We start from the raw sequence: 144,179 nt of genomic DNA, 5'->3' as shown, positions 1-144,179 counted from the left end.
TGCGAAAAATTAAAAGCAAGTTTCAGAATAAAAGCTTGGAAAGCATGATAGCAAGCAACACCAGATTTCATTTTAATGGGCAGAGTACTTTCCCATCTATGATAGACTGGGCGTGATAGCTTTACGAGGTGAACATTTTTGCTCCCCACGTTACGAGGAAAGAAAAAAGTCAGGCAAAGCCAGAAATGTGAGTCAGACTGGTCTGCGCACTCTTCAGAACCACCCTCCACCCCAGTTCTGGGAGAAGAGGGCAGTGTGGGCCTGAGTCTTATCTCAGCTTCTTCTGCTCTCAAGACAAACGCCAAAGGTAGCGGGGTTCATCCCCTCAGGACAACGCTGGGCACATTCTCCAGGTCTTGAATTAAAACGTATGAGCCTTGGGAGTCCTAATGACCAGCTGCTTCTAATCTGGGCTTCTCTTCTCCATCCGTCCCCTTCTTCCCCCACCCTGGGCCCCTGACACACCACTGGGGTGGTGACTCTTTCGAGGATGCTAAAAATTGCTTTATTTTTCAGCACTAATTTGCCAACAAGCTCAGCCATCAGTCCAGTTGGCCAGAAATGAAATTCTGTAATTACACAAAAGCCTGGGTCAGTGACCTCCTGATTGCAATATCTTGTCTTTTTTGTCCCTCCCTTCCAGCACCTCGCCCATGGGACAAAATTGCTTTGGCTTCTCCGTCAGCCTCCTGAATGAGGTGGTATTGGAAACTAGTGAGGCGTGGCCCTGCAGAGGTGTTCATAGCTTTGCAATAATTTACCCATTTTCATTTTGTTTGATTTCATTAACACCTGGGTCTCAGGAGAGAGCCCAGTTGGGAAGGAGGAAAAAACAGATGATTTCCGTTGAAATCGAGTGGCTATCACTGCCTTGTCTGGCAATTCCAAGAGAGTGTGAAACGCCAAGGGGGTAGTCCAGTCTGATCTTGGGGAAGAAGGAGGTCTCTCCTCTGAGGCAGTCTGCACTGCGAAGTCTCTCCCTTCATGCCCCTCAGCCCTCCAGGGCCCCCTGTCTTGGGCTCACTCCGTTGGCATCAAGCTGGCGCCCCGTACTGGTCCTTCTTTCCCAAGGATTCAGTCTCACCTGCCCAATGGACTGAGGTCACTGGGATGGCTACATCCAGTCAGCAGTGCTCAGTGATTAAGAGCACGGACACCCAGAACTAAGTTCTAATCCTGGCTCTGACTCCAGCTTTGCTGGTAGCCTTGAAAATGGAGCTCCACCTCTATAAGCCTCGGTTCCCTTCTAAATAAAGTGGAGACGGCAGCTCCTGCCTCATAGGGTTGCTGCAGGGATTGGCTGGGATCACGGGTGTGGGACATCACATGTGTCTCTGACACTTGTCAGTGCTCAGAAAACAGAGAAATAATAGTAATCATAGTCATCGTCTTCATCGTTTTCTCTTTCTCCTTCCTTCTCCTCTACCTCATCTTCGCCTTCATCATTATCGGGCCCTGTCCTGCCATCTCAGTGTCTACAGGCTTTCACCAAACAGAACCCAGTCCCAGAGTGAACTGGAAATGTTTACGGGGTGAGGAGTACACAGTCCCCAGACTGGAGCCCTCCAGAGAGAGATTCTCACCCAATACAAGCCACACTACTGAGCTGCACGGCACACTCTTCCTCAAAGGCCTAAGAATTCTGGGAGACTCGGTGATGTTCTAGGGATGGGGAAAAACACTCCACTGACAAATGGCAACTGGATGGTGAGAGAGCCCACCATGGCCAAGCTGAGTCTAAACACCGGCTCTCCCTGTTTATCCCCCAGTTCCCTAGGAGACACCCCAGAGAGAGGTCATGGCTGGAAGGCAAAACCACCACCCCTTTGACCCATGACGATAGCAGACAGATGGAAACCTTGCTCTCGGGTAGAAGGGTCTTCCAGATGCCCCTCAAGTCAACAGGAAGCGTTACAGACCACCTCCATCATCACAGGAGGTTGATCAGCCTATAAAGGCAAGTCCTTCCATTCTTAGTCATAAGAACATGATGCCAACTGCAGCTGACATTTATCGAGTGCTTGCTGTATACAGTGTTTGCAGCATTGTCCGTGTACTAACTCATTTCATTCTTTCAAGTGGCTGTGAGAAAGCTTAGGCAGCAGGAGGTTAATCTCCGGTTCAAGGTCTGACAACAGAAAGCAGCAGAGGTAAGATGCCACCCAAGTCTGCCTGGCCCCGGAGTCCACATCGCTAGCTGTTGGACAGCTGTGGCCATTACAAAATTCTTCACTGTCTTGAACTAAAACTTCCTGGAACTTGGGACCTTTGGTCCTGTTCTGCATTTAGGGGTCTCTGCACTGAAGTCAGCTCCCCTCCAGTGACAGAACCCCGCAGGTGTGCCTTCAGCTCGAGTCCCCATCTCAGTGCCTCTCGAGTGTCCCCATCTCAGTGCCTCAGCTCCACACTAAAAACACCATCAAACGTGGTTCACCAGCCACAAGTTAAGGGCCTCTCCACTCTGCTCATCCTTCTCTGGCCTCTCCCCAGCACGTGAAAAGTCCCTCTCAATAGGGGGACCTGGTAGCAGGAGCCCCAGAACAAGCTCTGAGGGCAGCAGAGGGAGAACCTCATCTCCATCCTCCCTGGATGTTTGGTCTCTAATCAGGAATTCTTGGCTACCCAGTTCTCAGATTCCCACGTGCTCCAGAATCCGCTAGGTCAAACATGCAGATTCCTGGGCTCCACATCCAGACCTGTGGCGTTAGGATGATACGGTGAACCTAAGAATCTGTATATGTAATAAGAGCTGCAAGGGATTTCTAAGTGGAAAAGGTAAGGGGGCAAGGGGAGATGTCCTTCAACTCGACTTTAGAAACCCAGCCTGGGGGTGGGGGCGAGAATGATTGGGAGTTTGGGATTAGCAGATGCAAACTATTATGTATAGAATGGATAAACAACAAGGTCCTACTGTATAGCACAGGGAACTATATTCAATATCCTGTGATTAAACATAATAGAAAAGAATATGAAAAAGAATGTATACATATGTATAACTGAATCACTTTGCTGTACAGCAGAAATTAACACAATGTTGTAAATCAACTATACTTCAATAAAATAAATCAATTTATTTTATATGCGATGGAATATTACTCAGCCATAAAAAAGAACGAAACAATGCCATTTGCAGCAACATGGATGGACCCAGAGATTGTCATACTGAGTTAAGTAAGTCAGACAGAGAAAGACAAATATCATATATCACTTATATGTGGAATCTAAAAAAATGGTACAAATGAACTTATTTGCAAAACAGAAATAGAGTCACAGATGTAGAAAACAAACTTATGGTTACCAAGGGAGAAAGGAGAGGAGGGATAAATTGGGAGATTGGGATTGACATATACACACTACTATATATAAAACAGATAACTGATAAGGACCTACTGTATAGCACAGGGAAATCAACACTCTGTAATGACCTACATGGGAGAAGAATCTAAAAAAGAGTGGAGATATATATATATATGTGATTCACTTTGCTGTACAGCAGAAACTAACACAACATTGTAAATCAACTATACTCCAATAAAAATTAATTAAAATAATGTATAATATTGCATTAACTTTGTAGAGTGACAGATGGTATCTAGAATGATTGTGGTGTTCATGTCACAATGTATACACATGTTGAATCACTATTGTACACATAAAACAGATATAATATTGTATGTAGAATATATCTCAATAAAAATGTTGGCTGAAAAAAAACTAAATAAAAAAATTTAAAAAAAGAACCCAGCCTGAAGTCCCAGCACTTCCTGGGTCAGCCACCCACACGTGAGGGACAATTCAAATACCCAAGTGTTCTTCCTACTTGCCTGCAGCCATCCTCCCACCTCCTGCTTAGACAGCTGAGGGCCCCAGCCCATAACCATCACCAGACCATTGGAAAGCCCAGGGCCAGAGGGCATCAGCCTTCCTCAGCAAAACCACGCTCCCTGTGTCCCAGTCTCCTTCTTTCTGTTTCTTTGCTCACAACAAGTTCACTTCCATCTCGGGGCCTTGGTACTTGCTATTCTTTTCCCAAGATCTTTCTGGGATTGGCTCCTTCTCGCCACCACCTCCTCACCAAGGCCTTCTCTGATCATCCTATCTGCAGCTGACCCCTCCTGGGCCCTCTCCATCACCTAACTCTGCTCCATTTTTTTCCACGGGACTGAAATTTCTTGTTTGTGGTCTGTTTCCCTTATAAAGGAAGCCTGTGTCTCTTGTTTCTCTCTGTGCCTCAGTTTCCACATCTGTAAAATGGGGATAACTTGACCTCACAACCAGCACGTTGCTGGTTGCTCATTATGGACTATTGGGATGATCAAAGGAGGTAACATGTAGAACACTCAGAACAGTGCATAGCGCCATATAAGCACCATCTAAGAGATGGTTTCTATTATTTATATTAATATCATCATTCATTGCTTTGTCCTTAGCATCCAGAACTGCACCTCGTACACAGCAGGCACCCAATACATATTTTCGAATGAATATACACATGGATCGAAGAGCCAAGATGCAGAGGGCCTGAAAAGTCCCACCCTGTCTGCTTCCCAAGCCCCAGGCCAGCCCCTCCTTGTGGGTTGTAATTACCCAATAATGAGAATCCCAGCCCCTGAGGGCTCCACATAGGGCGCCTTCTACAAAGATGAAAAGTTCATTTGTTAATAACTACATAGCAATATCTAAAATTTTGGTTGTATTGTGAGGTTGGGTGCCTTCCCCATTCACCAATAATGACAGGCCACTTAAAAAATAAATAACACGTATAATTTAAGCAACGAAAACAAATAGCAGTGTTGGCTTTCCCTGGGAAAATATTTTCACTATTTCCTCGAGACGTCCTCATGGGTGCCTCTGCCTTGGCCTCCCCTGCTGAGATGCCTTCTCAGCAGGCAGCCTGGGAGTGGAGTGCACGGAGCAGGGGCGGGGATGAGACCTCACCCACAGCCTCTCTGGAGGCTGGAGTTGTTTTCTCCAGAGCAAGGAAGGGGGAAACTACTTTCTCCCTCCACCCCCAGCCCCACTCTCTTTCCTAGCACCCTCTCCCCACCAGAGGTTACACACTCAAATGCCCATAGGGGAAGACAGGCAATGTACATGAGCAATGCAGGTGGCTGTGTGGGACGATAGGGACGGGTGGGGCTTGTGGTAAATTGAAGAACAAAGATTCCTCCTATAGGGGTCAAACCTGCCAATGGTTGCTATGCAGATATGGAAGAATGCAGACCCAGTTTTGCCAAATCTCCTGACATATCAAAAGAAGCCATTAATTTGGATTTTAAATGTTGGTCCTTTTAATGGTCTCAAAGGTCCTACATCCTGGCCCCCATTGTCTCTGATGTCATCTCTTATTTCACTCATCCTGCTCTGGTCACACTGGCCTCTACTGTTTGGGAGCCATGCCAGACACTCCTACCACATGACATTGGCACTGGCTCTTCCATCTGCCTGGAGTACTCTCCTCACAGATTGCAAGGCCAGTGTGGCTGGAGTACGGTAGGTGAGGAGGGACATGGCAGGGAAGGAAGTCAGAGAAGAGCCCAGGGTAGCCAGATTATGGGTGGAGGCGGGGAGACTAAAATCATACAAGGATGTTTTTGCTTGTCACAAAGGTCGGTGGATGTTAACAGCATTTAGCAGGTAAGGGTCAGCAGGCCAGACCCCCATCCAAAGCGCAGACAGCTCCTCACACAAAAAATTATCCACCAAATATCAAGGCAGGTGAAAAAACTAGTTATAATATTGGGAGCCTAGAATCTGACTTTATTTCACATTTAATACAAAGGGTTTTTATTTTTTGCACAATATTATTCAACACTGAACTTTCTAGGACTGCCATTTGTGTGTAAATCAAGGGGAAGTTCTATTCTGTCAGGAGATTTATCAGGAATTAGTCCCTTATGGGGACCCCACCATTGAAAGCCATCCATGCCGCTGTGCAGCTTGAATCACCAGCAGAGCATCAGTCTGTGTCTACAGGGTCATGTTCATGGTGAGTCTACGTACATCGGCTGCAAGCTCTGATGCCTTCACTGTGTCTTGCAGGAGAGTTGGGCTGGAATATTTATGTTCTGATGTAATTGTTATTTTATTATAAATTAGTTGCCTTTTAAGTCTCCTCTAGAGTATACTTAGGACATTATATGGCTTATATAGATTTATTTAAATTATGTGTATAGATAGATTATGTTATCTGTGAATCCCATTTCAGCACAGTGTAAGGAGCATTGCAATGCATTTGTTATTTAATAAGGACAAAGAAAAAAATGAGACCATATCTGATATTCCTGAGGTCCCAGATGTGGAAAATTGCAGGACACAGAAAGGGACTTTGGCCCTTCCTTGGCCAAGTTGCCCTGGGAAGACCCTCTAGAGGGGCAGGGACACCAGCTAGGGACTGCTCAGCCATCTAGGAGAAATACTAGGAACAGCAGTGGAGCAGGTGGGGAGCAGTGGGGCTGAGAGATTTGCTGATGGATCGGATGTTTGGTTCTGAGTTACAGGGGGAAGAAAAGAGGACAATTTCTGAACTAGGGAGATCTGAGTCTCGATTTGGATGGCAATCTGTGCTCTGGGAATAGAAAACGCCCACTGGCAAATGCTTGGAGGCAACCCCCTTCCCACCACCCCACCCTACCCGCACCCATCGCTGGTACTGGCAGCATCACATTATGGAGTGAGCATGAGATTTGCAGTCAGAATACCTGGCTCGAGTCCTGGCTCCAACACTGACCAGCTGTGTGATCCTGAACGAGTCACTTAACTTCGAGACTTGGCTTCTCCACCCTGAACAATAAGGTTGATAATTATACTCACCTGACAGCGTGGTTGTAAAGACAAAACTAGATGCAAGCAAAATGGGACACTGCAGAGAAACACTCCTTTGCCACTAATGGCTCCATCACTCTCAAGTGTCTATGCTTCCTTGTGTCCCCTTAGGCTGTCTTCAAAATTTAAGAAACACTTGGGCCAACTCTCTGCTAGATTTTCAACTTTTCATCTCCATCCTGATCCTTTGCCAAAGACGGCTTTTAAAAATGCACATTCACACGCGCACACACACACACACACACACACACACACACACAAATGAAGGAATAAAAAAGGAAGGAAAGGGAATTAAGAAGAGAAAACAAATGAAATTGAAACATAAATTAGGACGTTGGGATTAACAGATAGACACTACTATATATAAAATAGATAATCAACAAGGACCTACTATATAGCACAGGGAACTCTACTCAATATTCTGTAATAACCTACATAGGAAAAGAATCTGAAAAAGAATAGATATATGTATAACAGAATCACTTTGCTGCACACTTGAAAGTAACACAACAGTGTAAATCAACTATACTCCCATATAAAATAAAATTTGTTTTTAAAAGGCAAATATTTCTACAAGTCTTATAATGAAAAAAGAAAGAAATTGAATCAAAGAATTAATGACTGAGCATGGAACTGGGCATAAATTCCCCAGTGAATAAGATAAAACAGGAAAGTCAACTATTGCTATATAACAAACCATACCAAAGCTGAGGAGCTTAAAACACCACTGGTTATTCCTCACAAATCGGTGAGTCAGCCAGATGGGTCTGCTGCTCTGGGCCAGGCTGGGCTGATCTTGGCTGGGCTCACTCATGCATCTGAGTTGGATGGCACATTGCTGGTTGCTCTGAGATGGCCTTGACTGGGACACCTCCCCCCTGCTCCATGGGGTTCCTCATTCTCCAGTAGGCTGGCCTAATCTTGTTCACACGGCAGTGTCATGATTTCAATTCTTGTAAACATACGGCGACCCAGGTCAGGCCTAGCATAGAGTCTGTGACCTGAGAGGGTGGAAGCTGCATGATGGCCTCTTGGAAGGTCATGAGCTTACAGCTGACACGCCACCCCTCCTACCACACTCCAGCAGTCGAAGGAAGGCATGAGGCCAGTCCAGATTCAAGGCGCAAGCAGCCCCCACCTCTTATCAGGAGGAAGAAAGATTGTCACCATTTTTGCAATTCACCGAAATGACAGATCACAGCTCTAATTATCAGAGAAGAAATACGGCAGTTTCTTGAAGCAAAATTATTCCCCTTGACCAACTCAGAGCAATGCTCCCAAGGGGCAGACACCATACTGGTTTAATTGTCTTCATAGCAGCAATCTTTTATTGAATAAGCGCTAAGCACTCTACGTTCAGTGCTTCAAAAAGTGCAGGAGGCACAGCACGGCTCTTAGTTGTGAGAATTATCGTTGGTACACACGTGAGTCAAGTAGTTGTTTGTGGTCATATTTGTTTTATCTTATTGCTTGCCATTTGTGATAAGTGATATCAATTTTCTTCTCATGCAAATATAAAAATTTCCTTTCAAAATAGATCAAAGTCTTTTAAAAGTAGGTCAATTTAAAGGAGTTAGGGGAACGCTTCCATGTCCACTCCCACCCCCCATCGCACCCAGCACGGTGGTGGCTACGAGGGTGGAGAAGAGCAGGGTTGAGCATATGGTCAGCAGCCTAGACTTGACATTGGAACCTGCCTTTATGGGTTGTGTGGCCTTGGCAAACCCTTCAACATCTGGAGCCTTGGTTTCCTTACCCGTGAGATGAGAATAGTGGTCAAATCTCATACAGATTTCCTGAGGATTAAATGAGATGGCAAGTAAAGCATTTAGGGAACATCTGGCACGTGGTCAGCACTCAGAAACAGGGTAGCTGTTTGTTGCTTTTATTATTACTTCCACTCTCTCCTCTAACAGGTCCCCAGCCAGTGCCCAGGCTTGTCTTCACACTGTCCCACACTCATTTCATGCCCCAAGGCCTTTGCTCAGGCTTTCTCCATCACCTGGAATGTCCCCTCTACTCCAGGGGTCCCCAGCCCCTCGTACCGGTCCTCAGCCTGCTAGGAACCGGGCCGCACAGCAGGAGGTGAGCGGCGGGGAGCAGCGAAGCTTCATCTGCGCTCCCCATCGCTCGCGTTACCGCCTGAACCATCCCCCACCCCCTCCACCCCTCCACCCCTCCACCCTCTCCTTCCGTGGAATAATTGTCTTCCACAAAACCGATCCCTGGTGCCAAAAATGTGGGGACCGCAGCTCTACTCCACTCCCTAACCCAGCCCACTTCAGCGTCACCTCCACGCATTGCTGCTCTGGCATTCACAGGGGCTGTCCCTTATCACTTCACCGGGTGCTCACCTCCTCTGCCCAGTGGTGGGACCCTCTCTGGCCAGGCCTAAGCCCTCCCCTTTCTCACGCCCTCCAGCAGCCTTGCCCAGGTGTGCTTCCTGGTTGTCTGATGGAATTTGTTCCAGAAAACCACTCCAAGCATCATCCTCTAAGGCAGTGGTTCTCAGCTGGGGGTGATTTTGCCCCCCCAGGGAAGCATTTGGCAATGTCTGGAGACATTTTTGTTTGTCACAACTGGAGTGGGTGGTGGATTTGCTGTCATCTAGTGGGTAGAGGTCAGGGAGGACACCAAACACCCCTCAGTGCACAGGATACTACCCACAATGAAGACTTATCAGGTTCAAAATGTCCACAGTGCCGAGGGGGAGGAACCCTGCTTTCAGGAGACACCTGTTCTCCTTCAGAGAGCAAGGACGCTGGGGTTCCGGGTAATTCGGTTCTCAGGGCTGCGCAAATCACAGCTGTGCTGCCCGCCCCGTTTCACAGCCTCCAGCACCTGGAGCTGTGTCTGAGCCCGAAATGGAGCCCTCGCGCACCCCACCCCTTGTCAGAGCCTCTGCGAGTCCCTGCGGATTTTTTTTTTTTGTGCGGTACGCGGGCCTCTCACTGTTGTGGCCTCTCCCGTTGCGGAGCACAGTCTCCGGACGGGCAGGCTCAGCGGCCATGGCTCACGGGTCCAGCCGCTCCGCGGCATGTGGGATCTTCCCGGATCGGGGCACGAACCCGTGTCCCCTGCATCGGCAGGCGGACTCTCAACCACTGCGCCACCAGGGAAGCCCTGTCCCTGCGGATTTGTATGAAGCACTGTGACTAAGGCCAGCTGAGCTCGCCTTGTTCTCGCCGGGCAGGGACAATGCCCCATTACCGGGAGGCCAGGTCCCAGCCCACAGCATGGAGCATGGACCAGAGAAAGAGAGAGAGGGAAACGGGGCAGGGCCAGACTAGTCCTGGGATGGGAGTTCCGACAGTCCCTGGTAAGAATGGTTATAATTAGGAGAACACAAATGTCAGTATCTCCTTCTGGATGCCCAGTACGTGAGGGTTTATGCTTTATTCGCAACCCTGAGGTTGGCCTTTTCCTGCCAACTTCCAGGGGTATCGCTGGTTGTTCTAACAACCAACCAGGTGAGAAAACTGAGGCTGAGAAAAATCAGGTGATTTGCCAAGGACACCCAGCTGGGAGGTTGAGAAGTAGAGGCTGGAACTCAGATTATCTGAATTGTGCTTATTAGAAAGCACCCATTCTGTGCCAAGCACGGTGGAAGTGCCAGGTGGGGAGTTGGTAACTTCAGTAGGTCCGAGAACGGGGAAGAACCTGATGAAAACCCGGCCACACCCCTCCCTCTGACTTCTACAGCTTGATACCACCCCCTCCATCATTGATTGGCCTAGGAGAGGGTGTGGCCCAAGATGAGCCAATCAGAACCTCTCTCCAAGGAATTGGCAATTAGAACGGAATATTCGGGTCAGATAGAGGTGCCCTGGGAAAATAAAGGTCCAGAGGGAGTTGCATTCTTATCTGATTGGGGTTCAAAGCCAAGGGGCAGGCGGAAGTGAGGGAAAGACATACCTTGCAGACTTCTATGTGTGTCGTCGGGAGGTTCTCAGTCTGTGGAGAGGCGGGGAACTTTCACACAGGCAACAGCTGACCCATCACGCAGCCCTGGAGGCAGAGATGGTCTCTGCAACCACTGATCCTCCAAGCGCCTTACTTCCTGCAGCTGGATTCCAAAGGAATCCCTAAATCTGAGAGTTAGAATGTGGTTTTGGTCTTTGCTTCTAAATCTGAAGTTGGCAAACTTTTCCCGTTAAGGGCCAGAGAGTATTTTTGGCTTTGAGGGCTACACAGTCTGCATCCCAACCTCTCCACTCTGCCGTTGCAGCAGGAAAGCAGCCGGAGACAACAAGGAAATGAAGGCGTGTGACTGGGTTCCAATAAAGCTTTAAATACCATAAGGCACGGAGGGCAGAATGTGGCCCCCAGGCTGTAGATTGCTGACCCTTGATCCAAATAAAGCCTGAGGTCCAGTGCACAGCATCTGTCTAAGGCACAAGTTCCCGTGTCTCAGGAGATGGCATGGCCATTTACCCAACTGTCTGGCTAAAAACCTGGTGTAGCTGAGCAGTCAATGTCCCACCCCATCCCCCGGGCAGTAGCCTCTACACCTGCTTACTACAAAGTCCTGCAGGACAGCACACAGTGCTGACAGATGGGGACCCAGCCCCTCACCCCTCGGGTCTGAGATGTGTGCTCCACGCTAACTCCCCCAAGTCCCCAGCAGAAACAAGATGCAGGTGCCCACATTGGTAACCTCTTGGTTCTGCATATTTATTGGCTGCCTTTGTTTCCCCAGCTCACTCCTCTCCCCTGTGGTTGCTTCCTGGAAGCACCTCTCAAATAACTCCCTTACACTGGAATCCTGCTCTCAGGATATCCTAACCCAGACTGAGGCACCCAGGAGTCATCAATGGCCACTCTCGTTCTCTCTCGCCCCACACCCAAACCATTAGCCAATCAGCCCTTCCTTCAAAACATACGGGGAATACAGCCACTTCTCACCACCACCACTGCTTTGCCCTTGGTCCAAGCCACGGTCATCTCTGGGGCCCTCACAGTCCCTTCTCCACGTACACAGCAGCCAAACAAAACCAACGTTAAGCCAGGTCCCACCTCTGCTCAAAACCCGACTAGGGCTTCCCATCACATTTAAAATAAAATGCTAAGTTCTTAACCTAGTCTATAAGGCCTTACAGGATCTGACTCCCATCTGCCTCTCTGATCTTTCCTTGCAACTCTCTTCCTCTCATTCACTCTGCTCCATCACTCTAGCCTCTTCATGATTCTTGAAACCTTCCGTACATGTTCCTGCCTCAGGCCCTTTGCACTGGCTGTTGCTCTTGTTTAGACCACTGTTCCCTGAAATATCTACATGGCTCCTCCTCTCACTACATTCAAGTCGTTACTCAAATTTGACATAATTAGTGAGATCCTCACTGTCTATCCTCTTTAAAATAGATCCTCTTCCTGTCCATCCCCTTGTCCTGCTATCCTGTATATATCCTAAATATTATATATTTATTTGCTTATTTGATTTTGTTTTGTCTTTCCCAACTAGACTGTAATCTGCTTTGGCCTGTGCCTGGCATATTCTAGTTACTTAATACATATTAATGAGGGAAGGGAAAAAGGTGTTAGGCTGCCTGGGTTCAAATATTGGCTTTGCCATGTAACAGCCGTAGGACCTTGGACAAGTCATTTTCCCTTCCCATGTCTCAGTTTCTCATCTATATTATAGGAATAAATGAGAAACAATGATAATAAAACCTATCTAATAAGATTATTGTGGGAATCAGGTGAGATAATCCATGTACAGTGCCTGGCAGATATTACAGCGCTTCATAAATGGCAGCCAGTTTTATTATTGAGATGACCCTGGGGCCTCTATTTCCTAATCTGTGAAATGGGGCTGTTGCAAGAATTAAATGAGGTGATGAATGGAATTTGCCTGGCATATAGCCCTCTGTAAAAATTAGTGATTATTTTTTATAAACACACACACACACACACACACACACACACACACACACGTACACAGAGCCCATAAAGTGCTATCCGTTTCTGCCTTCCCTGAGCAGATTCCCTGAGGACCAGGAATTAGCATGAACATAAGACCGTGAATTCAATGGCTGAAGAAGGATGGCTCCTGTTCAGCCACATCCACATTGGTTGCCTCTGAGCTGATGCCAGCACATTCTTTCTGGGAGTTTTCTCTTCCCACACACTCTGCAACCCCTGGTCTCCAGCAGACAAGCAGCCTGGCCTCCCTGTAAAAGCCCCACGCAGGCATCAGAACCTCAGCTGCTCCCCGTCTGGAGCCCAGAGCACCAGGCTGAGCAGCCATGCGCCTCTGCGTGGTGTTGCTCCTTATTAGGCATCATTAGGTACACGGTAATTATAATAATTATGTGCACTGCTTAGGCGACCATCCTCAGTAACAACCACTGCTATTCAGAAGTCATAATTGCTGCATCAGAACTTAAAATGAAGGCTAATTCGATGTCAGTTGCTCCCCCTGCCCCGAATCCCAGCCCCCGACATAATCTCTATACCCAAAGTGCCCCGTGACCCCCGGCCATCCTTGATTAATCTGTAAAACCTAAAACAAAAACTCTGGTCCACAGGAGAGCATGGATGTGCCAGTGGGATTAAAAGGAAACATGAGGAGGTTTGAGGATGACTTGTAGGGTGTTGAATCATTTAAAAAGAAAAGAATTCGAGGGCAAGGGGCGGCTGCAGAACCTGGGCTGGTGGTCCGGAGATGGGGTTCGAATCCTGGAGGTGTCAGAGTCTTCCATGATGTTCTTCAGATCACCCCTTCCGCATCAGTGAAGTTGGAGGGGTTGACTTGGAGAAGCATAATGGGGGCTTTCCTTCTAGTGATATTTTATAGGGGAGCAACAAATAGAGATGCAAGCAGAGCAGCTTTGAAAAAGGAGAAACAAGAGGGTCTGGAGACCCCCTGCCCTATCTAACCACACAGCACCTCTGAGATATCTCTGCAGACCCCTAGGTTTCCGGGCGCGTCGATGCTCTCTGAAGCACTGGTTCTCAAGCTGGGCCCCACGTTGGGATTGCTGGGGAGATTTAAAAACTGCTAATGCCCGGGTCTTACTCCCAAGGTTATGATTTTGTTGCTCTAGATGCAGCATAGACACCAGGATTTTTTAAATTTCCCCAGGTGATGCTAAAATGCAGCGTTGTCTGAGAAGCACTCTTCTATAGGCTTATATCTGGACATTCAGAGGGCCTCTGATTCTTCCCAGCCTGGTACAAGGGTCCCCTCACTGGGCCTCAGTTTCCGCATTTTCCAAGTGAAAATGTTGAATGCGATGGCCTCCAAGGGCCTCCCAGCTCTCAGTTTCCCTCAGCTGGGGATCACTCCAGAGCTTGGAGAGTCTGAAGCATGAGGTAAAGCAAGGCTGTCTGTGTCCCTTTTTTTCCTGCCAAATGTTTGTATCCACTCCTATCAGTGCAGGCCTGGCCTCAGTAATATAGAACAAAAAATCATAAGAATACTATTAAATACACCTTGCCCTCCAAGCACTTGAGGAACAAAGAGAGAACCATTTATTGGAAATAAAAGGGCTAAACAGAAATACACACACTCACACACACAGAAGCAACCAGTGTTCATCTTCCCCAAAGGTAAACTACAGTTCTTGTTACTCGAATCCAGCATTTCCCCAGGTGGGTTGAACAGAACATTAATCCCAAGAGAAGATGCTCAGTGAAGATCTGAATACACGATGGAACACTGATTCCTGCGTATAGAAGAGTCACAATGCAAGTGAACAGAATAAGATAATCCTGCAAAAAATAACCCTGTTTCGCTCCGTTTAACCTATAGTTCCAAACTTCTTTGACTACAGAACTCCACTCAGGGTCTTTGGAACTCGTGGTGCACTGAGCACAGACTGGAACAGACAGAGGCACAGGCATGGACACCCAGTTAATTCAGCCTAGGGAATGGAGGCCTAATTTTGAGCAGTTTGGGGCAGAACGTTGGTAAAATTGCCACAAATTTGTCTGGCTTTGGCTTCAGGGAAGACAACATTCTCATGTGGTCCTGCAAGAAATGAAGACAAGCCATGGGTGCATTTCAGGGAATGGGGGCAGCACCCACCAGGGAAAGCCTGTCCACATGGATGCAGAACGTGGAGTCAGCAAGGAGAGGCAGCTCTCCAGAGGGGATTCAGACAAGCTCCTACACTATCCCCATGAGAAGGGATACGTAGTTCACAGCCCTCACTTAGATAGGTCAATTATTAGTAGTGCAACCTTTATAAAATTCCAGGTTTAAAAAGAAAAAAGAATCTTCAGGCAAGCAAGAAATGGGTTGGACATCAGTAGCATCTCATAAGGAGGAATACCTTGAGACAGCAGTGGCCACGAACTACCCCAGAGCACCTATATGCCTCTCCACCCTGGGTAGCCACCACCCATCCCAAGTCATTCCTGAGTTAGCAAAATCATAGAGGGCTAAACAGAGACAGTAGCAGTGAGCAGAGACTTTGCAAACGGTGACTCCAGAAGGCAGTCACCTAGCTGGTTCCATGGAGGAATCCATTCATGCAGCAGGATTCTTCTAGAGTATGGTTACCTTCCTGATCTGTGGATGCCCCAAATATCTTCTCATGCAGCTCAGGAAAAGGGCCCAGAATGAGGCTCTCTCGCCATGAAGCCCTGTCTTCCAAGGGCTGCCACCAGCTGTATGGGGCAAGGATGGAAAAAGCAGATAATTCTTATATAACACCTACTACATGATAAGCACCTTTCTAAATACTTTACATTAATTATCTTATTTAACCTTTGATATAACCCTATCAGTTGGGTACTGCGATTACTTCCATTTTGCGGATAATGAAACTGAGGCAAGGAGAAATTAGGCAAGTTGGCCTAAGTTCCTTACCATAGCTGGAACATGGTAAAGAACACTGTGTGGGAGTCTTCCACTTTTCTCAAGTTTTTCCCTTGGGCACGTCACCAGCCTGAACTCCTCCAGGTTTTCAAGCCAGGGCACTGGAATAGAGGGGCTGCTTAAAAGGTGGGAACCAGAAATTTCTGTTGGGATCCCCTGAAGATCCTTGGCCAATAGAAGTACTATGCATGTGCAGACCAAGACTCCGCAAGGCTAGCTGAGAGCTGGTGAGGAAGGCTGATTGCTGGACGTCAGCAGTTACACCATGTAGGGAGTTTTGGCCTAATAAGAGTGAAGAGAGTCTCACCGAACACCTCAGGCATCCAGCTGAGAAATCAGAAAATCTATGCACATCTTAGAGTAAGGGCCATGTCCTAAGACTAAAGACAAAACCTAAAATGGACCCATCATAACAAAAAATAAAACTGAGCTTAACGGAATCAAGAGAATCCACCAGTAACTTAACCGACTGCCAGAACAAAACTCAACACCACTTAAAAGAGGATAGCAAACTCCAAAGTATCCAAAATACAATAAAAAGTTGCTACATGTGCAAAAAACAAAACAAAACAAATAGCAACGAAACACACAGGAAAAGTGACCCAAAATTAAGAAGAAAAGCAGATAATAGAAACAGATCTTGAGATATTTAGGAGTTGGAATGAACAACCAAGGACTTTTAAACAGGTATATATAAATGTTAAAGAATTTAAAGGAAAATGTAAACATGAGGAATTTTAAAATGGAGACCCTCAAATACAAACCATAAAGAGAACCAAATGGAAATTCTGGAACTGAGGAGTTTCATAACTGAAACGAAATATTCTCTAGATGGTTCTTAAAGTCAGATTGGAGGTAGCAGAAGAATGCCAGGAAACTTGAAGACAATTCAAGAACAGAGGCAGGAAAACAACCTTTAAAAAATTAACTGAGCCTCAGCTACTGTGCAACAATATTAAGTAGTCTAAAATAGATTTTATTGGAATTCTAGAAGGATGAGAGAGAGAGTGGGACAGAAAAAAGGTATTTGAAGGAATAGTTTCCAAATTTGATGAAAAACATCTGCTGAGAGATCCAAGAAGCTCAGGAGACCCCAACGTATATATAAATATAAGAAAGCCACACAAAGGCATTTCATAGTCAAAACACTAAAAAGAAAAGTAAAAGATGTATCTAAAAATCAGAGAAAAAATACAATACCTGCAAGTAATAATTATAAAATTGATAAGTAACCTCATCAGAAAACATGCAGATAAGAAAAAATAGAAATGAAGTCTTTAAGATGCTGAACGAAAAAACTATCAATCCAGAGTTATGTATCTAGCAAAAATATCCTTCAAAAATTGGGGTGAAATAAAGAAAGAAGAAAATATTCAGATAAAACAAAGCTTCGAGAATTCATTGTCAGCAGATCTGCCCTACAACAAAAAAATGCTTTTAAAAATTTCTTAAGGCTGGGGCTAATCGGATGACAACTCAGATTTTGAGGAAGAAAAGAAGAGCACTGGAAATGGTAAACACATGATTACATTTAAAAGATTACTTTTTGCTTCTCTTTGGCTTTGTAATCGACAAACGACTATTCAAATCAAAAATAACACAGTTTTGTGAAGTTTATAACTTATGTAGAAGATAGATGATGATGATGAAGATAGATAGATATAGATAGATAGATAGATAGATGTAGATATAGATATATTAAAATAATAGCACAAAGAACAGAGAAGAATAAATGAAATGGTAGTGTTTAAGGTTCTTATATTTTATTTGAAGTGGGAGAATATCAACTCTCAGTAGAGTTAAAATAAAAAGAGCTATATCTGAAAAAAGAATAGAGGAAATAAATGGAATAAAAAAGTATTCTATATGCCCAAATTAAAGAGACAGGGAAGACAGAAAGAAAAAGAGGTAGGTCAATAGAAAGTAAATAGTAAGATGACAGATTTAAGCTCAACTATATTAAGAACATTAAATGTCAATGTTCTAAACACTCCAATTAAAAAGCAGATATTGTTATTCTGATTCAGACGAGCAAGGTTAACTTTATTCCAACAAGAGAAATATTTAAAATATTAAGACTAATTAAAAGGGGAGAAAAGCTATAAACTGCAAGCAGTAAAAATTTGTTTTTTTACCAAATATCAGAAAAATAGACTTCAAGACAAAGAGTATTTCCAGATAAAAGTATGTACATTTTTCTATTGAAGCACAGTTGATATACAATATTAATTAATTAATTAATTTTACAATATTAATTTCTGCTGTACAGCACAGTGATTCAGTTAACATATACATTTCTTTTCATATTCTTTTCCATTACGGTTTATCACAGGATATTGAAAATAGTTCCCTGTGCTGTACAGTAGAACCTTGTTGTTTATCCATCTTATATATACTAAAAACTCACTTTAGATCTGAAAGCACAAATAGGTTAAAAGTGAAAGGATGGAGGAAAAATTGTCCATGAAAATAATAACCAAAAGAAAACTGAGGTGGCTAAACTAATATCAGACAAAATGGGCTTTAAGTCAAAAAATATTCCAAGAGACAAAGAAGGACCTTATATATAGGTAAAAGAGTCAATCCATCAAGAAGATATAACAATTATATACCTACACACACTTAGCAATAGAGCCCCAAAATATGTGAAGACAAAACTGACAGAACTGAAGGGAGAAATAGACAATTCTAGAATCATAGTTGGAAACTTCAATACCAAGCTTTCAAAAATAGATAGAACAACTAGACAGAAGATCGAAAAGAAAGTAGATTTGAGCAACACTAAAAACCAACTTGATCTAATAAGAGACATACAGACACTTCATCCAACAAGCAGAGAATATACATCTTCTAAAGTGCACACAAAACATTCTCCAGCATAGACCTTATGTGCAGTCACAAAACAAGTTTCAATAAATTTTAAAAGGTTGAAATCATACAAAGTATCTTCTTTAGCCACATGTAATGAAATAACAAATCAATAACAAAGGAAAAGTGGAAAATTCACAGACATCTTGAAATTAAACAACACATTCTTAAATAACTAATGGATCAAAGAAGAAATCACAGGGGAGATTAGATAATATTTTGAGACAAAAATGAAAACAGAATACAAGAAGTTATGGGATGCAGCAAAAGCAGTTTTAAGGAAAATTTATAGCTTTAAATATCTACATTTAAAAAGAAGAAAGATCTCGAATCAAAAGCTTAACCTGAGGGCTTCCCTGGTGGTGCAGCGGTTGAGAATCTGCCTGCTAATGCAGGGGACATGGGTTTGAGCCCTGGTCTGGGAGGATCCCACATGCCACAGAGCAACTAGGCCCATGAGCCACAACTACTGAGCCTGTGCATCTGGAGCCTGTGCTCTGCAACAAGAGAGGCCACAATAGTGAGAAGCCCATGCACCACGATGAAGAGTGGCCCCCGCCTGCCACAACTAGAGAAAGCCCTCACACAGAAACGAAGACCTAACACAGCAAAAATAAATTAATTAATTAGAGTGAAATACCTTGTCAAAAAAAAGAGACATGTACCACAGTGTTCATTGCAGCACTATTAAAAAAAAAAAAAACAACAACTTAACCTGACACATTCAAGTAGTAGAAAAAGAGGAGTAAAATAAATCCAAAGCTAACAGGAGGAAAGAATGATAAATATTAGAGTCAGCTAAATAGAATCAAAGCTAGAAAAACAGAATCAATAAAATCAAAAGTTGCTTCTTTGAAAAGATCCACAAAATTCACAAACTTTTTGCAGATATTTTGGTTTTTACAAACTGAAAGTTTTTGGCAATCCTGCATTGTCAGATGATGGTTAACATTTTTCAGCAATAAAGTAGTTTTTAATTGAAGTATGTACATTGGTTTTTTTTAGATATAATGCTATTGTACCTTAATAAACTTCAGTATAATGTAAACATAACTTTTGAATGCACTGGAAGCTAAAAAAAATTGTGTGACTCACTTTATCATGATATTTGCTTTATTGTGATGGTCTGGAACTGAGCCCACAATATCTCCAAGGTGTGCCTGCAAAGACAGTGAATTGGTAATTAAAACTTCCCAACAAAGAAAAGTCCAGGACCAGATGGATTCACTGGGGAATTATACCAAACATTTAAAAGAGAATTAATACCAATCTTCTCAAATTCTTCTAAAAATTTGAAGAGGAAGAAATATTTCTTAATGCATTTTACGAGGTCGGCATGACCCTAATATCAAAGCCAATCAAAAACAATGCAAAAAAACCCCATAGGCTAGTATAACTTATGAAAACAAATGCAAAATTCCTCAACAAAATACTGGCAAACCAAACCCAGCAGAATACTTAAAGGATTATATACCATAACCATGTGGGATTTAACATAGGCATGCAAGGGTGGTTCAATCTCCAAAAATTAATAGATATAATACATCACATTAATAGAATGAAAGAAAAGATATTCATAATCATCCCAATGGATGTATTTGACATAAACCCACACCCTGTCATGATACAAAATAGGAAGAAGGAACTCCCTCAACATGATAAAGAGCATTTATGAAAAACCCACAACTAACATCATAATCAATGGTGAAAGTCTGAAAGCTTTCCCACTAAGGAACAAGACAAGGATTCTGCTTTCACTGTTTCTGTTCAACATTGAAATAGTTCTAGCCAAAGTAACTAGGCAAGAAAGCATTTAAAATTGGAAAGAAGATGTAAAACTATCTCTATTTCCAGATAGAAAAGTCTAAAGAATCCACAAAAATATGAGAAAACTTTATGCCTCAAAGAACACCATCAAGAGAGTAAAAAAACCCTACAAAATGGAAGGAAATATTTATAAATCATATATCTGATAAGGGCTTGGTATCCAGTAACTCTTATCTTACAACTCAGCAACCAAAATATAAACAACCCAGTTAAAATGTAAGCAAAAGACTTGAACAGAGGGGAGGAGCTTCAAGATGGCGGAAGAGTAAGACACGGAGATTGCCTTCCTCTCCACAAATACATCAGAAATACACCTACATGTGGAAAAGCTCCTACAGAACACCTGCTGAATGCCGGCAGAAGTCCTCAGACCTCCCAAAAGGCAAGAAACTCCCCAGGTAGGGCAAAAGAAAAAACAGAGACAAAAGAGTAGGGTTGGGACCTGCACCAGTGGGAGGGAGCCGCAAAGGAGGAAAGGTTTCCACACACTAGGAGCCCCTTCACGGGCGGAGACTGCGGTTGGTGGAGGCGGGAAGCTTTGGAGCCACAGAGGAGAACTCAGCCACAGGGGTGCGGAGGGCAAAGCGGAGAGATTCCCGCACAGAGGATCGGTGCCGACCAGCACTCACCAGCCCGAGAGGCTTGTCTGCTCACCCCAGCGGGCGGGGCTGGGAGTTGAGGCTCGGGCTTCGTAGATCTGACCCCAGGGAGAGGACTGGGGTTGGCGGCGTGAACACAGCCTGAAGGGGGTTAGTGCACCACAGCTAACCGGGCGGGGAGTCCAGGAAAAAGTCTGGAACTGCTGAAGAGGCAAGAGACTTTTTCTTCCCTCTTTGTTTCCTGGTGCGCAAGGAGAGGAGATTAAGAGCATTGCTTAAAGGAGCTCCAGAGACGGGCGTGAGCCGCGGCTATCAGGGCAGACCCCAGAGACGGGCATGAAACGCTAACACTGCTGCTGCCGCCACCAAGAAGCCTGTGTGCAAGCGCAGGTCACTATCCACACCCCCCTTCCGGGAGCCTGTGCAGCCCGCCACTGCCAGGGTCCCGGGACCCAGGGACAACTTCCCCGGGAGAATGCACGGCACACCTCAGGCTTGTGCAACGTCAGCTGGCCTCTGTCGCCACAGGCTCGCCCCGCAGTCCGTGCCCCTCCCTCTCCCCGGCCTGAGTGAGCCGGAGCCCCCGAAGCAGCTGCTCCTTTAACCCCAACCTGTCTGAGGGAAGAACAGAGGCCCTCAGGCAACCTACACGCAGAGGCGGGGCTGAGACCCGGGAGCTGTGCGAACAAAGAAGAGAAAGGGAAATCTCTCCCAGCAGCCTCAGGAGCAGCGGATTAAAGCTCCACAATTAACTTGATGTACCCTGCATCTGTGGAATACCTGAATAGACAACCAATCATCCCAAATTGAGGAGGTGGACTTTGGGAGCAAAGATATATATATTTTTTCCCCTTTTTCTCTTTTTGTGAGTGTGTATGTGTATGCTTCTGTGTGTGATTTTGTCTGTATAGCTTTGCTTTTACCATTTGTCCTAGGGTTATGTCTGTCTGTTTTTGTTTTGTTTACTTTTAAATTTTTTTTTCTTAATAATTATTTTTTATTTTAATAAATTTATTTTATTTTATCTTCTTTCTTTCTATTTTTTTTCCCTTTTATTCTGAGCCATGTGGATGAAAGGCTCTTGGTGCTCCAGCCAGGCATCAGGGCTGTGCCTCTGAGGTGGGAGAGCCAAGTTCAGGACACTGGTCCACAAGAGACCTCCCAGCTCCACGTAATATCAAATGGTGAAAATCTCCCAGAGATCTCCATCTCAACACCAAGACCCAGCTCTACCCAACGACCAGCAGGCTACAGTGCTGGACACCCTATGCCAAACAACTAGCAAGACACAAACACAACCCCATCCATTAGCAGAGAGGCTGCCTAAAATCATAATAAGGCCACAGACACCCCAAAACACACCACCAGACGTGGACCTGCCCACCAGAAAGACAAGAGCCAGCCTTATCCACCAGAACACAGGCACTAGTCCCCTCCACCAGGAAGCCTACACAGTCCACTGAACCAACCTTAGCCACTGGGGACAGACACCAAAAACAACCGGAACAACAAACTTGCAGCCTGCGAAAAGGAGACCCCAAACACAGTAAGTTAGGCAAAATGAGAAGACAGAGAAACACACAGCAGATGAAGGAGTAAGGCAAACATCCACCAGACCTAACAAATGAAGAGGAAATAGGCAGTCTACCTGAAAAAGAATTCAGAATAATAATAGTAAAGATATCCAAAATCTTGGAAATAGAAAAGAGAAAATACAAGAAACATGTAACAAGGACCTAGAAGAACTAAAGAGCAAACAAACAGTGATGAACAACACAATACAAAAAGAATAAAATATCTAGGAATAAACCTACCTAAGGAGACAAAAGACCTGTATGCAGAAAATCATAAGACACTGATGAAAGAAATTAAAGATGATACAAATAGATGGAGAGATATACCATGTTCTTGGATTGGAAGAATCAACATTGTGAAAACGACTCTACTACCCAAAGCAATTTACAGATTCAATGCAATCCCTAGCAAACTACCACTGGGATTTTTCACAGAACTAGAACAAAAAATTTCACAATTTGTATGGAAACACAAAAGACCTCAAATAGCCAAAGCAATCTTGAGAAAGAAAAACGGAGCTGGAGGAATCAGCCTCCCCAACTTCAGACTATACTACAAAGCTACAGTAATCAAGACAGTATGGTACTGGCACAAAAACAGAAATATAGATCAATGGAACAGGATAGAAAGCCCAGAGATAAACCCACGCACATATGGTCACCTTATCTTTGATAAAGGAGGCAAGAATATACAGTGGAGAAAAGACAACCTCTTCAATAAGTGGTGCTGGGAAAACTGGACAGGTACATGTAAAAGTATGAAATTAGAACACTCCCTAATACCATACACAAAAATAAGCTCAAAATAGATTAAAGACCTAAACGTAAGGCCAGAAACTATACAACTCTTCGAGGAAAACATAGGCAGAACACTCTATGACATAAATCACAGCAAGATCCTTTTTGACCCACCTCCTAGAGAAATGGAAATAAAAAGAAAAATAAACAAATGGCACCTAATGAAACTTAAAACCTTTTGCACAGCAAAGGAAACCATAAACAAGATGAAAAGACAGCCCTCAGAATGGGAGAAAATATTTGCAAATGAAGCAACTGACAAAGAATTAATCTCCAAAATTTACACGCAGCTCAATATCAAAAAAGCAACCAACCCAATCCAAAAATGGGCAGAAGACCTAAATAGACATTTCTCCAAAGAAGATATACAGATTGCCAACAAACACATGAAAAAATGCTCAGCATCATTAATCATTAGAGAAATGCAAATCAAAACTACAATGAGATATCATCTCACACCGGTCAGAATGGCCATCACCAAAATATCTACAAACAATAAATGCTGGAGAGGATGTGGAGAAAAGGGAACACTCTTGCACTGTTGGTGAGAATGTAAATTGATACAGCCACTATGGAGAACAGCATGGAGGTTCCTTAAAAAACAAAAAATAGAACTACCATATGACCCAGCAATCCCACTACTGGGCATATACCCTGAGAAAAACATAATTCAAACAGAGCCATGGGGCTTCCCTGGTGGTGCAGTGGTTGAGATTCCACCTGCCAATGCAGGGGACATGAGTTCATGCCCCGGTCTGGGAGGATCCCCCATGCCGCGGAGCGGCTGGGCCCGTGAGCCATGGCCGCTGGGCCTTGCGCGTCCGGGGCCTGTGCTCTGCAGCGGGGGAGGCCACAACAGTGAGAGGCCAGTGTACCGCAAAAAAATAGAGCCATGTACTAAAATGTTCATTGCAGCTCTATTTACAATTGCCAGGACATGGAAGCAACCCAAGTGTCCATCAACAGATGAATGGATAAAGAAGATGTGGCATTGGAATACTACTCAGCCATAAAAAGAAACGAAATTGAGTTATTTGTAGTGAGGTGGATGGACCTAGAGTCTGTCATACAGAGTGAAGTAAGTCAGAAAGAGAAAAACAAATACCGTATGCTAACACATATATATGGAATCTAAGAGAAAAAAAGATGGTCATGAAGAACCTAGGGGCAAGATGGGAATAAAGACACAGACCTCCTAGAGAATGGACTTGAGGATATGGGGAAGGGTAAGCTGTGACAAAGCGAGAGAGTGGCATGGACATATATACACTACCAAACGTAAAATAGATAGCTAGTGGGAAGCAGCTGCATAGCACAGGGAGATCAGCTCGGTGCTTTGTGACCACCTAGAGGGGTGGGATTGGGAGGGTGGGAGGGAGAGAGATGAAAGAGGGAAGAGATATGGGGACATATGTATATGTATAACTGATTCACTTTGTTATAAAGCAGAAACTAACTCACCATTGTAAAGCAATTATACTCCAATAAAGATGTTAAAAAAAAAGACTTGAACAGATAGTTTTCTAAAGAAGATATATAAATTACCAATAAGCACATAAAGTGAAGCTCAATGTCATTAGTCGTCAGGGAAGCTCAATGTTATTAGTTGTCAGGGAAGCTCAAATCAAAGTCACAATAAGGTAGCACTTCACACCCACTAGCTTGGCTATAATTAACAGCAACAACAAAAGAAACTGGGAAATAACAAGTGATGGTGATGATTTAGAGTCTTCATACATGGTGGGAATGTAAAATGATGCAGCCACTTTGGAAATCAGTTTGGCAGCTCCTCAGTAAGTTAAACGTGGTTAACATACTATTAAACTATATGACCCAGAAATTCCATTCTTAAGTATGTACCTAAGAGAATTGAGAACAAGTGTTCAAACAAAAGCTTGCACACGAATGTTCATAGGAGCGCTGTTCATGACAGCCAAAAGGTGGAAATGGCCAACTGTCCATAAACTAATGAATGGATAAACAAAATATAGTACATCCATACAAAGGGGTATTATTTAGCCAAGAACAATGAATGAAGTACTTATACACACTACAAGAGATGAACTTTGAAAACATTTTCCTGAGAGAAGCCTAGCACAAAAGGTTTAATGTGTAATTCATTTATATGAAATACCCAGAATAAACAAATCCATCAAGACATAAAACAAATTAGTGGTTGCCAGAGGCCAGAGAACAGGAGGGGAATGGGAAGCGGATGCTTCATGTGTACGGGGTTTTCTTTTGGGGTGATGAAAATGTTCTGGAACTAGATAGTAGTAATGGTCGCACGACATTGTGTATGTACTTAATGCCACTTAATTATACACTTTAAAACAGTTAAAATGGTGAATCTTATGCTATATGTATTTTAACACAATAAAAACAATAAGATACTACAAAAAAAAACCCAGAGACACGGATATTACAATAAAAGAAAATCGTGCAATATGTACAATCTCCCATTTCTATGCTGAAATAATTAGTAAAAGATTAGCAAATAGAATCCAGCAATATGTAAAAAGGATAAAGCATCATGGCAACCAAGTGGGATTTATCTCTGTATGGAAGAATGTTTAATATTTGAAAGGCATACAATGTAACTTATCACATTAACAAAAAAAGGAGAAAAACCATAGTATCATCTTCATAAATTCATCGAATGCATTTGACAAAATTTAACACCCATTCAAAAACTTGCAGCAAACTAGCTGCCTGTTTCTCCCTTTCCCCTTTTTTTTTTTTTTTTTTTTTGCGGTACGCGGGCCTCTCACTGTTGTGGCCTCTCCCGTTGCGGAGCACAGGCTCTGGACACGCAGGCTCAGCGGCCATGGCTCATGGGCTCAGCCGCTCCGCGGCATGTGGGGATCTTCCCGGACCGGGGCAGGAACCCGTGTCCCCTGTATCGGCAGGAGGACTCTCAACCACTGCGCCACCAGGGAAGCCCTCCCTCTCCCATTTTATAGCTGGGAAAACTGGAGCCCAGGAGGATTCCTTGGGGTCCAGCAAATGGAGCGGAGGGTGAGGAGGTCCCGTTGTCTCCTCACCATGGTTCCCCGGTAGCTTCATTTGTGAACCACTCTGGGTGTGGCATCTTCCAGCCGGCTACCATTCCCAGGACACTGGGTTTTCCAGGAAAGCTGTATGCACTCAGACACGTGGCCAGACATATATATGCACATGTTCAGACACATCTAGACGATCCCAGAGATTCACACATGACACAGGCACAGAGACAGTGTGGCAGTCCCATTCACACTGACACAGGCCACACTAGATATACACCACAGGAGCCATCACATACACACACCTCCAGACACATACTGATACACCCAGCCCCACGTGCAATGTACTTATGTCTACACCACACGCTCACACACAATGATCCAGGCACAGATGGTTGCTGAGGTTCCCGCTCAAACAGATATGTACACCCACAAAGACATGCACACAAGGACTCAGCCAGACATCAGAGACACACACTGTCCCCCTTGGCCACGACGCTGACACAGGCACCACAATCACACAAGCACACGCACTCCCACACAGACCTGCAGAGACAGCACAAACCACACACCCACGGGTTCACACCCAGCCGCCCGCACAAACGCAGATGTGTTTGCACACTCAGACACCAGCGCACGTTGCACATGCGCTGAGAAACACTGTGCTCTCCCACGCACGTGCGCACACACACGCAGACACACAGGTGCACCCAGCACACAGGCAGCGTCTCCAGCCCGCGGTTCCCAGGCCCGTGCTGCCACACAGTGGAGATGCGGCATCCTCCCCGCGCCCCCGCCCACCCTCCCCACCTCGGCCCGGGCAGTCACGTGGATGAAAAGACAAAACTATGGATGGGGCGGGGGAGGCGGGTAGTGAGGAAGGGAAGGGGCAGAAGATGAAATAATAATACTGCTGGGTTTGTTCATTTCGGTGATAATTAGCGGTGCATTCACGCCGCCTCACTGGCCGCTCCCGGCTGATCCCGCGTGATGGATGCCTGGTGGTGCTGAATGAAATTAGCATAATTTCATTACCGAGGGACCCGTGAAGAGGTTCAATTATAGAGCAATCTCATTAATACCAGGGCTTGTTAAACTAATAGAAAGAGACAGGCCCCGCAGCTCCAAGAGGTAGGCATGTGCTCGGAATGCCATTAATGCTGGGACCCCTCTACCTGGGCCACGCCTTGCTTCTTAGGACCGGCCCCCAGTGCCCTGAAGACTTGGGCTCCCAGAGGGACAGGGGCCCTGAACTTGGTGGCCCAGAGCCTGATAAATAGATGCCTATCAGAGAGGCAAAACATCCAAGCTGGGTCAGCCTTTCCTAATCTCGTAGGGGGCTACAGATGGGGAGATTGAGCTCCACAGAGTGGCTGACTCAAGGCCAGTGACATCAGAGGCAGCATGGCAGCAGGGGGGACATTCAGGCGAGGAGAGGTGATTCTCATCCCTGTTTTAGGGACTGGCCCCATGACAGGCTCCCAGGAGCCTCTCCCACTGTGACTCAGTTTCTCCATTATTGTGAAGGTCCGTGGGTCCACTCGGCATCCCTTCCTGTCCTCATAAATCTTTTCGAAGCAAATGCACCTGCTTCAGCCCTTCCCCAGCTGAAGACAGCCATTTTAGCCCCCAGCTCCTCAAGAAGGGGGCTCTGTCGGGGCACTGCAGACTGAAGCCTTGGACCATTGGAGAAAGCAGAACTTCAGCACCGTTCCCTCCATCCCCACTTCCATCCAAGCCCTCCCACCCCGCACACCAAGTCTAAAGATGAGCAAATCTAGAAGGCACAGCTGTCATTGAGGGAGGAACCATTGCTTTCTCCCTGAACCCTCAGGAACTGGATCAAGAGGCTGGCATGTTTTGCCTTCGACATAAGAAGCTTTCTTAGGGATGTCATAATCGCCCCCTTCTCCAACTTCAGCAAAAAGGGGTCATGGTTGGCATGCAACTTCACTCACCCCTACCCAAGAGCCTTTCACAATGACCTCATGCCGCAGCTCCCTTCCCAGCCCTGACATCGTGCACACACTGAGTCGGGTCATATGAATTTGCCGTATTTTTTATCACCTCTGTAATATTAGATTTTTCTCTGCAATTGTAAGTAAAACAGCACAAGTCCCGAAATACCCCCAAGCTGGAGAGTGACTCACACTGTATATTACTGAACACATAAAAACGTGCAGTGACTCAGAAGGACCCAGCAGAAGAGACAAACCCCACCTAAGGCCCCACTGTTCAGATTTTAAAGGTAAAGGAGGAGGGCTACCCAATCGCAAACACTGGCCCTGGCTGCTAACACTTGTCAAATGCCCATCGGTCCGTGGTGTGTCTGGGTTCTCTCTTTTCTTTTTTTTTCTTTAATAAATTTATTTATTTTATTTATTTATTTTTGGCCATGTTGGGTCTTCGCTGCTGCGCGCGGGCTTTCTCTAGTTGCGGGGAGCCAGGGGTGCTCTTCGTGGCGGTGCGCGGGCTTCTCATTGCGGTGGCTTCTCTTGTTGCAGAGCTCGGGCTCTAGGCGTGTGGGCTTCAGTAGTTGCGGCACGCGGGCTCAGTAGTTGTGGCGCACGGGCTTAGATGCTCCGCGGCATGTGGGATCTTCCCGGAGCAGGGCTCGAACCGGTGTCCCCTGCATCGGCAGGCGGATTCTTAACCACTGCGCCACCAGGGAAGCCCTCTCTTTTTCTAATGACATAATGAAGCCAGATAATTTCATAAGAGAAAGCCCCCTGGAGACCTTCATTTCTGTTTCAAAGTGCTGATCGAGAAGATGGGGAGGCGACATCAGAGACAATCTGGCCTTAGGACCCCAAGAAGCTGAATGTCTACAGGAAGGACTTCTGGCCACGCTGACACCCACCGCCTTGTAGGGGATCGTGGCAGAGCCTGGGGTGGGGGACAGAACACAAGAGGAAGGATAGAGTGATGGGAAGAGGAACACAAGGCCGAGGATCCTAGGACAGCCGTGACCGCTGGTCCCCACAGGCACTCAGTTGGACCTTGGGAGGGCGGCGTGTGGAGCTGCAGGGAAGGCAGGGGCCTGGAGAGCCTCTTCTGACCAAGAAGGGCTTTGGGCGCCACAGGAGGGGCGGCCAACCCTGCAGAACCAAAAAACAGAAGAGGAAGTAGTGTCCTCAAGGTTAGAAAGGTTAGCACTGTGAGCGCTGGAAATTAACACTGGGATGCTGTGGTGAGTAGGGGCGGCGTGAGTATGAGTGCAGACCTCATCCATCACAGCAGAAAGTCAATAGATAATGTCTAAAACTGATGAATCAGGAAATAGTGGCAGACGTGCATTATTTAGAGATACGGGCAGTGCTCAGGACACCAGGCACGGAGTGGGTGTGGAGGCTCTGGGAAGCAGGCCTGCACCATCATGAAAGGAAGGAGGCTGGGCTTTCCGCGGGAAGCCATGCAGCACTATTTATTGTCTGAAATATTTTCTTAAAGATCCGTCACTTATGCTCCTGGCAGTGGCTCCGCTTCACGCATCCCTGTCACCCTGAAAGCTTTTAGTCGTTCCCTGGGCACAAAAATGAGTGTTGCCTCTGTGTGTGTGTGTGTGTGTGCGTGTGCGTGTGTGTGTGCGTGTGCACGTGTGTGTGCGCACGCGTGTGTGCAGTGCGTGCGCGTGTGTGTGTGCCCGCGTGTACACGTTCGCACCTGTTCCGTGCATCTTGTAAATCACTGCTCTACTGGGCCGACAACCACACAGCCCTTTTCTCCTCTGGGCCTCAGGTTTTCTTATCGTCATATTTGGAAGCATGACTGAGGGCCTTTCCCTTCTGACAGTCTGAGGCTTTGTGAGGGTGAAGCTTAAAGCCAGAAGACCAAGATTCTTTTCCCAGTTCTGGCTGTGTGACCTTGAGCAAGTCACTCACTCTCTCTGTGTCAGTTTTTCTCCTCTCTAAAATAAGCAGGCTAACTGCAGAGTCACCACGGGGATCCAGTGGAGGAAAGTGGGTATGAGAGTGGCTTAGCTTCGCAAATCCATGGGGTTGTGTAAATCCATGGGCTTGTGTAAGTCTATGGGGTTGCTGCAGATGGGTCCTCATTTCTCAGGCTCCAACTCAAATGGTGCATCTCTGCCTCCACGTTCTATTGCCTCCTTCCACTGTGTCTTCCTTTCTCTCGTCTCCTCCCCTACTTTGGGGGACCACTGGAAAGAAGTAGATTAAAAGCTTGAACTACAGTGACAGACCAGGGGATGGAGAGGAGCAAGATTAGGCAGGGGGCTTCCCTGGTGGCACAGTGGTTGAGAGTCCGCCTGCCGATGCAGGGGACACGGGTTCGTGCCCCGGTCCGGGAAGATCCCACATGCCGCTGAGCGGCTGGGCCCGTGGGCCATGGCTGCTGAGCCTGCGCGTCCAGAGCCTGTGCTCCGCAACGGGAGAGACCACAACAGTGAGAGGCCTGCGTACCGCAAAAAAAAAAAAAAAAAAGATTAGGCAGGGAGATGAACAGGAGGATGATGGGTGGATGGATGGAAGAGGAAGGGGCACCAACTGTGACTCTGCGTTAATCAAGACCCTTTGAGCTGACTCACAGAACCCGATCCAAACCGGCTCAGGTGAAAAAGAGTGTTGATTGGTTTATTTAACTGGGAGTCCAATACCATCTTCAGGCATAGCTGGATCCAGAGGTTCTATCCTCAAAAACCTGTGTCTCTCTCCAGGTCTCAGTTCTGCTCTCCTCTGTGTCAGTTAAAATATCAAGGAGGCTTGTTCCAGGTGATGGGGAGGATGGTGTTTCCTGGTCTTACAGCTTCTGATTTCACAAGATCTTCTCTCTCCCAGCACCACTACCACTTTCCCCCAAAGGAACTCTGATTGACCCTCCTTGAATCACATGCCCAATTCTGGACCAATCACTGTTTCCAGGCAGGTGAGGTCTCCTGATTAGCTGGCTGGAATCACATGATCTGCTCTGGGGCAGAGAGGCAGGACCTGGAATTGGCAGTTCCCGCTGGAATCACGTGGTGCGGGGTACGGCGGGGGGAAGCAGTCCCCAAAAAACAGAAAAGGGGAGAGGGCAGTGAAGGATAAACACCTGAAGGCCACTACCAGTGTCAGGGTTCTTAACCTGGGAGTGAGGTTTGGGGAAGGAGGACAAGGCTATCCCTGTCGCTCCAATAGGACTCTTCCCACCACTACCCCATTCTCTGCTGCAGCTGTTCCTGCCCTTGACCTGGGATGGAAGAGGGTCCCAACGGGCCAGTTTATTGAGCGCTCACTCTCTGCTAGGCACTTGAGCTGCACAATCTCATTAGATCCTTATTCCAAATCTGACTTATCCTTATTTTGCAGAAAAGGAAATCAAGGCTCAGAAAGGTTAACTAACCCACCTGGGACCACGTTAGTTAAGGAAAGAGTGAGTGTGCATCAAACTCTAAACCCTATGCTCTAGCCACCAGGCTCAGCTGCGTATAAAATCTCATATTTATTTACAAATACCTGTGTGGTTCACGGTAGGAGTCAGGAACTCTCCAGTGCACTCACTTTACATGCACCATCCCATCTAATCCTCATGGAATCCCATGAAGTAGATACTTTTGTTACTCCCATTTTACAGTTAAAGAAACAGAGGCACTGAAAACTGAAGCAAATTATACCAGCGCCTGGCCAAGCTCCTACAGGGATGCATGCGGTTGCCCTCCAGGCCGTGGTAGCCCAGGCAGGTTCTGTGAGTTTTTGCTGAATGGCGTTTATTCTGGCAACAGAAAGCCCTGCAGAGAATTCAGCACACCAACTGCCCCAAAGCCCTGACGTCAACTTTTCTGAAGAGGCCTCTCTCTGTGCCTCAGTTTCTTCATCTGTAAAAGGGCCTCAAACCTGGGGCAGAAATATGTTATTGCCTGAGGACGGGGGCAAAGGGGATGAGAGCCATAAAGGAAAAGAGAGACACAGCACCAAAGAGAGACTCACAAAAAGGAGAGAGAACCGCGCAGAACCCGGGTGGATGCATACAGCCCCACTGCCAACCCCAGAGCACAGTGGGGCGGGGGTCTCCTAGCTGAACAGGGGAGGGAGGAAACCCCAGGCGGGGTCTCTGCAGCCCAGCTCCCGTGCCTTCCCTGATGGCCCACTGTCCAGCTGGCCTTCAGCAGGTCACTGTGGGGATAGATCTCTCTTCAGGATAGAGGAGAAGGGGCGGAGGACGGGGAGTGGTTGCTTGGAGATAAAGACCAGACTTCAGGCCAGCCAGGGGTCCAGCCTCAGTCCCTTCCCCTAGGACCGCCCCTCTAGATCAGAAAAGCCCTTCTTGCTGTCATGTCTGCTCTCACGCCCACCAGAGCTCCCCAGTCCCCAGCAGAAACATACACATCCCAGCAACCTCATGGCTCTTCACTGCTTCTCCTCAACATCCCCCATCCCCCATCTCTACCCTAGGACAAAATACCCACACCACCCTACTCACCATGGGATGTCTGGCCTCCAGGCCTTTGATTCAGCCTGTGCCCTAAACATAGAAAACCTTTCCCATCACCACTGTTGCCCCACAAAGCCTGGCTCAAGTTGGGACTGCAAGGACTTACCCAGACCCTGCCCAGCATGTTTTCTCTCCTCCACTTCCCCAAGCCTAGCTTCCATCACCAAGTCTGCTTCCTCAGAAATCCATCCACCCAAACCCAGCTATTACCTGAGCTCACTCCAGTCCCCCATCTGTGTGTCAGTTTCCACTAAAATTTCATTTCCGTGTCCATCCTCAAATGTAAATAATGATATCAATAGTAACTGTATCCTAGGGTGACTGTGAGGACTCACATAAGGTGATGCACGTAAATTGCTTACAACAGAGCACGACACTTCATAAGAACTCAATAAATACTACTACTGTAGCTATTACTGTTATTAGTACTGCGGTTACTACTACTTCTATCTAGGAGGGGATGGCTGACTGCATTTTCCAAAATATTTTCGTCCCATGTGCTCTTGAAGAACTTGTCACTTCCCACCAAGGGCTGGAGGGGAGAGAATGATGCTATATGACTGCTAAGGCTAGGATGTAAAAATGATACAGCTTCTGTCTCTGTCTCTGTCTTTCTCTCTTCACTCACCCTTGCAACTCAGGCACCATGTTGTGAGGATGCCCAGGCCACATGGAGAGATCATATGGGGGTGTCCCAGCTGACTGCCCCAGGAACATCTCAGCCATCAGGCAGCAGACCCATGTGTGAATGAGCCTTCAAATGAGACCAATTCCCAGCAGGAGAATGGCTCCCCAAAGATCTCTATGTGCTAATCCCAGAGCCTGTGAATATTTTCCATTCCACAGCAAAAAGAACTGCAGATGGAATTCGGGGTGTAGACCTTGAGAGGAAGAGCAGCCTGGATTACACAGGCGCACCCCCATCTAATCATATGCGCCTGTACAAGCAAAGATTCTTTCCCCAGTGGCTGGAGAGACCTTCAGGGAGAGACTGGCAGAGACATGCAGCAGAGGAAGAGGTAGGAGAGATTTAAAGCAAGGCAGGGATGAGCCTGCTGGAAATACCTTTCCATACCTTTGGAAATGGAGGAAAGAGCTACCGGCCAGGAATGCAGGCTGCCTCTAGAAGTTGCAGCCCTCCAGCAAAGAAACGGGGACCTCAGTCCTACAATCGCAAGGAACTGAATTCTGCCAACCACCTGAATGAGCAAGAAAACAGACCCTCCCCTAGAGCCTCCAAAAGACCACACACAGCCCTGCAGCCCCTTGATTTCAGCCTCGGGACTCTCCAAGTGGAGACCTAGCTGTCCCCACCAGAACTCTGACCGGTAAGAATGTAAGATAATACGTTTGTGTGGTTTTAAGCCTCTACCTATGGGGTACTTTGTTCTGACAGCAGTAGAAAGTACAGCAGACTTGAAGTTTTGCTTCTGAGGCCCCAGACATCACGGAGCAGAGGCAAACCGCCCCATTCTTGTGAGCAAATGCTTGTTCTATGGCACTGTGTTTGAGGGCAGGTTGCTATCACGCAGCCGTAGTAACTGGAACAGAATCTCCCCCACCCCCTTCCCAGAGGGGTCTGCTCTGTTCTCTGAACTCCCCAAGCTGCAGTTTCTTCATCTGAAACATGAGAATAGTGACAATAAAGAGGCAGCTGGTGTGTGCTGCCGTAGAAAGGTACCATGCTGTGTTTCTAAGTGAACAATCGATGACCAATTTGCATTGTATGTCACCATTTCTGTGAAATTAAAACTTATGGATGCCACAATGAGATATCTTGTCACACCCATTAGAGTGGCTATTATGCAAAAAACAAAGCCAGAAAATGGGTTAGGAAGGATGTGGAGAAATTGGAACCCTTATGCATTGCTGGTGAGAATGTAAAATGGTGCAGCCACTGTGGGAAATGATATGGCAGTTCCTCAAAAAATTAAACATCGAACTACCAAATGATTCACCAGTTCCACTTCTGGGTAGATACCCAAGAGAACTGAAAGAGCGGTTTGAACAGATGCTTGTAGAGCCATGTTCATGGCAGCATTATTCACAAGAGCTAAAACCTGGAAGCAACCCAAGTGTCCATAGGTAGATGAATGGATAAACAAGATATGGTCTATACATACAATGGAATATTACTCAGCCTTAAAATGGAAGGAAATTCTGACACACGCTACAACACGGATGAACCTCAGACATTATGCTAAGTGAAATAAGCTAGTCACAAAAATACACATACTGTATGATTCCATTTAAATGAATTGCCTGTAATAGGTATAATATAGTAGGGATAATACTAGTCAAATTCAGAGAGACAGAAAGTAGAATGATGGTTGCCAGGGCCTAGAGGGAGGGGCGAGGGGAGTTACCATGGAGTGGAACGGGTACGGAGTTTCTGTTTGGGATGATGAAAAAGTTCTGGAAATGGATGGTGGTGATAGTTGCACAACAATGTGAAAGGATTAATGTCACTGAAGTGTACACTCAAAAATGGTTAAAATGGCAAATTTTATGTTACATATATTCTACCAAAACTTTTTTAAATGCCCTATGTGTGTATGTTTGTACCTGTATTATGGAAAGCTTGAGGATGCGTTCTGTGTTGTCAAGGATGGGAGCATAGAATGGGAGGCATCTTTTACTTTATACACCTATATGCTGTTTGACCAAGTTATATAAGTAATAAGCGTTAAATGTGCAATAATAACACAAAAAAATATGCATTTTTAGACGGTGACAGAAACACCCACTTCAAAGACATGATGTGAGGATTAACAACCTCGCTGTAGGAAAATCACGTGCCCTGGGCCTGGCATGGAGTTCTCACTCAAGGAACATAAAATCCTCTCCCTTCCTTTTCCCTGTCCTGAGCCTCTTCGGGCATCCAGAACAGCCGCCAGAGGGTTGGCACTGGAGATGAAAGACTTGCGCCTGACACAGCTCCGTGTCCGTCTCACTGTCCACAGCAGCCAAGACTGAGGAAGGGTCCACCCCAGGAAGCGCACCCCAAGCCTGGTGATCCCATCTGATCATGACTCTGGGAAACCATCTCCACCTCTGGAATTTAGCAGGAGGGTTGAGTCTTGAGAATTGGAAGGAAAACATGATCCTTTCTAGGGGCCACATCATTAAATGCAAAAATTGCTGCCTTCTGGATGATTCTCAGAGACGGCCCTCTGGGTACCTGTTTTCTGTTAGAATCAGAGTCTGTTTCTGGGCCTGTGCAGACTCAACCTCCCTCTGTAGCTACGTGCCCAGTGTTTGTGAGCATGGGCTCCAGAGCAGGGGGAGGTGAGGATTTGGAAGCCAGTTCTGCCACTTAACTTCTTTGTAATCTTAAGGTACTTAACCGCACTCTACCTCAGTTTCCTTATCATCTATAAATTGGGAATAATAATGGTACCACATCACAGAATGTTTTGAAAGGTCAGTGAATAATACATGTGCAGTTCTTTGGAAACTGATAAACAGCAAGGCCTGAATAAATGTTTACAGAATGAATTACATTATTTTTGAAGTGGTCCTAACACGCCATAGTGGATTGGTGACTACTGACAGTTTTACATAACAAACCTAGAAGTACACTATTCCATTGATCTTTTGAACCACTCCAGAATTAAATATAGGTGATCTTCTGAAGTCTAAAAACCCCAAAGCTATAAAAGAAAAGTAATTTTTTATCATCAAAATTTTTTTGATGACATGAAAATTAAAACTTGTTTTTTGGCATCAGATAAACAAAATCAATTTAGACAAATAATAGATTTGGGGGGATATTTGCAATACAGAAAATTGATATTTATAATATACCAATGAGCTATTAAAAGGAATTAGTTTTCAATTTTAAACTGGGATAAGTACATGAATAAGCAAATCACAGAAGAGCGAGTCCAAAAGGTCAACAAACATATGAAAAGATGTTCAAACTCTGGGCTATGTAAATTGAAATAACAAGAGGATATCATCTTTCAACCATCAGACTGGATTACCTATTTTAGGTGATGTAACATCTACTTCCAGGAAGTTGTGAGAAAATGGGTTCTCTTGTTCAAATCTAGAAAATGAGAATTATTTCAGGCTTTATGACAATTATTTCCAGAAAAGTCATAATAATGTAAAAATACATATATTCTTTGATGTGGCACTCTCTCTCCAAGAAATATACCTTATAAAATAAAAACACTGGTACCTAAGGATACATATGTGTTTGTCACACAATTGTTCACCATGACAAGACACTAGCTGCCCATCAGATCATCAATGGATGGACATATCCATCTTATGCAGCCATAAAAATGAATGAATTAGAGCCGTGGCAAAATTAGAGGGATTTCTTCAAGATGCTGAAGAGTAAGGAAAACAAAAAGCAGGAAAATATGTATAAAAATAATCCCAGGGGCTTCCCTGGTGGCGCAGTGGTTGGGAGTCCGGCTGCCCATGCAGGGGACACGGGTTCATGCCCCGGTCCGGGAAGATCCCACATGCCGCAGAACGGCTGGGCCCGTGAGCCATGGCCGCTGAGCCTGCGCGTCTGGAGCCTGTGCTCTGCAACGGGAGAGGCCACAACAGTGAGAGGCCCGCGTACCGCAAAAAAAAAAAAATCCCATTTTTGGTAAAATAAATACAAACTCCAAATTCATACAGCTATGTATGTGTTTATGAAATAAAAATTATTGAAAACATAAATGCAAAAAAGTATATGCTATTTTTAGATACATATTTACACATAGAAAAGTATAAACAAGTTCTGTCTAGAAGACTAACCACCAAAATAGTGAGAATCCTGGTCTCTGAGGAGTTGGGGAAGGGGCGGTTAAATGACATTTAGTTTTATTTGTAATACCTTATTTCTTTGATGAAAAGCAAACTATAAGCAAATATGAGAAATGCTAACAGCTGAGTGGTGAGAGTAGGGATGTTTGTTACATCATTCTTTAAAATAAAAACAAGTGAAATAAATCTAACTGTACATCCTCAGTCGATTCAGGCTGCTGTAACAGAATACCATACACTGGATGACTTATTAAAAATACAAATTTATTTCTTACAGTTCGGGAGGCTGAAAGTCCAAGATCAAAGCACCAAGCAGATTCAGAGTCTGGTAAAAGTCCACTTCCTTGTTCATTTACCACTGTAATCTCACGTGGCAGAGGGACATGAGAGTTCTCTGGGGCCTCTTTTGTAAGGGCACGATTTCCATTCATAAGGGCTCCAATCTCGTGACGTAATCACTTCTCAAAGGCCTCACCTCCTAAAATCATTACCTTGGGAGTTAGAATTTCAACGTATAGATTTGTGGGGGACATAAACATTCAGTCCGCTCCACATTCATTATATAATGAGATGTCATCAAAAGCATCTGTTATGAAGGCAGTCCATAGATTCACCACATACAGTTTCCCCATCTATACAATGGGCATAGTGATAATACGTATAACAGGTTGTTGAGAAGGTCAAATGAAAGAATACTTGTAAGAGGGCCCAGCGCTCAGCCAATGTCAGTGAGCCCTATCTCCGCAGGCACTTGTGTAGATGTTTGCAAAGATACTTTGGTGCCCCTCCCAGGAGCCAGCTGATAACTTGGCTCAAGCATGGGGGCCTTGATGGTTAATCTGAACTCTGGGGTATTCTCAGAAGGCTAGAGGAAGAAAGAACATACAGGAAAGCAAAACTACAGATAACATCTCTTACAAACACGAATCTAAAAACCCTCAATAAAGATATTAGCAAACTGAGCACAGTAACATATAAAAAGAATTATACACCATGACCAAGTGGGAGTTATCACAGGAATGCAAGGTTGGTTCAGCATCTGAAAATCAATTAATGTAATACAGCATATCAATAGAATAAAAAACAAAAACCACATGATCATCCCAATTGACATAAAACAAGCTTTTGACAAAATCCCATAGGTTTTCTTGGTAAAAACTTTCAACAAACTAGTAATAGATGGGAACTTCCTCAACCTATTAAAGGGCATCTACAAAAAACCCACTGTTAAACATCATACTTAATTGTAAAATATTGGATGCCTTCCCTCTAAGATCAAGAACAAGGCAAGGATGTCTGTTCTCACTACTTCTATTCAGTATTGTACTGGAGGCTCTAGCCAAGGCAATTAGGCAAGTAAAAGAAATAAAAGGCATTCAGATTGGAAAGGAAGAAGTAAAAAATAACTCTATTCACTGATGACATCATCTTGAATGTAGTAAATCCTAGGGGATCCCCTAAAAACTATTAGAACTAATAAAAGAGTTCATTAGGTTGCAGGAAATAAGATCAATACATAAATATCAATTGTATTACTATATACTTGCAATGAACAATCCAAAATGAAAATTTTAAAACAATTATATTAACAATAGCATTAAAATGAATAAATTAACAAAAGAAGTACAAGACTTGCACACTGAAAACTACAAAATATTGTTGAAAGACATTTTAAAAGATCTAAATAACTGGAAAAACAAGCCATGTTCATGGTTTGGAAGACTTAATATTGTTAAGACAGCAATTAACCAACCTGATCTACAGATTAAATGCAATCCCCAGCAGAATCCCAGATGACTTCTTTATAGAAATTGACAAACTGATTCTAAAATTTATATAGAATTGCAAGGGACCATGGTGGATAGCAAAAACAATCTTGAAAAAGAACAAAACAGGAAGACTCACACTTCTTGATTTCAAAACTTACTACAAAGCTACAGTTATCAGGACAGCATGGTACTGGCACAAAGATAGACACATACAAGTCAAACGGAATAGAATTGAGAGTCCAGAAATAAACCAACATATCTATGGTCAACTGATATTTAACATGGGTGCCAAGACCATCCATTGAAGAAAGAATAGTCTTTTCCACAAATGGTGCTAGAACAACTGGACAGCCACCAGCAAAAGAATGAAGTTAGACCCTTACCTCACACTATATATATAAATTAATTCAAAATGGATCAAAATCTTAATGTAAGGGCAAAACTATCAATACAAAACTCGGAAGAAAACAAGGGGTAAATACTCATGACTTTGGATTTAGCAATTCCTGCCCTTTCTCATTCTTTCCTCTCTGATGTGCCTTGGTACAGTGCATGGCATGGGGTAAGTGCCAAGAGAATTAACGTTGAATGACAGCGTTTCCCTCCAGGAGCAAGATGAATAGTTAGAACCCACAGCCCCCGTCCTGACCTGTGCTCTGCATGTATGAACTCAGACAGTCTTCACAAGAGCCTCTAAGATAGGGGCTACTGTTAGACCCACTTTACAGATAAGGATACTGAGGATCAGAGGAGTTCAGCAACTTGTCCTGAGTTACACAGCTTTGACAGCTGGAATTTGACTCCAGGCCATCTGGCTCTGGAGCCCATGCTCTCCAACATCATACTCTGCTACCTCTCACAAAAATATGAATCTGCACAGCCTGTCTAGACGCTTGTCCTCCAAGCAAAGAGAGGAGATCAGGATTCTGGTCCCAGGCTGCCCTTCACACACTAGGCATTCAGAGGAAGTCCTGTCTCCTCACTGGACCTCGGTTTCCCCATCCCAACAGTGAGCAGGTTGGACTGGATAGTCTCAGAAGGCCTTTCCAACTCTGACCTTCTGTGAAGTGGACAGGAGCCCACCTGAGCCTTCAGGGCCACAAAGATCCCTGTTAGCAGTACTGTCCCGCCTAGACGCTGACTTAAGAGAAACAAAGCTTTGTTGGCAGGATGGCCCGAAGGGGAACAAAGAGGTGCGGGCTAGGTGGAAGTTTGGGCAAACAGGCCCTCGGGGTGGAGGAGGAAATTAGGGCAGTCTGTTTGGAGTGCAGTTTGCAGCACGTATCAAAATGCAAGACCGACTCCCCTTCTAAGTCTCCATCCTACCAGAAGGCACTCACCCGCCCACCAAGACACACCCGAGGATGCTCACTGCTGCGTCATCCTCTGCGATCTTGACGGGCTGGAAATAGACGGGAAGTCCCTCCGGGGGGAAGTGGTTAAATCAATCAGAGACATCCCTCCTCTGAAATCCTCTGCGGCATTTCACAAGAAAGGGTGGGTGTGTATGTCCTGACATGAAAAGGAGGCCATCAACATATTGTTGAGTGAAAAAAAGCAAGAGCAGTACGTTTAGTATAATCACATTTGTGTTGGGGGAAAATTTAAAGACATGCATGTGTATATGGATATTGATATAAATGCAGAGAGAAAGGTCTAGAAGGACGGACACCTAACCTCTGGGGCAGGGAGCAGGTCAAAGCAGATTGCTGGTGGACTCTTTCCTTTGATGGCCTCTACACTATTCCTATATTGTACGAATTTCTTACTGTGCAAAGGTATTCATTTTTTTCCTGTATAATTTTTTTAAACAAACTAAAATGCAAAATGAAAGCAAGGAGTGAGAGCGTGGCTGGTGCCTGCTTCACTTTCTCCACAGCATTTTTCCTCACTTAACATGCTCTGTGCAGAACTTTTTCTTGCCTTAGTTATTGTCTGTCCCCCCACGAGAACATCAGCCTCATGGGGGCTGGAATTTTTGCCTAGGATAAAGCCAGGTATGTATTACACACTTAAATAATGTTTGATGAATGAATGAATGATCTCTCTATCCAACTTCAAATGGAACTGAGACCAACACACACACACACACACACACACACACATATCCATCAGTGCTGTGGGCTGAACAAGGTCCTTACTGAAAACTCTTTCTCTCTTCATCTTTTCTCCATTCCATGGAGTCCACCTGACAAGAACCAGTGCAGATGCCCCTCTCTCTGGAAGCCTTCTCCTCTCATCCAGTGATTTATTCTGCAATCCAGCATTGAGCATTGGCTGCAGGCCAGGTCTTGATCTGGGTGCTGGGGACACAGCAGACGGCAGGACTGACATGAGCCCTGCGCTCAGAGCACTCACAGCTGTGCCGGCCTCGCCCCTTCCCGCCGCGATGTGGATCCTGCTCTGCACATTCAGGACAGCACCTCACACCACCTTCTACCGGAGTAAGCGGCCGGGAGCCACAAAGTGGCTGACTTGCCATTTGGCGGGGACACAAAGAGGCCTCCTGTGTCACCCAGCACACGGAGCAGAAGGGAGCAGAGTGAATGCCCGGCCCCCCCTGGACACTCATCCTGGTTTGCTTGCTACTCATTTACCCACACAGGCTAATTCTAGTGAAAAGATAAAAGCTCATTTCTCCATAACAAAGAGTCCCAAGGTAAAAAGCCGGCTGCTAATGCTGGGGTGGGAATGAAGACCAAGAAGCAGTTTAAGAAAGAAAAACATGGGGTAAGTTAAAAGGCACAATGTTACATGAACCGAGGCAGGAAGCAGTGTCAAGTCCACCATTGCTCCAAATGGAGATAGGAAATAGCAAATCACAAGACTCTTTGGGTGAAGGGCTCCAAAGATGGGGAAACAGCTCATCAAATAAGAAAGAAAACTTGAGGCAAAGTTTAAAAGGGGCAGAATTTGTTTCAATACCATTATTCAATCATCTGGTGACTGAGCAGTCGCTGAAATGACTCCGTTATATTTTTCTTATGGGGGGTGGCACATAACGTGCTAGAATGTTGTGCTCAGATGCATCCTTCCTGAAGGTGTAGGGGGGAGAGGGAAGAGCCCATAGAAAAGACGTTCATAGCACTATTGTCTCAAACTGCAAAGAATTGGAGAATGTTTAAATGTCAAAAAACCCTCAAAGCCCCTGTAAGCCACGGGGCTCCATCCACTCCATGGAATATATGCGATCTCTAGAATAAAGGTCTCATAAGCTGTGGAAATGTGTTCTCCTGGTAGTATTCTAAGTGGAGAAAAAAGCAGGAAACAAAAGGCTATCTGGCTGAAAGAGCACCTTTAAAAACCATACATTCACAAGGATAGACGAGAGAGAGCCTGGAAAGACCCTTAAAATTTGAGAGATTGTAAATGACTTTTTTGTCTTTTATTTCTACAACTGTTGCTGCAATATTGTTTGTGCAATTAGAAATGCTGAAATCAAAGCCAAGCCGGTTAAGGCTACCCGTAACTCAGATTTAAACAGTCATGCACTGAACCCTGAGCAGCAAGTCTCTGACTGGTCCTGAGCTAGGATTTTAGGACCCTGGAGACAGACATGGAGCCTGTGCTTGAGAAACTCACAGTCAGGGATGGGAAGGGGGAGCTAGAACCTAAACAGATCATCATGACATAGTAGCAAAGCTTTGAGCATGATGGGCACAAGAAATAATAATGATAATATTAAGAAGAATAATGATGGGGATGATGTCCAGCATCCATGTATTAGTCAGGATAAACTAGAATATGCTGCAGTAACAAACAAACCTACAATCTCAGCGGCCAAGGTCTATTGCTTGCTCATGCTTGTTCATTGCATGTTGGCATGGGGAGGAGGGGGAGGCAAGAAGGAGGAGTTGCTGCTTATTAAGTTACTAAAAGACCTGGTTACTAAAGGACCCAGGCAAGTGACGCAGCCTCCATCTCAAAAGTTGCTGGTCACGGGCTTCCCTGGTGGCGCAGTGGTTGAGAGTCCGCCTGCCGATGCAGCGGACACGGGTTCGTGCCCCGGTCCGGGAAGATCCCACATGCCGCAGAGCGGCTGGGTCCGTGAGCCATGGCCGCCGAGCCTGCGCGTCTGGAGCTTGTGCTCCGCAACGGGCGAGGCCACAGCAGCGAGAGGTCCGCGTACCGCAAAAAAAAAAAGAAAAAAAAAGTTGCTGGTCACTGTGCTGGAGAGAAAGAGAGTTCAGGGGAGTCTTACATCTGCAATTAAATACTCTAGCCCAGGAGGTGACACCCATCACTCCTGCAAATAATTCAATGGCCAGAGCTACTTCCATGCACTCATCTTCGGGGGCAGGGGCAGGAAGTATAATGCTACCAATGCTTCCACAAGGCGGGGGCCAGAAACCTTTACTAAACTACCTTAATAACTGCCAGAAACACTGTTCTGGTACTGTTCAAATGCGTTGCATATATTAGCATATTTAATTCAGGTAACAGGCATAAGAGGTATGGACTATAATCCCCATTATAAAGTTGAGGAAAGTGATGCTCAGAGAGACGAAGTAATATACCCAAGGTCACAGTGTAAATGTCAGAACTGGACTTTGAGCCCAGGACTCTGGCTCTAGAATAGGGCCTCTTAACCACATCACTCTGCTAATGAACTGAAAGGAAGAAAAGCTCTTGGGGGACAGGGGCCGGAAGGTGGTCCGGGGGAGTGGTGCTTGAGATGATGATCAAAAAGCCTTGTCATTGCCAGCACTCCACAGTCTTGAAGGATGCTCTCACACCATATCGGGTATCCAGCATTCTTGCCAAAAGTGCATAACCTGAATATAATAATCAGGAGGAAATGATCGGACAGACCCGAATGGAGGGATGTTCTACAAAGCAGCTGCCCTGGACGCCTCAATATCACCGTCGTGAAAGACAAAAAGGGGAGGGAGGGCGGGGGCTGAGGCACTGTCTGGATTAAAGGAGACACACGGGTGAGTGCAACCCTTGCTTCTCAGCCGGATACTGTATTTGGGGGGAAAATGCTTTAAAGACCTTTACTGAGACAATGGGTGAACTTCGAATATGGACAGTATGTTAGATAACAGTATGCTGTCAGCATTAACTTTCCTAAATTTGATTATTATAGTTGGATATGTAAGGGGAAGTGCTTGGTTTTAGATATTCCCTGAAATATGCAGGTGTGTGAAGGGTCATAATACCTGTACTTTCTCTCAAAGGAGCCAGCAATAATCATAAGAATACTATACACACACAGAAGGAGAGAGCAAACATAGCAACATGCTAGCAATTGGTAAGTAAATATGGGTGACAGTAAACAGGCATTCACTGTATATTCTTGCAACCTTATACAGGCAGGAAACTCTTCCCCCAAAATGTATTTTTAAATAAAAATCACCATCCGCCTTCTGTCCTGTTCATGCTCTGTTGTGCGTGCGTGTGTGTGTTGTGTTCACCATCCGGTTGGTGACATGGGCAATCCTCACCCACTGGCTACCCCTTTGAGGACTGACTCACCCTATCCCAGTCGGTCTGAGCAGGTGCTCAGGGCTGTGGCCACCCAGCTCTGACCCTGTTACTTGTTAGATTGACAGGAGGGGTTGCAAAAATCACATTGCCCAGAATGGAGGCCAATTTTGCAAGCAATTTATCCAAAAGTGTGCGTGCCCCTGGGCCTGCCCGTACGTGCGTGTCTGAAGGCATGGGCTTGTGTGAAGTGCATGTACGTGAGAAATAAACAAACTGTTTGTACTGCATGGTGGGCTTCCCACACTCAGGAATTGTTAGTGCTGCCTCTTCTGTCCTCCCAAAACCCTCTGAGAGGCAGAGTCCTGTCACTGGTGGCAGCTCTATCCGGAAACTCCTTGCTCAGACCCAGTGCTTAGCGGGGTTGTAGAATGAATTAACGTCCAGTAACCCTGCCTGCAGGGTTGGCTCCACAATCTCTGGAGCCCTGTGCAAAACGCAACTGCAGAGTCCCTTATTCAAGATAGTGACAGCAGAGCATTAAACCAAGCATGGGGCCCTGCTGAGCATGGGCCCTGCACAGGTCACATGCTCATGACGGCAGCCCTGCCAGCCAGGCCTCCTCGCTTGGCCTGACCCTGGCCACCCACCACAGTGCTGGGCCCACCTTCATTCATTCATTCATTCAGTACAGGCTTATTGAGTGTCCACTCCATCCCAGGGACTGTTCTACATGCTGGGGATGCAGCAGTGAACGGATCAGTCCCTGCCCGCATGGAGCTTACATTCCGGAGTGGGAGACGGACAAGTCAGAAAAATCAGTATGTCCTATGTCAGACACTGAGCAGGGCTAAGAAGCAGAAACAAAGCAGGAAGAGACACATGAAGTATGAGGCAGGGCCGGGGAATGGGAATGTTGGTAAAGAGGCAGGATAGTAACTAGAGTGGGCAAGGAAATCTTCACCACATAGGTGACTCCTGATTAAGGATCTGAAGGAAGGGAGGGACTGACCCAGGCCCGTGGAACTGGGGGTGGGGGGACATTCCAGGGAAGGAGAACAGGCAGTACAAAGGCCCTGAGGCAGGAGCATGGCTGGAGAATTCGAAGAACAACAGGAGGCCGTGTGATTGCGGAGGAAGGAGCCAGGTGGGTAAAGTAGGAGGTGAAGTCAGAGAGGAAAGCGGGAGTGGGACAGATGGGCAGGGCCCTGTTGGTCACGGCTAGGAGTCTGGTTTTTACTCCAAAGAGAAAAGGGAAGCCAGAGGAAGGTTTTGAGCAGAGCAATGACCTGGCCTGACTAATGTTTCAAAAGGATGGAACTCGCTGCTGAGTGGAGGAGAGTGGATGGGGGCTGGGGAAGCAGGTTAGGGGGGCTGCCCTTCCCCCACCATGCAAGGTTCTAGTCCAGGCTGTTGGCTCAGGGACCACACCTGTGACTCTGTGGCTTCTGCAGCCAGCACTTAGAGGGCAGGAGGTACTGGGAATTACCCAAAAAGCAGCCCTCAGTCGGTGACACATGGAGCTGTAGATAAATACGCCAGCTTCCTCATCTACGGCTGAGACACTCTGGAAGCTCCCCTACAGCTCTGCCCCCCCGCCCCGTGCCCCAGCAGGACTGCACCCCAGGTGCCCATGAAGGTCACCTGCTTGATAACGTACCCCTAGGGTCTTCCTTCTCGTCCCTGCCATCGCTTCCTGGATCACCTCCCAAAGAAACCACTTGCCCCCAAACCCTTGTCTCTGGGAGACCCTTCACTAAGACGGAAGGACGGCAGGACCGTGGTGAGAGCGGAAGGTGGCCGTGGAAGGGAGGGCATCACAGATGCTGAGAAGGGGTCAGACTCCGGCTCCACTGCGGACAGATTTAAGACTAACAGGACGTGGGTCTATAGGCGCAAGGCACCTGTCTTCACCCCTGCCTGTGTGTCTTTGCCCCCCAAAACAGTCTCCCAGGCCTGAGGCGGGCTCAGTCTCTGGGGAACCAGGAGGCTGGACTGTGGCCTGGACACAGGCCCTCAGTGCCCAGCCGCCAGCCCGTGTCCTGCGGGGCGGAGGGGCTGAGGCTTCGGGAGTTAATGAGGTCCCAGGCTGCAGCATACCCCGCTGAAAATGACAAACGAACAGCATTACAGCCCGTTCCCACAATTACTATCAGTTGGCTGTAATATAAATATGCAAATTCCCTGGGCTTGAACTTTAACACCCTCTGTAGAGACCATTCATCTCTTTAAAGTATTAATTTAAGTTGTAAAAGGGCCCATACATCACCGCGTGTCATTTTGAAAACAAATATTAATCAATTTTACCCTCGGAATTGCTGCGGCGGAGGCGGTCCCCATTACTGCGGAACAAGGCGGCGGCGGGGAAAGATTTACATATTCATCCGAGCTTAAGGAAGCCGGTGATAATGCAAGAACAACCCCGAAACTTGGGCCTCCAGACCTTATCTGCCTGGCCCCGCCGGCCGGCTCCGCTCGAGCATTCGCAGCACCGCCCCGCCATGCAAATGAGGCCCCGAGCTATCTGGATAACCTTGAACGCCGAACCGCACGCAAAGGCCTCTCCCCACTTCTCTCCTCCCAGAAATGACAAAGTATTGGAAAAGGTTGGGTTCGCCCGCCCGCCCTCCCCAAACGGTAGAGGGACAACTCTGGCTTCTGGGGTCCTGAGCAGCCGCCAGCCTTCAGAACCAGGGAACAAGGGTGGCAGATCCCTGGGAGGACGCCCCAGCCTTCAGCGATGGGGGGGTATCGAAGGTGGTTCTTCCGGGGACAGAAAAGGGCTTTGGGGTCATGGAATCCTGACTTTAAAAACTGATTCTGCATGTCCACGCTGTGTAAACTTGCATGCGTTGATCTGGCATCTCTGAGCCTGTTAACATCATCTGAAAAATGGACCTAGGTGTTAACGATATCGACTCATAGAGTCGTTGTCAGGATTATAAATTATCCATGAAAAGCACCTAGCACAGAAATGTATACAGTCAGTGCTCAAATTGCATTTATCCACAAGTATTATTATCCTCCATTATTGTCCCCTCGTCATCAGCCCCTGCTTCCACTTCTCCATCCTTGCCTTGGACGTGGGTTTAGAGAGACGGGAGGCCCCTCATCCTCGACCCTGCCAACTTCCACAGCCTGAGTCTAATAAAATCTCCTGCCACAAGCCTGGATATCAGCCACAGGTCCTCCACAAAGTCCCTGGAATGAAATGCCGGTCTCGGTGAAAGGATAATGGCCCCCAGTCCACAAGGCTCTGACCCTCCTCGGCTTCCCCAGGAAGATAACACCATTCTCAAACCAGCCTCTTGAAGCGGGGTTCGCAGGCAGGTGTGAACCCCTGTTCAGCACGAGGCTGCCACTGTTCCCTGGTCAAGCCAGCAGAGGGCACATCACACCTGTCAGGGGGACCCTCCTTCTTTCCCAAGGTGTCCCATAGTGGCCTGCACATGTGTGTGGGCACCCACTGCATCGCGTGAGTTTACACGCACCCTCGGGCACAGAGGACACCCCCTGTGTCATCCACCTCTACATCACACCACAGAAAACCCCGCCTCCTTTCATCTGCCCTCCTACAAGGTGGGGACAGGTCTTCCCTGACGGACTCACTGGGTGGAACTACGTACAGCCGAAGGGTTCTCCGGGAAATGTTACACCGGCCAGGAAATATTTTCCACCACCCTCTGGGAATGTTGCATGTCAGCCAACATCAGACATTCGCTGGGGGAGCCACAGATGCTGGCTCAGGGGAGGAGCAGGGAGAACTCCCTACCCTCTCCCCTGTGCAAGAGAAGTTTATCGCATCACTTCTGAGCCTGGGCAGGATTCGGGATCACTCACGGATGCAATGAAACTGCCACCTCACAGGTGTCTCTGAACCACTCCAAGCATGTAACACACATGGATGTCGAATCACATGTAAGCACGTGCACATCGCCATGTTGAACCACGTGTGTGCACATGTATATCGAACCACACATACATACGTGGATTTGCACATGTATGTGTTGGGCCACGTGTAAGTGTGCACACATTTGTGTTGGACTACATGAATGTGTGTGCACGTGTATACATCCGTCCCCATGTAAGCATCGCGCGTGCTAGGGTGTGTGTTTAATCACAGGTAAGTGAATGTACACGCGTACGTTGGTCTGTGAGAATAAGTGCCAAAAATGACAACCAGAGATAACGGGACAAAGTGAAGCACGGTCAGAGGCCAAAAAATAAAAAGAAATAATCCTTATTCAAAACACCCTACATTCAGATTTTTAATTCACCAAACATCCATCCCGCAAATGTTTATTAAGGATCCAATAAGTTTCAGGTAAACGTCCAGTCACGATTTCCAAGGGCTGTGTTATGAGGAGTAGAGAAGGCAACTGGAGTTTTCATCAAACCTAAGAAGGAGCTCTAGGCTATGAATAAGAGTATGTTTTGATAAAGTCAAGAAGTCATAAGCACATCCTTTAGCCTCTGCCCTGCAACTTCGAAGTTAACATGGTTATTCCCTGATACGTAAGGAAATCCCAGGATTCTGAAGGACAGTGATAACATAGAGGTGGAAAATTTCAGAAAAGAGGTGTTTTTTTTAAAAAGGACAGGGTGGCGTTTTTTTCTAAAAAGAACACTGAAATAAGTTGGCCTCTACCAGGAGATCTATCTTCAGGCAAAATCCATATTTCCACACAGGCCCAGAGCCCCTTGTCAGTACATCTCCAAGTTCCAGGAAGTAAATTACCTGATAAGCTGGACGGCAAGGACAGTTACCTTGGACGAGTTACTTACAGTGCTTCCACTTCCTCACCTGTAAAGCAGGGATAGCATCGCTACCTGTCTCACAGCATTGTTGTGAGGATAAAACCTGTCTAAGACAGTCCCTGGTACGTGACAAGCACTCAGCGATGTTAGCTGTCATTCACCGTCATCATTATACTTAATCAAAGCCAGCAGACACTTTATCGACAGAGCGGGGTTTAAAATTTTTTTTTAATTCAACGCCAACACTAAAAGTTAAAACAGTTGACATAAAAATTCAGAATTCCGGTTCCTCTTTAAAAATCTAAACCTCTAGGTCTGCCAGGCTTTCATTCACCCCTGGCAATATTCAGCTGCAGATGAGCAGTGGTAGTGCCCTCCAGCTTGCCACAATTCCCGGCCTACTCACTCATCTCCACCGCTGCCTGGCCCCGGTACGAGAGCCTTCACATCCTACTCACTCCCCTCGTAAACAGATAGGAAGACGGAGGCCACAGCTGGGCCCCAGCAGCCAAGTGCACCCACCCAACCCCTGGCTGAGAACCCTTTCCATCCTCCCCTCCTAAATTCTTCTGGGTCACAAGACCAGAGGGGGGCTGAAACCTCAGCTCCAATTTTTCCAAGCTCTAGGAGACCAATTCCCTCCCTGCGTTACTCATTACAATGGGATTTCTAAAGATGGATGGGGCCACGAGTTTAGGGTGGAGCTGGGGTTGTTGCAGGACTGTATAGCTTGTCTGGAGTTTAACGTTTTAGCCTCTCTTCCGCGTTCTTTTGCATTTAACGTATTACCAATATTAAGGCAAAGTCGACCTATTAGACGATTCCACAAGGGAGCCCAGCTGCTACCATAAAGCCAATGAAGTTATGACAGCAGAGCCCGGGAGGAATCAAAGCTGAGTAAAACCTGTCAAGGTTGCTGACAAATGATGATAAAGTGATCTCTCGTGCCAGCGCTTGATGGAAATTGACAAGGTGAGCCTCCTCCCCTAATGAACAGATGCAACCCTTGCTCCCAATGAAATGCACGGCAAGTTTAATCTCCATGAGCATCAAAAGAAATTTGCTCCCACGTTTAGAAAGGGACACAGACACGTGGGCAGGAGGCACGGCGTTCATAGAAGAGACCCTGGTGTGTGGTGTGGGGTGACAGCAAAGGTGCTGGGGGCATCCCCATATACAGTATCGCCGATGCACCTGCCTAAAAATACATCCATTGCCCACCTGTCCGGCTCCCAGAACAGAAACTGAGGCTCAGATGGCACCTACGTCACAGGGACCCAAACTGCTCAGAGAGCAACTGTCTCCACGACTCCTGTTAAATGTACCGAGCTCTGGATTCTTACAATGTCAGTTACAGAACAATACCAGCCTGCCAGACAAGACGCATTAGAGGGACAAGGCGGATGGGGTGGGGGAGGGGAGACCCCCCCCACCCCTCGGAATACAATGCACCAGCTGCACATTAATAAATATGTAATGTTTGATTAGAAATATGTATAGTATTTTTCCCTCCCCAAATGCCGGCTCGCCCTTAAGCGGAAGACGGGATCTGGCCCACACTGACGGGTTTCTTTCTTGCTTGCTTTGAAAATACAAACTCAAATGTTTTCCTGTCCCAGCTGTTTCCCATTGTTGCTGTTTATCAGTTTGAAGGATGAACAGTGGAATAAAAAAAAACAGGCTTGCATTTCAAATGTGCCAGTCAGTCACTCCATTGTTCAAAGAAGAAAGCTTAATTGTCTCTGCTGGCAAACTTCTTTTTGGTGAATGTCCAGGTTTTAAGAAAAGCTATTCAGCTGTGCAATTTGTCTAATACATGCAGAGAAAAGCATATAAAATCACACGTTTTCTGGAAAAAAATTAAATAAGGGGAAAAGAGGAATTTGGGGAAAAGAACGAGTCGCACATTGAAGTTTTCCAACTTGCCTGCACTGGGCACAGTTTTCTGCTTCCTCTGGGGCAGTCTTAGCTTCCCCAGGGACACTCCAGGGAGTCCCACCCCGTGGTCAGGCTTGGTGCAGACAAGCGGCACCAGCAGAAGCTGCAGACTGAGCTGTCCAAAACCCCACCTTCCCTGCCGATTGCACCAGCTTCTGTTTGAACGGCTTCTGCTTTCTAGGAATGAAGTGCAGACACAGCCAGCAGTGCTCCTAACTTATCTGGGAACATGTATTCTGGAGCTGTCTCCAGGTTTAAAACTACGGAGAGTAAAGGTTCTAGGGATAAGGTTAGTTACGCCCAGAGCAGACAAGGCCCTGTCATCACAGATCAGCCAGATCTGGGTGGACACACAGGTGCAGGCCCGGGGCCCCCCACGGACACCCACCTAGGGGTTGGCGGAATCTGTGGCTGCCCGAGAGGGGAACCCACGCTGTCTAGAACAGAAATGCCGTTTACGAGGCGGCACGACCTTCGGCTTGGGTTGAAATTGCTCAGCTTATCTTCCAAAGGAACCCAGCCCCGAGAGGCTTCCACGTTAAAGGAGGACAGCAGGGACAGGAGAATGATAAGAGCATCAGTATCAGTAGGAAGACCCTCTGTGTCCCTTCCAGACCCAAGTGTCTAAGAAAATGCCCTGAAGATGTAGATGACTGATCTGTAAGTGGAGGAAGGAAGAATTGGACATGATGGAGTTGAGGGGACACTAAGGAATTAGGGGAAAGTGACTCAGAGTAGGTGGAAATAAGAGTCAGTGTCACAGTTTAACCAGAGGGCAACATTATTACCCATTGCTATCTGGCTTTTCCCAGATTCAACCTCAGCAATGTTTTTTATACTAGAAAGGAATGCTACGGCTGTAAGTGTCATTACAGCCCAATTCACTACAATGTCCCCTGAATTTTTGAATATGCCATGCCATGCCCTGTGTCATTCACAGCCACCCCATGAGGTCAATGTCACCATGACCTCGAAACAGCAGCGAACAAGAAGGGGGACAATGTTCCCAGTGTCTCACAGCTTCCAAGAGGTAACAGGAGGACTTGAAACCAGACCTTCTGAGTCCTGGTCCGCCTGGGTCTGTGAAGAGAAACACAGGTGGAAAAGGTTAACCAGGTCCCTCCCAAGTTCTCCAGCTTCCAAACCCGCGCCCTCCTCAGAGTGACTGAGGACTGGACGGGGGCAGCGCCTCTGGGCTGGACCTCCGATCCGAGGGCTAGTTCCCAGCACAATCCAGGAAGCCTGTTTCCCCATTCGACTACCTCTCACGCTCTGCACAGTGACGATTTCAAACATTCCCTTCTCCCAGAACCCCTTGGCTGCTCTCTGCACCCCCCTCCCTCTCCCCACCATAACTTCACGTCCTGGCCCTCAAGAAACGCAGAAGGAACCAATGGGAACACAGTTCATGTTCTGCCATCAAACTTGAGGGCACACCTATACCTGTGGCTGCCCTTGACCCACCCTGCGTGTCCGAAACCAACCCCGACCTTTGAGCTCAGCCCCTCAAGCTCCCCAGGGGACCGCACCACATCATGTATCACCTCTCCCCTGCATCTTCATCTTTCCTTGCTCTGTCGGCCTCTGTGCAACCAAGAAAGCACATCTCAGCTTCTCCTGACTTAAGAAAAACGAACACACCAAACAAGATGATTCAGAAGACAAGTTAAGCATTCCCATCTCCCTGTCCTCCTGCCCCAAATTCCTGAAAAGAAAAGTCGTATTTTAAAAAGAAAGAGTAGGGCTTCCCTGGTGGCACAGTGCTTGAGGGTCCGCCTGCCGATACAGGGGACACCGGTTCGTGCCCCGGTCCGGGAAGATCCCACATGCCGCGGAGCGGCTGGGCTCGTGAGCCATGGCCACTGAGCCTGTGCGTCCGGAGCCTGTGCTCCGCAACGGGAGAGGCCACAGCAGTGAGAGGCCCCCAGAAGCAGCCGACGAAACCACAGTGAAAAACACCAGAGCTAGAGCCACTGAGAAAGGAAAAAAGACCCCAAATAACCTTGGGTTCAGAGGAAACAAACACAGAAAGCAAGGGGTGAAGCGATCGGGAGAAAAATTAGTAAAATAACCGTGTTCAGAATCGGTCTTCACTGGAGCCGATGGAGCCTGCCTGTCCCTTTACATCAGACAGGAGGCTGCAGTGACATTTCAGGTCAAAAGCCAAGGACTGCACACTAAAGAAGTGAACCCACTTCTACAGGCAACCTCACCCTCTAATTTGCCAAGTGGAGGTACAGCCCCTTTCACTCGGAGCTAGAGACATTTCACCAAACCTAAAGAATTCTGTGGTGACGTAAGTACAATCCCAGAGACCCTCCAGGTTCGTTCACAATGCAAACAAAAAATATAAAATACCTGGGAATAAACCTACCAAGAAATGTTCAGGACTATGAGAAGAAAACTATAAAAATTTACTGTGGGACATAAAAGAAGACCTGAATAAATGGAAAGGCACAACCATAGACCTGGATGGAAATAGTCAATATTGTAAAAATGTCAGATCTTCCCAAATTAAACTATAAATTCACTACCATCCCAATCACTATCCTTACAGGAGTTTTTAAAGGAACTGGACAAGCCCAAGCTAAATTTCATTTGAAAAAGAAAATGCAAGAGAATAACCAGGAACAATTTGAAAAAGAAACAGAATAGTTTGGGCATTTGTTCTACCAAATATAAAAACAGACCATGAAGTATTTAAAAGAGCATGAAGCAGATGGGATTACACAAAGAAACCAAAGAAACAGAATAGAAAGTCCAGAAATAGACACATGTATATAGAGAAAAATCAGGAAAATGATGGAGTTTTCAATACATGAGATTATGACGTCTGGCTCTTCATTTGGAAAGAAAAAAAGTCAAATCCCTACCTCACGTTGTATATAGAAATAAACTCCTACCAGATTAAGAAGCTAAACATGAAAGACAAATCTAGAAAAGTATTAGACAATGTCACGTGTCGTATTTGAAATAAATTAGAATGATGTGGTTTTGAAATCATGTAATATGAAAAACAATAATGTCTCAATGTTACATACAAAGTTTGAAACTCCCCTCAAGTAAAACAACCGTGTGGTCAGGCCACTCAAGATGACTGTTCTCTTGTTCTCTGTACATCCCCTGCTGGACCAGGCCCTGCTTCACTCACAGGACTCTCCAATCTTCTTAATTATAGGGCTTAATCAGTAACTGCCTACATGCTTGCCCCTGCCCCAGCCTCTGGTTTCCATGGTAACTGATGAGCCAACCTGATGTCAGTTCCCCCTATAAATGGTAGCCTCCTTCTCCCTCATGTAGTGAAGATTGCTGCCGTGTCCTGCCTGCTGTCTGCTGTCTGGTGTCACCCCGGGACCTTGCTTCAGATGCCCTGTCCAATAAACCATTGCTGTCTCTCTCACTGTTCCTGGGCTCTTTCTTAGGTCTCCAGGCTGGACAACTACAACGCTTGCAGGCCTGCAGGATGCAGCCCAACAGCAACAATTAATCAAGAATTGTGGAATTTCAAGGGACTTCCCTGGTGGTCCAGTAGCTAAGACGCCTCACTCCCAATGCGTTCTATCCCTGCGTTCTATCCCTGGTCAGGGAACGAGAATCCTCACACATGCCGCAACTAAAAAGGATCCCACACGCAGCAACGAAGATCCCAGGTGCTGCAACGAAGACCCGGCAGAGCGAAATAGATAAATATTTTTAAAAAAAAGAATTGTGGAATTTCAAAACTAGGGCAAAGTGAGCTGGAACTACGTTTATATTAATGCCACATGGTGATGACTCTTTAGCAGGTAGAAACAAGGGCCTGCTATCCTTTGTTATTACTTGAGCAGTGGTTCTCCAGTCATGACTTCCAACAGTAAGTTTGATGACTAATGTGCATTAACATTAACTGATCTTATGATTCAAAATACAGTTTAACCTTTTAACAACACCCTCCAAGCATTTGTTAGAGTGGCAGTGCTAGGTTTGCGCTAAAACACCCCCCGCACACACACATCTAAACATCAATAACTCTGGGCTAGAGGATGGAGGGGATAAAATTATTTTGAAGACCATACAATCACCATGGTGTGCTGTTAATTTAGGAGTGCGTGCTCTGTAAACTATCAGAAACATTGCTGGAAAAAATTCATCAGCATTATAGAGTTGTGCGTTCCAAGAGTACAATAGACGCCACCTCGTGGAACAATTAGTCTTAAATGATGCTAGCTTTGAATTAGCTGAGATCTCTGGGATGCAGATTTCTGGACCCCGGCAGCCCAGAGCCCCTTTCTGGACCCCAGCTGCTATGAGGTAGGCTGGTAACGGCCCCCAGTGGCCCCCTTTTCTGGAGAATTGCCTTCAGCTGATGGGAGGCCCTTGCCCTGGAAGTTGAACCCCAGCACGCGGCAAGGGCAGCCCATAGCAAATGACTGGCCGAACAGGAGGTGCAAAAGACTCTGGTCTTGAGGGGGGCCAGCTACAGTGTGATCTATGGGCTAGAGCTCCATCACTGTGGCTCAGACAAGACTGGGCTGTACTGAGGTTACCTCCTTGTCCCGCTCCTGTCCCGTAATTATCCTGCTCGATTCCCTCCCTTACAGGTTTTTCTGGAAGAGAACCCTCTTCGTTAATCCTGTGCTCCTGAATTCTCATCTCAGGATCTGCTTCTGGCGAACCTGAGCCAGCAGAGTTGGGACCAGGAGTGGTCCTCAGAAACAGGCTCAGGGAATGGAATTCTGCAGTCGCGAGCCGACTGGCATGATGACCCCATCGTTGGCGGGAGTGGAGAATCGTCTGGAGCATGCGGTAACAGCGCGGTTACCAGGACTCCCGCCTGTGGGTCCCCTGGGGCATGGAACACGTGTGGATGGGGTGCACTGCCTCATGCAAGAGCCCTGATGCTGGAGCAGTATGGGAGGAAAAGGACTGAGACTGTGGAACCGGGAGCCCATTGATGAGCGCCCCTGATGCTCAAAAAGCCAGGCTCGGGGTGGTCAGTCACAGGGTGGAACAAACCATGAAAGACCGGGAGCCCCCATGACAGCATTATGGGCAGAGGAAGCTGACCACCAGGAACTGAACCGCAGAGAAATCTCAGCTCCCAGCCCAGGCAAGTTTTCTACACCAAAGTCGGGACCCTGAAAAGGAAGACTCAGGACTCCGAAACTTGGGCTAGGGTCCTCTGAGTCTATGCACTGGAGAACTTTGAAGCCTCGACAGCTGCAGAAGCGGCCCACTCCCCCTGGTGTGGAGACTATGGGAAAAGCCTCAGATGGGGCTTATAAGACAGTGCTGGTCTTCCTAACGATCTGCTGACCGTCAGAAAATTGCTAGGGTCCAATCTCAGCATGACTCAACTGTGCCAGGCCTGCAAAGGGAACGTGGGGTTGAAAAGCCAAAGGAGTTGAAAGACCTCACGAACGGGTCCCAGCAGGACTGGCAAAGTGAGCCCAGGGGAGGATCCTGAGGATGGCGGTTACAACGCTGGATGACATGCACAGAATACAGTGCTGGTTAAGGGATCGTTTGTTGATAAGGGAGCCCTCTCCTTTGACACGGGATCTAACACCCTGCGCCTAATACACAGCTGAGATGGCTCTTAAAAGCTTGGAAAAAGTGATGTCTCACATTAAATGAAGTAGAGATGCCAGAACTATCCTTGCAGGTGGTGGGGGGAAGGCCCAAGCAGGCAGTAGCTGAAGTGCAGTTCCTGGGCCAAGTGGGGTCTATTTACTAGGGCAGCTTAACGCAACCTCGGGTATGTGGTTTGCAGTCTCTGATCTAGCAAATCCACACTGTGTTAGTTTCCTGGGGCTGCCCTAACAAATTATCACAAACTTCGTGGCTTAAGACAATAGAGACGTATTCTCTCACAGTTCTGGAGGAAAGAAGTCTGAAACCAAGGTGTGCACAGGGCGCTGCTCCCTCTGTAAACTTCAGGGCAGCATCCTTCCTTGCGTCTTCCGGCTTCTGGTGCCTGACGGCATCCTTGGCGCTCCTCGGCTTGTAGACACATCACTCCAGTCTCTGCCTCCGTCTTCACGTCACCTTCTCCCCGTGTGTCTTCCCTTCTCTTCTCAGGACACTTATCATTGGATTTAGGGCCCACCTGAACCCAAGATGATCTTATCTTGAAACCTTAATTACATCTGCAAAGACCCTTATTCCAAATGGGGTCAAGTTTATAGGTTCCAAGTGGACATATCTTTTGGGCAGGGGCAAGGAGGGACCGCCATTCAACCCATTACACCTACCCATCACAAAGGAGGACGCCTTTACATCCAATGAAAAAGAGCATACATTTACAGCCTGGCCCTGGAATATGGTGATTCTGATTTCCGTCATAATACAGTCTAAAGTGACTTAAATCATCAGGACACTTCCCAGAACCTGACATTAGTTCCCTGTCTCAATGATGTCATGTCAACTGGATCGGGTAAGAAAGAAGAGGCAAGTCTTCTGGGTGCCTCATAAGATGCATGCTTTCCAAAGGATGAGAAGGAAAGGATTCCGAGGTGTGCACCTGCTAAGTTTTTAAGGGTTATCTGGAGCAGTGGAACATTCCCTCTAAAGTAAAGGAAAAAGGATGGTACCGTGTACCTCCTATCACTGAGAAAGAAGCCTGATGCTTGGAGGCTGCTTGGATATTGGAGGCAGCACACTCCCACACTTGGGAAGACGGCTCCTGCCCATGCATTGGGTTATGTGGAAGGATGCTGGTCTTAAGTGAGGTCCAAAGCAAGAAGGGGCTCTACCCCAAGTCTGGGTTGTGCTACAAGTCCTGCATCTTGTGCCATATGCCTCGATGGACCCCAGGGTGCTGACATTAGAAAAAAAGAAAGGTCTCAAATTAATGACCTTAGCTTCTACCTTAAAAAAACTAGAAGAAGGAGAGAAAATTAAACCAAAGTAGAAGCAAGGAAATAATAAAGATTAAGGCAGAAATCAATGCAATAGAAAACAGAAAAACAATTTTTAAGAAATCAAGGAAACGTAAATCTTAAAAAGATCCATAAAACGGATAAACCTCTAGGCAGAATGATCAAGAATAAAGAAACTACGAATTACCAACACTAGGAATGAAAGCAGGTACCTCACTAGAGAGCCTATGGAAATTAAAATGATAAACGGATATTAAGCATGAATTTACGGCAATAAAGTGAATAACTCAGATGAAATGGACACATGCCTTAAAAGACACAAACTACCAAAGCTTATATGAAGAGAAATAGATAATATTCCATAAAGGAACTTGATTTATAGTTTTAAATCTTTCCATAAGCAAAACTCCAGGCCCAGATGGCTTCACCGGTGAATTGTGCTAAACATTTAAGGAAGGAATAATACTCCTTCAGAAAATAGAAGAGCAAACACTTTCCAATTCCTTTTCTGAAGCCAGCAGTACCCTGATACCCAAACCAGACAAAAATCTAACAAGAAAAGAAAACTAGAGATCAATGTCCCTCATGAACATAACCTCAAAAATACTTTTTAAAGTATGAGCAAATAAAATTCAGCAATATATAAAAGGAACACTGCGTGATGACTATGTGGGGTTTATCCCAGAGATTCAAGAGTTGACTAGCATTCAAAAATTCACCACATCGACAGGCTGAAAAAAGGAAAATGGTCATTTCAGTCGCTCTAACAACAGAGATTCAAAGAATGCCCACGTGTACCACCTCTATTCAACATTGTACTGGAGGTCCTAGCCAGTGCAGTAAGGAAAGCAAAAGAAATAAAAAGCATATATATTGGAAAGGAAGAAATTCAATATGATCATCTACGTTAAAAAAAAATCTACCATAAGCTCTACCAAGTAGCTATTAGAACTAGTATGTGAGTTTAGCAGGGTCACAGGATACAAGATTGGTATACACAAATCAATTATATTTCTATGTGCTAGCAATGAACAATTGGAAACTGAAATTTTAAAATACCACGTACATGGGAGGGAGGGAGACGCAAGAGGGAAGAGATATGAGAACATATGTATATGTATAACTGATTCACTAAAGCGGCAAAAATTGGTTCTCAGGAGACTAAAAAACGTTTAAATATCACAATGGTATATGTCCCTCCAAAGAGCAATAGTGCATAAACAGATATGCAGTATATCTGTGGCATTAAATTTCTTGGGCAGGGGTAGTGCAGGCATTAGGGGAAAATGTCTAAAAAGGCTCAGGGGTTGGGGGAAGGGTAGTATTCAAAAATATGTCTTGATAAACACTGGATAAAAAGTTTGTATCTAGAATACATAAAAACTCTCTTACAATTCAATAATAAGACAAAGAATCCAATTTTTAAAATGGGCAAAAATCAGAACAGATACTACATCAAGAAGATATATGGATGGCAAATAAACACATGAAAAGATGCTCAACCTTATTAGTCATTAAAGACATGCAAATTAAAACCACAAGAAGATACTGACACACCCGTACAAGAATAGCTAAAATTTTAAAAAAGACTGACAATCCAAGTGATGGTGAAAATGGGGAGCAACCAGAACTCTCTTGGAAGATATGTTGTCAGTCTTCGGTAACGTCATAATATATACGCCTGGTTATGAGGTTTCTGCTCCAACCTTACTAGTTACAAATATGAACAAGAGACAGTCAAGTAGCTAATTTCTGGGCACCAAGTTTCCTCAGCTGTAAAATGATGTTAATCATACCTGGCTCATAGAGTTATTATTCCTACTAAATGAGAATTATGTATAAAGCATTATTAATAGGGCAAAATTTTATCTACTTACAGCTTCTTCACTGGACAGGAATCAGAGTTTCCACTTGTCTGAATCTATCCCCAACCCTTTAAACTTGCACAGTAGAAGGCGCCTCTGAAAAGCCAGAAGACACCACCCTCTAAAATGCAAACCCATCAGCTGGCAGAGGACCCAGGAAGCCAGGATCACTCGTTGACACCTCAGCAACATCAGGTTATCTGACAACCCACCATGGCCCAAGGAGGGCGGGACACCAGTAGGGGGAGAGGGCTCTTTGGGTGGGTGGGTCTCTGATTCAGGCTCAAGAGCAAACTTGCCCACTCCACATGGTACACCCCCACCCCATGCACAGACTTCAGCCCATCTTTGATAGTCACTGGTTCAACTATCACATGATTCACACTCTCAGTCACTCAGGAATTTGTTCATTCATTCATCCTGAAAAGTATTTATTAAAGGGCCAGACATTGTGCCAGACGTCAGGTGTGCAGTATTGACCTCTCTGAGCCTTTGTTTTCCCATCTGTAAAATGGGCTGTTGGCAGAATAAGTTGTGTGTCCTTGAAGTGCCCTGTATGGTGCCTGGCTCAGAAAATGTCCCTTCTCTTCCCGTTAGCACACCAGGCTCTGAGATTTCCTTTCCATTAAAATGAGACCAGTGTTAGCCTTTCCTGGGAAATAGGATACGTGGACCCTGGCAACCCCTCTCTTTATGTCAGGGGTTGCAAACTCAATTATCTCTGGTGTCCAGGCCTTGGGGAAGGTGACCAGGTGCAAGCAGAGCACAGAGCTTGTCCTCGGTGGTCAGCTTCAGCCCCTGGTTGCCCTTCCAGAAAATAGCCCCCAACAGGCCAGGTTTCCCAGTGTTTCAAGAAAAGCTGGGGGTCCAGATTTCTTGTAAAAGCTTCTAGTTTTTAAACAAGGGCAACTTTTCACATTTATTCCAAACACCATGCAGACTTTGAGTCTGCAACCTCTACACAGCGGAGAAAAGGCTGTGGTTCACAGCTTTCACCGCTTCCCCTCACAGGGGTAGAATTTTCAGAGACACAGACCAACCTCATCCTTAAAGGCCAGCCCATCCTCACAGCCTCCTGGCCCCACAGTCCACACCGACCAGAGCCTCTTCAGTTCTCAATATATGCTTGTTATATCCACTGCCGCTCCCCATACCCTCACTCCTGGGTAAGGAAATGTCAGATCCCAGCTCTTTCTGCCTCTGGAGTACGTTGACCAAAGTGCCCTTTCTTCGCTGCAGACACAGATGAATACAGGGCTGCAAGGTGCCTGCCACGTGCAGGGGCCACTTACAACAAACAGGACTCCCCTCCCTCCCTGAGGCCCCGCTGCCCTGCCAGCCGCCCGCCTGCATGGCCACTGCTCTCCCAGCTACGCTCTTCCCCACCTTGGCCACCTCTGCTCAAAGCGACGCACGTGTCCCCCCAGTGACAGAGCTGTGTGGTATGAAAAGACTCAGAGTTGATAAAAAAGACTTTTCCCCTTGATGACCATTTGGCCTCTGGACAGGCTTTCCAGACAGCCTGGAGAGAGCTTATTACATTATCAAACACCTAGAAAAGCAGTTCCTCTCTTGCCATATTCCAATCCTTAAAGAAAAAAGAAGAAAAAGCTACAATCTGGAAACAACCTAAATGGCTACATTAACCGGGGCACAACCAGACAACAGAGCATTATGCAGCCGTGTGAAAAGCTAAGGAGCTCTGTTATGTGGTTACATGAAGAGAGCAAAGCGCAGAACCAAGTGCAGAGTGTGTCCCATTTCTGTCCACAAAATGGTGATATTTAATTGCCCGAGTTGGTTCATGAAAAGAATATTTCCGGAAGGAAATAAGAAACTGGTGAAAATGCTAAACTCTAAGGAAGGGAATTGGGAACAGGGAGGCACAGGTAGGAGGGAGGTTTGCCTTTCACTTTTATACTGTTTGACATCTTTTTAACCTTACTGTTATATTAGTGACTTTTTCACAAACTTCTTTTGTTTGGGAATATTTTTTAGGCTTACAGATTTGCAAGGATGACACAGTTCGCATGTACCCTTCATCCAGTTCCCCTTAAGGTCAGCCTAACAGTGGTACATTTGTCAAAGCTAAAAAGCTGACAATGGTACCGTCTTACAGACTTTATCCAGGTCCTACTGGTTTTTACACAAATTTCCTCTTTCTGTTCCAGGCACCCATCCAGGGTCCCCTGTCGCACTGAGGTATCATGTCTCCTTAGTCTAAGTCTGTGACAGTTTCTCAGACTTTCCTTGTTTTTCATGAACTTGAACACCTTTGAAGAGTAGTGGTCAGATGTTTCGTCCGGTGCCCCTCAGTTTGGGTTTCTCCTGTTTCCTCGTGGTTAGTCTGGACCGTAGGTGTGAGGCACAAACAGCCCGAAGGTGATGCGCTCTCCTTGCCATACCACATCGGGGTCCGTGCTGCCACGCTTACCCCGGTAAGGTTAACCTAGGTCAGCTGGTTAGTCTGTTTTGTCAGTTTCCCCGCTAACATGGCTGTTCTTTCCTGTCCACACTCTGTTCTTCTGACGGGAGTCCCGGAGTCCAGCCCGCAGGCAGGGAGAGGGGATGCTCCCCCTCCAGACGCGGCAACAGCTACATGTGTTATTTGTACTTTTCTAAAAGAGATATTTGTCCTTTTCCCCCATTTTTTAATGTATTCAATCATTTCTTTATATTAATATGGGTATTTGGGGTGTTACAATCCAATACTGCAGCTGTTCGTTTTGTCATCCAAATTATTCCAGCTTTGGTTACATTTTTTTGTTTTGTTTCGTTTTTTTGTGGTACGCGGGCCTCTCACTGCTATGGCCCCTCCCGTTGCGGAGCACAGGCTCCGGACGCGCAGGCTCAGCGGCCATGGCTCACGGGTCCAGCCGCTCTGCGGCATGTGGGATCCTCCCGGACCGGGACACGAACCCGTGTCCCCTGCATCTGCAGGCGGACTCTCAACCACTGCACCACCAGGGAAGCCCTACATTTGTTTTTTAATGGTTTTTGATGATAAAAACCTACAGTCATTTAAGAAGGCTGTGATCAAAGATAAGGTTGCTTGAGATCATCAGAAATTATTCCCGGGCCTCAATCTTCCATACCAGAGGAGAAAGTACTGGGGAGGGATGACAAGCTCAGGCCCCAGAGTGAGAACCAGGTTCAAATCCCAGCTCTGCCACTTAGGAGCTGTGCAGCTTTGGGCAAGGGGTAACCTCTCTGTGCCTTAGGTGAAACATTAAAAAATGGGACGCTTATGGTACATAATAATACTTCCTACCCCCCAGTTTTTGTGAGAAACAATTACAACAGTATCTGGGAGGCATTCAGAACGCTGCTTGGCACCAGGACAGCACCCAGTAACTGTAAGCCATGGTTGTCATTGGCATGGTGTGGGGTGCTGGGCGCCGGGTGCAGTTGGGGGTCCCTGCACACTCATCTCCCCCCATCAGTCCTGGTTGTCAGCAAGAGTGGGCAGAGGGCCAGCCACACGCAGGAGGAAGGGAAGGCTTGGCGGAGATGGAAGGGTCAGAGGCAGGAGGTCTGACTTCCAGTGCAGCCCACCTCTGGCTCTGCCACCGCAGGGGGCTGGGGTGGACGCTGCGTCAGCCCCCCTGGGCCTGAGTTTTCTCACCTGTGGGGAGGGGGCTCATGAAGCTGGGCTGCCTTTCTCAACCATGGATACATGAGAGCTTTGGAAACTGCCAAGTTCAGGGGACCCAAAGAAGTCGGTTGATTCTCGAAGCTGTCTCCCCAGGCAGGGGGTCCAGATGCTTTCCCTAGCCTGTTCAAGGGCATCCTCTTTCAGGCTTCAGCAGCCTTGAAAAACTCCAGCCAGCCTGCCTCCTCTGCTCTGCCCCCAGGGTCCCAAGCAGAAGCTAAATAAAGTGTGAGATCCCCATTGCCCACACCTAATTCACTTGACCTGCCAGGCCAGGGTGACAGTAGCTGGGCTGCCCTCAAGGCCCTTCCCCTGAGTGTTGAATGGCTGGGAGCCCATTTCACAGCCCTAGCAACTGAGGCCAGAGTGAACCACCCAAGTCAACATGGTGAATACGTTTCCGATCCAGGACTCAACCCAGGTCTAGACTTCCCCCAGGGATTCCGCTCTGCACATCCCACCGCAGTCATCGTCCCTCTGGGCTGGGGAAGTAGCAGGAGGCCACTGGAGCGAACCATCACTTTCCTCCACATCTGCTCTTCCTGCCCTCATCTTGTTCCCTCGGGAGTTAGCCTAGCGCATCCACTCAGCCCCCTCTGGAGATCCAAACCCTTCCCCAAGTTTCCCCACACTACCTCCTCAAGGAAGCCCTACTGACCAGATGAAAATTCCAGAAAGGGCTCTGGATTCTCTTGGACCCGAGTTTGGATTTTGGCTCCCTATTGCTTAGCTGAGACATCTTGTGAGAATTACCTACTTCCCGAGCTGAGACATCTTAGATGAATTACCTCCTTCGTGAAATGGAGGTACCTACCTCGTGGGAATGTCACAAAAACTAGCTGAATATATATATAAAGCACTTGGCCTTGGTGAACGTTTAGAAAGTGGTAGACGGTACACTCTTCTCCTTGCAGCAGAACTCACGGAATAGCACAACCTCATCCTGCATCATCCAACCCTCTGTTCACCCATCAAGTCCTCATGGAGTTCCTGTTCTGGGTCAGAATCCGGGAACCCAGTGCTAAGTAAAGCAATACGGTGGCTCCCACGGAGCTTGCAAGGAGCCAGATGCCATGAGTGTCACATGATGCAAAATGACAGCTGGGAGGGTGAACCTTGTTGCCCTGAGAGCCCATACTTGGGGGACTTGGTGGAGTCTGGGTGGGTCAAGTGAGGCTCCCCCATGAGCCAGTGATGCTTAAGTGAAACCTGACGGGTGATGAGGGGTGAGGAGGTGTGGACCAGACCAAAGACCAGCATCTCAGCTCCTGGAGGAAGGCCCATGTGCCTGAGAGAGGGAAGCGGAGGGGCTGGGCCAGGTGAGCTCCAGGGAATGGGGAGCCCTGTGTTCTGGCCAGGGAAAGGGAAGCCATCGGGAGGTGAGCAGCAGCTTGTGTCCAGAACATTCTACCCCTGTCCACCCCAGCTGCCAGAGGGGAGTCCCCATGCTCCCTATTCATTACCTGACATAACTAATTGCCTGGTGACATTTCCCATATTATAGACAAATGTGAATTATGGGCCCAGCTGTTCCCCTGCTCGTCACCAAGAATCGGTTGATAAATATGTTTATTCGAGGTCAGCCCGGCCTCATCCATTAGAAATATTGTTTTTCTAAACATTACATTGATTTAATTTAACTCTAATCAATTTAAAATGGTTCTGACAATTAACAAAAGCTTCAAATATGACCTTAAAGTAATAGGATTCATTAGCTATGTTTAGGATTAAACTTACCCTAATAGGGCAATTTTTCTTCCGAGGGTATTTGGTAAGCGACTAGTGGTCAGTCAAAATGAAATCAATTATTATAAATTATACAGTTAAAGTTGATTATGTATCCCCTGCTAATTTGTATAAATAAGGGTCTCTGACAATGGGAGTAATTTATTAATAACTATCTCTACCCCAGCCCGGTATCACACTTCATGTAACAGCTGCCAGGGCATCTGTAGCCCATGAAGTATTATTTTCCACGGCTGCTCTCGATGTATGCTAATTAAACCCATAATTAATTGGAACAGTTATAGTTAAGACACAATGCTGGCGCCCTTTGCCCTATTATTCATTACAGTCAACTCATTCAAAAGGCAATCTGATCAAAAATTCATATGCTAGCTCGGGCGCCCCTAAAGTAAGGCGATCTTCCTACAAAGGGTGCCTGTGATGTGACAGCTGGCATGCTGGGGGTGGAGGAGACGTAGTCAGAATCCCAGCCCCGAGAGCTTCTGTGCTTCCCACCCCGCTAGTGCCAGCCAAAGCCCGGTGCAGAAGGAACGGAGGCTCAGAGCGGCAGAATAGAGGGCCTGGGACAGAATGCCTAGGCCAGAGCTCATGAACTGGTGGTCCATACAGTGTTTAAAAACAAACTAGCTAAAAAAACTCATGTCTTGGTCAGAATTGTTACAAATTTGGGAAATCTCACATCTCCTGGAGATTCCTGACTTTGAAAAATCAGAATCCTCTGGGCCTGCTTCTCCCATTCCCTGTAACACCCCCATGCCTTTCCTTCCCTTCTTCCATTACCTGCCTGGTCCCTATAGGCAGTGAGCTTGAGAGCCAAGGTCTAGGACGCCTCCCCATTTTATAGGTGAAGAAACTGAGGCCCTGAGAGACAGTCTCGTCAAGGAGCATGTGGTGACCAGGCCCCAAGCAGTCTGGGTATGGCTGGTTTCACAAGTATCTAGATGGAGCTGGGGGCCCGAGGGGAGGTGGGCCTCTCCATGAGTGGACCCTGTTCCTGCTGTAGACTAGATGGACCAACATCACCGTGTTGGATGTTTGCAGTTGGAAACCACAGACTGAGTCCCTCTAATGGCAGATTCTTTGAGTTGGGCTGGCGAAGGATGGGGGAAATTCTTCCTTACCCCCACGTGGGCTCTCTGAGGCATGTGGCTGCAGGAGGGAACCAGAAGAGAAAAGTCCTGACAACTAAAATGGCATGGGCAAAAGAGAATATTCAGCTTGGAAATGCCCATGAAAATGACCTTCATGTGAACCGTCCAGTCCTCCAGTGGACATGGTGTGCTTCCCATTGGGCTGTCCTGGGATGGGTGCTGAAGCAGCAGGGACCACGCAGCTCTCGCCCTCTGATCGCCCTCCTACCAGAGCCAGCAGATGGATATAAAGCTTTGTGGAAGTCCAGGAGTCTTGGGAGTGCCTGGGGAAGGGTCCCCTTGAGGATAAGGGTGGCAGAAGCTCTAGAGGTGAGGCTGGGCCTTTCTCTGCACTCCGGCAAGTGAGAGTAGTATTCCTCTAGGGAAAGTCTTGAATTCTTCCTGCAGGAAGTGGCAGGTTGGTGAGTAGCGAGAGGTAGGGATGATGGAGCAGGTCTGAGGCCCCAGAGGCTTTGCTGGCAAGGAAACTGGGAAGCTTCAGACGACTGTGAGAGCCCTACAGAGCCGTGAACTAGAACCACGGATATAGACAAATGAGCGAAAATCACAGACACCGCGCGGAGTGTACAGGAGCCTGTCCCCCTTTACATGGAGTCACAAACCTGGCAAAATGAATCATGGGGACAGGAGTCAAAATAGTGGTTATTGCTGGGGGAGGGGAAGGAGCTGCCTGGGAGGGGCAAAGGGAGAAGGACCAGGTGCTGGAAAAGCCCCGGAAGTTAACCTGAGGGCTGTACGGACACGTGAAATTCACGGAACACTGCACAGAAAACAAGCGTGCTTAAACAAGGTACATCTCAATAGGAAAGGCCGCAGCCCCACACAGTCATGCCCGCGGTGGGCGGGGCATCCCCCAGGCTCCCTCCCGTGGATCCCTGAATAGATCCCAGTTCAGCGCCCCTAAGCGCTGGCGCCCCTCCCTGGCCGGGGTGATGGCTTGCTCTCTGCAGGCGGGCCAGAACACGACTCCAGACGCAGGGCCACAACCACAGAGCATCAGACTGAGACCTTACCTCGTTGGCACGGAAACCCTGCCCAGGGCCCTCTGTCAGAGGGGGACCTGGATCGGGCAGGGTCCCGCAGACGTGTCCAGAAGAAGGGCAGAAACGAGTGGGACCAGAGGGAACCGTCTTGAGCAGAAGTCCCCCAACCCTACCTCCTTTTAGAGTCAATGCTAGGCCTCTGGAGCCAGGCAGCCCTGAATTTAAGTCCCACTGGCTCTGCCTGGGCCTCAGTTTCCTCATCTGGGAAGTGGGGTGAGGTTCTTGTAAGAATGGGAGAGTACATATAGGAAGCACCTAACCCAGGGCCAGATGTTCACCAGATGGGGAAACTGAGACCCAGGGAACAGACAGACATGCTTCCCTCCATGTGTCAGGACGCTGTGGTTGCAGAGCTCCGAGCTGGCTCCCCCTGCAGCCCCAATTCCCCCCAGGCCGTTCTGCCACCAGCAGGAACACATTCAATCCTGCGGTTCCACCCTGGTCCCCTCCTCTGGGTGTCGGGACACCCAGTCCTGCCCACCACGGCCCTTTGCGTTGGCCCCAGCTACCCCGTCTCTTGGCCTCCTCCATCCTCGCGTATCCCTGATGCCCCGCACGCCTCCCCAGCCCTGCCTGTCCAGACTCCTAGCACGCAAGGCCGGAAGGGGAGTGACATTTGGGGGCAGCAGGGACCCCCTGGGTCTCCCCTCCCACTTTTCCGCAGTGAGCAGGCAGCAGGCTCTGTGCCCATGGCCTCTGGGGAGGAGCTCAGCCTGCCGCTTCTGGTCCTGCCCGCCCGGGAGAGGCCGGCTTATATGCTCGGGAGCACCACAGTAGAAGTCTGTTTAACCCGTAACTCCTGCCAAATCCCCAGCTCCTTCGGCCTCAGTTTCTCCAAAGCGCACCTCTCCATTCTGTGAGGTCAGAGGGTGAGGGTGAAGGCTGTGAGCTCTGGCAGTCACACCAAGGCTTGGACAGTGAGCAGAGACTGGAGTGGACAGGGCCGGGCGCAGCCGAGTCTGTTTACGCCAAACCATCCTGAACACAGCTCTCTTCCTTGGCCACCTCATGCCTGATGGGCTGCCTCAGTCTCTCCAGTGTGATCCTGGCGGTTCCTGCTGTCCCTTCAAGACCCCCTCACCCAGAACGGTCGTCGTGGCCTGGGAACAGCTTCTGTCTTGATCGGGTCATTGGCGGCACCCCCGAGCCCTCGCTGACTCACCCTTCATGCCAGCTGCAATCCCCTCCCTCCCTGGGGTCCTAAACGCCCTCTGACCTCCGAGGCCCCTCCCACCTCCCTTCCCTTTCCCCAGGAGCCGTCTTTTATCCCCAGGACTGCCAGGAGAGAACTTGAAAACTGGTGGACATGCACCTGTCTTCATCATGCCAAATGACCTCCAAAATCACCGCCCAAACTCCCCAACATCCTAGCAGTATTTGATTTACAGCTCACAGACTTTCCCACATCCATTATCTCCTTCTGATACATGGCCCCTGCCCAGCCACCTCCCTGCATATCCCGTCATTCAGTCAAACACGGGTTTTGATTTGGATAATACTGACAAAGGGAAAAAACGAGAATATCAAAATCATTTGCCGTCCCTGTAATCTCTGCAGTCAGTGTATTCACTGCAAACTTTTCAGTACACTCGTACCAAACCTTGTATAAACAAAATTAGACAGATCTATTATGAAACGTGTTTTATAATCTGCTTTTTTTCACCTAATATATTGTGGAACTTGGCTCATGTCATTTAAAAAAAAAATGATGTTCTAGAAGCATCTTCAACGGCTGCTGAGTACTCCGTAGTCTAGCTATACCAGAAATTGATCAAGGTCCTGCATCCTTAAGCTTCTCAAGTGTAGCCATGTTGTGAACAATGTTGCCTGTGGTCTTACAGCTAATCTTGGGCATCCTTGTGATCATGTCCTCAGAAAGATGTCCTAGCAACCGAATTGCCAGGTAGAAGAAAAACATCAAGGCTTCTGAAAACTAAGCACACGTGGATGGAACCCCACAAGTGGATTGACTCACAACCTGTGTGTGATTGTTTAAGGTCATGGGGCTGAGGAAGAACCAAAGCAAGAGAAGTCAGCGGTCTGAGGAGGGGTCTGAGCACATACCGGGCCAAAGCATCCTCAGATGTGAACATGCGGAAGGGGGCTTAGAAAGCAGTGGGGCCCCTGAGTGTCAGAGGACAGCGGACAGGCTAGCCCCGATCCCCCTATATTAAGGGGTGGAGAAACAGGCCAGAGAGACACCACCCAGAAAGGTGGCGACCTCCAGTTCTGGAGTCTTTCCAACAGAGCCCTGTGCTTTCTGTAAAGCGAGCCCTGCTAGGGCAGAGCAGGCTGCGCCTCGGTGTGGGAGTGTGGACTGGTCGTATCCAACCTGCCAAGCAGAGCCAGAGAGAGATGGTGGGTATGAGCCGGGGTCACGGACATACAGCGGCTATAATCAGCATGAGCGCCTGTGATGTGCCAGGCGCTGGTCCAGGCGTTTGGGTCTGTGACGACAAAGTGAGTGAAGGTAGGAGCTATGGCTATGCAAGAGATTCCAGCTCTCGCTCACACAGAAAGCAGTTTATGTGAGCCTTCATCCACATGCAAATCCTTCCCGGATTTTGCTTAAAAAAAGTCTTTGCCACAGTGGCAGAGTCTAGGGTAGTGGTTCTCAAACACACACAAAGAGTGTATGAGACTCACTTGGTGGGGGGAGGGGGAGGGGTTCAAAGTGCAGACTCCGGGGCCCCATGCTGAGAGTATGATTCTGTAGTTTTAGGTGGGGCACTTGAGCCTGCATTCTTTTTTTTTAAAGTGACAGATGTGTCAGCCCCATCACATATTTTTTTAAGTCTTTATTGAATTTGTTATAATATTGCTTCTGTTTTATGTTTTAGTTTCTTGGCCGCGAGGCACGTGAGATCTTATCTCCCCGACCAGGAATCGAACCCGCACGTCCGCCTGCATTGGAAGGCGAAGTTTTGACCGCTGGACGGCCAGGAAAGTCCCTGAGCCTGCATTCCTAAGGGTCCCAGATGGCTCAGCTGCAGGTGGGCCACAGACCACTCTTTAGGAAACACTGATGAGAGTGTGGTTGATTTTCATACGGAGACCCTGACAACTTGAGCTGTAGTAAAGTTAGTAGATATTAGGCTCACCCCGACAGTCTTTTCCCACACCCTGTTCCCACCCCGCCCCCAGAAAAGCATGTTTCTAATGAAGGGAGAAATGCATACCAGTTTAGGGGCTTGACATCAGGATCCCATGATTTACCTACTTTCTTCTCATAAAGCTAGGGATTAGTACTCTATTCTTCAGCAGATCCCTGAGAGAAGCGCTCACACCCGACCTTACGGCATTCACCCAGCAGATGGCACTAACTCATTTTAAATACCATTTGTAAAAGGAGACAAAGCTCAAGATAGATGGAGAGACAGAGAAAGGGCAAGACAGACAGACAGTGAGAGGACAGTCACAAGCAGAAACGTCCTGAAGTGACACAGAGGGAGCTTAAAGGCTTCTGGATGTAATTTGTAATCTGGTGTGTAGCCTTGACTAATTGCCACACTTGTTTTCAAAAATCACCTGCTGCTTCCCAAACCTGGGATCTGGCTGCATAGCCTATTATCACCACAAGATGGCGATGCTGTGCCAGGAGGACCAGAAGCACAGGAAAATCTATGTCTAAAAGGCAATATGAAGGCTTGAGAATATGTCTTGAAAATAAGATCATGGAGGGAGAAGAGAGGGGGAAAGAGACATGTTGATTAGATTTGCAGCCTGTCTCTCAGAGTTCACGATTATGCTATTACCACGACAGCTGCTGCCACCAGCGGCTGCCATTACTGAGGGGCTACCACGTACCAGGCTGTGACAAGCACTCTACATACATACACAGTTTCATTTCAAGTTCATCAAGCTTATGAGGGAAGTTCCACGATGTCTCCACTTCTGAGAGGAAGCATTATGTGGGACACCAGAGGCTGGGACCTCTTGTATTTTCTCAAAAGAAATGGGGACAGTCATCTAATTCTGGCCACATCAACAATAGTGAATGGGGTGACTTATATGCATAAAAGGCTGAGGGTTCCTCCTTTCACTGAGCAGATATTTGAGTGCCTACTCATGCCTGGCCCTGTTCAAGGTGCTAAGGAAAGATAACTGAAGGAACTAGAGAAAAATCCCTGCTTCTAGTGCAGAGAGACCACAGTAAAGCACCAGGTGCCAGGAGGGGTGCCATGGAGAAATTGAAGAACCCCAGGGCCAGAAAGCGCCTGCAGGGGCATTTTAGAGGATGCTGGTGGTGAGCTGGAGCTAGTCCCACCGACCCTCAGAACCAATTGTTTAATTTTCAGGAATTTTGTGAGCCCGGTCTTAAACACATCCATTATTAATGTTAAATTATATGAACTTACAATTGTTATATTTAAAAGTTATCATTAAATAAGTCATATTTAAAACTTATTCCTTCCTAATTATTTTACATTTTACAATTATCTAATGAGAAGCACACTTCTTCCGTAAAGGACCGGATAGTAAATATTTTAGGCTGTGCGGAGCATACAGTTTCTGTCATTAACTACTCAACTCTGCCCTTGTATCTTGAAAGCAGCCACAGATATGTAATATGAATGGGCGTGACTGTCTTTCAGTAAAACGTTATCTACAAAAACAGGCAAACAGGCGGTGGGCTGGGTTTGGTCTCCCAGCCATAGTCAGCAGCCCCCGGTCTGTACTCAGCTATTCCTGTCTGTCGTATCTGGTTGGTGGATATGCTATATATTGATACTTGTGTGCTAATCCTAGCTACATCTCTTCCCGGTGCCACCTTCAGGGATGTCACACTGGCAGCTTGCAATCAGCCGCTGTGAAAGTATTTACACCTCAAAATTGGCAAACGCTGCAGATCAGGGCTTTTTTTTTCTCCCTGGAGAGCTGGCTGTTAAACATTTACCAGCACACCAGCGGCTAATGTGGTCTGAGAAGGCCTCTCTGGGGACGTGAACTCTGCACGGGAACCTGAAACTGCACTTAAGTCTTTCTGCCCTGCAGCTGCCCATCCCACCCACCAGAGGTAACATACGGGACATAGCTTGGAAACAGATCTGAACAAAACAATCTAAAGTTCGCAGAGATGGCCAGAAAGAGTAAAACACACACTTGTTTAAAACGTAGAGATTCCAGTCTCATAACCCCACCACGACACCCTCCACGGAGCAGCCTTGCTTGTCTGTATTCAGCCACGTAGGACGCACAGCTAAGAAGCCATGCGTCGTGCCCCAAGGCCTGGCCTCATTTATTCCACAGGCTGGTGAGACTCTGCCTGCTGTCAAATGGGATTCAATAGGTACAACCTCGGAGGTCACATTCAATGTCTCACAAAGTAGGGAGGGGTGGCAGAGAGGGACTCAGGAGGCCTCCGTGGGGAAGTCAGTTTCAATCCAACTCTTCAAACCTGAGTTCAAACTGCTTTGGAAAAGGCAGTATTTGAAACAGACCTGGGTGCTATTTGTAAGGGGATGGTCTGATGTATAAAATTTAAGAGTTTTCATAAACTCCTAGCAAAGGGTAAGGTCAAAGCAGTGGATGCAACTTGCAAATTTCTGTGGCGCTTTTGTAATGGAGGTCACTGCTGGGTAAATTACTCTACCTTTATGATGTCCAGTTCAGTCTTCACTCACCTAATTACTTCAATGAGACCACAAACTACTCCCTCTTCCGATAAAATTCAGCATTGAGCAACAGCCCTCCAAAAGTGGCAACTTGCACGAACCTGACTGTCCACAGTTCAGTGTAAAGGCTGCCCCCCAAAACACTGAGCCCCTTCCTAAGAGCTTTCCCACCTTCTTACCTTATCAGCCTGGTGGGTTTTCTTTTCTGTTTATGACATCTAAGTTTCTACACACCTTGGAATATTTCCTGAACAGGATAGCATCTTCATTATGCCCCTGGAAGGATATCTTCATTCAAGCCCTCTTCAGAAGTAGTGACATTCACCCTGTTTCCAAATGCTTTCTCTGGCCTCTAGAATACATCCCACATCGATTTCCAAGGCTCCTTCTCAATAGTCTGGGCCATGAGCTTTACAACAGACTTTCTACTTCCCCTTTGGAGCCCGTCCAAGTCCATAGTCCTCTTTATCAGAGCAGAAGTTCCACCAGGGAACGACAGGTGGATTATGTTTCCCTCAGAAAACTGCATTCCCCCTGACAAGTGTCCCCCGATCCCGGCTGCATGTTGGACTAATGAAAGGAGCTGTGAAAAATGCCACATGCCTGTGGCCCCGTTGTCACCGAGCAGGACCTTGTGGAACCTTCCTGGGACAGATGCCTACCCTATATCCTCTGCTTTAGCTCCTCTCTGAAGCACCTAGATAATAGTATCTGATGCTCATTTCCTGAGTTTTTCAGATGCTAAAACCACCACCAAATGGAAGAAGTTTACTACTTGATGATCATGAGCAGTAGCCCCCAGACCTTCTGGCACCTATGGATTGATGACGTTAACCCCTGTGAGACTGCCCTGTTACCTCACCATCAACCAATCAGAATAGTGCATGAGCTGATCACATACCCTGGGACCCTCCCCCCTCACCTGGCCTTTAAAAGTGCTTTGTCGAAACTCTCTGAGGAGTTGGGGGCTTTGGGGGCACGAGCCACCAGTTCTCCCTGCATGGCCCTGCAATAAACCTTTCTCTGCTCTGAACTCTGTTTCAGTTTGTTTGGCCTCACTGTGCAGCAGGCACAGGAACTTGCGTTTGGTAGCACCATCTGCAGACTCCAGTGGGCTCGGATGGGCACAGGCATGAGTTATCTTAAAAGCCTCCATCCGTGAATTCAGTGCGCGGCCAGGATTGAGAACTGCTGCTGTAGGCAGCACAGCCCTTCTCAGGAAAGTGAGGGACAAGAGGCCTCAGCAAGTCAGGAAAGGAGCAGGGAGCCAGGACCCAGGAGAAGAGGCCTAGAGAGGCCATGGTCCTCTGCCAACCGGGTAGCCTGCCTCCAGCAAGGTCTGGCTTTGACTGGCCACATCCACAGGTGGACACAAGCGTATAAACTATCACTGTCTCACTGACACACCCACAAAGAGAAAGAATGGATCTATGAAAAAGCATGAAAACCCTTGAGTCTGAACAAAGGAAAATCTGAGTGATGTTAAAATGGCAAAGTTTCATTATCACCAATGTGTCATTCAGCTATGCATTTCTGAAACAGGAAAGTTCTTGAAGGTTCTATATTCATACGAATATTGCCAACTCAGACCATTCTGGCTTTCCTACCTTGGCATAACAAGTGACTTAAAATACAAGTAGTAATTCCTGTAGAAGGCTTGTTATATCAGTTACCTAAAAGAAGGTAAAAGTTTCGGTCCTTATAGCATCATGTAATCATGCCTCTGGATTATACAGAAAAGTAAACTGTTTAACTGCCTCCTTGGCAGCTGTGAGGGACCAGGACACACTATTCTATAGTGTGTCAACAGTTTTGTGCCCATGTTTAGAGATGAACAACTTCTGGCTGGATTAGAGACTGGTGGATCAGAGCTTGGAGGTACCAGGTTATTTCAAGAAACTACAAGGAGTCATGATGTCAGGAGGCGACCCAGAGGCCACTGGCATATCTCCCACAACAGGAAAAGTCTGTAAGGTTTTCTAAAACAATTGTGATGATGGCAGAGACTTGAGGAAGACACAGGTGTGCCCGGTACAGCATTTTCCTAAAGCAATCTTCTTTCCCGGCACCACTGCAAATACTTATGAAGTTGTACTCAATTCTAGTCTTCCCATAACCCAAAATCCTTCCCCAAAGAAATCAAGGAAAAGGAACCATACAAATTTAATTTTAATGATACAGAAATAGTATATAGTACATTTCTTTCCACAGCTGCACTTCAATCATCTCTAAAAAATTTAACAAAATTAAGGCTAAATCAGAGCAATCTGATAGTAAAGGGATATTTTATGTGGTTTTATTTTTAAAGAATGTCTTCATAAATATAGAATGTTCACCAGGCCAAAAAAAAAAATGTTGAACAAGATACCAAATATGGGAAATGCAATACAAAATGTGCCCCTTTATACCGATTTCCTAATAGCCACGACTTCCCTGGGAGGTCCCAAATGGGATTTTTTTTTTAATGAATGTTTCTGACAGGATACTATGACTTTCTGAAGTACTATAGGCCATTTTAGAAAATAAAACCAAGGACAGTTGAGTCTCCAACACAACCTCTATTGAAAAAATGAAAAGCAAAAGTGGACAGGGTTTAAAAGTGCAGGAGAATTCCATCTAAGACGGCGATGCCCCCAAGGATGATCCCACCATACCTGGCCTTTCCCCCAACCTGTGTTATAGAAAGACTTTAAAATACAGTGAAAATAACTGGCATCACTGACAAGACAGAGAGTCAGGAAAGCAAATGGGGTTCTTGAGTGACCTGCTCCAAATACTGATGTTTATTGTGAACAGGAAGAAGGAATGTCCTTCTTTCCCCCTTTTTCATTATCCTTGGCCATATTTGCTGGTTAGCTTTTTACCACCACTTTCTGACTCAAGAAAGACCCTTCGGCTGTTCCAGGATTTAGAGTAAGATGAAGAGTCTTTTTTCCTCTCTTTTCCCTCCAATAAAGCTTCTGAAAGGAAACTAGACAATGCAGTGCTGACTCCCTGCAGGAAGCCTCGCTCTCTGCAGTCCCAGTCTCTGAGCAGCGACACAAGCCTGCGAGCAGAGAACGCACCTTCACAGGCTGGGTACCACAGCTGGTGGCCTTCCCTCCTCCACCACCCCAACTCGCCTTGGGAAATTCCAGGATTATTTTCACTGAAGGAGAATTGTGGGTGTGTTAACATCACTGACCCCTAGAAAAGGTAGTTTTATTTCGTCATTATAAGCCTTAGAGTCCCCCTACTTTAACAAGGACAGTTTATGACCAGAATCTTCTCATACAGGGTTCAAGTTTTCATTGTAAAGTAGCAGCTAGTTAGTTTACATTTTTTTCTATAACTTTGCATAAGAATTTTGTTTTTCCATTTCTTTGGTTCCCAGAGCCTCAATTTCCCCTAAAGAAATTAAATGAAATGCAAATAGCCAGGTAAATAACATCCAATACCCTCTTTAAGTCTTAAGTGTGTTCCAAAGATGGCTAAAACCTCTAGGAAACAGCGGGCTGAGGCATAGATACTAAAATGCATTTCTTATATAAATTCACATGTAAACACAGAGAAACAATATGACAAACATACAATTACCCACGTGAATGTAGAGTAATTAACACAATAACATTCTATGATCACACAATCACATAAGGAGAAGGTATTTGCGAGATCTTTCAGTTCAGTGCATCTCAAATCTGGCTGATCATCAGGGTCACCTGGTTGGGCTTTGACATTTCCTAGACCCCATCTGTGAGGAGTCAGATCCAGCATGCATAGCCAGGGACCCAGAAATTTCTTCTTTTCCTATAAAATTCAACAGTCCCACCCTCTTGCTATATAGAGGAGGACACTAAGGCCCAGAGAAGTCAAGACGTTGCCCAAGACTAACAGAGCAAGCGACAGAGAAAGGGCTAGCACCAGCTCTCTTGTCCCCTTGTCCACCACTTTTTCTGTCACACCTCACTGCGTCCCAGAGCTTTCCCTCGACCTGGTACCCTTGCACTTAGGCTAAGCAGCCTTTAGTAGACATTCTGTTGTTAGAAGTAGGTGGTAAGTTGCCTGAGGGCAGGGACCACGTCTCATGTTCCTTCTGACACAATCCTAGGTTATAAGTGTCTAAGAAATACTTGTTGGCAGGCAGTCCCTCAGCTAAGGCCTCATTCTGTATTTTCCACTCACATCTCTGTCTGCAATCATCCACAGACGCAAAATCATCTAGCTGGATATCGAGATCCACCTGAGGAGGGCAGTAACGCCTCTGAATTTATGAAGGTGCCATGTTCACACAACAGGAATTTGAACGACTACACAAGTTCCATAAGGATTACCATGCCTTCCCCTTGTTCCTGAATTACGTGAATTATGAAAAAAAAATAATATTAAATGAATCCATGGGACAGAAAGAAGTTATTTACCTATAATATTTGGCAAATATGAATTATAAAAATCCTCAACTAGTCCAGGGAGATAATCCTTAGCAACTGTAACAACTATATTTTATTGAGTTTTGTTACTGTTTCTCTTGGTTTGCAATGTGTATCCCTAGTCTTATAAAACATCCTTTTGTGGATGGAGTCAAACTCCTTCATCAAGCTGGTAGCGAGGGACGGAACACATTACGGCATGGCTGCTCTCCCTCCCCACCCCACATGTATAAACTCTCACACACAAGCACACACACACTTACACGTGTGTACTTAATGGAGGTGGGGGAACATGACTTGTTTTATAAATAAGATGATTCTACTATATTGCCATCTTGATTGTAGATATGATACGGAAGAAAGGATAACAAAAACATTTGAAAAGCCAACAGGAAAATATTAAAGAAAATTTAAGGCTGAAAAGTAAATAAATCAACAGGCACATGGGCCACTGGTGCCACACAGCCCAGCCCTGCCTGTGCCCACCTGACACACGGGCCTCTGCTGGACCAGGAACAAGACAGGACTGCGGGGGAGCAGGGAGGACACCCAGGGCCGGAAAGGACCCCGCTTCCCCAGGAACCACCACAGCAGGCCCTGCCTCCCTTTACTGGGTACTCCCTCCCCAGACAATGCTAAAAGAGCTGTCAGCATTCTTCAGCTAATGCTTGAAGAGTCTGTCCTTAGAAATCATTTATGCATGAGGCCCCTCCCACTTGAAAGCGCCTCCACCCGCCTCGGGACACGGCACAGGCACCCTCACAAGTCCTCTTCAAGTCTTCCGCCGCGAGGGGCCGGGCACGGCAGAGCTTCCTCAACTTGTACTTTGTTGTAATTTTTACAGGAAAGGCACTGTCTTCTCTTTTTTAACTGTTAAGTCCAGTCCTACCCAGATATAGAGTCCTAGTCACTCCTCCAGACAGCCTTTTCAAATCACATTGATAAGCTCCTTCATCCATTTCCTCCCCAGCACGTACTGATTACGCGGTGACTGGACTTCGGAAGGTCAGGACTGGGTGGGACCACAGACATCCTGTGTCCCATGCTCCTCACCTGCCCCGGGGTGACAGGGCGGGGTCACCCCCACCCCCCAATCTAGGAACCATCTCACCCCCCACCCAGGCACTGAGCAAAACTTCACGCACAAGTTGCGGACTTCTTCATTCCAAAACTGAAAAAATCACGATATGAAAGAACTTTTTGTACCTTATTATGATTTATAAAGCTAATAAATATTAGGAAAATGGAATGACAGAACCAAAAAGTAAACGTGATTTGGAAAAGAAACAATTGCAGGGTTTGCAAGGATTCTCTCCCTTTTTTTGGACATTCAATGTTTTATGAAGTCATATGCTAGACACACGATAGTCTCTGCCTTTCCACGCGGTTGGGAAGTCATTCCAGAGAGACGATGACGCCATACAACACATCCCACGGCACTTACATTTACAGCCTATGCTTCTAGTCTACAACAGACACACACTACGGATATTAGCTACAAAAACATTCATCTTCTACTTATCTAATCAGGAGGAAGGCAAAGCTGCTGCTAACATTTCAATAAAATATCTGATTCGTAATGGTCATTATCTCAAGGGAAATCAGATGGAATTTAATGCGGGTACTGATCTAAGTTCTGGACAGTCTTATCTAAAATAGTAGAGGTTTAGATATCCAATACATCTCTTCAGGGAAATTTTAATGAGTGATTCTATATGCCAAATTTATTTTCTTATGAACCATATATATTTGTGTAGGAATATATTTATCACCCCAACGCTTTAATAAAACTTACTGTGCCCTGTTGCATACAATAGAGAGCCTTAAAAAAAAAGCTGTTAGCTGACAGTTACTACTATGAATGTAGAGCTTCAATTGCTGTATACGCTAATCCTCCAGGAAAACTACATCCAAAATGGACATTTTATGACAAAATCACTCATTTATATCAAAACCAGAACAAATAGAAAACACCACTAAGGGAATTTAAATACTTTTCTGACCACTACTGCAGAAACACAGAAACTCAGCAGATTTCAGACATGCAGGAATCAGCACTATACAGGGAAGAATTAACAAATCAAACTCAGTACAACTTTAATAACTGGATTGAAAGTAGACTCTTAATAAAACCAAAATATATCCTCCTCAAGGCAACCATCAGCTACAAAGGAAAAATGATTTCATATCCTTGGTCCATAAAGAAGACACATTTATTTACATTCTCAATGGACTAAAAGAGGTTTTAAACTGTCACAATTAAAATTTTATGCTTCCAAAAATATCTTATGATCAATGCACTTAACTTAAAGCTTCAGGTATTAATAACTTCATTTAGGCATCTTAAAAAACCAACACAAACATACTTTCTAGAGTGCAAAATGCTTCTTATTAAATACTTTAGTAACACAAAAGCAATTTGTTTTTAAACGCAGGAATCCTCTTCTGAAGGATCATCACCACAAAGACATCCATTGCCGGCAATGGACGTTGAACAAATCTGCCAGCTCGCGTGAAATGCAACATTAAAATTGTGCATTGGGTTTCTGCACCTGTCCAGATGACCCCGTTTATTTGTACAAACTCATCGTTGGACTCTGGTACATGCACATGTATGCATCACAAAGAAGTCTTCGTGCACAGCCTTGGATTCTTCTGGAGTCCAAGGAATGCAGATCTTCTAGAGACATTTTCAAGTACTCTCCTACTTCTGGGCATGGGGTAACCTGAGGAATGTTGAAGCCATTCTGACCACCTACGGAAAAGAGGAAGAGCTGCATTTAGGGCAGTCAAGTTCTAAACCCTTTTGCTGTCCTGCCCCACCAAAGTAATTTTACAATTCCATAATTTAGTTAAGGCTAATTCCCAGGACCTGAAAGACCTTATTTTACTTCTGATTTCTAGAAGTTAAATTCTCTTGTTAACTCCTGACAGTCTCATTTCTTGGTTTCTGAAAGGATTCCAGGACCAACAGTGAATACTATTGATAAAAGGACACATATCCTGAGCAAAGTCCAAAACCTACTTCCCAGGCTTCTCTGTGTATTCAATCAGGGAATAATGTTACACACACATACGTACACGCACTCAACTCTTCACATTCCCAAATCCCTTCCCAGACGCAAGCACCCCTCCCTGTATGCTTTACCATGAGCCTGTCCAGTTTAGGGCAGATCTAGTAAAATGAATACCATTTTATCCCGCTAAATTTAAAATATGTATTTGTGTGATTCTCGCAAGGTTTTGTTCTACATTTCGTTAGACTGAATGAAGATGCTATGAGGCGTGGTCTTAGGGATTCCAGGAAAGGCTTTAGCCTCCCAGTGGCTTTTCTAAAATCGCCTGGAACCCTTGTGCTTTTGAGTTACATGGCTAAATGCAAATTTTAACTGGGGTAAGGACCTATTTACAGTTGGGGCTGTGCTATATCCCTCAACCGTCTGAGAGTTGAGAAAACATTGAGAACCCTTGGGGTACAGCTTGGGCATCTGATCAAGAGGCTGCCACAAGTGGCGTCCTAGGTCACCAGAGGGCCACACCAGAAGACTCGGGGTCTGGAGCGTGAGAGTGACTAAAGGAAAAACGGAAGAGAACTGGAAGTACGTGTAAGTCACAACCTGGCCTAGGACCAGTCCTAATCTGTAAACTCTATACAGGCAGGGGTACAGCTGTTTTGACAACTGTTTCGTTTTTGAAACCTACTAGAGCCCCAGGCACTTCACATGCACTCATTAGGTATTTGTTAAATAATGACTAAACATCCTAGAAAGCAGCCTAGAAGGTGCAGTATGTTCCCCACTTAAGGAAGACAGATTACACACAGAATAAGCTTATTTTTCCAAAGAAGACATTTACTTCTATTCTTAGCTTTGTCATCTAGAAGACAACAGAAAAAACATAAGCACCGAGGTCAGAAAGACTGAATTAAATACAAGCTCTGAGACCTTAGGCACCTTAAATCTCAGCTTTAGTAAGAGAAAAATAGGAATCATTCCCATCTTGCAAGGATTTAGGTATAATGACGTAAGGTACCTCCCTGACAGCTTGGCACGTAGGTATTTAGGAAATGGTGACTATGGTACAGAAAATAAGAGAAGCCTGAAAGTCAAAGATGACAAAGCTGAAAACCTTTCAGCCCTAAAGAAAGAAATTTCCAGTTCATTTTTTTTTCTTTTTTTTAAAAGACTCTATGCATGTCAAAATATCACAACAATATTATCCCTTCGTTTAGTAGCAGGGCTGTTAATGCATTTCAAGATTTCGGACTACGTCACCAAGATATTCCTGAACGGCTTTTCCCAACACTATCTTATTACTCAGACCAGGCTAGCCCACTATGGTTATCCCACTACAAACTCAAATGGTGCCACATGTAGAAAAGGTCTGGAAAGTACCATCCCGATCAGCCATGCTGTCAAAGAAGAGCCAGGCAGAGTCGTCTTTCCCGTACTTCACAAAAGCGACATAGTGGCTTGTTTCTATGCAGAGGACAGCAAATAACTCCATCTTCTGACGGGGGATGCAGCCGTGTCTCCAATCCCAGTCAGGTAAATCTTTGGGAAGTGACACTGGGTTATATTTATGATTCAGCCTCTTGGGATGAAGGTGGACCTGAAAGGGAACATGAAGAGAATGCCATTAAGAAGCCAAACTCAATGTTTGACGGGAATGAATGCCACTTACTCTAATTGAATACATCCTCACAAAGAGCAACTGAGTACTTGACAGAAGTCCATCAAATCAGCAGAGGAGGCATAAACAATACCATTTAATTATGGAATTTTTAAAGTTAATTATGATTCTGAAAACTTTTCAAAACCTGAAATCTGTTTAAACTACAAATGATTCACTGTTTATTAAGAGAATATCCATTAAGTGAAGTCAAACTTACTTGAGTGTTGCAGGTTTTACAAAACTGCTTGATTTTTCCAGCTGAGATGTCAGGGTCATCGTAGCATTCTCGACACTCATACATTGCGAGCCCTCCACATATCCGGCACTGCCTAGGGGCTGAAAACGTTGGGGGTGGCGGGGAGTTAAGGGGTCTTTAAAAATGCATTCTTTCATTAAAAAAATTAAAAAGAAAAGTTAAGCTTTAAAAAGGATAATGCTCATGGACTCAGTGAAGTCCACCCCTCCCCATCCCCATCAACTTATTGGATTTTCTTGGATTCAGGATATCTTTAAAAACATTTTCTCTGACCAAATGACAATTTTTTAAAAATAATATATTCTAGAGTGTTTCCCCGATAATAAAATTTCTATTGATGAATATGCAAAAATACAAGAGAGTATAAATAAGAAAACCGAAAGCATCTACAATTTCAGTTAGCAAGAGACAACCACTGTCAATCCAACTGTGAATTTTCTCAGATAATTTTATATCTGCACACTCATATAACTCGGCGCACGTGTGTGTGTGTGTGTGTGTGTGTGTGTGTGTGTGTGTAGCTCCTCTTATAGAAAATATCAGCATACTCTCCTTTTCACTTATCATTACATCATGACCACTTTCATATAACACTGGTCTTCAAAAACATGAATTTTAATGGCAGTAGTTTTGTTGTAGAGATACACCATAATTCACTTAACTACTCTCATTAACATACAGAGTGCTTCTAATTTCTTACTCATAAACCATTTACATATGAAATATTGATTTACATGTCTGATTATTTTTTCAGAATAAATCTTTTTTTTTTGCGGTACGCGGGCCTCTCACTGTTGTGGCCGCTCCCGTTGCGGAGCACAGGCTCCGAACGCGCAGGCTCAGCGGCCATGGCTCAGGGGCCCAGCCGCTCCGCGGCATGTGGGATCTTCCCGGACCGGGGCACGAACCCGTGTCCCCTGCATCGGCAGGCAGACTCTTAGCCACTGCACCACCAGGGAAGCCCCCAGAATAAATTTTAGTATAGTATTTCCAGGTTCTTCAGATACCAAACTGTCCTTTAGGAAACTCATATCCTGTTAGACTCACATTCACAATTAACGTGAATGACCTGACAGACTATTTCTGAAAAACAAACAAAAAAATCTTATACTTACTGTCTTCAAGTAAATCTGTTATATTTAATTCCAGAGAAGGAAAAATTTTTTTAAATAGTTTAAAGTCTTTTCCAAATCGAGGCATCTGAATAATCAGACATGATGGTGCCTAAAAAAAAAAGATACATAATTTTAGAAGCAAAACGCTGAAAAAAAATTTCCCTGAAATAGTTGATTGTCAAACCAAGCAGTGGTTCCACCATAACATGGATGGCTACTCCGTGTTCACAAATGGGATCCACGTGTGAAATGGACTGTGAAGGCAGAGCACCACGGAGCCACAAGCCTCAAGTAGTCCAAGATCTATGGACATGTGGACACGGAAGTCAGGCAGTTCAACAACCTTGGGTCTCAAATAATATGATGACCATGCAGAGTCATCTACTTTGGGTTTATATTTTTTAAAGGCTTTGGAAAAACCTGAAGGACACTATTCCTTATATTTCAACAAATAAATAACGGTAACTATTAAGGTTTTACCAGAACATTCCTTCAGAGATGGATACAATGAAAATGAACCACAAGCATGTACTACTAAGATCATGAAGATACTCAGTAAACAGTAAAAGAAAAGTAATTTAAATCACTTGTTCATTTACAGTAAGTGAATTTTGTTTTTTATTGAAGGAGGAAAAATAAACATTTTTTTTGATATATTTGGATAATATGCTTGGGTAAAATTTTTAATTGGGTAAAATGTTAAGCTGGGTGAAAGGACAACAACAACAAAAAACAAATCTTCTTTGCTTTAAGCTACTTAAAAGTTTTCAAGTTACAAATTAGAATGATATTTTCTATGGCACCAAAAATCTAAAAAGTTCAGTCAATTCTAAGGTATTTTCTACATGGACAAAGTTGAAGCATGGCATATTTTTTTTAAAATTTGTGTTTTGTTAACAATTTGTGCTCCTAATTGTTCTCAGTAGGTTAAAAGTAATAGTTATAGAAGCTATAGTTGTCTGGAGAACCCTAATGACTTGCATAAAAAATACAATAAGTAATTATCACTAACCTCAGCAAATTTCAGGTTGCTGTTGATAAAAGACCATTCTAATAATTGCTGAATTGTAGGAACTCCAACTTTCTCATTTTTTTCCATAAAAATCTGATAGAAGTAACAATCTTGAACTTTCTGACCTGCTGATCTAAAAATATGCAGAAAAAAGCCAGATAATTTATTTATGAAATGCATCAAAAAGTGAAGTGGTTCCAGAGGCATTTGAGAACAGAAAAACTGTTGAGAACAGAAACCGATGGTGCAACTCTGACCATAAAACCAATGGTGCAACTCTGACACTCAGAACAACAGGGGCAGAGACAATCATTTAGATAAAATAATTAAATGTACTTATGCATAAGACCTTGCAAATGATTTCTTGTTTAAGTTCTCATATTGAAAAGCTGCCTTAGTGATTAGAAGAAAAATAATGCAATAACATCCACAGTCAAGAAGCACTGTGTGAACAATAAAAACCAGAAGCTAACATCACTTGGTTCAACTTAACCACCGAAGCTAGAAAGGAGCAAACTGCATTTAATGCTTGAAACAGGAAAGTTAATTTGTACATGCCTGAATGGGACAGACCCTAAGAGACCTTCCAGATGTAACTTTTCATTTCTAAAATAAAGGCCCTGAGATCTGGGGAAGGATAATCCTTCCCAGTAACTCAAAATCAGAGCCAGGTATAAAACCCAGGTGTCCTAACAACTGCTTACTATTCTTTGCACTAAAGCATGCTGTCTCTTTAGATGGTCACTCACTTATTCAACAAACACCAAGTTAGGGCCCACTATATGCCAATCACCGTGTTACCCTTATATTGAACATTTTCCCTTCTAAATATTTTACTTCAGAATGCATGAAAATTCAAGACTAACTCTACTAAAAGAATCAATAATCTTTCAATTTACTATTTACCCTTTTTAGCAGAATTTCTGCATATAGAATCAGACTGTTTACAATTAGATTTATAAGTACAGTTCAAGATTTTGAGGGAAAAATATTAACATAGTTTTCACAATAAAATCTCAGCTATTGAGAGGCCAACCTCAGAAACCCTCAGTTTCCCAAAGCAACTTATAGCCTGAAATAAACACAACTTATTTGGTAACAAAGCAAAGATTCTTGGGACGCTACAACAAAAAAAGAAAAAAATGATAGCCAAAAAACCTGAAGGTTATGCTGTACCAATATTTTAATTGGTTACAGATGACAATAAAAGGCCAGCATTTTTCTGGCCAAAAAGCAAAAAAGCATTACCAAAAAAAGCCATTAAAAAAAGCCAAAAAGCCAAAAAGCATTAAAAAAAATTAATAGGTAACAGAAAAAATAAGACTGGAAACTAAGAAAGCAGAAAGTAGTAGAGGTCAGTAGTTGCAAAAATTAGAAATAATAATAGTGATGGGGAGGGGGATGGTGGTTGGAGGGAGCGTGGAGTGGCAAACACGAGAGATGGGAACCAGAAATGAGGATGTAATACCAACAGCTTTGGGATACTGGGACAGAAAAACTGGAGGCGGTGAGGGGGGCAGCAACCACTCAAACCTCATAACTAAAGTTTTAGAAGGCTAATATCCTAGGGTAATTAGCTGGGCATTAAGACACACATATAAAAGAATCACAACAAAACTGGTGCTGTTGTACAAAATCATGAAATTTACATTGCTGTTTACCACCAAAAACATCTAAGAGCAGAAGGGTACAAATGTTGTATTAACCTTAAAAGAAAACAGACGTCTACAGAGAAGACAAAAGTATCCATGGGTTTGCATAATATTGGTCTATCTACCTTTGTAACACAGACCATAATGGGTAGTCAACTAAAACTTTTTACAGATTCTGGATTATCTAGTACTATGGAATATAGCATATCCATGTAATAAGAATTGCCAGTTCTATTGTTCTATAATGAGAGGTACTCAGTAATACAACCTGAATATTCCCTTATATCTGCTTCCTGATGCTGATCTTATTCCGGTTATTTTTCTTGTAATGCTTTACCTCCATCCATTAGCCTCTCGCATTAGTGGCTATGACTTTAGCTTCACCTTAGCACCCCATACACAGTAATTATTATTACTACTACCATCGTTGTTATTGTTTTTAAGTATGAAGGCTTTACTTACCCACATTTACCAATTTCTTGCTTGGCTTTCTTGTTTCTTGCATATCACTCCTTTATTCTAAATTCAGTTTTATGTTATTAAAGTACACCCTGTAATAAGTCTCTGACTGGTAATTTAGTCTTGGTTCTTCCAGCTCAGGAATTTTATGCATCTTTATTCTTAGAAATTAAGTCTGTCAAAAATTCCAAAAAATCTTCAGCTATTATCTCTTGAAATATTGCTTCTTCCCTATTCTCTCTAGTGTCTCCTCCTACAATGACAATTAGAATTTGTCTTCCATGTCTCTTATCTCCTCTTTCTGGTTTTCTAACTCTTTATCGCTTTGGGCTACATTCTGGGTAATTTCTTCAGATCTATCTTTCAAGTAAGCAATTCTCTCTTTAGCTGTGCATACTGCATTCAGTGAGGTACCCTCTCCCAGCCATATATACATATATGGCTATATATATATAACTACATATATAGTTTTTTATTGTATTTTGGGGAGTTTTATTTTTGTTTATTTTTCTTTGTTATCAAATCTGCATTTATCCTCCATAGGTATCTAAGTTCTTCTTTTTTCTCTTAAGCTATTTAAGAATATTCATATTAAGAATATCATTTTAGAATAGTCTCTTTTAGACTACTTTACTATTTCAAGGTTTTAAGGTACTCATCCTCCTATTTGTTGCATCAGGTGATGCTCCCTCAGTCAGGAAGACAGGCTCATGGAGGGGAAGAATGACACTTGGGAAAAAAACGCTAACTTTTAAAGTATTTTTTTTTTATCTTTTTATAATCTTCAAACTAGTGATTCTCAATATGAAGAGGCTGCTGAATGGGGAGGAGAGGCAGAGCTTCCCAGGGCCCTCTTCAAACTCCACAAGACCTTCAGACACTGAGACATATTCCTATATGTGACTGACCCTTCTTCACCCACTCTGAGAATCACTGCAGTATTCATCCTATGTACATCCTGTGCTCTGCAGTATTCATCCTATGTAACACACCAGGAGTGTATTACAACCCAAGGTGTGTTGGGCTATGCAAAAAAAGAATGAAAACTGTTTTAATCATCTGAAATTTATCTCTTCAAGATGAAAAACAGAAGTGATTTTTTTCCTCCCAAATTGCCTGGCAGATTTCCTACATCATGTATTTAATATATATTTCCTTCCTCCTTTGTGTTTGAAGGTCGACTTATAAAATACTGAAATACCACATATAGTTAATTCTATATCTGGGCTTTCTATTCAATTCTATCTATCCAATTTCTAACTGTATACCAGTATCACACGGTTTTAAATGTCTGTTGTTTTGTCTTTATAGCTTATAATAGAGTTCTTTAAAAAAAAAAAAACTGCAATGTTTTCACCCATTTCATCTTGTAGAGAATTCTAAAATCATTTTACTAAGTTCCAGGAAAAAAAAAAAAGTTAAGATCTTGATTATGTACAAGTTATTTTGTAAACATTAACATCCTTAAGTTATTTAATCTTCCTACCTGGAACACAATCTTTCTCACTAATTAATTAAATCACCTTTTAGCTCTGTGCAAGTCTTCTTTAAAAACCTATCTCAGTAAAATTGATTTCTTAGCATTTTATACTTTCATGAAGTATGAAATTATCTCTTTTTCATATTTGCTAGTGGGGATACCAGAATATGACTGATTTCTCCATGGTTTTTTCCTGCATGGTCAAATTACAAATTCTTGTGTTAATACTAGTAGTTTCTAAACAATTCTCTAGGATTTTCTGGGTATACATATAGCTATGACCTTATCTGAATAGATAATAAATATATCCTATCTTATTTCATTAGCTAGAACTTCCAAAATAACATCAAACTATAACTTCAGTACTGTCCACCCTTCCCTCCATCCTTCTTACTCATCAATTTGACACTGGCATCAAAGAATATCACTTAAGACACTGAAATGAGTAAGAATACTTGTCTGTGATTAGGTTTTAGGGAAGTAAATAGTATATAAGCAAGATTTTTCAACAAAGAAACCCAGACTAAAATGTAAAAAGGCCCAGCATTCAATCTGGAAAGTTCATCAGTTTAGAACATCTCACCAAGAACTTCACTGTATTAGATTCAAGGCTTTCACTGAAGATGGGGGGAAAAAAGACCAAGTTATAAAACTGAGAAGAGAGCTAATTTAGAGCTAAATTAATTCTTTGACTAATGGGTTGTCAAAAACAGTGCTCCCACAGTGTTTGATTGAGTTTGAATAATATTCTCTTAAAAGGATTCATTAGGGCTTCCCTGGTGGCGCAGTGGTTGAGAGTCCGCCTGCCGATGCAGGGGACACGGGTTCGTGCCCCGGTCTGGGAGGATCCCACGTGCCGCGGAGCGGCTGGGCCCGTGAGCCATGGCCGCTGAGCCTGCACGTCTGGAGTCTGTGCTCCGCAACGGGAGAGGCCACGGTAGTGGGAGGCCCACGTACCGCAAAAAAAAAAAAAAAGGATTCATTAATTTAAATTACAAAAATATTTACAGGGCTTCCCTGGTGGCACAGTGGTTGAGAGTCCGCCTGCCGATGCAGGGGACACGGGTTCGTGCCCCGGTCCGGGAAGATCCCACATGCGGTGGAGTGGCTGGGCCCGTGAGCCATGGCCGCTGGGCCTGAGTGTCCAGAGCCTGCGCTCCGCAACGGGACAGGCCACAACAGTGAGAGGCCCGCGTACCGCGAAAAAATATATATATATATTTATATACAGTTTTATAAGAAAACGATTTGCAATAGTGCTTATTACTGGGGTTAAAATTAAAAGCACAAATTTACACTGGATTTGTTCCTCAAGTTAAGTATGATACTATGGCAAAGATAATGATTTAAATTAATTTGCATTGCAGGAACCTAACATATTGAGATCCCTAAATAAATACAATATTAAGTAATCATTAAGGAAATCATTTCTACTGAATGATGGCAGTGGAAATGAGGACTATCTATTTTTTCCAATGCTTCTGTAACAGTTTAAAATTACCTTATCTTTAACAATGGTTCTACCCTTAAAATATGATGAAACAGAATATTCAAGAATTCTTCAGGATCTAGGAGAAAATAAAAAATCAAATAAGTCACAGACAAGATTTTTAAATCATTCTATTTTTTTATAAGTCATATTCCTATACAGAATTCAATTTCATAATCAATATTATTTCCATTAAAAGCATAGTTCTCAAGTTTTCCTAACAAACTACAAAGGATATTTAAATGATATGATAAAGTATTATGTGCCAATTTTGTTATAACTTTATTATATTTCAAAGGGTATAATAATTCACATATAGGGAAATAATTTTAATTTCTTTGGGAGGGGCTTAAGATAAGTGTAATAAAACCTGATGTATGACCTTATCTTTCCTGTTATTTAAATAATTATCAAGTCTGTAACTATTATAGCTAGTATGCTGTTAATACATTCAAAGTCAGGAGTTGAATCTCTGAGTAAACTCATTAGCTACGAATAGATTAAAACACTGTCTCTGACCATAAACTTAATCCTAATCAGCCATTTGTAACTCCCTTTATAACAAGGAAGGCTAAGTGAGAAATGTGGATGACTCAGTGCAACTCTTCAACCCTGAAAAGAAAACAACTCCGAATATCATCGCTGGACGGAAAGATCTCCTTATTTATTCATAATATACTAAAACCAGCCAGCTTCTTAAAGGGGTTCATTATTCCACATATCACTCACTTTTAGAAAAGAGAAAGCATTTACAAAAAGAAAATTGTACACCACATAGAAAAAAATTATATTTTAATATATAATCCCCAAAACTACACAGATATAACATTTCAGCCAACAATTTAGCATTTATGCTTTCAAGTTACTTTTAATGCCTATCCTATAAATTAAAACAGCCACCTTGGGCTTCCCTGGTGGCGCAGTGGTTGAGAATCTGCCTGCTAATGCAGGGGACACAGGTTCGAGCCCTGGTCTGGGAGGATCCCACATGCCGTGGAGCAACTAGGCCCGTGAGCCACAACTACTGAGCCTGCGCGTCTGGAGCCTGTGCTCCTCAACAAGAGAGGCCGCGATAGTGAGAGGCCCGCGCACCGCGATGAAGAGTGGCCCCCGCTTGCCACGACTAGAGAAAGCCCTCGCACAGAAACGAAGACCCAACACAGCAAAAATTAATTAATTAATTAATAAACTCCTACCCCCAACATCGTCTTTAAAAAAAAACAAAAAACAGTCACCTTTTTCTTCAGAGGTAAATCCTGATGCAGCCTCAACTTTTTCAAGTATTTTCCTCAGTTTCATAATCTTTGTTGCACATACGTATCCATATCTATGTTAGTAAAAAACTATTAATTAATATTAGCAAATATATTAAATTAATATAACACATTTTTTATTGAAGGACAGTTGGCTTACAATGAACATAACACATTTTGATAATCAAATATTTCTTATGTAACTCCAGTGTGTCATAAATTAGTAAGCTTAATAAGTATTTCAGAAAATACAATTATAAGCTTCTTCTTGAGGTTTGAAAATTTTAAAATCTATAATCAGAATTATCTCAGACACTATGATAACCTAAAAATAACTATCATATACTAATAAAAGAAAAAAATATTTTTCATTTATGATGACTGTTTTTTTAATACTATTTTACTTAAGGAATTAAAACATGTACTTTACAAAACAGGATATACAATTTTGAGAGAGAATCCTTTTAATGCTGTACTAAAGGATGAAATAGCTACCAAGGGGGATGGAAAAGGGCAGTGATAAGAAAGTGAAATTCTAAACTCTGCAATCAAACCAGTCATCGTAACTATGACACTTTCTCTTATCTTTCTCTGAATACAGGATACATTCAATAAGTTTCCTGTCAATCCTTGACAAAATTCTCATTCTAAAAATGGCTTCAGAAGACAGCTTAGAGGCCACCATGGGCTTCATAAGAGCAAGTCAGAACCACCTAATCTTATATCCATTTTTCATACCGGCTATCCACTCACTCATTAGCTCTTTGTGGCCAACATATATTGAGCATCTACCACTTACAAAGTAACCTAACCTTTCAGTCACTGGGAAAACAAAAATGAATAAGGTGAAAAAACAGGGTCTCTGCCTGCGAGAAGCTTGAAATGGAGAAAGCACGTGTTTCAGTACCAAGTAAAACCAGTTAGTTATAATCTAGATATGACTGCGGCAGACACAGGGAATCTTGATCAAAACAGGGCATCTGACAAGCTTCTTGCTGTGGACAGGGTGACAAAGTCTGACGAACCATGATTCTTGACTGGTTGGACAACAGTATTCAAAGAACATTTATTAACGGACTTATGGTGTTTTGGAAGGAAAGAAGGAAGTGGTAACATGCCTTAGAGTTTTGGATTTAATCTGTCTCGTTCTAGTATCAATCACTTGGGGGGAAAATAGACAGTATGTTTAAAATTTGCATTTATACAAATATAATACAAAATAACTGATGTAAAACTCAAGATTCATAATTATCTTAAGGGGGTAAAAACTACAGTTATTTTCATCATTACAGAATTCAAAGAAAACAAAAGATACAAGTAGGAAATTTATTCACCTATAATATACTTTCCTAGTCATGTTATATAGTAGGTCATTCCGAATGCTCATTATATTTCAGTGTTCTGCATTTTGGGGTCAAAATCTTACATCAAACTATTTTTTATTTTAATTGTTAAATAATAAAAGTATGTCACAAAATTTAAATTTATCTTAATATGGACTTTAAATTACATAGTTTGCTCCCTATATTCCTAAAAGAACAGATTTGTTTTGTGATCTATGGCCCTGACTCTTCATAGTTTAAATTTTACACTGTGACATTATCACACATTCCTCCTACCACTTAACAAAAGTCCTTACTAGATGTCTTGTACTTATACCATTACAAATTGCTTCCTGTGGCCAAAGAAAGACATACTTATAATTCTTAAACTAGGAGATAACCAAAAACATCACCTTTTTAAGAGAAGTGGAGGGAGGCCTAAATATTTTCCTTTAACCAAGAAATGTGTTAATAAAATACATCTTATTTATTTCTAACATAAAACTATTAAATACTTGCTACTCTATAAATAAAAATGTCCCTTGCTGCTATTCATTCAGATAAAATTAAGTTTAAGAAGCCAGATCATACCGATTAAACTAATAAGCATGATTACATTCGGGGTAGTATTGAAGATAAGAATCCCAAATACCTTATATCAGCTTTTATAAACCTACTGTAATTGCTGAATTGTAATACACTCTACCAAAATGGTTTAATCACTTCATGGCATACACTATGTGCTACACTTTGGCCAGATTTAAAATGTTAAAGAAGTAAAGACAGTACAACGGGACTTCCCTGGTGGTGCAGTGGTTAAGAATCCTCCTGCCAATGCAGGGGACACAGGTTCGATCCCTGGTCCGGGAAGATCCCACATGCCACAGAGCAACTAAGCCCGTGCGCCACAACTACTGAGCCTGTGCTCTAGAGCCAGCGAGCCATAACTACTGAGCCCGCGCACTGAAACCACTGAAGCGCATGTGCCCTAGAGCCCGTGCGCTGCAACTGCTGAGCCCACACCCCGCAACTACTGAAGCCCGTGCACCTAGAGCCTGTGCTCCGCAACAAGAGAAGCCACCGCAATGAGAAGCCCGTGCACCGCAACAAAGAGTAGTCCCTGCTCACCACAACTAGAGAAAGCCTGTGTGCAGCAATGAAGACCCAACGCAGCCAAAAAATAATTAAATAAATAAAATAAAAATTAAAAAAAATAAATAAAAGTAGCAACAAAGACTGAACAGAAATCTTCTTAAAAAAAAAAAAAAAGACAATACAAGGACCGAAAGTTAAAAAAGATGTTAATGCATCATCGAGAGAACTAATTCTCTCCCATTTCTCATTAAAGGAAAGCAGGGAATAAATTAATTACTGTACCAAAAAATAGCACCTAGGATACCACACCTAAAGGCAAAAATAACTATCTTCTACTTACATTCTCAGAGGATTAACGATTTCTGTCCTCAGCAGCTCTTGAGTTTCACTATAATATTCTACGTCATTCTTTTCTTTGGGTCTAAGTAACACAGTGTCCAGAACAGAACTAAAAGCAAACAAGCTGCAAAATAAAAAGAATATTTTTCCTCATGCTGTAAATGTACTAATTTTTGAGAAACCCATACTAAAAAGAATATGAAGAGAAAAATCACAAACTCTGGAGAACAAATAACATGCAAATTCGTGTTTTTTATTAATACAGGTAACCAAGACCCCTGTCAAGGTTCCCATGGTTCAATCATCAGAGATCCTTAAGGAGAATACTAATATCAAGAAGGCAAACTATAGATTGACAGTGTTAAAGGATTAAAAATACGCCTTCAGTACACTGGAAAACTTCTTTGCAAAAGCTGAAAGAAGGCCTACAAATCTGAGTCAAACTACAACAGAGGAGAAAGTTTGGAAACTAATTTCCCAAGGCAAACACATAGCCAATATGTAACCCACTCTAGATATTACACTTCTCTCTCTCCACAGCCCTTTGCAGAAATCTGAATTCCTTTAAATGTCAAAATCACTTGTGAGTGACTAACAGCAGTGACTTGCTGATATCAAAGAAAAAGAAAATTTGGCTAAACAGATTTTTATCAGAAAATCTGAAGAATACTACATCAAGTCTTGCTTTTGTCAACACCTCTGAGAGACAAAGTATTCTGCCCCCAAAATGGCCTACCACTTTTATTCTTCTCCCTTGTCTTTAAAATTTTAACATCCCATTAACTTCCTAATTCTTACAACATGGCTGTACAGAGCTGGCAGGTTATGCTCAGTTTAACTGGCGATGTTCTTGGTTCAAGCTTCAGAGTGTAAAAATTCTTGCCATGTTAAATTGTTCTTCTTTGGAACAAACTACATATACGAGGGCAACTGTGCTTCTACTGAAAATACTTCTTTAAAATGAAGTAGTTTTATGATTGCCTCTGCCTAGTAAAACAAACACACACGCCAGTCAATGGCTTATGACAAGTTATTTGATTTGTGCACAAAGATCCTGTACTTATTCTCTTCAGTCCTATGATTTCCCACATACCCTCAGAATATCTGTACCACCTGTAACACTATCATTCACCTCTTATCCATCATTCACTGCATTATTTTTTATATTAATTTTTTGGATACAGGTACATAAGGCAACATTCAGTAGCTTCCAAGGAGTATATAGTGAAATACAAATCTCCCTTTCTCTCCTGAACCCCAGCCCCCAGTTTCTCCACTCAGAGGCAATTAGCAGTTTCTTTCTCTCTTTCTCTCTCTCTCCGACACACACACAAAGAAACACACACACCTGCCCCCATGGCACTATATTCCTACTGCATTAATTTTAAACTTACCAGAATAAGGTTGAGTCTAAGTAACAAGAATTGTAATGACCCTGGATACCTTTCTTCTTTCCAATCATTATCTCTAAACCTTCTTTTTCCATTTTTGGTGGAGTATTTTCTTCTACTACTTCACTTAAGTAGCCTCCAAATGCTGCAAAGATAAAAATGAAAATAATTCTTTTAAACTATTATAGCTATGTATTCCCATACATATTTCTTCACTTAAAAATCTCTCTTTGGGGCTTCCCTTGTGGCGCAGTGGTTGGGAGTCCGCCTGCCGATGCAGGGGATGCGGGTTCGTGCCCCGGTCCGGGAGGATCCCACATGCCGCGGAGCGGCTGGGCCCGTGAGCCATGGCCGCTGAGCCTGCGCGTCCGGAGCCTGTGCTCCGCAACGGGAGAGGCCACAACAGTGAGAGGCCCGCGTACCGCAAAAAAAAAAAAAAAAAATCTTTTTGTATTTTGATGCACAATTTATTACCCAACTTAAAACTAAGTTAAAGGTAGGTTTTGGTTAATTGTTATTCAGCTTGGCTTATAAAAAAAATGCTAATGTTCGTTTTCAACCTTACTTCCTCCACAATTTAAAAAACATTTTAGAGTATCAAGTAACGTAAAAAAGCATCTGCCAAGTAAAATATTTTGTTCCCCAAATATCTTATTTGTCTGAAGATGTTCCATTTTCAAGTTGGAAAAGAAAACAAAAAATTCCAAAGCACTACTTCAACTGTAAGAAAAATTGTTTTTCATAAAGATGGCTTTCCTATTTACACCTGTTTAACCCTCAAGATGTTTCACCACAATTATCCAAAACTGGAAAGGAACAGTATCAGGAAACTGCCACCTACTATAAGTGATGAGATCTGTCGTTCATCAAGCAATTAAAACTACTTCTTATAATAATGCTGACTTCTTGATAAGACATGCTTATTGATGTACTTGAACAATACAGAGAGAGGAAAATCAGTGCCATAACGAAGGCCACATTTCAATCTCTACTTCCTGGGTTGTTGAAAATTAAATGTCTGTAATCAACAGGAAGGGGAAAATAAATCCCACTATTTCTCAATTTTTAAGTCTCAAGCATGGTTTCCTGGCTAATACTTTTTCTAAATGTCCCCTCTTAGGATAACTGTAACTTTCTCATACACCAAGTAATAATTTTTTTCTGATTTAAAAGCTTGATGAAAACTGGCAGGAAAGAAGAAACACTGTTTACTACCAGCTACTGCAAAATGACATGAGGTCAGAACTAGAGTCATTCCAGATTGATGAATAAATGAAAGGCACACAAATACCTAAAGAGTTACAGCGTTCGATCTGATTGGAAACTGGCTGCAGGGACGCAAACCTAGAGTCTGGCCGGCAGCTCTTCAGTTTAACAAACAGCGCCTTCTTCAGGGCACAGGTGAAATACCGAGTACCCCTAAAGGTTCCATCTGTACAGCCTGCACACTCATCTTCCTGAAAAAGAAAAAAAAAAGCTTAAACATGCATTATTCTCCATCTTGCAAAGATGGTATACAAAGAACTAAGACTTGTTTCAAGTTTACCCTTTCTTAGAATTCTGCTGTCACACCTGTACTGAGAACTCCATCAGGAAAAAGGGGTTGACTAATCAGTGTTTCAGCCCACAGCTGACGATTTGAGAAATTAATGCCTTATTCCAGCATAAAATCCTCAATGTATTTCCCTTCAGAATACATGTTAAACCTTCCCTGGTTAACTGACTTCCCTGCATCATTTCCAAAAGCATTAAAACTAGTGGGGACAGGAGGCCAGAAGGGGCTGTTTATTTTAACAACCCAAAGAGAAAAATAGCATTCACTGGCCTGTAAACCAACAAATAAAAAAGCAAGAAATATATTTAAATAAAAGCTAAATGTACTCAAATTCTCTTTCTGATTATGAAATGTCAAACAATATGCTTTCTAATCTCCAAAATCTTTCCCTCTACCAAAGATCTCAAAAGGTCACTAAAAATGGTGATTAATCTTAAAGTCAATGATAGAAATATTAGAACTGATTGCAGGAGGGAGGCTAAGAAAAAAGAAAAACTGATAACAGTTTGCTTTCCTTACTGCATTCTGTTTAATATAATGAGCCTAAACATATTAGCCTAAAAATCTACTTTCATTCCCTGAACATAGATCAACTAACATTAAGAATAAGTGGATCAGATGCTTAATGGGTGGCAAAGGATGTCAGGCAGCGTGGTAATAAAATTTTTCTCTAGTGATGGCTTTGTGGATAAATAAAATATGTCACCAAAAAGCAAAGCATAGGGAAAGATCTGTACAAAACCCCAGACAGAAAAGAAATGCAATTTTTAGGTGAAATTAAATTACCAGTTCCAGTCCAGCCAGTACTTCATTGAGTCCTGGCGGCTGACCAATCCAACGGATTACCCCATAGAAAGGAGGATTCTCTTTAACCTCGGCCAGCGAGCCCACTTCCAGGCCATGTGAGTTACCAGAAGATACAGCCAAGGGTGGACTCTCCTGCACAGGTGCATTATTTAGCTCTCCCATCACAGACTGAACGGACAGAGAGAGCGGACTGTGGCTAATACTTCCATTGGTGTTGGGCATCTTTGTCAGACTAAATGGTAAAGAATGAAATCTGTTCTCGCTGGATAGTGAGTTCATGGAAGGAGGTTGCAGTGGTGGTGAAGCGTGTCCAAAGTCTGGAGAGATCTCCGTAAGCGATTTTGCAGGGTCTTCAGCAACTATAAGAAATTATTCTTAATTAGAGAAATTTATTCAAGAATATTAAATATGCCATACATCTCTAAAGATTAATATATACATAAGTCCAACTGCCCACCTGACCTCTTCTAGTATGATTCTCATAAGCATCACAAACTTACTACCTCCACGTCAGTGTTCTTGATTCAACCTCCACGTCAGTGTTCTTGATTCACATCCCCACCTCCAAATTTTTCTTCTTCAGTAAATGGCACCCAATTATTCAAACCAATAAAATATGTTATTGATTGGAATTGTATAGGTTATATTCTTTGTCCAAAATACAATTAAGTTACAAAAACCAATACAAAAAAGAGAGCAAAAAATTTAAGAAAGATGCTTCTAAATAACAAATGAGTCAAAGAAGAAATGATAATGTAAATTTTTAAAATAAAGAAAAAAACACTTGAACACAACTAAAGTAATACTTATAAAAGAAATGTATAGACTTAATAGTTCATTTTAGAAAAAAAGGAAAGGTAATTAATAAACTCAGCATACAACTTAGGAAGTTAGAAAAACAACAGAATAACCTCCCCAAAAGTAGTCAAGAGGAAAGAACACAAAAACAGAAATTAATGAAAGAGAAAACAAACATCCAATAAAAAGAACCAAAGCCAAAAGCTGTTTCATTAAAACAACTAATACAGTTGCCAGGCAGGTACTGCAAATCAGTGTGGAAAGAACAAACTTCTTAATAAACGGCGTTGAGATAATCAACTATCCATATTTTTAAAAAATTAAATTGGACTCCTCTGTCATACTCTACACAAAAACAATTTCCAGATGTCTTAAAGAAAAGTGTCAAAGGCAAACCTACAAATTTTGCAAGAGAATATAGAAGAATGTTCTTTATGACTTTAGGGTAGAGAGAAATATCTTAAACATGAGTATACAAACCAAAAAGGAAAAGACTGACAAATATGACCACATTAAAATTAAGAGATACTTGTCCATTAAAAGGCATCATAGCAAGAGTAGAAATATGAGCCACAAACAAGGAGAAAATACTTGTAATCCTTATTTCTGACAAAGGATTAGAATTTGAAAAAGGTCTATAAATCAATTTTTTTAAAAGAGCAGAAAAAAATAGAAAAAAAAATGGGCAAAAGACTTGAAAAGGGAGCTCACAGAAAAAGAAACCTAAATCACCAACAAATCAATGAAAAGGTTCTTGCCCTCACTAGTAAATACATAAAAGAAAGTCAAAATCAACATGAGAGAGCATTTCAAAAGGTAAAGGTCTTAGAACATTAACTGCTGGTGAGAATGAGGAGTCAATGATACCCTTACACAAAGCCGATGGGAGTGTGAAGTGGTATTAACTATTCCGGGGAACAGTTTGGCATTATTTAGTAAAGGAAAGATGTGCATATCCCATGTACATCTAGTAATTCCACTCCTAGGTACATACCCTAGGCATGGGTAAGAATGTTAATAGCAGAGCTGTTAATAATAGCAAGAAAATAAAACCAGTTCAAATGTCCATCAGTGGTCGAATGGATAGTTACATTGTGGTATATTTAAATACCATATTTCACAGAAATGAAATGGAATGGAATGCAATGCTATACAGCAACGAAAACAAATAAATCATCATCACATACTACAACTTGGATGAATCTAGAAACATAATGTTGAGGGAGGAAATTACACAATATACATACAGTCTGATTCCTTGTATATAAAGCTCAAAACATGCAGAACTAACAGTATGCTGTTTAGATGGACAAACTCATAAAGCGATAATGAAAACCAAGAGAGCGATAAACACTAAATTAAAGACGATGGTAGCTCAGAGGAGAGTGAAAAGAACACCACCAGGAAGAAGCGCTGAGGGGATTTCAAAGGGAATGATAATGTTCTTTGCCTTAAAGTGGGTAGTGACTCCATGGGTGTTCACTGTACTTTATAACTTATCCATTTAAGATTCTTTACTGATGATACTTAATCTAAAAATTTTTTAAGTTATTATTTTCTTTCCCAAACCCTCAACCCCCCAAGCCCAACACTCAGTTCCATACAGCAAGATCTGTTGTTTCTACTTCCAAAATATACCTCAAATTTGTCCACCCCTCTTACCCTCTACTATCATCTCCCCAGTCAAAGCCACCATCATCTTTCACCATGCAACCAGTCTCTTACCTGGACTCTGTCCCTCTTCTCGCCCCTCTCCAATCTAATTACCATACCACAACTAGTAAGATCTTTTTTAAAGTTTAAAGATCTTACGTGATCTTGTATCATTCCCTTGTTTAAAACCATCAATGGCTTTCCAGTACCTTACAATAAATACTAAATTTCTTACCAACACTTACTAGGTCCTAAATGATCCGGCTCCTACCTACCCCTCCAAACTCATTTCGTACACCTCTTTTCCTTGCTTACTCTGCTGCAGCCACTCTGGCCTACTTCCTGTTCCCCAAATATAGTTTCTCACCTCAGGACCTCTGCCTTTACTATTTCCTCTGCCTAGAATGCTCTTCTCAAGCTCTTTTTCTGGAAGTTTCATTCACATCATCCAGATCTCAACATAAATATCATTTCCTCAAAGACTCTTTTCCAAACCATCTCTGGAGCCAGCTTCCCACCAGCTGCTATCACCTTGTTCATTTCCTTCATTGCACATGTCACAGTTAACCTTGTCTGTCTATACATTTATTGTCTATCATACCAACTAGAATATAAGCTCCCTACAACAAGGAACTTTGTTAGTCTTTTCCATGGTTGGATCCATAACACTTGGTGTAGCCACTAACACAATAAAATACTCAATATTTAATAAAAAAAATTGAATAAATGAATCAAATGTTATAAAGAATAGCCTTTAAAATGTGTAAGTAAAACAACTACAGATATGATGTTCTTTTACAAGTAAATTGCTTCTATTTTCTAATTTAAGGATGCAGACCTATTCCATACAAATTTCATTACTTCATATGTCTTTCTGGACCAGTTAGAAGGTTACTATATTAATCCAGACAGCAAAAAACAAAGGAAAGGATCTGAACTAAGGCAGTGGTTTCAGAAATGAAGAGAGGGGAAGGATTCTAGTGATATTAAAGAGGAGGAAATCCCTAGGACTTGGTGACATCTGGATGTGACTAATGAGAGAGAGAGAGGAAGTCCAGGATGAAGCAGAAACTTACATTTTAGGCAACTGGACTCGTGTCTCCATCTCCTGGCTCCGTAAAAACATAACTCACAAGGCCATCAGCGACTGCCACCGGCTAAATCCAACGGGTTTTTGTGTGGTCTTTATCTTATTTGCCCTCTCAGAAGCATTCGGCACTGGTGTCTATTAGCTCCTTGGCTTGTTGGCCCAATAACCTCTTGTTTTGCCCACATCCTCTGTTTTGCCCACATCCTCTGTTTTGCCCACATCCTCTGGTTACCTTTTCTCTGTCTCCTTTGAAGACTTCTCCTCCCAACCATTATGCTCCTCAAGGCTCAGACTTCAGCCACACCCTCCATCCCTACTTTCTCCATAGGTGATACTATTCACAGGATTTTAATCACCACATACGTGAAGGCAAACTACAAATTTATTTCTCCAGCTCTTAACATCTCTTTTAAGCTCCAGATCTGCATATGCAACTGCCCGCTTGACAAATCAACTCTGGGAAGTTTAAAAGGCTCCTCAAACTCAACATATTCGAAGCAAATCCATCACTTTCCTCCACAATCACCTAATCCATCACCTTCCTCCATCATCACCTACGTATGCAGGCCAGAAAACTAGGAGTCATCACTCACATCTCTTTCTTCCTTACCTCTCACTTTCAATCTATCTGTGAATCCTGTCAATTCACTTCTGATATCTCATAGCCATCCACCTCTCCCCATCCCTTCCCCAACAAGTCTAGCCCCAGCGACTATAATCTACGGCTGAGCCTATCAGCAGCCTTCAACGGTGTCCTTGCATTCACACAGCCCCTGCTTCAGTCCACTGTCCACCCTGCAGCCACAATCATCTTTTCAAAAGGCAAACCCTGCAAACCCCTTGCAAAATCCTTCAGTGGCTTGCCATTTCCTTTTAATAGGATACACCAGGCTCCACGTGCCCTGGCCTTGTTTGCCATTCCATTCTCATCTCATAAAATGTTCTATCTCTCCGTTCTGGCTACTCTGGCTCTCTTTAGTCCTTGGCAAACACCAGCTCCATTTTACCACAAGGCCTTTACATATGCTGTTCTTTCTGCCTAAAACGTTCTCCTGCCCCATTTCAATTTGTTATCTATCACTCCCCTGGTAAATCTAAGCTCATGTCACTTCCTCCTAGAAATATCCCTGAGCCCCTCAAGTAAAAGCATCCCTTAATATACTCTCACAGCATCATATGCCTTCCTTATACCCATCAAGACTGCAATTCTTCATTTGTTTCTGGCACACAGTAAGCATTCGATATGTACTTGTTGAACAGATGAACAAAAGAAAAAAGAATAAACCAGAAGAAAGTGATGTCCCAGAACCAAGGGAAGGTAGAGTTTTTTAAAAGTGGTATCAAAAAAAAGGAAATCAAGATAGTAAAGTCTTTAAATGATTCAACTGATTCTAGAGATCTTCTACCTTAAACAGATCAATGAAGTGCAGAGAACAAGCTGCTAATACATTTTCTAAATATTACATTAGCCTTAACAGCAGTGCAGCTCAAATTGTGTACAATATTTTAATTCAGCAATATTAATAAAGAATGGTCTACTCATTCTGTTTCCAAAAACTATCTATATTGGTGAAAAAGCCATTTTTTCTCTAGTGAGTTAAAAGGAGAGAATCATTATAAAGAACACTAAAATTATAGATTACCTTCATCAATATACCATGAATTTTTTGATTTGGATTGTGGTTGTGAGTCAACAGAAGACCCATTTAAGGTATAAAATAATTCAGATCTGTTTCTATTTCCAGGGTCTGAGGTAGATCCTATAGAACAAGAAAAGTTCCTTTTAAAAATAAAGTCAATATGACGTGAAAGTTTTTCCGTAAGAGAAAATAATATGTATATGGTGTTAACAATTATTTACACAACCAACAGATGTATACAAACACAATATATTTTATTAGTACCTTCAGCTTTTAAAATTTTGGTAACCATTTTTGCAGTGTCAAAAAGATTCTTCAGCCCAAGAAACAATATAAGAGGAGAACAGGAGTTAAGTTAAAAGAAAAGCCTGCTTTTTTTTTTTTTTTAAACAAACTGCTTTAAAAAATCATTTCATGTACTATGGCTTATTTCCAAATGTCAAAATCACCATTCCCCAATTTCATTTAACGAAGCTCTTGGTTCACAAACTTAACATATTATTTTAAAACGGCTGCCCTCAAAAGAAGGCAGTCTTTGAATGTATATAAATAGATGCATAAATTAGGTTTAAAAGATTTAAGGTTTAAACATTTTGGAATTTAGTCAACAAATCCCTTGCTGAATTTCTTCATGTCTCTGAAAAAGTGAAGCAGTATTATTTCTTATACATTAGATTTATTAAATGTAAGAAAATTTAGTGTAGCTATGCCACAGACACATCAAGACATTCCCCCTGCCTCATTACTAAAAGGACATGCTATCGTTGAGAGCAGTGGGGTCTGAAGAACCTACAACAAAATCTGATTTCTCTTTCAATTTAAAGCAGATAACTTTACACTTCATACCTATAACTAAGATCTGCTACAACATAAGTAGTACACATATCTTAAGAAAATCTTTAGGCTATTCATATTTAAGTGAGAGTAGCAAATTGGTGCTAACCTACCGAGATCCATAGGTTAACATAAAAAATACTATCTATCACTTATATATTCTATTAATTCTACATCTCCCAGGGTCCAATGTCACATAAAATATTGCTTAAAGTACAATTTCCTTTTAAATAAGCTGAAAAAGTTTTCTTCACTAGATAATTGAGGAAAAAATATTCTTTTCTTAACCTACATCTGAGTTGAAAATTCTTGCAGCTTTTTAAATTAGCTGTTTAGCTTGTATAACTACCACCCTATACATCTATGAAATATGTGGAAGCTAACCAAAAAACAACTAAAAACTCCACATGTATTGTAAGGGAGTCTCTGGAAGAAAGACAAAAATTTTTGCCTAGTGGTTTGGAATTTAATTTGTGCCACCTCTGTTAGCAAAATCCACATAATCTCTAGCATATTTTATCCTATAAACATTATCCATAAATGATTATTTTGTACAGTGTGACTCTAAACTATATATACAAATGTTACAAGTAGGGAATTCCAAAAACCAGCATATATGGACCAGAAAAAGACACAGGTCCCCACAGGAAACTTTTCATCATTTAGAAAAGGTTGCGAACCCTTGGCTTAAGCAACACCATCTATAAACATTTTTTAGTAAACTACTAAAAATGTTTGCAAGAAGAAAGTCTACATATACATTAAGGAGTAATACCTTTTAACCTTTTTTCAATGCTATGGCAAATAAAAAATCATGTAAATAACTAAGAACTGTATTCTATTAATCCATACCTGTAGCCTTTGGTTTATTATGACTGGATGAACCTTTGTCCCCAACACCTCTTGACATAAAGGCTAGTTTGGGAGGCCTCCTTTCCTGTGTAACGCTATCTGAAACAGTAAACATGTTTTTTAAAGATAAAAGCAAATTCTTATAGAAGAGAAACAATTGAGCAAATAATGACAATAACAACAACAATCCCTTTCCAATGAAAAAACAGAATTTTCAGAGTAGTTTTACAAATTCGTCAAGGCCATAAAAAGTACTGAAAAAGATCATACCAAAAATAAATCATTGCTGTATTTCAAAACATAATTTCTACAAGATAATACACCCCAAGTACAATTCAGCTATGTGCTTTAACTTCTTGAAAATTTAACCACTTTTAATCAATTTTATTTGATATGTTGAAACACCACCAAGAAAACCTTACTCAGTTTTTTGCAGGATTTCCCAAATCAGTATCCCCAGAACACCCCTGTGTGTTATGAAGTGTCCCACTCTCAAATATCTCTAGAAGATGCTGAGATAAACAGACTTCTTTACTGCATAACCCCAGAACCTTTAATATGCTGATATGCATTGTGAATCTCTCAAAAAGGGATATAATAAACTTATTTGATAATGTTTTTGGTGCCACTCTACTTAGCATCTCAGATTAATATATTTCATGGGACACAGATTGGAAAAAGTCTGGTTAGGTATATGTATCAGTTTTTAAAAATATATATACATGTTAAGAATAACACAAACACATATACATATAAGAGAAAAAACACAGAGAAATACACAAATGAATAATGCAGAAAGCCAGAGATAAATAGCAACAATATTTCTGAAGAAAACACTTAAAACTGTTTTGAAAAATTGGTGCAATAATTTTGTTTTTGATACAAAGACTACTTTAAACCTTAAAGGCCAGTGATTTTCATAAGATATTCACAAAAACTCATAAAGCAAATATAGAAAAGTCAGTCTGGAAAGTTTTCCCCTGGAAAGTTCAACATATCCGTGGAGTCCAACATGACACTTAAGAGTCCTACCTGATAAAGCTATGTATCAGCAAAAACAATATCACCCACAGTGGATTTTTGAGAACAGAAAGAGAAAAAGAGGGAAAGTTTTACATTTTAAACACAAGGGCTATTTTTTTTAAGAAAAAGGAAATAATATTGAATTAATTATATATAAATGATGCTTGGTAACTTTTTTCCACAGTTGGAGGGGGAGAAGAATGCATTATTGAACTATATCTTAACTGTCTCATAATGTGATCAAATGGAATATTATTTTAGTTCAAAAATTATACTGAATAACCATGTGTTTAACCAAGTGATATAGTAAATGTGAGGCTATTTACCAATATTTTTATGATGTTACCATTCCAATATCTCTAAATACCACATGTGACAGCTACTGTGAAAGTAAAACTTCTTAGTCACTGGCAAAAGTTTCCAAATTACAGCATACAAATTGACTAAAGAAAACTAACTCCCACTATTAACTGTAATTAATTGCATGTAAGTACATTTTGAAAAGATCTTCACATGTATACCATAATCTATATACACTATACAGTTAGTGGTGATTATAATAAAGGCAGAAAATGGTCTTTACTAAGGCCGCCTGGCAGTACCGAAAGGCCAAATGGATGAGCCGGTGGTGACAACTCTGATGGTGATGCTAGGGGAGCGCTCCAAGGGTTAGGAATATGCAGGGCACTGGAGTTGGAAATGGTGGTTATCTTCTGCCAAAGACTTTGTCATGGGGGAGGTAGGGGCTCAAATATCAACTTTGAGGAATAGGACAGTCCTGCAGAATTCTATGCAGATAAAGGGTCACATGCCATATCTAACTTGCCCTCCAGCAGTTACATACCAACTAATTCTTTCCTTATCACAACTGTATTCATGATCCAAAATCAAAGGCTTCCATCTTAAATGAATTTTAAGAGATTACCATCTCAGGAAAAGGCAAGTATGAGAAAGTAAACAAAGTAAGGAATAAATTTGGCAGGCAATTTTGTGAGATTAAAACAATCCTGATTAAAAGATATTAAAAGAGATAGCAAGACATGTCCACCAAACGGCATGTATAAAATGTTCATAGCAGCCTTATTTGTAATAAACAAAAGCTGGAACAATGCACTCTACAGGAGAATGGATAAACAAACTGTGATCTGTTCGTGCAATGGAATATTACATAGCAATAAAAAAGAATAAACAACTGATATACAAAACACCATGGACACTGTGTTGAGAAAAGAAATGAAGCCAAAAGCACCCATTATATATACACAGCAGGAGTGCATTCAAAATGATAAAATTAGAAGCCTGCCCATCACTCTTATCGATTTAATCAGAAAAAGAAAAACCTCTGGAAGAAACTTGGGTTGGAAATCATAACAATAAACCAGTGAACAATAACAAACCACAAGAAATGTCTGTGGATTTGAATGACCCACTAAATTGAGAAAATTGCTTAACTGAGGTACTGCTTAACATCATCAGCCACAAGAGCATAATTCAAACCCAAATGAGAATTTAATATCCATGGAGAAATCTACTGAAGAAAATGTAAGTTTACTTGGGTAGAATGAAGAATTATAAAACCCAATACCAAACATACTATACACAACAACAAAGCAAAAATCTCCTTACAGTGAGACTACTGATCAAAGTAAATATTTTCCTTATATTTTAGACAATTTTATATGATAAATTGTTCAAGAAATCCTGGAAGGTCCATAGAGATAACATCAGGGTTGCATACTGTGATCTAGTGCTTCAAAATAACCTTTTGGCTCTAATTGTCTCATATGAGAGAAGTCCTGCCTATACAGACAACATTCAGGGTGATTCAGACTGACAAATCTCTACAGAAGGCCACTTGGCATTATCTATCAAAATGTAAAGTACACATACCCTTTGACCCAGCAAGTCCACTTCCAGGAAGTTATCTTTTTTTTAAGATCTTATAAATATTTTAATGTAAATATGAGTATAATATATCCCATTTAAATACTCAGAAAAGTATATTGATGGCACACAAGAAAAATCTACAGATGACATGATATTGAGAGAGACAAAACACAAAAGGACAGAATTAGTATCCAAAATGATCTGAAAATGGAAGACTGGATAGTTCTAACGACATGAAGTTAAACAGGGACAAATGTAAAGTCCTGCCATGTGTCCCCCAAATCAACCATACAAATATAGATCAGAAGCAGAAGTACATGTGAACAAAATTGGGGATTTAAGTCAAGCGTAAGTTCAGGAATCATTAATTCATTAGTTTATAAGTGCATTCATTTAGTCAAGAAATACTACTAACTCCATGCAAGGAAGGCATTACCGTGTCTCTGGGAATATAATTCAAACTGTGACAGGGCAGTCCCAAAATCTTTTCTTCCAAAGTCCTGTTCTATTGCAATAATTAGTCTACATACAGACTACGGTATTCTGTTCCCCTCTAGGTGTCAAGGTGTCTTTAACAAACCAGGTCTTATTCAGAATATCTGGAAGGCATGCGATATGAGAAATGGCTAAAATGACTCAAACTATTTAGGCTGGAGAACAGAAGAGGTAGGTGTCAAGGACACTCATCTTTGAATATCTGAGGGTTGCTACAAGGAAGAGGGGCTGGATTTGTCCTAACTTCATCCCCAGTTAGAACTAGAATCAATGAGGGAAGTTATAGGGAGGTAGAGGTAAGCACGTATCCAAGGAGAGACCTTTTCACAATTAGATCTTTCTAAAATGAAATACTCTAATTTTCTTCAGGACAAAGTGACTCTTCTATCAAATGAACACGTAAGTAATGTTTTAGCTATACTGGATACATGCAAACTGAAACATACATATGACATTACTCACTGAAGCATTGTTTATAATAGCAAAAGACTGAAAACAGCCTTAATGCCCATCAGTAGGGGACTGGTTTCAAAAAATTGATACATTTTGGGGCTTCCCTGGTGGCGCAGTGGTTGAGAATCTGCCTGCTAATTCAGGGGACACGGGTTCGAGCCCTGGTCTGGGAGGATCCCACATGCCGTGGAGCAACTAGGCCTGTGAGCCACAACTACTGAGCCTGCGCGTCTGGAGCCTGTGCTCCGCAACAAGAGAGGCCGCGACAGTGAGAGGCCCATGCACCGTGATGAGGAGTGGCCCCCGCTTGCCACAACTAGAGAAAGCCCTCGCACAGAAACGAAGACCCAACACAGCAAAAATAAATTAATAAATTAATAAACTCCTACCCCCAACATCTAAAAAAAAAAATTGATACATTTATAAAATGAAATACAATGCAATAATTTAAGCAAAAGATTAAGTATGCAATTTATGTACTAATATAAAATGATCCCTATGATCGATCTACTGTTAGCTTTTTTTAAAAAGGGGCAACTTACTCTTCTGGGAAGATAAGTTGGTGTACTTTTTCCTATTCCTCCTGATAAGAACAGCTAAAAACTCTGGATGTAACATATAAAACAAAACTGAGAAGCCTCTGAAAGGCAAAGAGGAGAAGGCAGATGAGCTAGGGAGCACAGGACCTAAGGAGTGACACGAGATTTCCCTGGGTTTTCTTATTGCCTCATATATCCTAGACTTAGAGCTGAAGAAGGCAGCAACCTGGAAATGCCAACGGGGAGAGGCAAAAGAAACTCCCAACAAAGGTATCCTCTCATTAGTCAAAGAATGAGAAAAGACAAACCCTAGTTAGACAGAAACTTTCAGACAATAATCACTCTATTGCAACCAAACACAGCGGCCACACCCACTCCAACAAAGGCCAAGCGGGGAGTCTGGACTTCTGCCTCCCCTGACCATAATGAGGTGACACACACCCCTTGAAGCGGCAAAAACAAAGTTTAAATATGATCTAGAATCTCAGAATATAATACCCAACTGTCCAAGTTTCAAATAAAAATCACTCATTATACCAAGAGCCAGGAAGATGCCAAAAAGAATTTAAAAAGACAGTCAATAAATGCCAACACTGAGATGACAGAGATGTTAGAATCATCTGACAAAGATCTGTAAAGCAATCATGGTAAAAATGCTTCAATAAGCAATTACAAACACACTTAGGAAAAAATGAAAAATAGAAAACTTTTTACATAAAAGATAAAGAGAAAGGAATATTAGCATACCACTAAACAAAGTCATCAAACCACAAAGGAAGAGAGCAAGAGAAGAAGGGAACAGAGGAGAAATACAAAAACAGCCAGAAACACTGGACTCCATAAAAATCTAAATCTTTTGCTTTGTGAAAGACTCTGTTAAGAGGATGAAGAGATAAGCTACAGACTGGGAAAAAAAAATTTGCAAAGGACTAGTGTCTAGGATATATAAAGAATTCTCAAAATTCAACAGTAAAAAAGCAAATAATCCAATGAAAACATGGGCAAAAGAGATGAAAACAAAATTCACTAAAGAAGATACATAAATGGCAATCAGTACATGAAAATAGATATTCAACATCATGAGCTATCAGGGAAATTCAATTAAAACCGTAGTGAGATATGACTACACACATCTCAGAATGGCTCAAGTAAAAACTAGTGACCATACCAAATGGTGGTGAGCATGTGGAAAAACTGGATCACTCATAGATTGTGGACGGTAATGTAGAATGGTACAGCCACTCTGGGAAAGTGTGGCAGTTTCTTAAAAAGCATGCAAATACCACATGACCAGAAGTTGCACACCTGGATATTTATACCAGAGAAATGAAGACTTATGTTCACTTGTGTTCACTCTACACAAATGTTTATAAGCATTAGTTATAACAGCTAAAAACTGGAAACAAATCAGATGTCCTTCAATGGGTAAACTGTTAAACAAATAGTGGGACAGCCATAACATGGACTGTAACTCAGCAATAAAAAGGAACAGACCAGTGACACACACAGCATGGATGAATCTCTAGAGAATTATGCTGAATGAGAAAAGCCAAGCTCAAAAGGATTCTTGAAATGACAGAACTGTAGAAATGAAGAACAAATTAGTGGATGCCAGGGTTAAGGAGAGGTTGGGGACAAGACGGGCAGTGTGACAATAAAAAGGCCACATGAAGTATCCTTGTGGTAATGGGAATGTTCTGTATATTGACCATATCAATGTCAACACCCTGGCCGTGATCTTACACTGTAGTTGTATAAGATGTTCCTTTGGGGAAAACTGTGTAAGGGGTACACAAGATCTCTCTGTATTATTTCTTACAACTGCATACAAATATATAATAATCTCAAACATTTTTAAATCATGTATCTGACAAAGGGCTTATATTCAGATTTATAAGAATTCTCAAAACCCAATAATAAAAATAAATTAACAAGAAATTGGCCAAAGATTTGCATAGATGCTCCACCAAGGAAGATATACAGATGACAAATAAGCACATAAAAAGATGTTCAACATCACTGGCCATCAGGAAAATGAAAATTAAAGCTACAACTAGATGTCACTATATAGCTATTAGAATAGCTAAAATTTATAAGACTGACCATACCAAGCGCTGGCAAGGATATGCAAAAACTGGGATTCTCACACACTGCTGCTGGGAATGTAAAATAGTATAACCACTTTGGAAAGACCGTTTGGCAGGTTGCTGTTGTTTTGTTTTGTTTTTAAAGTTCAACAATCACCTACAATAGTACCAGCCATTCCACATCTGGGTATTTACCCAAGAGAAATGAATACCTATGTCCATACGAAGACTTATACATGAATTTTCATAGCAGCATTATTCATAATAGCCACAAACTAAACAGAAACAAGCCAAATTCCACCAACAAGTGAATGAAAAAACAAAATGGTATATCCTTATGCCTATAGGGAAAACATGCTGTCTTTCCCTTTGTTCTCATGCTCACAACAATTTTGACACTTCTGGCCACCAAATGTGTGAGGAGTTTTCCCACACTAAGCTGTGACACCAGCTGGGTGTCCTACAATTCAATTTGGTTCTGACGCTATCTACCTGGGGTTAGCGGCAAATCCCACAAGTTAAGGGCTCAGTCCCAAAAGACCATAAGCTTTGCGGTAACCTGCAAGCTCTCAAAACCCCATACTATGGGCATGTTTATGGAGACTTCATCAGATAGGCATGCTTGATTACTAACTCAATTTCCAGCTCCTCTCCCCTCTGCAGGGAATGCGGCTGTGGCTGAAAGTTCTAATCATGGCTTGGTCTCTGTAGTGACCAGCCTCCATCCAGGAGCCCACTAAGAATCACCTCATAAGAACAAAAGACACTTCTATCACCCAGAAAATTCCAAAGGATTTTAGGAGCTCTGTGTCAGGAACCTGGGTCAAAGACCAAACATTAGCAAGACTCAGGGGCAGACACATATATATATATTATACATTTATATATATTATATATACATTATACACACATATAATATATATAATGCATATATATAATATATATTATACATATATAATATGTATTATTCATATATAATATATATATATTATTTCTCACTATAGAATGGAATACTTCTCAGCAACAAAAGGGACACGTGGATGAGTCAACAAATAATTACGTTGAATGAAATAAGTCAGACCAAAAAAAAAAGAATACATCCTGAGTTACTCCATTTATATAAAATTCTAGGAAAATGTGAACAAATGTACACTGACAGAAAAAAGATCAATGGTTGCCTAGATTTTGGAGGATGGGACACGCAGATGGAAGGAAGCCAGCACAAGGGGGGCATACCTCGGGGTGATGGACATGCTCACTATCTTGACTGCGGTAAAGGTCTCACTGGTCTACACATTCGTTAAAACATAACAAACTATATACTTAAAATATGTGCAGTTTACTGTATGTCAGTTAAAACTCACTAAAATTGTTAAGATTATAAAAAGAAGGTACAAAAAAGTGTATAAAATATGCAAACACTGAACAACAAAGAAACGAATTAATCAAGAAGGATGCAGAAGATAATTAGGTAGTTGGGGGGCAATGCTAGGAGGAAAAGGTCTCATACACCCTTTGAAAATTCTGTGCGAACATGAATGTACTACATAATCTGAAAAACAAAATTAGTATTACATTCCTAACCCCCAAAACTAAAAAAGACAACACAGATTGGACTAAAAAAAGCAGAAATTTAGGGGAGGCACTAATTGATATGCTTCATCACAACAGGTTTAAGAACCTGAATATAATGTCAAATTAGATTATGTTAGAGGTTTTTAACATTTAAAACAGTAACAAACGGGACTTCCCTGGTGGCACAGTGGTTAAGAATCTGCCCGCCAATGCAGGGCACACAGGTTCCATTCCTGGTCCAGGAAGATCCCACATGCCGCGAAGCAACTATGCCAGTGTGCCACAACTACTGAGCCTGCACCCTAGAGCCCACGCGCCACAACTACTGAAAGCCGGAGCACCCTAGAGCCTGCGCACCACAACTACTGAGCCCACACGTCACAACTACTGAAGCCCGCACTCTCTAGGGCCCGTGTGCTGCAACTACTGAAGCCCGCATGCCTGGAGTCCATACTCCACCACAAGAGAAGCCACTGCAATGAGAAGTCCAGGCACCACAATGAACAGTAGCCCCGGCTCGTCACAACTAGAGAAAGGCCGTGCACAGCAACGAAGACCCAATGCAGCCAAAAACAAATAAATTAAAAAATAAAAAAAAAACAGTAATGAAGAGATGAAAAACTCTTAACAGGCTGAAGACTCCTGCATTTTTAGTCAATGGTATTCTTCAGAAGCCTACTGTAACAAGCAACTGAATAGGATGAATTCTTTCCTAATCTCATCAACTGTTCAACCACTTCCAAAAAAATTTTTTAATGCTGTAAATAATTTTGTCCTACAAGTGAAGGTAATAGGGCAAGAAAAAAAACTAAGAAACTAAATGAGATTATGACTATTTTCTTCTCTCTCAAGAAATGGGTGTTAATGATGACATGAAATATAGATGAAGACCTATTTAAATAAATGAAATTAATTTTCGTTTAGACAACTTTGCTTTTTAAAGTCTATTTGCAAGCTTTATTTTGTTGGCAAAAAAGTATAATTGGTGTATTATGTAATAAAAGCTGGTATCATTCCTAATTATCTTCTATTCATGGTTTATGAAAATCAAGGTTTAAAAGAAAAAAAAAAGCATTCTTTGCCTTGCCTGTCACACTGCTCTGAGAGCCAGTAACAATGACAATGACTGCCACTGATCTATAAGATCAAAGTTTGCCTGACAAGTGATTCCTAAGAGATTCATGTAACTAATTTTGATTATTTTAATCTTACATCACTATTTAAATAAAATGTAATTGTAAATGTTTTTGAAGATAAATACTACTAAAGATGAATTCTTTGTGAGGTTATATATAATTCCATCACATGAAAAATAGAAATGGTAGCTTTTTCTTTTCTTTTCTTCTTAAGTGCTACTGTAGAACCCAAGATCATTTACATTTCAAACCAAATCGAGATATGGAAAAAGTATACAGAAAGAAATACAGCTCTGGAGTTGGAAAAAAAGGGGGTGGGGGCATTTCAAATCTTTATTCTACGGCAAACTGAGAAAAACACAATTAATTATACATAAGCCAACCTCATATTTCAGGTATCTTTTTCTTTCTTAAATTATACTACTGAACTAATGATTTCCCCAGCCTCCCAACTTACTTGATATAATGAATTATATTTAGTTGTAAAATGGAAAATTCAAAGAAATTCAATTAAGGTACGTAAAAAGGATGGTTATACTAATAAGATTTTGAGCTTTCGAAAGTACCCTTTGGACATTTAAAACAAAAAAAAAAAGGTAAGAAAGAAAGAAAAAGAAATACCCACAGAGATATTTGATTTGGTAAGACAAGTTAAATTACATTTATCCATGTGGTTCTGGTGAGACAATATTAGCATAGAGTTGATTATTCCTGTAAGAATAAATAATGAAAGAAAATTGATTTTACAAGGGATTCCCCTTAGCTATCCAGCAAGTTATTATAAAATTAGCATAACTCACAGAATTTGCTTATTAGGACAGGGCTTCTCAACCTCGGCAAGGCTAACATTTCAGACCAGATCTTTTTTTGTGGAGGGCTGCTTGCTGCATTGTAGGATGTCTAGCAGCATCTCTGTCTCTATCCCCTAGATTCAAGCAGTACTCCTACCCCAGATGCGTTGATCAAAAATGTCTCCAGACATTGCAAAATGTCTTCTGTGGGCAAAATCACCACAGGTGGAGAACTACTACTGGCTTACAACTAAAATGACCTTCTTATGAAGGTTTTGTACTAATGCTAAAAGTAAAAGTAAGGGCTTCCCTGGTGGCGCAGTGGTTGAGAGTCCGCCTGCCAATGCAGGGGACACGGGTTCGTGCCCCGGTCCGGGAAGATCCCACATGCCGCAGAGCGGTTAGGCCCGTGAGCCATGGCCGCTGAGCCTGCGCGTCTGGAGCCTGTGCTCCACAACGGGAGAGGCCACAACAGTGAGAGGCACGTGTACCGTAAAAAAAAAAAAAAAAAAGTAAAAGTAAAACAAAACAAAAAACTTAAAAAATTGCTTAACATACCAAAAAAAAAAACAAAACAGTAAACTGACAGTCTAAAAAGAAAAAACTGCAATGGATACCAATGCATGGATGATTCTGATGTTGTAATTGGCAGATAAGAATTGTAAAGAGGCTATTATAACTGTGCTTAATGAAGTAAAGAAAAATATGCTTATAGTGAAGGAGAAGATAGGAATATCTCATCAGAGAAATAAAAACTAGAGAAACAAAAAAAGGAACTGGACGGGAAGTCTTAAAATACTTTTAAAAACTTAAAAATACAATATCTCAAAACATAATGTATTGGATGTGTTAAAAGCACAATGCGGATAAAAGAGGGGGAAGTGAATAAAATTGAAGGTAGAACAAAAGAATTATCTAAAGAACAGAGGGACTAAAATTTGAAAAAAAATTAACAGAACCTTAAGGATAAGGGACAATACCAAAAATTTCGACATATATCAAATTGAAGGTACAGAAAGAGAGAACACTGAAAGGAACAGAAAAAACATTTGAAGGAAAATTGGCTAGACGTTTCCTACTTTGTTAAAAATATAAATTTACAAATTCAAGAAGTTTAGCAAATGCCAACCAGGATAAAGATGAAGAAAATCATTCTGGGCACATCATAGTTAAATGCTGTAAGCCAAATATAAAGTCTTCAAAGCACACAGAGAAAAACAACATATTACATTACATACAGGGTCACAATGATTCAGGCTACTGATGACTTTTCATCAGAAACTGTGAAGGCCAGAAAATCACAGAAAACCAACTTTATAGCAGAATTCTATATATACCCAAAATATCCTTCAAATATGAAGGCAAGATAAAGACATTCTCAGACAAAGAAAATTAAGAGAAATTCATTTCTAGAAGACTTCACTTCAACAAACACCACAAGAAGTTCTTCAGGATGAAGGAAAATGATAAATAGATGCACAGATCTTTTAATTCTTTAAAATATAAATGATTATTTCAACAAAAAATATAACATTTTCTTGTGCATTTTTAAAGTACACAGATGTAATGTACATGACAATTAATAGCATAAATAATGAGGAAGAGGTAACTAGATTTACATGGTTACAAGGTTTCTACACCTTATACTGATGTATATAATTGGCACAATATTAACCCGAACTAAACTAAAACATTAAGGATATATACTATAATCCCTGGAGAAACCACTAAAAGCAATATTACAATGAAATATAGCTTTAAAACCAATAGATTAATTAACATATAATTCTTAAAATTTTTCAAATAATCTACCAAAAAGGTAGAAAATGACTATAAGAAGAATGAAAAACAGAGGGACAAATAGAAAACATAAAAAACAAAAATTACTTTAAGTGTTAATAGATTAAACACAACAGCAAAAGACAGAGATCATCAGAATGGATTTTTTTAAAAAATGACATGCTGTCTAAAAGAAAACAAGTGGGATAGAGTGGGAAAATGGAGTAAAGAAGGTGGGGCGGGGGGAAACATCTCAATCCAAAAAAACACACTGGGGATAGGGCAGATAAAGTAGCACAAATAGAAAACACACAAGATGGTAGAAATAAATCCAACTGTCAGCAATGATAACTATTAATAGATTAAAATCTTCAGTTAAAATATAAAAATTGTCAAACTATATTAAGAAACCAACTATATGTGATTATAAGAGACATAACTAAAACATAAATGATGAAAAAGAGACACACCTGGAAAATACTAACCAAAAGAAAACCTATCTATATCATACAAAACAGAATTTAAGGCAAAAAAAAAAAAAAAAGAAAAAATTACTGGAGATGGAGGCAGTCACCACATAATGAGAAATCACAACAATTCTAAATCACAACAATTCTAAATTCTAGGTATATAAAAATTCTAAACTTGTATGTAGCAAATAACAATTTCAAAATTAAAGGAAACACTTATAGATTAAGAAGAAATTAACAAATCCATCATCATATGAGGATGTTTTAATATACCTTGCTCAGTAACTGTTAGACCTCACAATTAAAAACTCAGTAATGATACATAAAATTTGAATAGCATAATAAATTAGCTTGACCTAAGGGACATATAAAATATGCATGAACTACATTCAACTAAAATTGAAGAAAACACATTCTTTTCAAGTACACACAGAACATTTCTGAAAATTGATCACGTACTAGGCCATAAAGCCAGCCTCAACAAATGTCAAAGGATTAGTATCATATTCTCTCACCATATCAATCAAATTGAAAATTAATAACGATAAAAACAGACACCTGAAAATTTTTAAAGTACATTTTAAAATAGTTGATGAATTACATTAAAAAACTCATGAAGGAAATTACAAAACACTTCAAATTTAATGGTAACAAGATAACTATATATCAAATTTTATGGAATGTAGGTAGTTGGGTACATAGAGAGAATCTATAGCCTTAGATGCTTTACACTAGAAAAAAAGACTAAAAATTAACAAGCTAATAAGCATTCAAACTAAACAGTTTAGAAAAAAATAGAATCCACAAAAAGTCAAAGAAAAAATAATTTTTAAAATTACTGAAACAGAAAATCAATATATCTAGAAAGGATTAAGAAATCCAAAAGATGGCTTTTTGAATAAATGAAAGTGAGAATCCTCTGGCAAGATTGTTTTTCTCTGTCTGCCTTATTTCACTTAGCATAATGCCCTCACAGTCCAACCACACTGTCATAAATGGCAGGATTTCCTTCTTTCTCATGGCCAAATAATATTCCACCACATCTTCTTTATCCATTTATCCGTTGATGGACATTTTGGTTGTTTCCATACCTTGGCTACTGTAAATAATGTTGTAATGCACATGGGAGTGCAGACATCTTTTTGAGATCCTGTTTTCATTTCCTTTGGATATACATCCAGAAGTGGGCTTGTTGGATTGTAGGGTAATTCTATTTTTAATTTTTTGAAGAAAAAGGCAAATACTGTACGATCTCATTTATATGTGGAATCTGAAAAGGACAAACTCAGAAAAACAGAGAGTAGAGTGGTGGTTACCATGGAGTGGCGGGGTGGAATGGCTAATCATTAAAAAAGAAACAGTGTACGATTCCACTTAAATGAAGTACTTAGAGTAATCCAAATCATAGAGACAGGAAATAGAACAGCAGTTGCCAGAGGCTGAGGGTAGGGGAGAGATGCGCGTTTACTGCCTAATGGGTACAGAGTTTTACAAGATGAAAAGCATTAAGGAGGCAGATGGTGATGATTGTTATACAAAATTATGAACGTGTTTAATACCACTGAACTGTACATGTAAAAATGGTTAAGATGGTAAGTTTATGCCATATGTACTTTACCAAACAAAAATGTTTTTTTAATTTAAACACATGCATTTTTAAATTTTTTTTTTTTTTTAATTTTACCCCAACACTTTCCAAGGAACAGGCCCTTCCTGAGGCAAGCCCATTCCAGGGCACTATGTAAAAAAATTTTTAAACATGCAATGCAAATTTGTTCTTTAATTCTGAAACATGCAAAAATTAGCAAACTGGACCAAGCAATGCATGACTCATGATAAAAGTGGACTTATATCAGGAATGTAAGGCTAATTTAATATTAGAAAATTAGCAGATTAAAAGAAAAGAAACATAGGACTACCTCAATATATAAAGAAAAAAGTTTGATAAAATTTAGGGACTTCCCTGGTGGCGCAGTGGTTAAGAATCCGCCTGCCAATGCAGGGGATATGGGTTCAAGCCCTGGTCTGGGAAGATCCCACATGCCGCGGACAAGCTAAACCCATGAACCAGAGCTACTGAGCCTGCGCTCTAGAGCCCGTGAGCCACAACTCCTGAGCCCATGCATCTAGAAACTGTGCTCCGCAACAAGAGAAGCCACCGCAATGAGAAGCCCATGCACCGCAACAAATAGTAGCCCCCGCTCACTGCAACTAGAGAAAGCCCGCGTGCAGCAACAAAGACCCGACCCAACACAGCCAAAAAAAAAAAAATTCGATATCCACTCATGATAAAACTCTTTGAAAATGGAGAATAGTGGGTAACTTCTATAACCTGATAAATGACAGCAACAACAATAAAATCCTATGATGAACATCATACTTCATAGTGCAATGCTGAAAGCATTCACTTTGAGATCAGGAGCAAGGCCAAGATGCCTCCTATCACCACGTCTATCCAATATTATTTTACAGGGACACTAGGATAACAAAACCATATTTTAAAAATGAAAGATATAAGGATTAGAAGGAAGAGGTAAAACAGTATTTGCAGATGATAATGACTTGCTACTAAAAAAGCAATCTACAGATAAACTGTGAATAAAAGATTTTAATAAGATTGTTTATAACAAAACTCAGCATACAGAAGTCAACTGAGATACTACTTCACACCCACTAGGATGGCTAGAATCAGAAAGTCAAATAACAACAAAAAAATGAAGAAACCAGAATTCTCATACATTGCTGTAAAATGCGAAATGGTGCAGCCACTTTGGAAAACAGTCTGGCAGTTCCATAAATGATTAAACATGAGCTACCATATGACCCAGCAATTCCATTCCTAGATATATACCCAGGAGAAATGAAAGCATACATCCACACAAAAACCTGTACACGAACGTTTGTAGCAGCATTATACATTATAGCCAAAAGATGGAGGGAACCCAAGTGTCATCAACAGATGAATGGATAAACAAAATGTGATATATTATTACAATGGAGTATTATTCAGGCATAAAAAAGAATGAAGTACTGATATACGCTATAACATGGATGAACCTTGAAAACATTATGCTAAGTGAAAGAAGTCAGTCACAAAAGAGCACAGATTATATTATTCTATTTATATGAAATGTCTACAATAGGCAAACATACAGAGACAGAAAGTAGACTGATGGTTGCCTAGGACTGAGGAGGATGAAGGGATAATGGAGTTATAGCTAAAAGGTACAGGGTTCCTTTTTGAGTTGATGAAAATGTTCTCCAATTGACTGTTGTGATAACTATACATATCTGTAAATACACTACAAGACACTGAATTGTATGGCTTAAACTAGTGAATTATATGGTATGTGAATTAGATCTCAATACAACTGTTTTTATAAGTAGACTATATTTCTACTTATAACCAAAAAACTATTAGAAAATATGTTTTACTTTATAATGTATCAGAATACATGCAAGAAATGGAGAAAATTATAAAATTTTACTAAAAAGAGATTAAACAAATGAAAGGCTATACATTGTTCATGTATTAGAAGTTTCAATATAATAGAAATGTCAATTTTCCTCAAATTATTCCACAGCTTAACTGCAATTCCAATCAAAATCCCAACGGAACTCTCATAGTATCTGAGAAGCTGACTGTTAAATTTACAGTGAAGAGTCAAAGGCCAATCACAGCCAAGACACTCATTAAGAAAAAGAACAAGCTCAGGGTTTATTGTTTTGCTCTTCTGATGTCCATTAAAACACTTGGTTATTAATTTTAATAAACCTTTTTAGTTATTAAAAAAAAGAGAAAGAACAAGAAGGGAAATGTACTCTTACAGCTGTAAGACTTCTGCTAAAGCTATGATGATAAAGGCCTAGAGGTCTTAATGTAGAAAAAGAGTAGAGCACAGAAAGAGATCCATATATACATATGTTAAAACTTGATTTATACCCAGCAAGCATGGTAGAGAAAATTGGGTATATGTACCTCATATCCTACACAAAATAAAATCTAGGTGTATTATACACTTAAATGTGAAAAGCAAAACTATTAAACTTGTAGAAGACAATATAGAATAACAGGAAAACTCAGAAGAGCAATGAGACAGGACTAGGGCTCTTATTAAAACATATTATAAAGAATCATTAAAAACAATGTGGTGCTGAAGCATGAACAGACAGAATAGAAAGTCCAGAAATAACTGAAGTATATGTGGGAGTTCAGTATGATGAAAGTGGCATCTCAAAGGAGGAAGAAAAAGATGGACTTTTTAATAAATGGTGTTGGGACAAGTGGGTAACTATCTGGGCAGGGGGCTGGAACCTAAATTAGATCCATATTTCACATCATACACCATATAAAATAAAAATGGATCAAAGAAATAAATGTAAAAAATAAAACCACAAGAGTACTAGAAGAAAACATGGAGAAATTCCTTTATAACCTTGGAATGACAAAATCCAGAAGCCTCTAACAAATTTGATAAATTCAGCTATGTAAAAATTTTAAATCCTGCATGACAAAAATCACCTAAAGCAAAGTCAAAAGACATTAAACTAAGTGAAATAAGCTATATACAAAGGACAAATATTGTATGGATTCCACTTACATGAGGTATCTAGAATAGGCAAACTTATAAAGACAGAAAGTAGAGAACAGAAGTTACCAGGGGCTGAGGGAAGAGAGAAATGGGGAGCTATTTCTAAATAGGTATAGAGTTTCTGTTTGAGATTATGAAAAAGGTCTGGAAACGGCAGTGATGGTTGCACATCATTGTAAATATACTTAATGCCACTGACTGTACACTTAAAAATGGTTAAAATGGTAAATCTTATTACATATATTTTATCACAATGTTTAAAAATGAGGACAATCAGATAAGCAAACAATTAAAAACACTAATGACAAATGAGGGTTAGGGACAAATGAAACAGGAACATTTGCATCTCATATCACAAAAAAGTTTACAACCCTAACACATAAAGAAGAAATTGGTAAGAAAAAAACGATAATCCAACTTTTTAAAATAGACAATAAATATGTATAAACAGTCCACAGAAAGAGAAATACAAATTTCTCTTAATCATACAAAAGGATGCTCAACCACATTCATCACAGACATGCAAATTAAAACTATACTGAAATATATCCTTCACCTATCAGATTGGAAAAAAAATCTATGACAAGGCTATAAAAAAATCCCCCTTATGAAACCCTCCTATGCTGTTGGTGAGAATGTAAACTGTCACAGCCACTATGGAAAACAGTGTGGAGGTTCCTTAAAAAACTAAAAATAGAGGGACTTCCCTGGCACTGCAGTGGATAAGTCTCCACGCTCCCAATGCAGGGGGCCCAGGTTCGATCCCTGGTCAGGGAACTAGATTCCACATGCATGCCGCAACTAAGAGTTCGCATGCCACAACTAAGGAGCCCACATGCTGCCTCCCACAACTAAGACCTGGTGCAACCAAATAAATATTTTTTTAAAAAAACTAAAAATAGCGCTACCATATGATCCAGCAATCCCACTCCTAAGCATATATCTGAAGAAAACTCAAATTCAAAAAGATACATGCACTCCAATATTCACAGCAGCACTATTTACAATAGCCAAGACATGGAAGCAACCTAAATGTCCATCGACAGATGAAAGGATAAAGAAGATGCAGTATATGTATATAATGGAATATTACTCAGCCATAAAAAAGAATGAAATAATGCCATTTGCAGCAACACAGATGGACCTAGAGATTATCATACTAAGTGAAGTAAGTCACTTAGTATGATAATCTCTAGGTCTCAGACAAAGACAAATATCATATGATATCACTTATTTGTAGAATCTAAAATATTATACAAATGAATTTATTTGCAAAACAGAAACAGACTCACAAGACACAGAAAACAAACTTATGGTTACCAAAGCGGAAAGGGGGTGGGGAAGGGGTAAATTAGGAGTTTGGGATTAGCAGAAACAAACTACTATATAAAATAGATAAACAACAAGGTCCTACTATATAGCACAGGGAACTATATTCAGTACCTTGTATTAAACCATAATGGAAAAGAATTTGAGTGTGTGTACACACACACAAACACACACACACGTATATATATATATATATATATATATATATATATATATATGTAAAACTGAATCACCTTGCTGTACACCAGAAACACAACACTGTAAATCAACTATACTTCAATAAAAAAATAAAAAACAAAATAAAAAAATAAAAATAAATCACCCTCACACTCTGCTGGTAGGAATATAAATTGTTATATCCACTACTGAAAGCAGTTAAGCAGTATCTAGAACAATACAAATGTATACAGCTTTTCACCAAACAATCCCACTTCTGGGAATTTATCCTATAGATAAGTTAAGCACATGTGGAAAATATATATGTACAAGGCTATGCAGCATTGTTTGTAATAGTAAAAATTAAGAACAATCCAAATATCCATCAATATGAATCAATAAATTATGGAACCACAATACAACGGAAAAATAAACAGTGTAAATAATCAGAAGAACCTCTCTATTCAGATATACAAAGAGCTCCAAGATATAGAGTGAAGAGAATAAAGCACGTTCAGAACAGCGTAAATACTAAGTTTCATGCCTAAAAAGGGAAGAAAGACTATTTATATTGTGTAAAGAAACTCTGGAAAGATATACAAGAAACTAAAAAAAATAGTTACTAATGGGAGGCAAGGAGAGGAGTGAGGGTGCAACTGGAGCAGAGGGGATAAGAATGGAAACAAGATACCCTCCTATACTGTTTCATTATTTTGACTTGAGCTATGTGAATGCATTTCTTATTAAAAATTATTTTAGTAACTTGATAGTTACTAAACTCAAGGGTATTTGTATTGGTCAAAACTCAAATGATACAATGTATATTTCATTACATGTATGTCTTTTATCTCAAAAGGAAAAAAAACCCTAAATACTTATCTCTAGCTAATTATATGCGCGCTGAAGTATTTAGGAGGAAGTGTACTGATGTCTGTAACTTATTTTGAAATGCATTAAAAAAATGGTGGATCAGTGCATGGATAGAGGGATGGATAAATAGATGATAAAGCAAGTACAGAAATATTAAGTGTAGACTCTAGGTCATAGGAATAGGGATGTTCAGTATAAAATTCTTTCAACTTTTCCATATGTTTGAAATTTCATAATAAAATGTTGAAAAAATATTTTATTAAAAGTTTAAAATAGAGAACTCATAAATCAATAAATAGACAAATCAACAGAAAACTGTGCAAAGACACAAACAGGTATTTAACAGAAGACACAAATGTTCCATAAACATATGAAAAGTTATTCAACCCTACTTGTAATCAGGAAACTACAAATTAAAACCACCTTGAGATACCATTTCCCAAAGGCATCAGATTGGCAAAAATGGTGGTGAAGTGGTGAAGAGGATATGGAAATACGCAAAACCCAAACATCCATTCACATTAGAATGGGTTATTAAATCATGAAGTATTCACACAATGAAATATACTATGAAGCAGTGAGGGTGAACAGACTACTAACACCATCATCTACAGGAAAGACTCTCAAAATACACTTTAAGTAAATGATGCAAGCATTAAAGAATACAATCACTGTGACTCTGTTTATACTAAGTTTAAAAACAGGCTAAACAATATATTATATACCACCTCGATATACCACCTCAATCCAAGCCACCATCCTCTATCTCTCATATGGATAATTGCAACAGTCCTCCTCCTGATTTCCGTTTTTGCCTTCTAACACGCAGCCAAAGCGATCATTTTAAAACGTAAGTTAGGGTTAAGCTGTCCTTCACTCAAAACCCACCTGAGCTCCCCATCTCCCTCAGAGTAAAGCCAAGAATCCATACACCAGCCCACTTGGCCCTGCCTGGTCCAGCTCCACTACCTCTCCTATCACTCTCCCTCATTCAAGCCACAATGAACCCCTTGCTATTCCTCAAGCTGGCCAAGTCCTCAAATCTCCTTCATGTCAAGAGCTCAAATGTCACATTAGAGAGGTTCACTAGGACTACCCTATATAAAGTAGAAAAATCCCACCCCTCACAACCCAGCACTCCCCTTCCACCTTGCCTTCTCATTCTCCATGCAATCACCATCTAATTGACCATATGTCTTATTTATTGTCTGTCTTCACTCACTAGCATAAAACCTCCATGTGGGAAGACCTTTTACCTGTTTTGCTTCCTACTATATCCTCAACACCTAAAAGAAGCCTAAGTAAGGCTTTAATAATATTTGATGAAGGAACAACCTTTTACAAAACTGCTTTTTAAACAATAAGCATTTATTGTAACATTAAAAAGTATTTTGATTTATAAGATCACAAATTATGTTTTTCCATAAGCAGTCATGAAAAGGTAAATTAAACATTACTAGGTAAAATACAAAGCACGTGTATACTTTCCACTGAATGTAAACCATTTGTTTCCAAAGAGAAGCAAAGAAACAGCTAAGAATCCAATGTGTAAGAAATTAAAAACTGATTTTAAAGAAGTCAAGGAAAACCAAGTATGTCAGAGTTTACAAAGCAAAATCAACATAAAGCTATCATTTGAATCCCATACCTCCAACTAAATTAATGTACTCTTGCTGTAAGGCTAAAAGCTAACGTAGAAAGCATTCCCTAACTCAGCAAAACAAGCATTTATTACTTGCCAAGCCAACAGGGAAACAGGAAGGACAAAGAGGGCAGGCTAGAAGGATCACCTAGTATTAGCCCCTTCATTTTTACAAAAAAAGAAACTGAGGACCTGAAATGACCTTTTGAGTTTTGGGGAACTCAAAAGTGTTATGTGTCAAAATCAACAATAATGAAATAACACTGGAAGCAAAAAAAAACATTTTGTTCAGTTGTGATCCTTGCTATAGTAAAATTCAGCTTTTAAAGAATTAAAGACAAAATACATCTCCATGGAAACAATATTCCCAAGTATACATGTGAGGCTGAGAATCATGTTCTTCTATGCAGGGCTTCATATCCTAAGTACACACACAGGATGTGGGGTGAGGAGGTACTGAAAAGGTCAGAGCTTTATAATCAGACAAGTCTGGATTTGAATTTGGGCTCTAACAGAATCAACTAGGATGTTACTTGATCCTAGTCAGTCTTATCTCTATCTAATCCTCAGTTCTTTATCAGCAAAATGGGGATAATTAAGACCTACCTTATAAGTTTGTCAAGAATGTAGAAACTGATTAAGAATTAATGTCCAATCTAATTAAGAGATTCATAATTTGTGGCTACTGAATGCAGACTTTCAATGCTCAATAAGAATCACCACCTCTGATTGCCTCTGTTAGTTCCATGACTACCAACAGACTAGCTGATAATTGGAATTCTACTAGGAGCAGGGAGAAGGTGATGTTGATGCTGCTATCGATAGGAATTTATCAATTAGTTGACAGCAGCCATTAGGTGCTACTTGTTTAGGGTAAAATAAAAGGTTGCTTAAGATTATTTTTAAGATGTAAAAGTTGAGTGATCTGTTTCTGACTACAGAGTCATGAAGCCTGATCAATTATGCCATTCTCAAAACTGGAAGGGATATCGTAGGGCATCCAGCAAGAATCCTCTCCACAGTATATTAGATTATATTAAATGACCAACTTCTGCTTAAAGGCTTCTAGTTTAAACCAGGCTCTCACTCAAACAGGTAGCAGTTTATTACATTTTCTGACCCTTGCAATTATCAGAAAGGGTTTTTTTTTCACCCACTTAGAAGGGAAACATAATGAAAAAGTGAACAATAATGGATAAATGCTACCCCACACTCACATACTTTTAGAAATGCAAATCTTTAAATATTGTTTTTATTTGGGGGTAAGGAAGGATATTCTATGTAATAACAATTCCATAATATAAAAGTCAAGTTCCAAAAATGCATCTTGAAGCTTATATTTACATCCTCATAACTAAATATGCCTTAGAAGCTCTGCCTTCATAATATTTAAAACACAAAGAAAACATACCTGGGATGATATCATTGATATGCAAGAGAATTGTACTTTCAACACTTGCAAAACTACAAAGCTGTACTCCATCAAATCTTCCATCCCAGTTGCCAATAGGATTATCCTAGAAATTAAATAATAGAATAAATTTTAAAAACCTCCTCAACAAAACATAAATATGAAAGTCTGTATTTTCCATAAAAAGATCCTCCAACAAATGAGATCAAGAACAATCAAGCCATAGTAAACCCATGGATGAGCAAGGGATCAAAAGCATTTGTCATATTTCACTGGACAATAGTTATCTATATAACAACAATCCATCTACATAGGTAGATGTATTAATCATACACTGTTTCAGCCAGAAATCTGCCCCTAATTAACCCTAGCTTGCTCTAGTCACTTCACATTCCCTGAGCACTTAAATATTCCATTTGAATTCCTGTGTGCCTTTCTGTAGACAGAAAGTCTATTTTTTTAACTGTTCTTTTGTCATTTTATGGGTATGCAAGAATTCCCTCCAAAATGGAGATTTTTATATTAATTATAAAAATGTACTCCATGAACAGCACTGTACAAGTGCTGTTCATGGAGCTAGATTAAGAGATGGCCCAGTCAGACAACTGCCCTGAGCACCAACATGGACAGCATGCGAAATGTCATCAGAAATAGGAGATGAACACTATTGCATTTGCCAGAACTTTCCTTTCAAGGAGTGCACTAGAGGGGTTTGGAATGAATGCTTGCACAAGCCAACTGGAAGACAGACAGAGGCAGGGGGAGAAGCTGGCGGTGCAATCACTAGGCAGCCTGCCCCAAGTAAACAAGATGCTCCCTAGACTGCCATCTAAGGAGCGACAGGCCTAAATGGCTTTTGCCAAGTTTAAGGCCCAAATGACCTAAAGCAAGAGGAAACTAACCCCAATGACCAGTGGCCCTCTTTCTCCAACCTTCCCTCCACTCAGCCCACAACCTCTTCTCTAAACAAGTTCTGAATATTTAAAGAATAATGGTTTAAAGATGTGCTTTATTTCTAGCTATCCCGAGGGACCCACATGTTTTACACTGGCTCTAACTTCTCACATGGTAAATGTTCAGTAAGTGTTTGCCTAAACAACATAGTAACGTTTGTCTAACTAATGGATATCAAATAGAATTTCCCAGAATTTCCAAGCACAGCGTAAGAGAAACTTACGCTAGAACATTCATATCCTACTAAAAAGTGTACCTGAATTGATAAAAATAATCACGAAAAACACCGTGAGTACAAGTCTATTACTCACATCCTCTCCCAACTCTTTCTAGTACTTAATAATTCCGTACGAATTTCTTTCATTATACCTAACAAATTCCTGTCCGTATTTTCAATCTATGAGAAAAATGTTCTCAAGACTTTTTCTTCTCCTTCTCTTAATCTCACAGGTATCGTCCAATTTGCCATATTGGGATGTAACCATAATTAACAAATATGATTGTAAGGTAACATTAAAAATAAGTGACACAAACAAAAGGACAAATATTGTATGATTCCACTTAATGAAGCACCTAGAATAAGCAAATTCACAGAGACAGAAAGAATTCTGGTTACCAGTAGAATACTGGCTGAAAGGAGTGAGTAACAGGGAGTTATTGTTTAATAGGTACAGAGTTTCAGTTTGGGCTGGAGATGAATAGGGGTGATGGGTGCACAAAAATGTGAATGTACTCAGTGTCACTTTAAGGTGGTTAAATTGGTAAATATTATGTCACATATATTTTATCACAGTAAAAAAAAAAAACCTCTTTTGAGTGAATTACATCCTAAGAAGACACTCTAATTGTCTTTTCCTCTAAAGCAATGTGCCTTTCCTCTATTCAGGTATTGATATTTTCCAGGAATGACTTTTACACACTACTCATTAAAATCAGATCAGCCAATTAAATTCAGCAAAATATTACAAAAAAAGAAACAGATTACAGAAAAAAAAAAAACCTTTTCAAAATAAAGAAAAATAAGACATCATGCAATATATTTCAGTGGGGTTTTTTTCTGTTTATTGGTCAGCTATTATAGAGCAAATTTAAAGACTGAAAACATTATTCCAGTTTATTCAAACTGGAAAAACGAGTAAGTGTAAATCTACAGCTAGACTCCTGTCCCCTATCAATGTTCCTCTACCAAAGACAAATTATAAAGTGTTCTTTAAATTACTACGAATTAGTCCATTTTAGATATTCTAAGTGTTAAATTTGTACCTAAATTGGTCGTAAAGCTAATAGATATATTCATAAAGATAACATAATTCAAAAGTTTCTTACCATGTCCACACCTACAAAATATCCTAAGCTTTCTTTGCCTGGCAAAACATCACAGAATATAACTGTTCCAGATTCTATAGTTTCTCCAAGCTTCAAAGAAACTCTGGAGTTTATTTCCAGAGGGGGAAGTTCAACTTGCATTGTGTCCACTGGACCTGCATAATCACTTTCCAATCCAGTGTCATCATCTTCTATGAGTTCTAGCTTGTCCAATGCAACAAATACTCCACAATCTTCATCACACTGAAAAAGCTGTTTCCCTTGATATATCCCATCAGTGAAACCTTGGCCACGACCTTCTTCCTAGTTTTTAAATGAGAGGAAAAAAATGATTGACTGATAGAGAAAGATGATCCCTAAGGGAAAAGATCCACTCTGGGGACTTCAGAGAAATCACTGAACAAATTCTAAATGACACATATAAGAAATATAATTATTAGAAGCTGATATTGAATTTAGGGTGTTTAAAAAATAAGGAAGAAACTGTATCCGATGCTGAAATAAAATTACTTGATAATTTCAAATCATTACTGTGAGAGAGCGTGGGCTAGATTCTACATTGTGATTTTAACAAAAATTTTGTCATAAAAAGAAAACTTTACTTTAATATGACAGTAATGCTAGCTCCATTTATTGAGCGCTTACTGTGTGCCAGCCACTGTGCTAAATCCTGAATCAATATATCACAAAAACACTGCAAGTTGTGTATAATATTACTATTTTACAGATGAGGAAGCAGATTTAGAGAAGTGGCTTGCTTAAATAACCTAGTAACCCAGCTAGCAAATGGCACAGTTAGGATGCAAATTTCCAATTGTTTTACAATTGCTGTTTTAAAAAATTAAACCAAAAAGCAAACAAGGGCTTCCCTGGTGGCGCAGTGGTTGAGAGTCCGCCTGCCGATGCAGGGGACACGGGTTCGTGCCCCGGTCCGGGAGGATCCCGCATGCCGCGGAGCGGCTGGGCCTGTGAGCCATGGCCGCCGAGCCTGCCCGTCCGGAGCCTGTGCTCCGCGGCGGAAGAGGCCGCGGCAGTGAGAGGCCCGCGTACCGCAAAAACAAAAACAAAAGCAAACAAGGCATGAAATTCTACTTGCAAGAATGTCAAAATATAACTGACATTTAAGTTCTTGAGAATTAATATTAATTTTGGAAACATTATCACAGAGTTCTTGGTTCTCTTTTCAGTAGAAACAAATTCCAAGATGATTTTCACGTACATTATCAGGGACAACTATAAGCAAGTTGAAACTGCTGTTAACTTATATAACCAAAATTCACAACTTAATAGTACACTTTAAGAAAAAGTGAGAAACCTACAGATGATAATATCACAGGATAATTAACAATTTTAAGTAATGAATTCATTTACAATTGATAGAATTCATTTTTAACATTCAATGTTAAAATTTCTAAGATATGAAAGTCTTCAATAATTACATCATCTACTTGCATTTCCTACTATAGTAGGTAGTTTTTAAAAGTTTTCAATGCAGCATCTTTGCATCATCTCAATTTACCATTAGAAAGTAAATCCTAAGGATTATGAATATTAAAAATTACAGAAGATTTCTGGGAAAACTTATTTTGTATTTAAAAGGGGAAAAAACACGTGTGCACACACAGACACAGACACAAATACACACAGCCCACTAAAATGGCTTATCAAACTTACCAGTAATTCTACTCCAAAGAATATTCCCGATACTGTCCTCTCTGCTAATAAAGGTCCTCTGAAGCGTACAACTCCAGGAAATTTTTCTTCCCCAGATCTCAGCTGGACTTTCACAGGGCAGCCCACATCTATTTGGAGGCCTTTACTTAGTCTGTTTCTGTTTTTAAACAGGCTGAACCTCTCTTCACAATTGGTAATTGCCAAAAGTAACTCTGTGAATTTTTCATTTATTTCTACAACATCCTTTTCATCAACAAACAGAACTGCATGTGGTTGCTCTAAAATTTTTAATCCAATCTGATTTTTCTTGCCTTTTGTAGAAGGAATCCTTGAATGCCCCACAGAACGGTCTTGGATATACTGTCCTATACTCCCCTTTGGTACTTTAAGGAGTTTTTGTGTTTGTTTGTCTGTAACACTGCATTCTTGAAGAAGCAAATAAAAAATCCGCTCTTCCCAGTAAGGTGAAGTAACTTTTTCTTGGCTCCATAAGCCCGAACTCATTGTGATATTAACTCCAAAACATTAACTCAAAAAAAAAGGAACTACTAAGTGTGTAGTAAAACCGCAAAAGGTAAATTCACTGGCAGTCCCAAAGCATGTTTTTAGCAATCTGGTGTCCATGCTGTAAAAAGACAGCAAATCAAAACGCCTGGAGGACAAGCAAAAAGAAACTTTACATTTCACTCTACCGTGAGCTAAAATTACGGTCAAAGACTTTTAAAATTCTTCATTGGACTAGTAAAAGCACACACTAATGACATACTTCCAAAAATATCTTAAAAGGTTAAAAGATATACTATATTACTTGTTTCTACGGTAATCTAGCGTATTTAATCAAGGAGATTCAATTGTAAATTATCTCCAAAGACAATACAATAATGTTTGTTTCCAAGGCATTGAAATTTATGAATTCAAATTCTAGTAAAAGATAACCTTATATACATATTCTGACATTTTCAAACTTTCACAAGTAGAAGTTTTAATAGATCCTGCCTAACTTAAATGGATAAGCTGCTATATTTGGGCAACACACACAAATCAAAAAGGCTATTTATATATATATATCTGTACAGGTAGTTTAGGTAAAAAGTTACCCATCACAATTATTATATTGAACATTTTTATCAATAAAAATACCATAAAATCACATTCTGAAACTTCAACCACAATTCATTTATCTGTGTACCACAGTTTGATAATGGAACATTTTATCTAACTCAGTTTCATTTCCTTAATCTTGTACATTTTGTCCTTAGGCAAATGTTAATAGTATTAATCATAGCTATCATTTAATTTCTCTCAATCATAAATATCAGATATTATAAATCTGCTTAATATTAAATATATCTTAAAAATCAATTTTGTAGCCATCAAAACTTGGACTACATAAGGAAGAAATATAACTGCAGTACAGCATCAAATATAAAATGTTTTTATACCACAAGTTTAACTATGTATACTAGAAAGGAATACATGAAAGATTATTTCTTTTTCAGTTTCAATTTTTCATTAAAGATTTTTACAAGAATACTAATCTTTTGCAATTAAAATAGACTTCGCAACCCTACTTGAATCATGGGTTTAAAACTACAAAATTTCATCAATTCAAGTAAAGACTTTAATTCATTATGTTAATTAATTATCTTACTGAAAACAATAGTTCTTAGGTATTCTCTGTCACACGCATGTGGCTATTTGGTTTCCGAATACGGTATTTATTCCATCCTTCTCTGAGGTAGCCATATCCATTTCCATTATTCTGGGTAATAGCAGCAGATGATAGCACTATCATATTTATCTATTTTATTCTTGGAATTAAAAAATAAATACTCCTAAAACTTAAGAGCCAAATTTTAAGTTTAACCATTTAACTTAATGATTAAATGTGTAATCTGGCAAATCTACACACGGAATAACATTTCTTTTAGAACGCACTGGTAGATAGTGAGGTTCTCTATAATGGTAAAGTTTTAAAAGTCTGTCCCTCTACAAGCCAGAATGAGACATGAAGATCACCCAAGACAGGGTAAAGGGCTTGGCACCTCCTCAAGCCAACATTATCGAAATATATGCACAACAAATATATGCACAATATTTAGTGAGGGCAAGCAGCATAAAGTGGTTCTCTCTCTTTTTTTTTCTTTTCTTTTTTTTATAATGTGTTTGTCTTAATTCCACTTGAGGGCACTGTCTCTTCAGCAGGAATAGGATCAATTTATGTTTGCTACTTATATAAGACACCTGTGGAAACCCCACATAAACAAAACCCCTTAGGAAGGCGACCCAAACCGTAATTTGGCTCTATTCCTTAAAAGTCCTCAAATGAAGTATTTGTTATTGCTGACTAAAATTCTTTTTAAATGTCAGCACTTTTCAACAAGGAAATAGCCTCATTTTTATCTTGATCACTGAAGTATCAACATGAATAGAAATTATTATGTGTGACCCTCACTATGCAAGCGTGCTCGTTACTTTGTAATGAGGCTTTACATCATGCTTTCTGAGTTCTTCGTCTGCCTTCTGTAGATTTACAGTCTATGGTTTTCCCCTGCCATCAGCCATTTTCTGTGGTTTCCTGCAACATGCATTTGACTTATTTTACAGCCTTGCTGCTTTCCAACTTATTGCTTCTAATGAGTTCTGGGAAGCCAGGTGATGAAATATGGTTGTGTGTTTTAAAAAAAAACAAACAAAACAATAACAAAAAGAGGAATGCATAAATTCTGAACGGGTCTTTTAGGAGTAAAGTGCATAGGCTTTATTGCATAGACATTATCTCGGTTGCTCCCGGAAGGATGAGACGGTCAAAAAGCAACTCCTAAAAAAGTGAAGTTGTTTTGTTCTCTTTAGAATATATTTAAATATTTTTGGCCAAAAATTGTTTTTAAAGTATGGCAATTCTATTTTGAAAAGAAATCTTTTAAGTTCCTACAAATTATATCTTCAAATATTAAAATTAAGAAATTCCTTGAATCTTAATAATTAGTATATGCCAACAACTTCTGCTCTGCTGATGCTCTAGCTTAACAATCCATGTCATGATTTAAAATAAAAACCACCAGTGCTAATGTAATATTACCAAGACAAAACTAAATCACTGTATGGAAGGCATTAGGACACCCTATTTTAAATGAATTTGATTACACGATTGGTTTTTTGCAAATCATTTAAGAGACAGTCCACAGTAAAATATAACTACCTTTGGTTTATAAAAAGGTTGAGGGCAATTTAATAATAGTTAATAAGAACTGTATTTTAAAGTTAACTACACAAGTAGTAGTAACTTTTTTCTGACTTGCATTAGCACAAGTCAGAGTGAGCTTAACTCATTAACAGGATGGGTCATGTTAGACAACTAGAACAGCCAAAGCAAAAGTTATAAAATATTTTAAAAGCATTATCCAAAAAGTAAAAAGGATGTGGTTTTTCCTCTTTGAAAAAGAATACATGAAGGAAGAATAGGTTTGGAATTATCATATTAAACATTGATTCTCCTCATTGCAACTGATAGAGAAAGTTGAACAGGGAACTTTATGGCTCTATTAGAGGTATATAAGACAAATTTAATGAACATTAATATCTCAACTTACTGGCATTACAGCAGAATATGCTAATACAGACTTTCTTCCCTGTAGAAATGAATATGATGCCCACATTCTTCTTTCACTGGGATATGCACAACACTAAACTTAAGTCTTAAAGAACCCCAAGCAGTAAAAACTGACTCAAGACCACATGGGAAAGATTTAAATCACATTGTCAGTGAGTTCTTTATCCATCAAGGTTTGTTAGTTTAGTATTTTTACGGACTCAGCACAGTGTTAGACACTGAAAAATACAGAAGATTTAAGGTTGATGGCTGCCATCATTTGTGTTCTTTTATTACCTTCCAGGTCTAATTGTTTAAAAATTGCCTCTAACAATATACTGTACTTCACTTTGAGTGTAAATGTATCACAAACGATTCATCTAAAATACCATCATACTTATTTCAGGCCGAAAAACTGAGTAATTATGAATATCCTGATAAATACTATAAGTACCGAATGAAGATTATCAAAGAGTTGGAATACAATAATATTTTTAACGCTAAAACCATACTGAACAGGACTTTCTTTTGACAAGACTTCAGATGAGATTCAGGGTCAGATAGATTTGAAAATATATCTGGTTATCTAAGCTTGTTGATGGTCTGGATTCTGAGTAAAGGAGAATTTAATTGTATTACAATAAAGTCATTAAACCAAGTGAGGGTGGGAAGGCACAAATATCAGTTTCCTATCAAATGCAATGAAAAGAAGATGATTGAGAAATACGTTTCATATGAAAATATTAAAGGTCCAAATTAGTTCTAAAAGATAATATATAGTACAGATGAACAGCATTAGCTACATGAAAGTGACAATGGTTAACTTATCTAGAAGAAACAATGTCATTTTGATTCTCAAGTTATCAGGTTATTGTTCAAAGAACTTCACCGAAGAAAACAAAAACAGATGCAATTCAGTAACATTTTGCATCTCCTGAGATATCGTGACTTGTTCTAAAAACCACAGGGGTCTATGTATACCAGAATAAACATTACAACACTAAAAAATTGCCCATAATTATAAATGACAAACAGGTAGGGCGGCCAGTGTGCATACCCAAAAAAAAAGAAGATACACAGGACTTTTTCCAAATGCTTCTAGATGGCTAGAATAATTACCATTTTAAGAAAGAATATTTCCCATTAAAAGAACAAGGTTGTACATTCCCAAACAGCAGAGATTCCAGAAAAGAGACCAGACCAGAAAAGAGTCCGTTTTCCTCATAGATTAATCTGTGACCCAAGTACACACTTATTCAGTACCTAAACAAGTGGGTTTTATGAGGTTTGGAAGAAAGTCTGGCTCCCACATCCGCATATTCACATCCTCCGAAGAACCTGAAACACTCCTGTCTCACTGGAGTTACACCTGGCCACTGCACTTCCAAACTGTGAACTCTCTAAGTCCTTCATCTTTATATTTCCACTGCCCAAACAAGAGCCTGACAGTATGTTAGACAATCAGTACATAAGAAATGAATGAATGACTTGGTTAACTCAGGTGATAACAGTGAAAGCCAAACTTCCATTTCCTCATCCTAATCGTTTAAGTGATTAAAAGCTTCTTTTAGGTTAAAAGAAGAAAAAGAGAAAAGACTCAGGAGTTGAGAGTAATTAGGTTTTTACCTAATTCCCTAAATAAATGCTAATTCTAATTCTCTGGCTCAGTGAAGGAATGGTCAGTCTTTATATCACTTCATTGTTACACACATAAGAGGAAACAAATAAGGAATATTTCACAATTACGAAAAGTTGTTTTGAGGTTCATTTGAAACTGGGTTCCTAGATTCTCACACCATGTCTGATGCCTATAAATTCTGCGCAACCAATGAAAATACCTTGACAAATTTAAGATCACAGTTGGAAAATCAGGAACAAAATACTAAAAGTTTGATGAATAGGATAATTTACTCCTTTCTTCTGTGTTAAAGACTTCCTTGAACAAACTCACAGTTTAGGCATGCCAGATCACAAGAAAATTTCATTCCTGCTGCATGTCTGTTGTTTTATATAACAAGTGCCCTGGTCTTATCAGCTCCTCACTAAAGTTACCCTCCAAAGGAAGGCTTCTTCGAAAGAGTACTGTAAAATTTTGTAGCAGAACATTAGAGAATGTTCTAGGTGTTATCAACATTCACAGTACATGAACTTCAACAAGAATTTCCGGCAAATCATTTTCACCTAATATTGTGCTAGTTCAAATCCACCCACTACTCAGTAGGGAATTAGCAAGCTAAATTCTTAGACCATTCAGTCTACTTGGGGCGTGAGGGGGTGCGCAGAAAACCAACGCTTGAATGAACACCCTCTCTCAAGGCCTGGATTTTTCTCCTGGAGCCAACGACTGCAAAAGGAACAATCTTATTAAGATCCCTATTAGCCCGAAATCAAAAGCCAAGCAGGGAATGCTCCTTAGCTAAGCTAAGCTAAGCATACAACTTTCCAGGGAACCTGAGGAGAGGAAGGGGGCAGGCATGACGGGGACTGAAAAGCTTGGTGGCTGGAAGGTGACAACCATCCTAAAACATGCAAATGCCATAGGGTGGAATAGAAAAGATGCCAAGTAAATGAATAACTGGACAGTTGAGCCGGCTGAAAACCAAACTCAGGAACACCATCTTCCGTCAAGACTTCACGATTTCCCCAGAGATCGTTAATATGACAAGAAAGAAAAAAAAAGAAAGAAAAAAATGAATACCTTGCTTCAACACAGCGCACCTTTCAACTAAAGAACTCCGGGTTGTTGTGTAAAACCATCCTCACCCTGGAAAGGGAGAAACTGAAAGAAAAACACAACACGCCATTAACGAGGCCAGAACCCCGACTGCTCTTCCTGGACAGGAGCCACAAACACTCCAAAACCCAAGGCACCGATGTGACAGTATTACAGCCCGGGGCTCTCGATGCCAACCCGGGCTGTCGGGAGCCAGCCAGCGGCCCGTGCCTCAGTTTACCCATCTGTAAATGGGGGGCCCAAGGAGCAGACGGTTTCCTGCGCTGCTCCCACCCCCAAGTCCTCTCTTCTCCCGGGGTCCTGGCGGTGGTGACCACGCTCCCACGACTTGGGAGCCCTCTCAGGAAGGCCGGAGGGGCTGGGGTGTCGGTGGGGAAGCCCCGGGGAGTGGGTAAGTCCCGGCTGACGTCAGCGGGCTCAGCACCCCGCGGGCCCGGCCGGCTAAGGGCCGGGGCAAGTAACGGGCCGGCGCTGAGGCCCGACGGCCGCCGCGGTAGCTTGAGGCGCCCAGAGGCCGGGGAGGGGCGCCCGAGGGACCGGGCCGCCAGTCGCTCGCCCTCTCGGCCGCCAGCTCATTCACTCACCTCGGGCGGCGGGGCGTCGCCCCTTCCCCAGTCTCGCTAGCCCGCCTACAGGGTCGGCCCCGGCGCCCCACACCCGCCGCCCTAGTATTTACCTCCAACGCGCTATCCCCAGTGCAGCCGAACCTGCTACCTGGGCCCGCCCCCACCTGCCCCGCCTCCGAACCGCCCAGGGACAGAGGGAGGGAGAGGGGTAGGCGGGGGCAATCCCGACGCTAACCAATCGCAGCCCGAGCTGCGTTCCTAAGCACGCTCTGATTGGTCCGTCCTGTGACAGCCCTTCCTCCAATGGCTGCCGGCCCGGAGCGGACTGAAGGGACTTTCCGCTCCGTCAAGCTCGGTCGAGCCAAAGGGAAAGCGAAGGGGAGGGGAGGAGAACTGGAGATACGGGGGGCGGGGGGCTCTGGCTGATTGGACGAAATATTGCGGGTGCCACGGCCCCATTGGCTAACAACAGAGCCGGGGCGGGGCGCTGTGCTTCTCCCGGCTCCACCCGGGTCTTGGCTTTTGGCTTAGCTGTCAAAACTCCTGCAGACTGAGAGTTCGGAGCTGGGGTGGGGAGGAGCCCAGACGCAAGCTAGGAATAGGATTTTAGGATTCCACGAAAAAGCAAAGCTTTGGAATAAGACCTAAGTTTGAATCCTTTGCGCTTTCAATTAGTAGCCGCGTGACACGCGGAACTCAACTGCTCTGAGCCTCAATTTCCCCATCTGTAAAATGGAGATAATCGGATCGCCTGTGTTACAGGATTGTTGTGAAAAATCGTATGTAAAGTCCTGACACACATTAAGAGCTCAGTAATGTTGTCTTTTCCTCTTCCTCAGATTCTGTGTGGGACCCCTGCTGTTTCTGAACCTCCGTTGCCACCTATCCGAGTTTGGAGGGACGTCTCCCTAGGGTGATGGAGAAGGGATTTCCACACAAGGCCTCCCAGAGATCTGCACCCCTGGCCACCAGCCAGGACTTGGGGTGTAGTTAAGGATCTTTCAATTAGAAGGGAGATTTCTGATTCCCAAAAGTGCTCACAATATTTAAGGAAGTGCTTTTTATAATCAGTCCCAGAGCCTTGCAGCATGCCTTGCTGCACCGGATACTCCTGTTAATTAATTCCTTCTCCTTTGACATTTTAACTACCAATTATAGGAGAAGGTGATTAATACTGAGGAAGGAAGATGTGGTGTGTGTGTGTGTGTGTGTGTGTGTGTGTGTGTGTGTTTAACCATGAGAGGGAAAATTTTCCTCAGTGGAAAGTGACATTTCTGAAAATCTGGAGAATTTAAACCAGTGAGTCCATAAAATAAGTCACAGGAGTTATTATTAACATTACTGGTAAACAGGCCACCCATCTCCTTTGCCATAAGAGCCCAGAATGAAATGGACATCTTTTGAAAACCTCAATCCATTCTTGTCCCTCTTTAGTCCATCCTTAGCCATCTTCATGATCACAATGCAGGAGAAAGCAATAAAATGAGACTCAACAGGCCTAACTCTAAGTGTGGCCTTAGGCAACACTGTTCCCTTCTAGATCTAGGTTCTCCAAAAAAAGTCAATAGGACTCCGAAGTCACAGTCTGGCTGTCGGGAAGAAAAATTCAGCCTGAGGACTGTTTTTGCTTGACCCATACAGTGAGGAGGAAGAAGTGGGATGAGGAAGAAAGATTTTGAATCCTTTTAGACAGGGCAAGCCCACTCCCTTTCTCCAGTTTGCCACATTCCTCACCATTCCCTATTTTATCCTGCTGGAACACTTCTCTCATTTACATTATCTGCTGGCTCCTGAAGGCATTTGAATTTGCCACCCCTGGCATAGAACATCCTCGTGTCCTTTGGTGCTGCTGAGCCCTAGGCTTCAGGAGGGCTTTCTTCCCTACCAGCGGTGGTCAGCCCTCCTGTCACAGGTTCCCTGAATCAGTGTCAGGGCCCAAATTCATCCAACAGATATTCTTCCAAGCCAGACGGGATAAACAGGGCTTATCTCAATTACCGTCTCCTATCAATTGGTAATGACCGCCTAGAACATTGTGTTGAAAACAATCCTCACGCTGTATTCAGGCTCACAGGGAAGAGAGATGCCTGCCAGGGGATGAAATGGGAAACGGTGTCATGGTGCTATTACTTACAGTCCTTAGTAAGCTAGCCTTTCATTTTACAGATGGGAGATTAAGGTCCAGAGCGGGAAAACAGCTTGTCAACAGTCACCCAGGGGCCCTAGGGCCCTGATTCTCCTAATTGCAAGCCAGGGCTCTTTCTACCTCTGTTTAAATGGATTCTCCAACTGAAATGCCCATCCTCTCTGCCTTCCAAATCCTCCTTCGTTTAAGGCTCAGCCAGAGCCCACCCACTTCCCGGGGTCTTTGCTGACGGCTCCAGGCCCCACTGATCCCCTCTGTCTACCCACCACCCCGCAGCCTCTTCCACTCAGCCTGGCCCTGGCTTCACACGACCGGTGGTTCTGTTACTGTGCGAGCAGCAGGAAACACGGCAACGTATGAGAGAGATGCCACCCTCGTCCTTTGGCAAGGAAGGCAGACCTTAAACGAATAATTACACCATCACTTAACTGGGGCGGTTAGAGGGAGCCCCAGAAGGAGAACTGCTCTGAGCACACATCAAAGGTGGCTGGGTACCCAGGGAAGGCCTATTTGAGGAAGTCATCTTTAAGATGTGGTAGGAAAGTTGACTGGCAGCCGGGGTGAGGGGAGCACCCCAGGCAAAGGGAACATGTTACATGACATATTGGAGGAACTGGAAGGGGCAGAGCACAGAAAGTGTGGGCGCAGAAGGGCCTGTCTAGGGCCTGATGAGCAAGGACCAAGGGGTGGTCTATATCCCAAGAGCAGTCAGAGCCCTCTGAAGGGTGTTAAGCAGGGTAGTAACTGTAATTCTGCACTACCTTGCATACTTCTCTTATGGCACATAGCAGGACCCCAACAAAAAGCCAGTGAACTGAATGGAGCTCTCTCCCCCAGGAGCTGGGACCCTCCTGGTTGCCTGGTAGAGGCCTATGACTTGGAGTAACACCCAGTCAGGTCTCAGCAAAACCTTCACAGCAGCACTGGTCATGTTTATTCATGACATGCCGCCCCATGCTTCCCAAATCGCTGCCACAGGCTACCCCTACTTCCAGCTTTGCCAAATTCAGTGTGAATTTTATATCCTGCTGCACAACCCAAGTATCCTGATGTTTCACACTTCCACTCCCCCATCTCAGTAAGTGGCAACTGCCAGTTTTTCATCCAGCCTCCCGTGGATCCAGTCCTAGGAGCGTGTGCATTCATGAACTCTAAACCACGAGGCTGAATGGACCAGGCGTCCCCACAGACAAGGACACCATACCACTGCTCTCTCCATGATAGACCGGTGTGGCATTTCAGTCAATGGCTGAGTCGAGAGCCCTCCATCTCGGGGATGTGCTTCTCTCTTAGCGAGGCAAACGCTAAACACAACTGAACATTCTGTCTGAGGGCTTGTACTCCGGTCACCTAAAAGCTCTTTTTAATCAGATAAAAGAGATTATTTTAATCATCTTTAAACTAATCCAACTGAACTATAAATCCATGTTCTCCTGTTTGAGCTATTTGCTGTTATCAATGACAAATGATTTCTGTGTGATTTAGAAAACACACAGAGAGAGAAAAAGGGTTTTGTGCTCTCCATTGGGATCTTTGTGCTACATCTAGAATCTCATTTTGAGCAGTAGATACGTTAGGAATGATCCCATGTCCCAGGAAGCCTTCCTTCCTAAGGAAGGAATCACTAACAGTGTCGGGAAAAAGTGACTCATTATCAGAATCTACCCCAGGGGCAGAAACTTCTATTTCTGCCCCTTTTAAGTAGGTGGATTCTCCCTTCATTCAACAGATATTTGGGCACCTACTATGTGCCAGGCACTGTTCTAGATCCTGAGGATGCTGCAGTGAGCATAGCCCATGTTCTCATGGAGTTGACATTCTAGAGGAAGGAAGAAACAAGGGTGCATCAGGTGGTCATGCTGAGAAGAGAGGACTAAGCAGGGCAGGGGCGAAGAGGTGGTTGGGGACTGCTGTTTTAGGTAGATTGTTCACGGAACGGCTCCCTTGATGTGGTAGCATGCGAACAAAGACCCGAAGGAAACTAGGAAGCCAGCCATGCCGCGTCTAGGGAAGAGTGTCCCAGTGGGAGGAGACAGGCAAGTGCGAGGGTCTGGAAGCAGTGGTGTGCTTGGCGTTGCCAAGGAAGAGCCAAGAAACCAGTGTGGCTGGAGTTCAGAGAATGGGGGTGTGAGTGACAAGGGTGAGGCCAGAGAAAACACAGGGGTGGTCCAGGCTAGCCGCAGACCTTGCCTTTTACCCGGCACCGGATGGGAAGTCCTGAGGCGTTTAAATCAGAGCCCTGGCTCATCTGACTTATGTTTTAATGGGCTCACTCAGAGGGACAAGGGCAAAAGCAGAGAGGCCAGTCAGTAATCGGGCAAGGGTGGGCCCCGAAGGAGCCCCTTGTTTCTTGGGGGGTGGGAGAGAGCAGGTGGGAGGAGGGGAATGTGGAACTGGAGATGTCAAGAAAGAAGGTCCAGATAAAGAAGAGATGCAGCCCTTCCTGTGAGGAAGGATTTTCAGGTGATTGACGGGGCAGGGGTAGCACTTAGGGGATTGGATTTGTGGCTTTTTCTGGAAGTGATGATAGGTGGGATTACATTTAGAGGAAAAAAAAAAAAAGAAATCTTGGGGAATCCAAAGAGCTTGGATTGCCAGTCTGCACAGCTGCAGTCTCCCCCTATGTAGTTCTCCAAGGGCAACTGCCCAGGCCGGTCCTTGATGTTGTTCATGACCTTGCTGCCCACCGGAACCTGCCACCCAGGGCCCGAGGCCCTGTGTCCCCTCCCGTAAGGCCTTGCCAGGGAGTGTGCCCTGAGCGCTGTGTGCTGCACCAATCTCCCGAGCGGGAAAGGAGGCGTGAAGGTGTTGGTGCAATAATGAAATGATGCTGCATGTAGTCTCAACGCAGCCCGCTTGGAATGGGATTCCGCCTCCCACATCTCCGTGGGGTGTATTCATTTCAGCATCTGGGTTTGGCACTCTAGGTTTTGGGAAAAAAAACACTCAGATTGACATTTTTTTTTCTTCTAAGATGATGGTGAATCTAATTAAAGTCTCAAGCTCTTTAAAAATTCTTCTGCCCTGATACCTTTTTTTTCTGTGTGGAAGAATTAAATATTCTGAGCTACAGATCTGGAATCTGCCTGCTCCCAGATAAGCCACTGGCCACCAGCACACATCTTTCAGGTAACCTCCCTGTTGGAGAATTTTAAGAGTCCTAATTCGCAAGTTACCTGCAGATACCTAGAACGCCTTTGGTGGACCTACTGGCCTTTCGCAAGGTAGGAAACATCCACTCTGAGCTCTGACGGTAATCACATGTCAAGATCTCAGCTCCACCCTTACCTGGGCCCTCTTACATTTTTTTTTAAATAAATTTATTTATTTATTTTTGGCTGTGTTGGGTCTTCATTGCTGCGCGTGGGCTTTCTCTAGTTGTTGCAAGCAAGGGCTACTCTTCGTTGCAGTGCACAGGCTTCTCAGTGTGGTGGCTTCTCTTTGTTGCAGAATACGGACTCTAGGCGTGCGGGCTTCAGTAGCTGTGGCACGCGGGTTCAGTAGTTGTGGCTTGCAGGCTCTACAGCGCAGGCTCAGTAGTTGTGGCCCACGGGCTTAGCTGCTCCACAGCACGTGAGATCCTCCCGGACCAGGGTTCGAACCCGTGTCCCCTGCTTTGGCAGGCGGCTTTTTAACCACTGCGCCACCAGAGTAGTCCCACCTGGGCCCTCTTGAGCTCTTTGTTCTCCATAATCTCTCCCTGGGTTATATCATCCAGGCCCAAAGACCCCATTCCCCTTTTGATGCTGAGGATGCCCATGGTGTTATATCTGGTGGTGACCTCTCCCATGGGCTCCAGACCCACGCCAGAACGTGGCGTCTCCATTTGACCTTTCTACTTAGATACCTCAAACTTGAAACCCCAAAACAGCAGTCTCTCCTGCTTCCAAACTTGTTTCCTCCCCAGTTACTCAAGTCAAAAATCTAGCAGATATCCTTGAGTCTTCACTTTCCCTCACCACTTTCATCCATTCCATTTGTAAACCTTTGGGAATTGACCTCTAGAATATCTCTGGAATCCATCCTTTTCTCTCCACCTCCACTGATACCCCCTGATGCTGCCCAGCTGCCTCTCCCCTGCAATGGCTCCTAGATGGTCTCTCTACTTCCTCTTCTCCTCACCCTTACCTTTGTGCATTGCAGTCGCTTCTCCACCCCAGAACAAGAGAGATCTTCTTTAAATGGGTTGCATTGCACCGCTTGGAACTCTCCAATGCCCTGCCATGATTCTTTCCCATGGCCAACTAGGCCCTTCATGAACTGGCCCTACCTACCTCTGCAGACCCATGTGGTGGACTCTCCCCTTAGCTTGCCTCAAACACACTGTATTCGTTTCCTGTGGATGCCGTAACAAATTACCACAAACTTGGTGCCTTGAAACGACACAAATTAATTCTCTTACAGTCCCGGAGGCCAGAAGTCCAAAATGGGGCTAGAACA

The 144,179-nt window shown here is 42.5% G+C and overlaps 1 protein-coding gene across 13 annotated transcripts; it reads right to left on the bottom strand.

Moving 5' to 3' along the window:
- Positions 1-75,491: 75,491 nt before the first annotated feature.
- On the bottom strand, positions 75,492-137,860 carry CYLD (CYLD lysine 63 deubiquitinase). 13 transcript variants are annotated; one of them, XM_067719850.1, is made up of 18 exons: positions 137,704-137,857; positions 136,992-137,072; positions 130,702-131,375; positions 129,028-129,330; positions 126,748-126,853; positions 104,513-104,611; positions 102,830-102,946; positions 97,625-98,004; positions 96,575-96,740; positions 95,287-95,428; positions 93,894-94,016; positions 91,119-91,210; positions 89,896-89,962; positions 84,804-84,936; positions 83,792-83,900; positions 82,638-82,756; positions 82,141-82,357; positions 75,492-80,501 (listed from the first exon to the last, which is right to left on the bottom strand). In XM_067719850.1, the coding sequence occupies exons 3-18, from the start codon at positions 131,203-131,205 to the stop codon at positions 80,317-80,319; spliced, it is 2,862 nt and encodes a 953-aa protein (XP_067575951.1). In that variant the 5' UTR covers positions 131,206-131,375; positions 136,992-137,072; positions 137,704-137,857; the 3' UTR covers positions 75,492-80,316. The 13 variants fall into 13 exon arrangements, with proteins under 13 accessions (XP_067575951.1, XP_067575957.1, XP_067575948.1 ...); XM_067719856.1 differs by having other exon boundaries at positions 130,702-131,326; XM_067719847.1 differs by having other exon boundaries at positions 130,702-131,353; positions 137,704-137,856.
- Positions 137,861-144,179: the final 6,319 nt, after the last annotated feature.

Source organism: Pseudorca crassidens, chromosome 20 (genome assembly GCF_039906515.1).
Source record: "Pseudorca crassidens isolate mPseCra1 chromosome 20, mPseCra1.hap1, whole genome shotgun sequence".
Taxonomy (NCBI): domain Eukaryota; kingdom Metazoa; phylum Chordata; class Mammalia; order Artiodactyla; family Delphinidae; genus Pseudorca; species Pseudorca crassidens.
The sequence above is the reverse complement of the archived record's forward strand: the minus strand, read 5'-3'. Positions and strand labels throughout refer to the sequence as shown.

What these genes read in the sequence shown, in the direction of transcription:
- CYLD (XM_067719850.1), bottom strand. Translation starts at nt 131,205, where the DNA reads ATGAGTTCGGGCTTATGGAGCCAAGAAAAAGTTACTTCACCTTACTGG. An exon ending in ATTTACCTCTGAAGAAAAAG is followed by an intron (nt 89,963 to 91,118) that starts GTGACTGTTTTT and finishes ATTTTCTCCTAG; the next exon opens with ATCCTGAAGAATTCTTGAAT. An exon ending in CAGCATGGCTGATCGGGATG is followed by an intron (nt 80,502 to 82,140) that starts GTACTTTCCAGA and finishes TCTTTTCCGTAG; the next exon opens with GTGGTCAGAATGGCTTCAAC.